We start from the raw sequence: 139,362 nt of genomic DNA, 5'->3' as shown, positions 1-139,362 counted from the left end.
CACTGTGACACCAGCAGTTTAATGAAGAGTAAACACGCCTGACATTTAGTATTACATCGAGACCCGGAACATTAATTTAGTTTTTGTCTAAACTGCTTAAATGTCACAGCAAATAAGGCCACGGCAGGAAAAGCATTGAACAAAGTTTCCATATCATAAACCATAACGTTCAATCCTGCTAATGGAAATGATGCAGATATACAGAATGAGATCTAACACTACGCAAAGACACCAGCCAAACAAGATCTTTTGGTAAGTCATCCGAATGTTTACCCTTAAGAAAAACATTTCAATTTCTAAATTTGCTACTTTCAGGCCTGCAGACCCTCCTGAAAAAAAAAAACAATTGAACCCATGACAGAACTTCTAAGGGTTTCCATTTAAATACTGTTATGAACCATTAGCTTTTCCATTAAAACCTTTACAAAATTCCATTTTGTATTGTGTTTTTGGGAGTTGTTCCAATAGGATTTATTGGTATTCTATTGGTTCCCATCTGCCAGATAACATCCCAACAATAGAATCCATTAAATACCAGTAGACACAGTCATAGTTTCCATTACAACCAAAACAATTCCCATTATAACCTTTTACAACTTTTTATTGTGTTTTGAGCAGGATTCTATTGTTTTTCTTCCGCAGGAATATTGATGACCCAAAGCCAGACACAAACGAAAAGCAAGAAAACTGCTTTATGCTTCCTTTAATCCTCTGACATCTGTTTTATTAGAAGGTAACAACAAGATGTTGAAACTTTACAAGTTTACTATCCATTCACTATCCAAAAGGGACCCAGAAGGCAGTTATGGATTTACAGTAATCGTCAAATCTGACAGTGATCTATGTTTACAACCCAATCTGTAATATTTCGAAATATTGCAGAGATTAGCCCTGCTTCGCTGCACCCTTTTACAATAGCTACTAAAGCTGACCATCGACGATGTTATTGTGTTTTTATATCATCATACAGCCATCGTAAAAATTGAGAGCAGCCGCTGTGACATCGGCACTCAACAGCACACATATGATCATCTACTGCTGTCATATGATTTAGTGTCTTGTGGCGTCCAGAGGACCTGTTGTCTCCGTCAGCCTGGAATGCCATCAGTCATGACATCGAACTGGTACAAAAATATAGAAGATAACTGTGTCGTGTCGGGATGATGCCTGCAAATGGAGTGTGAATCTCCTTTTTGAAGCACCATTTCATGACAGAAAGCTGTAGTGCGATAAAACACTTGATGCTCTTCAAACCATTTCTCCCCTCATTCAACAGGCATAAAAACTTTGGAAACATTAGTCATGATGGGCTCTGCCCGACCTGTGTGCATTAAACATGATGAAAGACAGTAATATGTAATGTCAGTTACAGGTAGATTTCCTAATAATTAATGCTAGACAGTATGAAAGAGTAAATTAAAAATATAATCTGTGTATATCACAAGTGGGCATGGTTAACACATAGAACAAGAAGACCCACAGTCAAATCCACAGCACTGGACTTGAATTGGGTTTCTATACTGTATATAATATAACAATTGTACAGCCGGGGATGAAATAAAGAGACCATTACAAATGTTCATTTAATCAGCATTTTTTAGATGTATTGTGGTTATTTTAGTCCAGACTCTGTTGAATTCCAACAAAATCAAACCTAAGGAGTGACATAAAGTTAACCAACAGCAATGTGAAAGACTGAACGCATTAAGAAGACTTTTTAAAGAAGAGGTTATCATATAAAAATACTTTGGAACTTTTCCTAAATACATGTACATACATGACAGTTGTATTCCTTCAAAGTGAATATTTACTTGTTTTCTTTGTCTGATGTCTGATTACTAAACTGCAGGAGAGACCCTAAACAAAGATTTCCATGTGACAGACTAAAATAAAATGAAATCATAATTTACTCTAAAGATACTATATGTAACTTTCACATCTATAAGTACCAAAAACAACATCATAGCTTGATGATGCTGTTTTGTGGAATAATGGGGGTTTAGCTTTTCTGTAGCTCAGTGATTAGAGCATGGTGGTACCCAAGGGTGTGGTTTCGATCCCAGGGATTGCACATACTCAGAAACAAAAAATGTTTAGTATAATGCAATGTAAGTCGCTTTGGATAAAAGCGACTGACAAATGCATAAATGTAAATATATCAATATTTACTGCCACTGATGGAAATCAATCCGACGAGTCTCAAAAAAGCTTATTAAAGGATAGTACAGACATAACGGTATCAACAGGCTAGGTTAATGGAATTTGCTAACAAAGTTAACAAAATATCGGTGCTAGTAGTTTTTTTATACGTGAATGCAAAAATGTTACATATTGTACCTTTAATTCAAGAACAATGTCAACAGTCGAGTAAAAAAAACATCTTCTGCAAAGACAACCACATTATCCATCACAGTACATCACAAAGTGTTGAATAATGCACAACATAACACACGCCTGTAGAAGTACTTTCTCTTTTGCATGTGGTTATATGAAATATCATATCATATTTTCCAACCACCCACGAGCGATGAGCCCCTGGATTTACTCTCCTTATTACCTCTGTGTAGCATTTAATTTCCTGGGTATTTAGGGCTGTTATTGCTACAAGCAGTCGCACATCAGGATGGGCAATCACTCTGGGCAATGCAGCATGACAGTGACGCATCATTCAGAAGTCTGTGTGTTCATGCATTAACCCAGCTGTTACACTAGCTTCAATCCATCATGCCATTGATTGTTGAGAAACACCTATGCTTGGGAAAAAAAGGCCTAAATGAAGTGTGTGCTATGGAAAGGATTGATTTTTATTTAAAGGTCCTCACAACTGTGCTATAATGAATATGTTACGAGTCCTCCACGATGGCAGTGGACTTGCTCGCAGTTCTCTAGGGTGCCAAACTGGGATGATCTCTCTTTACTCTTTACTTCCACATATGTAATACATGTAACTGTATGTGTACTAGTTCACTGTATCAATCCTCAACAGCTTAAAAAAATTTAAGGATTCTTGCTTTTGAGATGCTTGTTTATCTCCCCGAGCCATTCGAACAGCAACATAGTTGTGACTAAAATAAAAGGTAAAACAACTTGTTTTTCCTTTGCATATCATTACTGTCCTTCCAAAACCTCACAAATCCAAATTCACAGTTTTTCCGGAAATGCAACACACTGTACTTTTTAAACGATTAAATACTGTGTTGTCAAGGTTGCAAGCAATACGTTTTATCGGTTAGATATTTGCAAACCCCAGTGACAAACATAAAGGGTGCCTAATAATAATGATTTATTGCAAAAAATAAAAATCACATAATATGGAGATACAAGGTTTCAGAGGGACAGCAGCGATATGTGACTACGTCTTACGCCAAAGTGTGCTTTGTGTTGCCTTTGTAAACAGCCAGATTTTATTAGACATAGTAAATACTTGCAGTGTTTAATATCACACATTTATTCTTTCAGCTGTTATTACCATGACAAATGTTGCGACCCACTAGAACATATTTTTTACTCCATTACCTCTCTATTAATGTTAGGTGAGGAAACATTAAATGTTTAATGGCATCATTGTTTCTGACAGACATAATAGTGGGAAACCATTAATCTTGCCGGTTAAAATTTTAATTAAACAAGAGACATTAAAACAATGAAATGTACTCCAGTAATAACAGAGCAATGAACCACATATGCATCATTAAGCCTCATAAACGCAGTTTTATGAGATTTTATTTACATCAGCTGTAATTTACGTTAGTAAAATTCGTACTGCATTGTATTTGCACTGACAAACTACCAAGGCACGATAAACCCGGCCAGATGAATAAATATGATGCAATGCTGCTTGTGCATAAAATATCCCTGTATCTATCAGCAGTTTACAACCCAAAATTACCCCTCCCCTCTTCAACATGTCCTCAGCTGAGAGGAAGGATATACCCTACTTCCCTGAGCTCCACACCCTGTGTATAGCACACAGACAAGAGAGGCTTAAAGACTCCCGTAGGGATTAACCTGTGGGTGGGATCCCACAAAACAGGCAGCGCGGAGGATCATTGGAACTATCCCGCATTCCTTTCTCATCTATATGTGATGACATCTGTGCTGTTTTTGTCATGTAACATGAGGTGATTTATCCATTCATGTATGTGGTTAACATTTTAAGGAGTGCAGTAAACATTGAGATTATGAATCCCATTTATTAGTTCACCTTAATGGTGCTTTAAAGATGTCATTGCAGTTCATTTCTTCTTTCTAATTCCTTGGCGGTTCATCCCAAATCTTGAGGTATGCATAGCTGAGGCAGGAGAGGAAGTAGACTGAGGGAGACAGGAAACAGGAAGTAGAGGCAGAAATAAATGAGAGCTGAAATAGCGAAGGGGGTCAATTCTCTCGTTTACTAGTACAAGAGCTTACCGGAGAATGACAACAAATCTATCCCTGAAATATGGAACTTTCTTTTGGAATCGTAGAGAGTATATACTGTGTATTTCAAATAACATTATAACCATGAGATTGGTGATACATATGTACTTTTTTATACACTATGACAAAATCAAAAAATATATATTTCCCCAGAGTTGCAAATCAAACCAATATCAAATTGTGGTAATAAAATAACATTCTCTTTATGGTAGTTAACAATTTTTAAACCACTTAAAAAATGGTAATTATTATGATTAGGCTTATTGGTATGCACAATATAAATACAAAGAAACTCATTTCTGGTTTGTGTTTTAGGGGGTACTGTAACCTGACTGAGTTAAGACAGAAAACTTTGGTATACACAACAGATGTGCATTTTACATTTCTTGTGGCCATATTAAATGAAATTAAACATTTTGTTGATATCGGTTAAGCAACTGTTTAGGTTGAAATAATAAGCCTATCTGTGTGTTTGTTGATCACTGTGTGGTTTCACCTGATCTGCTCTGTGTTGGTCAGTTATGCATTTTTGTCCCTATCTAAGAATGGGACAACCCAGCGGGAAAAACATTTGAGGCAAGGTCACAGTACGCCCTCCACCCCTACAAGCAGGAAGTGTCGACGGGCCTGGCCCATCAGAGACAGGAAGCACAAAGTGCAAACCAGCATCCACAACCCAACCCTCCAACCAGGAAGTACACAGAAAGCTCAACCTCGCTTGCATGTCAGCAACAGAACTTAAGCAAACACCTTTACACAGTAAAGATATTACACGTGGGTTACTTGTACTCTAGTCTCTATTAATGTGTAACTTCCCTGAATGTGTGACTGTTTCTAATCACATTTAAAAGAGACTGTCAAAAATATTATGGAGTTTGGAATTCACAAGCTAAAGGAACAGTTCAGCCAAAATTGAAAATTCTGTCATCATTTACACCTCTTGTCATTTCAAACCTGAATGACTTTTTTTCTTCTGCACAACACAAAAGAAGATATTTTGAAGAATGTTGGAAACCGAACAATAGCTGAACCGATTTACGATTTAAGTGGGAACCGCTATTGCTCAGTTCTTCAAAATGTCTTCTTTTGTGTTTTGCAGAAAAAAGAGAGACAACTACTGTACAGTAACATTAAGAAATTAAATGACACATATGCTTAAGCCACTGGTTCTAAAGAGAATATCATCACTTACCATTAATCTGTCTTTTCGGAAATCATGACACATAGTAACGAACAATGTGGACCAGACACTCCATGTGTGAAATATCTGTGCTAAATGAACTCTCTAAGCAACATCTGCCTAAAGTAAACACATCCATCAAACAACCTAATATGCGCAATATGCACAACACTGGATCCTCCAGTTTTAATATGGGGTGTCAAAAAATATATTTATATATATAATAAGAATATTTATCGCGAGGACAGACATTTATGAAAACATCCTTGGCAGGCCATTGTTTGCAATATTTTTAGCCTCAGAGAAATGCACAAGATGCAATATACCTGGAGATTACGCACACACGGATAATGAGCAAAGTGTTATGATGATGTGAGTGGTGCGAATAAATCATAAACGCTTTAATCAAACCACAAAGGTATAACAGAATAATCAATCATTCAGTGTTCTGTATCTCGCTCTATTTCTCTCTGTCCTGTGAAGCATCCCTGCAGTGTCCATAATAATGATGTCAGGTCATTTCAGACATTATATTATTATTATTATAACATGCATTTCAGATTCTTCAAAGTAAATATCCTTAGTGGCCCTGAAAAGCACAACACAACATGTAACACAATAACATATACAGCAATTAATCACTTCTATTAAAAATACTTTCAAGATAAATTAATGTAGATTGGGTTTACTGCTCCGCAGTCTGTTACATGCAAGAATGAATGTTTGCCATCAACACATGTCCTAAATAGCACCCTTGACTTAAACTAGGGGTCTCGCATCATCTTCTTCATGTGTTGTAGGATTCTATTTTGCAAAGCCTTCGTTTTTGTTATTATATTTTAGGTCACTCAAGGGGCAGTTCACCTGAAAATAAAATTCTTGAATCATAATTTATTTTCAGTGTCTTTTCTCAAAACAATGAAAGCAAATAGGGGCTGTCAATATATGAAAATCAGCCATACATCATGTTTTGTGTTCTATGGATGAAAGTCATACGGGTTCAGCTCAACATGAGAGTTATTGATCTGAAGGTAAATTTTTCGATTGTAGGTGAATTCTTGCTTTAATTGTAGACTGAGAGGACTGCAAGGATTGAGGGTGTTATTTAGGACAGGTCATCCAATACTAGTTTTCTCCAAGTATGTCTACAATTTCAGTTTATTATTTTCTCTCTGACAGTGAGTCTTATACATCCTGATGGGCAGTTCCCAGGTGGTAAAGGTGGGCAGTCAGGAGAATCAGGATTAAGGTCAGACACATCATTAAGGATCCAGGAACACATAGCCTATAAAAATCTCTGAAAATGTCTGCTGTAAGATATCTGCTTTGTGGCCAAAAGAAAAGTGTCTCAGGAGTCAGAGCCCAAACCAACAAGATCCCTAAAGAGGGGCCTAAATACTTACTACAATTGTGTAAACAAAAACACAGACATCTTCATAAATGTACACACAAATGCACGTTTTAGATTTGCAAAATTATAGTATTCAAAATAATTATCTATGCGTTTTTAGATTTGCAAAATGATAGTCTTAAAAATACTTATCTGTGCGTGTATTTATTGTTATCTTTTATTTAAATTGTTATTTAAATGTGCATAGCTTTCATAAAAGATGTATTGCCAATGTTTGGTTTAATAATTAATTTATAAATGCTATGAAAAATAGAAAAAAAAAACACTGGTTATAAACAAATGTGAGGCATATTTGTGCTAAATTATTACAAAATTACATAATTGGTTGTTACATTAGAATCCACTTTGAACCATTAAATCCAAATTTCAGTAATGTGCCTCCCCTGGTGGTACACGGGGGAAATTTAAATGCAGACTGTGAGTACTGTTGTGCATCTTGAATGGTTATTTGAAAATACATTATATACATTCAACAAACTAATGCATGACACTATTCCAGGACAATATTGTTGAACACATTTTGCTAGATTCTAGAAAATTCACATCACAGACACACGGATAAAGGTCAAGTGCTGAATGTGAGACAAACCACAAAGGCATATCTCTCAACAGCATGACAGATCGGTTCAGTAAGAAACATTTTATTCCCGACACTGTGGGTCATTTTGTGCTCTTTACACACTTCAGCTGTGATAAATGATAAGACACCTGACCAAATATGACATTGAGGGTATCATTCCAAATGACATTAGAAAGGCCACGAATGATGGGTATCACAACCCACATACTGTCTACAAGAAAAAGCCCTTTTCGAAAAGTACAAAGTAACTTAACAGAATACAAAAAAACGTTACTGAAGTCACGCATTACTAGATACTGAGTAAGTTAGGGTAATACAATAGATTTGTGATTATTTTTAAATAAATGTAAATTTTATAACGCCTTAATATAGTTCACATTATGGAATAAAAACAGAGTGAGTCAAAGGCACCAGAAGACACAATAAAGCTTATCTGTCCTATAGTTTGGTAAATGATTTAGTGTGATTTGAAGGGGTTTATTTTCAGATTTCTCTCTGATGGTTTACCACCACCTACTGACGAGATGCTACTATGACATCATAATCACTGAATGCTATTATGCAACATTAGAATATGGGCAGAAGCAAGATAATGCACTTGATCTGATGAAATTTAGGCTAAAACGGTTTATGAATATTAGTTAGGACCGGAAGGTAAGCTTTTGGCAGTTCACTTGAAAAGATGTGAAGAGCCTACAACAAGAATAACTCACGTCAACGTTTACTTAAATGAACTTACATTGAATATCTAATACATAAAACACACAAAATTAAACATTTGGCTATCGAGTAAAATATAAATTGGCAAAAAAAATTGATACGATTTATAACGTCGTTCATTCCAATGTACGACGACACTTTTTAGTTTCGAGTGACGCAGTTTATTATTTAAAATGTCTGAGCCTGATTGGCTGCCAGTGTTTCATCGTTCATTAACTGTAAATAGTAACTTTGAAAGTGTCACATATTTGTATCACATCGTTCCTTTGTATCGTTACAGCTCTGTGGAATCCGACATGCGTGATCTGACTAACGTTACATACTTAAACGTGCACTGAGTGAAACCATTGCATTTCAACAGCAAACTATTAAAATCCATCATTTATTCACACGACTACAGAGTAGGGCTATAATCCGTATAAATTCTTAGATACTAGTGATTTAAACATACTACAGTAAAACAGTATTTACTAGTTTGTTTGTTTACTAGTTAACACTAAAGACTATTATATTATGACAACATATATGGGTCAATGACGTATAACACCCACTTATCATGTGGTGCGACCAGAAATATCAATAATTTTACTAAATTAAAAAAAATATATAATATAAAATATAACTTAATGTAATATCCAAAAAAAATTGGGGCTGAAATACGAATCTGTGCTACAGTGTTAAAGTGGTATTGTTGTATGAGATGTTTGCTGTGTGTTAATTTTTATTTTATTTTAATAAACAAAAGAAAATATTTGAGAAAACAAAATTATAGAACAAAAATATGAGATGATTACTTGCCAAAACTCGAAGAAATGCAAATTCTTTGTTTGAAAACACTTTAAATACTTTTTAAGATAACTCATGGTTGCACCACATGACATTTTTTCAAGCTATGGCCATTTCACAATCACTTAATTTAACATTTTAATCTTTATTTATGTGTACTCCACATTCTTAATGTTTGAATAACTGCAATAGATATTATATTTGCATTTTTAAAATTGGCATGACGAAAATCCTTTTACGTCATTGACCCATATAACAGTTTACTGTACAAATTAGTATGCAAGGAACACCTACATGAAGCATGAAATGTTTCAAACTATATTTATCCCATCTATGAAAATATTTTAAGGAGAATGACAAATAGCAGAGAGACAAGAGCACAAAGATTACTTGTAATCATAAAGAGGTTTTATTAGAACAATGTGATGCGCATCAGGAGTGGCTTTAGGACAACCGTTAATAGCCTATAGACACATTCATTAAATGCTGGTTAAGCTTTTACAATACAAAGACTTTCTACCGAGAACAACTCTTGCTTTTCCTTTACACATCATCTTAAAGCTATATGGCTTGCTTTTTCTATTTAGAAAAAAGTAGATAAAATCGTACCTGTATATACACACATACATACATATTTACATGTCTTGCTGTATTGTTCTAAACGTTTTTCCGTTTTTAAAACAGCAGTACAGTGGAGAAGGTTGTGCTGACAAAATTATCATCAGGTAAGTAACACACCCAAAGATGTCATGAACATCAATGACTTTACATGTAAAAAGCATAAAAATGTCAGGCAAGACAAAGTACAAAAAAAGACTTGAAGCATAACTTTTAAATCCATGCAACTTTAGAAAAAAAAACATTCAGACAATGTTCTCAGTTTTTCATCGTGTCAGATGAATGACTTACGAGTGGGATTCAGATTCTGTAGACTTTGCCCTAGAAGTGTCAGACTTTTCCCTTCTGTCATCTTTCCTGTCTTTGCTCCTGCTTCGGTCCCGTCTGTCTCTGTCTTTCTCCCTCCCTCTGTCTTTCTCCCTGTCCCGGTCCCTATCCCTCCTATCACGATCTTTCCCACGATCTCGTTCTCTGCTCCTTGAGCGTTCTCGTCTCCTGTCCCTGCTATCCCGATCTCTTTCCCGGTCTCTTTCTTTGTCTTTGTCTCTTTCTTTGTCTTTGTCTTTGTCTCTTTCTCTGTCTTTGTCTCTTTCTCTCTCTTTGTCTCTTCTCTCTTTGTCTCTTTCTCTGTCTTTGTCTCTTTCTCTGTCTTTGTCTCTTTCTCTCTGTCTCTGTTCTTTGCTCGCTCTCGTTCATAATCTTTTCTGTCTTGTTCTCTCTCCCTTCCTCTATCTCTGTCTCTGTCTCGGTCCCGGTCTCTCCTCTTATCCCCATCTCCATCTCGGTGTCGTTCAGACTCTCTGCCTCTACTGCGATCCCTCTCTCTGCTGTGTTCCCTATCCCTTTCTCTGCTGCGACCATGCTCCCTTTCTCGTTCCCGGCCCTGGTCTTTTTCACGTTCCCTTTCTCTGCCTCTCTCGTACTCCTGTTCTCTGCTCCAGCCATATGATCGTCCGCTATGAGGAGCTTCACGGTCTCTTTCTCTCCTCCTATCCTCGGACAAATCACGTTGCCTCTCTCTTTCTTCAGACAATGCTGAGGGTGCATCTCTGTCGCGAGAGCTACTGTCAAATCTGCTTGGACGGTTGTGAGGCTCTGAACCATCCCTGGAGGAACAGCTTCGCCGCCTCATTTCAGGTGAGTGTCGTCTCCAGTGGTCATCATGCTGGGTGTCGGGACTATGTCCACCGCCTACACGGACTTGCACTGGGATGGGTCCATCGGTAGGGGTTGGAAGTAAAGGTCCACGAACAGGTCGAACATCACTTAGGCTGTCTTCATTATAGCTGTATCGTGAAGGCGGACCAGCTTCCTTATCGTAATGACCCAGTGGTGGACCTCTTGGCCCACCAAACTGCTGTACCGGTGGTCCTCGGTGCCTTTCAAACTCTTGAGACGAACCTCCCCGTGGTTCGTCATATGAGCCCCTGTGTTGAGGTGACCCACGAAACTGGTTTGGAGGTGGAAATCGCTGTCCTGACAATTCCCCTGTAGGACCAGAGGGAGGTCCCCTCCGGCCATCAAAGGGGTTTGGTGGCGGACCCCTAAAAGGTGGCCCTTGTGTGGCTTTCTGGGGTTTCTCTATTCCCTGATAAGAGTTTCCATCATCAGCAGGGCCTCTTGACATATTAGAAGGAGGTCTATGAACCTCAATGTTATGAGGGGGAGGTGGTCCTCGTGGTCCGGGGAAATGGGATTGTGGCGGCGCTCTATTATCAAAGTGACTTGGAGGGGGGCCTGGGAACGGTGGAGGTAGTCCTCTTGGTGCAGAGAAGTTAAAAGGGGGTGGAGGACCATTAAATCGTTGCCCGTCGAAGTTTGGAGGTGGTGGTCCAGGTGGTAGAGGCCCTGGAGGTGGGCCTCTTGGTCCAATATGCTGAGGGGGTATGGAGTTCATAGAGTTATCAAACATCTGAGGAGGAGGACCTCTCTGACCTATCGGCTGGAATGGAGGCGGTCCTCTTTGCGTGAAATTAGAAGGCGGTGGACCTCTTGGAGCATCAAACTGAGAATTACCACCCCACTGATTCTGATAAGGAGGATATGATCCAGGTGGAGGATTTTCTCCACGGGTAGAGGGTGGACCTTGCATTGGGGGAATTTGCATTGGTGGTGGTGGTCCTGACATTGGAGGAGGGAGATGCATGGGTGGTGGAACATTCATTGGTGGAAGGCCTTGCATGGGAGGTGGACCGAGAATCGGAGGAAGGCCAATTGGTGGAGGAAACGATATTGGAGGTGGAATGTTTGTGGGATTTGTTGTTGGTATATGTTGTATATGGGAACTGTGAGAATCCATATAGGATGAGTTGTCCTCGAAGATATCATCTGGCATTCCTGAGTGGACAGACGTGGATGACGAACTGATCGTTGAAATGCTGTAATATGTGGTTGGAGTGGTCTCAATAGGCTGTCCACTGGACACAACTTCAGCTTTTAGTATGCTGGCAGAATTAGGCCACACCTCCTCAAAACTTTTACTCTCAGATTCAATAGGCTCATCCTTCATTTGTTCCTCCTCAGGTTCTTTATCCACATAGCGTTCAACTAACTCCGGGTCGATGTTCTCCCCTAGTAACGGAATAGAAACTTCAGTGCTCTCTGTACCAAGAAAAGGTACAGCTTCACTTTCAGCTTCCTTCTCAGGCATGAGTGCTTCTGTTTGCAGGATCTCATGCTGGACCTCTTGGGAATCCAAGGTGGTAGTGACTTCGGATTGAAGTATGTCTATTGTTGTAGAAGTTTCCTCCACTGGTGTATCCACAGTAGAGTCCGGCTCTGTTGTTTGTGTGTCTGCGGCTATACTCAGTTGTGATGGTGATGGCTCTATGACTGCAGATGCCTGTGGAGATGGTTTTTCTGTGGTTACATCTGACTGTTCTTCTTTCTCTATGGAATCAGACGTATGTCTTCTGTTTGCTGCTGCTGCTGCTCGAGGGTCTCTACTTTGCCTTGGGTCTCTTCTCTGGTTAATAACTGGAGCTGCTGAGCTCTTCGCCACTAGGTCTTCAACTTTTTTACCAAGCTGCAACAACTGGCTATTAGCCAGTAGAGATGTGACAGGCTGTGAAATCAAAGTCTCTGGTATTTGTTGAACTGGATCCTCTAACAGCTTCTGTTCCTCTACATGTTTCTCCTGAAGCCCCTTTTGATGCTCAGTAAATTTTTTACCACTTGGATTCACCCCAACAACATCAAAAATGGAGTCGTCCTCAGGGTCATAAGCAATATCATCCACCACACCAGGGGTGCCCTCAGATAGATTAATAGCTGTTGATAGTTTTGTTGAATTGTGGGCTTTTTCTGCAGCGTAGCCAACAGCTGGATCATATTCTTCCTCTGGATCATACGGCCTATCATCCTGTACTTCCACCACTTTACTCTTGGTTATTGCAAACTGCTGTACAATCGGGTCTAGCAGCGACACAGAAGGCATGGACAACTCTCCAGCACCTTGGTCTGAAGGTGATGAGACATCAGTATCTTGCTGCTTCTTACCAAAAAGTGTTTTAAGGATGGTCTGCAGCGGTGTGGAAGCGAGTGGCGGTGCTGCTGTGACATTATTGCTTGTGTGAGAGCTGATACCAGTTGCTTTAACAGAGGAAAGAATGGAAAGAACGGAAGTTGAGAGGGAACTTGAAGATTCCAAAGCAGTGAGGGGAGGTGGTGTGCCTGGGGAAGTTGTGCTGATGGCATCCAGACTAGATCGAAAAACCTTGTCATGTTTGATTTCAGGTTTTGCAACAATTGATGGTTTTGGGAGGCCTGTCTCATCATCTCGTAACGTTTTCGAACGTTTTTCCTCATTTTCAAGAGGGGCTCCGGGACGCTTCTTGTCTTTCTGGCAAATCAACAACCCCAGGAGGAGATTGGGACGAGCTGGCTCTAGCCCTGCAAAGAAAATAAGATCTTGTAGTCACTATCGCAGTGATACAGTATATTCTTTATGAATACAGTCGCATTGGTTTCAGAGAGCTTGTTCCACAAAATACAATATTAAAACTTTTACAGTAAACTTTTAAGTATTACAATTCAGCATTATTTGTACATTTTAAAGAAAACAGTTCTCCCGTTTAAAAACTAATATAGTATTTTTACATACAATTTAAACTAACCTCAAGGTGACTTTAATATTTGTTGGAATAACACTATAACACATTAATGACTATTCTAATTTTGTGCAACAACTGGACTTGGAGTAAAGATGCTGTTAGAATTCGCATCACTCACATGGCTTGAGCAGGTCAGATGACTTAATTGATCAACTTTTTTATTGCAATTTTGCAGGCATGGTGGTTTAATTTGTGTCCTATTATACAAGGTTAATACTAAATGTATGTGTTTTATAGTTGTGACATACATTCAAACTTTGACCAACTCTTATTTTTTATAGTAAGAAAAACATTCTCTTTTAGACTAAGACAAATCCAAGACCAAACTTGGATTCAGAACATATTTTATTAGCAAGTCTAAAAATACATGACAACTAGACAGATAACAAGTAAAAAGAAGTGTACAGACAAACAGCTAGGGAAGAAACGCACATTAGACCATGCTTGACGTTGGTTTTCTTATTGTTGTAAATTATGAAACAAGCTCTCGAGTGACAAAATAACCAGCAAAAATACAAATACATTATAACCATGCTTATCTTTTGGTAACATTAAAACAGATCAATATTGTTAGATAACCTGATCTTGCGAGCAATCTGTGGAATGAGATTTAATAATATCCTTGTAGATGCTTACCTGGTCCGTCAAATGGTAGAAGCTTGGCAGGCAGTGGGTCTTTTGAGCTCAGCGGGATGAGGTAAAGGTCTTTGATGCGCTTGTTGCTGTTAGCCACCACCCCAAACCGCTTACGGCTACTGAAATAGGAAAACAGAGACACGTATGCAACCTCTTCCTCTTCAGTTGCTGGATGGAAACGAATGAGACAGAGTTCCTGGAAAAAAAACATTGACAAGCATTGTTAACTGTTAGCAAGTTGAGTAGCATTTTAACAGGGTTGACTTAGTAAATTGTGAATTCTCTTTGCTTTATATATTTTCATTTCATACTTTTGACAGTGAAGTCTTCAGCTTTCCCACATAATCCCACACTGTGTGTGGTGATATTCTACCGCCGATATGAATGGTGTCAGGCAAGTCCTGCAAATAAAATTAAAGGGTTTATTGACTATCGAAGATTTCTTTGTGACATTCTAACATTAAAACTTCAAAAAACAAACCTCCTTAATGTGTTCGAATGATCCAGAAACCAAGTAGGCTTTTGTGACAAACTTTGCGACTGTGTGCATGTTTATGAATCCTTTCCACAACATCTCCTGACCGGACAGGAACAAAGCTGTTTCTCCCTCAGGAGGGGGCTCTGTCACACTGCTGAAAACACACAATATATATAATTAAATCCAAAAGTGTGGAGATTGTCCACTATAACACATTACATTTCTTTAAGACGAATAGTATATGCATTGAATACAGCTGTACCTAGTAATACTGGAACCGTAATGCCGTGCATCTTGTGAAGAGGCTGGTTTTTGCACCACAGGTTTGGGTAGAGATGCCGGGGCAAGAGGGGGCATAGGCAAAGGACCCTTTGCTTCTACGACCAGAGGCTCAACAGGCATAGGAATACTGGCTGGTAAAGCAGGAACACCGACATCAGGAAGAGTTAAAGGTACGGATGACCTGTGACCTGCTGTACGAGGATCCCTTCGTGTTATTGTAACGGAGGAGACGGCAGCTGGAACTGGGGCCTGGACCAATGGTAATTTACTTTTTGGATCCTCCATCATGGATGAAGAATCGGGCATGGACGTGTCTACACCACTGTAATAGGAAACTTGGGGGTGGTCAAGAGTCGCTTTGGGCAGTCGCGGCTCAGGTTTGGACTTAAAGGTTGGCTCTGGCTTTTTAGGCACAGACGTTTTGATTTTTTTGGAAGGAGGTTCATCATCTGCGGACTTCTGACCTGAAAAATTTGCATTAAGCAATTTAATGCACTGTATAAGTAAAACAATTGTAGTTATACAAAAATCTAGTTATACCAATATGTTTCAAGAGATATTAAATAATTTTAAGTTAATTGTCCTTATTTTGACAATATTTTCTCACCTGTACAAATTTTGCAGTTTAGGTCAAACAGATGAGCCCTATGCTCTGCTGTAGTGTCTTTCAGCATAGTACTGAATATATCAGGCATAGCGTTGGCTTTTCCAGTAGAGACTGAAGCATGTGATATAGAGGTATGCGTGTCTTCCTGCGAGTCCTTCAAAAAAAATAAAAAACGAAAGCAGCATAGGAAAGGATTAAAGAACAATATTACAGGTATTCTAATGTTATTATAGTCCATTCATTTATAATCTCATGTACACCTATAACAACAATGAACAGAACCGCACTAAGGTGATCAAGTTGTTGAAGATTTGAGTTTAAAAATAGGCAAGGAAATTATGCATTCAGCAAGCAATAGAAGAAATAGTTTTTGGGGCTTGGGGAAACTGAAATGAAAGAACAGATAGATCAGGAAAGCCAGAGATCCAGCACTTACAGCAGCAGAAGCCAAGCGGGGAGATTGGGAAGTGGCAGGCATACATACATCTCCATCAGACATTGGAGGAGCTTCCTCCATGTCTACATCGCCTTCTTGTCGGGATCCGGTTTTGGAATGTCCTGACTGGGATTTTACATCCTTGTTGGAAGAAGTACACACCTTTAGCAAAGCATACAAAGACTTCTTACTTTTTAAGTAGTTAACGCAGACAATTTTAAATGTTTTTCTTGTTTGTTTGTTTTACCTCCGTGTTCTCTGTTTTTCTCCAATCTGACATCTCCTTGGAAAGAAGTTCTTCAGGACTCAATCTCACCAGCCTGAAAGGACTGATCTCACCACCAATAACTCGATAAAACAAGCCCTGACAAACAGAAGAAAAAAAGAATACGAAAGCCATTTAGATAACAATGCACATTTACTGTCTATGATAGAAAATACTTGTAGATTAAAGGACCAACCTTGTTTTTAGGGTCCTTTAGATTGAACATAAGGGATCTGTACTTGTTTTTGTACTTGTTGTCAGTGTTCATACAAAGGTTAAACATCTCTTTCTCAATGCTGACCGCCAACTTCCCAACTTCACTCTCGGACATGGAGAGATCGTCGCTGTCGCTCACCCTGTGACATTTAATCAATTTGAACTACAATGAATTTCATAAAAAACAAATGCCCTTCAGTACATTCCTTACCCAGTGCATAATTAATCAAAAAATGCTAATTCTTAATCAATAAGACCGAATAATATAAAAACAACAGTGTTATTGAATCATCCCTCACCTCTTATAGAGAATATCAGTGAGTGATCGTCTGATGTTGGATCTCATCTGGTTATTGGGTGGAGGTTGCGGCGGTGCAGCAGGTGCAGGGGGTTGGGTTGGTTTAGGTGTTGGTTGTTGGATGGACGGTGCGGTTGACACAGGTGAGGGTGGGGTTTTAGAGGAGGTAGAAGGACCTCCCTCAATAGACTCCTTCTGCCCCGCCTGTGGCTGTTTTTTAGGGATGGTGAAGGTGCTCTTGGTTACGCGGAGAGCACCGGAGGCATGATGGCGAGATCCAGGAGGACCTAGAGGAGATAAAACTTGAATGGGAGGCAGGGGAGGCCCTTGCTTTTTGGGTTTGTTCAGTTTTCCTTGTGGTTGGGGCTGTTTCCTTAAGTCTCTGGTACTGCTCATAGGCGTCACAATGGGTTTCAGTTTGGTCGGAGAAGAATCAGCAGGCTTTTTCATCCCCTTTGAACCAGGTGACTTCTTCCCACCTTTGAGAACTTCTGAAGCAGGAGCTTTCTTATCTGCAGGTGCTGGTTCCTTTTCTGGCTTCACTTCTTCACTCTCCTCCTTTTCTTTGTCTTTATTGGCAGCTGCTGGAAATCACAAGAAATAAATGGATCCATCAACACATAAGCAAAATGAATAAAATCAACTGTGAATTATAAAAAATACAATGCTTTTAAAGTACCACAGTGCTGTTTATATGGTGTCGAAGTTTGACTCGTATATTAAGAGAGCAAAATGTAGTTTGTTTGATTCACATATTTTAGTGCCTTGCCATGATTTAGTAAACATTCATCTCATGTTAATGGACAAAAGACCAAGCTCAGGAAAACAAGTTGTTGACCATTCAAGATTTATTTTAGAAAATGTACTTTCATAATCAATGCGTAAGATACACCTTACATGTAATAAAAAATATCTTTATAAATTATATTTATTTACATATATTCCTTTCTATAAAATAACTTAATAGACCTGTAAGACAACAGTGCCAGAAAAACCTGTGGCATTATATTAAAACCATAAAAACAAGTAAATGTGAATCAACACGATTAAGGGAAGACCAACAAAATGATTAACATTTTATGTTGGAGACAAATGTAACTTCATCAAGAGACACTTCTAAAACAGAAAATGCTCCGTATATATTGTGATGTAAACAGTGAGCAAAAGGACATTTGTACGTGTTAAAAAGGAAAATCCTATTGTGATATTACAATGGAAAATGACAAAGACTTCCCAAAGATTACAGATACACAGGGGAGGAATGCCAATGAATCACATTGGAAATGCAAGGATATACAAGGATGCAGTAATGCAAGGATATACATTTGTGTAGTAAATACTACAGCTCAGAAGTGTACTTTAAGTACTCTGTCAAATTAATCCACATTCATGTGTAATCCAGATAAGACGATTTCTCCTTGGTAGAAATGTCAACATTGACAGCACAGATGACACACAGCTGAAACCAACCTTTTGTACACAAATAACACTAAATATTTGACTCAAAACCACATGATCTGATTTGACAAAGGCAACAAAAGGATTAACCTTAATATTCATATTTTGATATCAAACAAAGGCAGCATTTTTCTTTGTGTATTCTTCTATGACAACTCAACTCTTCCTTTTAAGTCAACCATTCCTACTGGAGAAGCAAAGTCAACTTTCAATCTCAGCTGCACTTAAAACTGTACACTAACCCTTTCTCCATATGTAATATTTCTTAAATGATTTGGAACAGAGAAATGCTCATATGCATAAATCTACAATCTATGTTCTTGTATAAACGTAGCTCAACATTTCCTTGTGTTATAAGGCGTGCAAGTTCAGTCGACAGTTGCTGTGGGGTGAAATGGTGTCCTCAGCTGTTCTTGAGCGTTCCTCATTATTTCGGGGTCTTGGACTTCTCTGAACTCCACGGTTCCTCTCTCAGGCCGACTCCAAGGACTGCAGGCATCTTATTGCAAACCACGCTGTGACATTAAGCTTATGGCTGACAAAAGCCAAAAACAGGCAAAGCCATGCCATCCAGTGTTGTAATCCAATAAACAGACTTCTTTCACAATTGAAGCACAAGGCCATCAAGAGTGTTATCCGTAAATTCACTTTATTTTGAATGCCACTTTTCTCAATCGAGGTTTATAAATGCAGTGCATGCAAGTCAAATGAATATCAAATGAAAGCTGTTAGTTTAAAAAGTTACACTTTCACTGATATGATAGCATTGTAGTCAAGTCTAATCAAGAGATAAGAAATGTCCTATACTTAGTGATGAGGAGGACAGGATAAAAAGACACCAAAACCTACCTGTTCAGTAGTACCTGTCTTGTGAGGTCAGAACATCTTTTGCATCTATTGCCTCCCATGTCGGCAGAGATTGGAGATAAATTGGTAGATAAACGCTTCAACACACACATACTTTACAGACCTTGTCCAGAAGGTATGGCAAATGTATATCATGGCAAGGCACTATGGTTTGGAGTCAAAATTCTATAAAATTGTACTTGTATATTAGTGTATCTTATTTAAAAAATATATTAAATAATAAATAAGATTAATTACTATTTACTATGGACTAAAATACAAATGCTTTAAAGGCATCTTTATTATCTATACCTACTATTCTCACATTTTATAAACTTACCTGTTCTGGAGCGTGAATGACCTGATACAGGCACTTTCACAAAGCATTTTACAACAAAACATGTAGTGTAAGATGTCCAACTTGAAAACTTTCAGAATTATAGCTGTGCTAATATTTCTCAGCACAAATTTCCCTTCACAGGCAAATACCGTAGATTTCAGTCCAATTTTGACAACAAAGAACGTTTTTTAGATCTCGCAACTCAAGTCACCTATGCTGCAACAACATCACTCCCGACAGTTCAAAGGCCCTATTATTGGCAGAGACAAGACAATAAAAATGTGGAAAACCCTCAGAGAGATACATACACGCTTTGTTTAACACAGATGCTGATATGGGAGCAGTCTTTTCTGGCGTTACTGCCATGTAATTATGATCACTGGACCAGGATGACATGGCTGCAGGAGGTGGATGCTCCTCTGCATGCTTGTCTTCATCCTCATCTTCCTCAGTCCCAGAATCGGAGTCCTCCTCTTCCTCCTGGTTAGAGGACCTCCTTTCAGAACCACTCTTCTATGAACAAAAACAAAAACATTAAAAACAAATGTGACCCTGTCTTTTAAATCCATCTCAAATTTCTCATTTTCTTTTAATTATTGCTTTCACTATGATTTCAATCTTTGGCATGGCATTACTTAGGAAATATTAAAGAGATCACATTTATTTTTTCACAGAATTTTCTTAATGTTATCTAGGATGACTATGTAGAAAACAGTAAATCACAAATCATAACTTTTCACAAGCATGATCATCTATCACTCAATATACATTTCTATTTAGACACTTATTTTAGATTCTTTACTATTTAAACATGGATACTCAAATCTTAGTAACTCTTAATACTGCCAAAATTTTAAATCAGCAACAAAGTGTATGTAGAAAGTAATCAAATACAAACACTTCAGAAAGAAACAATCATGTCTAATTGACCTTGAATGACAAAAAAGACACCATACCTTTCTCCCTGACTTATCTTGCACCTAAATTTGCAACCATTTGGTTAAAGGCAACACCAATAGTGTCTCAAACTCGATGGATGTAAATTCATATTTCACCCCTAAGTCACTACCAAAATGAATGCTGACCAATCTTGGGTGCTTTAGAATACCTTTTGCGGCGATTTATTAGTAGTCTTTTTCTGTTGTTTGGGCTTGCTCTTCTCCTTGTGTTTGGAGTCTTTTCCGTCTGTGGTGATAATCTTCATGGCAGCTGCGGCATGTCGAAGGATGCAGTCATTCCCACAGTAGACGGAGTCAGGAAGAGCATCTCTCCCACAGCCAGGACCGATGCACTTCGGAAGCGAAGACTCCTTGGTAGCTGTCACCTGCTGAAGACTCAAGGATGTCACATTTCTGCAGCCACTTGAATATGGCAGAAATGTTTGAAATATCTCTTATTTTTTTATTAGTTTAATTACAGTAGATTGTCCTGATGTGCATGAGTGAACTTGAATGTTTCCCTAAAAGTCTAGTTTTCTTAAATTTTCATTTCTTTTATTTCTAAAATAGATTTTCTTTTTTCAAAACTTCATCTTTCATAAGACAGGGCAGCAATTTCATAAAACGACAAAACAATCGTTACTAATTTTGCGGCAATATTATCTTTTGCTTTATCCATTTCAAACTAAATTTTTCCCAATAAATTTTAAAGAGGATCATTTACAACCTGGTTTTAGGTTTATTATTAAGAAGGCAATCACCATTTTACTACTTTTATGTATATTTGAATTCATGATAAAACTTTAAATTTGATATGAAATTAGATAGTGATGGTTACAAAACCTACTCATCATACCTAAATTATTGTAAAACAAATTGAGATCATAACAATGAACAACAAAAATGTTTTTACATAAAACTATGATACATTTACCTTCGTTATTCTAGCAATATAGTCAAAAGTCTAGTAGATAGAGCCCTTGTAATCATACACCTACTATACACTAAAACAACAAGATATGATACTATATTAGATACCAAACAATTACTTACATTTAATAATCTCATACTGAAAATATTAAAAATTACAATATTACATTACCAATAATTTACAATTTAAATTAAACTGAAGTTTGCAAATCATGTCGACAATAAAATCCTAATATGTGCATCACACACATGTGGATCAAAAACATCATTGCGAACCAATGTCAAGTTGGTCAAAATGATGAAACAACAAACATAAAAGCAGCAGTGTTTAGACTCGCGATTCATATTGCAACATACCGGCTGGAAAATCTTTATTTTCTTTTTGCCACTAGGATTGGCAGCCTTCTCGATCCTGCCTTTGATTCCCAGGTCATCGGCTTTCTCCTCTGGTGTCACTACAGCAGTGCTTGATGTAGCTGGACAGGGCTCTGCTTTACGCTGGCCGGACGCTGGCCGTTTGCCATTCTCTGCAGCTGCGGAGGGACCGGCCTTGCTGATCTGTCCTTTGTGCGTGCTGCAGTTAGGACAGACGTAGTCTTCTCCGTTTCTCTCCATCAGCCGGCCTCGTGCCTCGGAGATGCCCACGCAGTCACCATGAAACCACTCCTCGCAGCGATCGCAGCAGATCATGAACCTGAGCACATGGGTTTAAATAACCAAATACCCTCAAATACAGTCTGAATATTTACTCAGACCTTAAGCAACAACCTCCATAGAGAATAACAAGCACTAAAATTTAAATTCAGGGCTCATACACACTGTTAAACAGTCTGATGTGGCTATTATCAATCATTTCAGGCTTTTTAATTGAAGATAAACATTACAATGCACTCAAAAGATATCTGAATCAAGTTTAAATGTACTTAATATAGTTTCTTCATATGTGCAGTGTCCATAACATTTAATTCTCATTAAAGGTGCTGTGTGCAATTTTTTGACAGAAATACAATATAATATACACAACTTTGTCCTCAGCGGTGTACAAAGACCTCACATAATTATTCTTATTACCTTAAAATTAGCTATTCTATCAACATACACCACGGATCCCCTTACATGGAATTCAGAATGTTGTTTGTACAGGAGCCTTAAATGGACAAACTGCTCTTAGGTGCATGTTTTGTGAATAATAGGGCTGTTATTGTCACGTTAACGGATGAATTAATGCCAACAATTATTTTATTGTGCATTAACGCAAGTAATTAAGTATTATTTTGTTTCGAAAGTCCGTTGCTCACTGGCTCCCAAAGGTACAGACAGACAAACCATGGGTCATAGAATGGGTGAGATGTTAATCGGTACTGGCTTGGGTTGGGCGTCACCACGCATCTCAACCAATGATACCCTTTGGGGTTGGCCTAAGACTGCTGAAGTAAGCACATGAACTAGGACCGCCAGAACAGAATGGAGAAAAGTACCAAACTCTTACATGGACATTTCTTTTTAAATCTCCTTCAGGTGGCGGAGTTGATAGTATTTCATCTCCCCTCCTTCAGCCACTGCTTATCTATCAATGCACTCGCCCTAGAAAGACGTAATATGCGTGGTTGTAAAAAGCTTATTTAATGCTATTGATGATGTAGCGGAAGGAAATCAATAGCCTCCTAAATACAAATTTTTTCCCAGCTAAGGTAAAAAACTGCATTGATAATGTTTGTGTTGCATGCAATGTGAGGCTAGGGCAGAAAACATGTCAACTAAATTTCCATATAAGCAAGGGTCGATGTAAAAGTAGTCCGTTTTATGAACGTTTATAGCTTGGAAACAAAACTGCGTCACAGTATATTATATCCGTATATCTGTATAGAGCGCTCTTAAAGGGCCAGCAGCATAATAAAGATCTTGGATTATAATGTTCATAAGACAACAAAGGACGGGTACACAACCCTCACTCATATTAAATGAATTGTGTTCTCATTATATGAATTATTAAGATAAAGAAAAAAGCATGCAATAATATAATTGTTAAAGATGTGCTTTAAATACAGTACACTTTACGATGAAAAGAGTTTTGAAAGAAAGTTTATGCATAAGGAATGATCAATAATCATAACTTTTTCTATATCAAACTAGACAGAACGTTAATGCCCTGGCAGTGGCGGAGAGCTTTGGTTTTAGATTTAATTTTATTCAGGAACAACCCTATCAATCTTGCAAAAGAATCCCTTTTTTTAAATACAACGTTTCCGTCAATGACATTCATCAGGTATGCTGTCAAAGATGGCTGTCATACCTGATGAAGGTCATGTACCGAAACCTTATATTTAATACATTTTTATACTTTTGCAAGATTGACAGTGTGGAGGTTTGTTCTTTTATATATGATTACTGACCTTTTTTGGTCTATTTTCAGACGCACCAATTTCCTACAGGTGTGCGAGGGTGATCACTGATTGATATTTAATTTGAGTACATTAATGTTTAAATTGAGTTTAAAATTGTTATTGCTACTATGTAAATGAAATCCTTTTAATAAAAAGCACATTATTTAGGTTTTTAGAGTTTGCAAATTAAATTTTATTGCACTTTTGTTCTGTTCATAGATTTAAAATAAAAGATCACAATGCACTATTGAATAAATTACTGAATTTTGCGCTTAATGCGATTAATCACAGAAAAGTCATGTGATTAATTCCGATATAAAAAAATTATCGTTGCCCAGCATTGGTAAATAAACCATCTCCTTTGGCAAAGAACACTAAAAAAAATTATTAGTTCGACTTACATAAAGTAATGTCAAGTGGTTCCAAGCAAATACGTTGAGAAGTTTCTTCAATTAACAAAAGAAATTTAAGTAAAGATGACAAAACTTTTCAGATTGTACCAGTAATTTTAAGTCAATAAAACTCCATATTAAACATTCTTAATGGGACTTTTAGTTGTCATACGTAAATTATATACATACTTGACTACAGTCAAAACACAATGAGCAAATCAGATGAGAGGCATCTCAGTACTGGCATTAGCACAGTTATTGCTCATTAAATCATGCACTAGACATCATGGGTGTGCTTTAACCTCTCACATCCTAGGCACTTGTACCATTCTTCTTAACAATAGTATCCTAAAAACTCAAAAATACATCAAACTCTTTTAAACCTCAAAGTAGATGAACATTAAGCACAAAAGAGCCTTAATCTTTACTTAAAATACCCTGCAACAAGTCGTGTTGAATTAACTTGTTCATATTAAGTAATTATGGGGTTTAACGTTTTACTTAACACGTGTTTGACTGGTCAACTTAACATTAAGTAAAGCTGAGAGTACAACTTTTTAGTATAAATAACATAGTTAACTTGTAGGTAATAAGTAGTTACTTGCATTCTTTATCTACTGTGAACAAGGATGGGTTTAGTAAAACTAACAACAGCGACACTTCATTTATTTGAGTGAAGTGAAAACGTGATGACATCTTAGCCCTGTGTCAGCCACCATAGTACTTTGAAAGGGAGGGCTGGAGTGAGCCATTGTTTGCAATTAGCAATCTCACCACTAGATGCTGCTAAATTTCATAAAAAAGACCTTTAAGATCTTATTCAACAATTTTCATTCTATTTTAGATAACTTGAGAACAATAAGGTTTATGACATGTGTTATTTAATATATTAATTGTATATCATAAAGGAACATCGCTTTATTTAACCATGTACAAGCTACTGTGGCATCTGCTGACCACTTGGAACTAAAAATCACAATATCATCATTCTGATGAGGAAAATTATACAGATCAAACAGTCATGTTACTAAAAACTCTAAACCGTACATAATATTAAGCTTATTCATTCCCCACAAAGACTAAAATCTTGAGTATCTGTAGAGATCACTGTCAATTAAAGTTGTGGCCTAATGGTTTTTGAGTTGGACTCGTGATCAGAAGGTTGCTGATTCAATTCTCAAGGCCAGTGGGTAACAACTGAGGTGCCCTTGAGCAAGGCACCTTAGCTCTACTTGCTCCCCGAGCGCTGCAGTGATAGCTGCCCACTGCTCCGGGTGTACATGTGTTCACGACTTGCTGTGCATGTACTACTCTCTGGGTGGGTTAAATGCAGAGGTCACACTTCGGGTATGGGTCACCATACCTGACAAATAGGTTACTTTCACCTCAATTAAATAACATTTACATATACTATATTATTATTTATTTTAAGCACTATCAGAACTAAAGGCTTTTCATAGCCAAGGGAGTCGTGATTTATAAAAGACTTAATAAAACCAACAACTATGAAAAGTGGCTTAATGTTCATTTTCCACGGCTGATCCAAATGAGCTCAACATCTCAAGATAAATAAATAAATCGGTCTGCACTGGCAATGATTTAGACACATTAACTATTATTATTTTTAAATGTAATATTTTACATATGTATTATATATAGAAATATTATAGACATCTTCCAAAGACACATACCTTTTATTGTGTTTCTGCCTGCAGATGCAGTATAGTGCATTAGGGTCATAACCGTCACTGTCAGACTCACTTGAAGACGACTCATCATCATCATCTTCTTCCTCCTCCTCCTCCTCATCTGTGTCTTTGTGGAGCTTTGCTCCTGCTTTGGGTTTAGTGTCATTTTTGGATTCTTTACCAAGTGACCTGGTAGGAGGACGTCTATTTATGGACTCATCTGAGGAATTCTCTTTATTCTCCTCTTTATTCTCCCCTTTATTCTCCTCTTTATTCTCTCCTTTATCATCCTCTTTATTATCCTCCTCCTCTTCCTCTCTCCTCTTTTTCATCCTCTTTCTTCACATCCATTGCTTGTTCTTCTTCTTTTGACTCCACATCCTTTCCATCTTCAGCACTGGCTGCGGTTTCAACATGTTCCTCTTTCGTCACCTCACCTTCAGGCTCCTCTTCATTCTCAGAGCTGCAGTCGTCACTGACAGAGCCACCGCTTGCTTTAGGCTTGGTGCTTTTTCTCGCTCTCCCTCGTCCTCGTTTTCTTTTCACTGGTGAGGCAACCTTACGTTCCTCAGTTTTGGCCTCTGTGTTTCCATCAAAGCTGTTCTCGGAGGCTGTTTCAGCATCAGTTGCTGTCAGGGACGGTGGATCTCCACCTTCGAGCCGTGAGGGACAACTCCTCCTTCCAGTTCCTCTTCCTCTCTTGACAGTAACGAGAAACTCTTCCAGTTTGTCGGTGCGCTTGGCCTGCCTGCCGCTGCGACGCACAGGGGCGCCCTTTGCATCTGGAGTCTCTGCTGCCATCTCACCAGGGATTTCTCTCTTGGCGATGGTTGTTCGACGAAAGCCCCAGGTCTTCTTTAACTCACGAGAGGGCGTGGTGGATTTTTCAGCGTCCTCCTCTACTCTATCTTCACTAACATCACGTATGCCTTTTTGATCTGTGACTTCTTCGGAGACTGATGTTGGTTCTGTGTTCAAAATGTGTGAAAAAAACACAATAAGCAAATACAGCAATAAATTTCAGCTCTAAATGAACAGCATGCAGGAGATTCCTGATCACAATTAAAACTGTGCGAAGTGCATATGACAATGGAAGAGCAAGTGAAATTGCAGCCCAAAAGAAGCATATGCAATTTTTAACTGGCAGTGGAACATCATTGTAAAAAGATAATTTAAATGTTCCAGTGTAATTGAGATTCAGTGATTTCTTGATATTTAAGTAAATTCCCCATTTGAATTTTGATTCCTTTCTATCTGACTCCTTCCCACAGCTCTCATGAAGAAGTGCATGTGGTGGACCGAGCTATGGGTACCTTGTGAGCTGGTATCCACTGGATCCTGGCTGGACTCAGGCTCAGCGGCTTGAGCCAGCTCAGGGCTCACACTCTCCTCCATAACAGAGAGACACTACTTTTCAAACAGAATATCTATAATTAAGAAAGAAAAAAGATTTAAGGCACAGCTCCGTTATGTTACTAGAAGTCTTTCAACCAGGGTTGTGTGGGCTTCCAACATAAATAGATGCATGCGTGTCTTAATGGGGCTTGCTTTGCTTAAGATGTTGCTAGTATTTTATCAATAGCTAATTGATTACTTACATACTCAAAAATCATCTTTAAAGGACAACTCCGGTGAAAAATGAACCTAGGGGTCATTAACACATCATTACAGAGTAGATCGTTCTCTGGGATGTGTTTTCATGATAATCGAATGTAAATAGTTTTATCTCTAAAAACAGATTAGCTTTTAGCGCTAGTATATGGGGCACAGAGTAAGTAAAATTAAATCGCTAGTTAAAACCACTAACAAAGCTCAAAATAGCCTCACACTAACACGATAGAATAATGAAGGTCCCTACATGCAAACCGAAGCATTGAGAACTTTGTAAGTGTACAAACAGTTTAATAAGAAGATACTTTATAAAGACAGTACATTACACGTATAAAGACATCCGCCATCTTGAAAAGCAGTCTCGACAAGTCGATCCACGAACGCTGTGCTAAGTGAGCTGGTCGATAGGAATTAAGTTTGTGAAATCTAATTACATGGAAATGCATGAATTATATCTGTTTATTAAAATATATGGTTGACTAACTACAAATATTATATATTAATATATAAATTTATTTTCGGGACATGGAAAAAAAATTCAAGTATAGCCTTGTTTATCAGAGAGGGGAAATCTTCAGACTGTACAAAAGAGTGTGTATCTTGGGTGTCGCGACGCAACAGGTCCCAGTCCGTGCAACACAGGCACTCCTGTTCGGTGTCCATAGCTTCAAAATGTCCGCAAGTACACCACCAGTTTCCCGCAGTACAAGGTTGTGTTAGTTGGTAGATACAACGTATAGTACAATGCAATGCAAGTCGCTTTGATTAAAGCGTCTGCCAAATGCATAAATGTAAATGTTTACAGTAAATAGCTTATCAATGTGGGTCAATTTCTTTTTAATATTCATGTACCCTCATAATCTTCACTTAAAATCTGAAAATGCACTTCCGCCCTGAAATGACTATGCATCTGAAATGACAAACTAGAAGTCTATGCCGGAGCATCCATTAACTCCTACCCTTCGACTGTCAGTCTGCTGCCAGTTTCATTTCAAAATGTTATACCACATCCAATCAATTCGCAGAGAAAAGCGCAAGCAACGCCCACCAATTTTCTCATTTGAAATTCCGTTTCACTCGGAAATGTGTCAGAATACGGAAGTAAAAACGACTTCTGGTTCACTGGGACTTTAAGTTGTCAGCATACTGTGCTCTGTGCTTAAAACAATCATTTTATATTTTTGTATCGGATACTTCATGTAGCTATTTCAAATACTTCATGAAGCTATTTCAAAGGAGTTTGCCATGGTTTTTCAAGAAAATATTTGAACACGAGACTTCAATATTAACATGGTTTTGCACAAACCAAGTAATAATAATAAAATACAAAAATAAATAATGATGTCGTGGGGTGTTGAACTTCGCAAGTGATATACGTTTTGTATAACTAAGAATTTTTGGATGAACCATTCCTTTAATTTCTTGCTAAGGTTTTGTTATACCCAACAGCATTATACGCGTTACTGAATCATATAGATTCTGACGATTAACCGTCCAGCCTAATAATGTCAAGTTTGTCTAGTGTGAAGCAAAATGACAGCATAAAGTTTATAATGGAAAGGACTGCATTTTTAAGCAGTATATGTATCTTGAACAAATGCAAGCCAAGAAAAAGATGGTGACTCTGTCTGGAATGTATACCGCAATGCAAGACAGTACATTTTTACATACGTTTTAAGTGAGTTAAATTGAGCTCTCACTAGAAAAGATAAATTTAAAAAAGTTGTACAAATATTAGTCCCCATATCACATGATTGAAGTAATGAAATACTGCACCTGTTTGTATCAGCTTCTCGGGCTCAGCTGAAATGACGACCAAGACAGGAAATCTATCACAGACAACAATCTAAAAAAAACCAAATGAAAACAAATGAGTTAAAATAGCAAGAAATACTTTGAACACTGCAAACGTGTGAACTTCACATCAAGAGGCCAATGTAACGTCCTAATGCCCATTCAATATAAAACCAGTTGTCTGAACACAACCACAAACTGTCTCACCCTTATAGACATATAAAGATATATATATATATATATATATATATATATATATAACCTTGTGCCAAAACACGTAAACCAAGATCAAAAGTAATTTAAACAGTTATTATATCATTCCATTTATTAATGGTTTATCCTTTGCATAATCAAATTGCTATTATTTTCTCGATTATTCTATTTCGGGGCACTAAAATGATCCTAAAAGTTAACAACGTTAATTTTATACAAGGATTCAGCGCAAGCTTGACATCCTGTGACGTCACACTGTGATCGCTAAAATCTCACAACATATTTATTCAAAAGTCATGCAAAATATCTTCCCTCAGATATTCTCTCTATTACTAGTAGACAAATAAGATCGCATAGACGTGTAAAACAGCACTAAAATGCAGATATGGACATTTCAAAAGTAAAATAAGGCCTATTCATTCAACTCCTAGATATGATTTAGAAAGCTCTTTTGTCTGGTGAAATAAATGAATCCCACTCTTCGCATCTCTGTCTTTTTTGTTTTAACTACATAAATCGTTAACAAAATAAATAAAATATACATAACGTTAACTTGCATGTTGTTGGATAGCTCTGGTATGGCCGCCCACAGTATTATATGTCATAGTAACCCACTCGTACTTGACAACAAAAATGACGCAAGAACTAATAACATAATAAACTCGCACAAGTATTTAAAAATAAAGAGCGTAATTTACACAAAATACCATATTACAGAGATGAAATAGATTATATAAATATGGAGTTCGGTTAACGTTACTCGCCTGTTAGCTTTAGCTAATCGTTAGCGCGCGACCTCCATTTCACACCGTCCCGCTCGCGCTTAGTCTCTCGTACATAAGAAAGCTTACCTAGTTGTTTTAATACTTAAACATTGCCACAAAAGATCCTAAAAGAGGTGGATATACATTATACGAGCTTTACTTACAATATGCATCAGGAGTATTACATTTTAAACGGGTGGGTTCGGTCACGAAGGACTGCCACGTGATGAGTTGCTAAAAACGTTATACACCTGAACATCCTAACGCTTAATATTAACTCATTTGAACTGGATCATATTGTAATTAAAAGCGTTATAACCATTTTTTTTTGTATATAAACATCACAGGTGTGGTTGTCTACACACACAAACGTGCATCACGCCTTCTTCCATCAGTGCCGAAATATCACAAACTAGAATCACAGAAGTACTTCACATGCAAGTCGTTTTAATACAATAAGTAATGAATTGAAGTAAGACTTTAAATAAATGCTCCCAAATGAATGCACCTCGTTTATTGTTAAACCAGAGGACCCCACACACCCACTTTAACACCATTAACTTACAAATTAAAAATTCTTAGCATATAATATTAAGAGTCACACTCAAAGAAGATAATCACATTCTCATACAAATAGTACAAAAAAGATTTACAGTCACATAGTTATACAAAACAATGCGCATACCTTAACATTCAACTCTGTAGCACATCATCAAAGCAACATACATAACGTTACACCCACTTAATGTGTAAATACACTGTATACAACAGCTTTAGTTGCACACGTCTCCAAAACATAGATTTAGCACATTTCATCTTGAGGCAAACTGCGGGCTTTTAGTCATCAGACCAGGTGTGGTGGACAAATCATTCTTATATCACATAAATATTGAGGCTCGAGGCGCCATTACTGGAGCGCGAGATTCGCTGCTGTAAAACTGACATACCGCACGTGCATTCGTATCCATCTATACATCTGTTCAGCTCAGACGAACTGTGAAACGACATGCATTACTGTTAACTGCGACAAAAACTGAATACTCACTTGTTAACATTAATAATGTTCGGCCTGCAGTCAGTGCAACAGTCTGACCTCCATTTTCTTTCCTGTTGATGATGGTGGCGATTACAGCATTAGCTTTTGCTTCAGATAGCATGAGGCAGAACACATTCTTTCGTTGAAAAAGTCAAGCGCCACGTTGGCGTGGAGGAGTAAATGCACCAAACATTTAGCGTGTAAAAGTGCGTCCTCTAGTGCGCAATTCATGGCATTACTTGTAACAGTCCTGGGAAGCTGTTGCAATAATATTTTAAAGGTAACGTTAGACGAACGGATGGAGAAAGTCTCTGGTTCCAGAGTCCAGTCTTAATCGGTTTTGTCCTGATGGTAGCCTCAAAATATTTGGTTATTTGTCTGTGATGTTTCTGTCTTGTCAGGCAAACATTTTTGTAAATTTAGATACATGCAATTGTCATGTTAATGTATTCCAACTAAAGAATGACTTGTATGTGCCATCTATTCATTAGGAAGATTAATCTTTGTGATATCCAGCCCTGAAAAGGTTATAAAACATAATTTAAGTCATCTTAAAAATTGAGAGACAATTTCTATTGTAAATGCTCTGCTCTAGACTAGAAATTGTTTTATTCACAATAAAATGTTTACTAAAATACTTCTTAGTTTTAAACAAATATATGTTAAAGACAATAGATAAACAACTAATCTAGGTCATACGTGTGTATTGCTCAAAGTAGGACTCGAATGTGAAACTTTTTCAGGTGTTCTTTAATACAGTTCCAACATACAAAAACTATTAAATTAAAATTAAGACCACCAGATCTTTATTAATATACAGTATGCAAATATCTATTTTTTGTTTGTTTGAAATCGCTCTTTTTCTGTATATGGTTTGAAATCACATATTTATGCACCATTAACATAAAATGAAGGAATGTTTCGGTTCAAAGTACAGCAGTTTGTTCTTCACACATTGAAAATAATGCATGATGATGAATAAACGTTGTAAGGAATCGTAAGTTACAACTAGCAAAGACCTTTGGTGTCATAAAAACGACAATGTTTGATAAATAAAAACAATACCCTCTTCCCCCACAAAAAACCCTGAAAACAGGAACAATGTTTACACAAAACATATACAGGTATTTCTGAAAGATCAAAAAAGAAACTGATTATTTGGTATAAACCAAATAATTTTGAAATGAGTAAGACAACATGACAGTGTATTCTGTCACTCATCATTAGTCTAATGCTACATTTCATTTGAAAAGTGATTTTAAATAAATAAAAGTGAACCCATGAGATCAGACTGATGTCACAAACATAACTGAAACATAACCAGGACCAATGAGGTGTACTGTAGATATCAAAAGGCAGCAAAAAATACTCCAAGGCATTTAAGATATATTACAGTATAACGCAGGTAAACAGATCATGCTGACTGTATTAATGATAATACAGTTTTACAACAAACCACAATCTGTGTCCACAGACACAATTCTACCAAACTGTGATGAAGTAGTCGTATTTTTTGAATCAGTGTTTAAACTTTTTTTAGCAATGTAATGACATAATAAAATGTAGTCCTCAACGTTTTATAAGACCAAATATTCTTATCGATAAACTGGCCTTGATAAGATATTCCAAGAAATACAGAACAGTACTATTTCCATCAAAAATAAAAAAAATATTTAAATCAGATCAGATATTCTGAATTTCTAATCGTCATCTTACAATCAAGGTGTTACCACCCCGAATAAGGCGGTATATAAATATGGCAACATTAAAAAATGTTTTCAAGAATTTTAGAGAAACATTAATAAACAGGTCTTTCTAGGCCCTCTAACTTCTTTTAAAATTAGATCAGGGAAATGTTTGGGTGGTTTGTGTGTCTTTGTCAGGAAACAATCAAACATGAAGTCAAAACGAAAAAATATATCACAAGAGCACAGTCAGGCAAGACAAACATTTGTTAAATAAAACTTTTTTTTGTAGTGAATAATCATCTATGTACACCTGTACAAAAGTAAGTGCTGTTTAGTGTATGTACACGTAAGCTAGGACATAGTGACAATGTCCTTGGATTTATCTCCTTCGCTCTTTTTATCAGCAGGTGAAGTTGTTACAGTCTCTTTCAGTGAGTTGGGTCCATTGTTGGGTTGCACGGGGGCTTTGGGAGTAACATCTGCTCCGCCTTCTATTTCTTGTTCTTGCTGTGATGATGTTGCTGGAATGCACAAAGTCAAATTATTCATTGAGACAGATAAACATACATGAGCATGAGTAATGATGTAATGAGGAAATGATGGCAGAATTTAAACTTTTAGGTTTTCTAGGTAAACTATTCCTGTAATAAAAAAGGGTCATTTTATAGTGGTTTTGGTTATAGTTCTGTAGGTGTCTGATCTCCACACTATATCTTACCAGACTGTGTACATGACTTCATGTGTTCAGGCCAGTGTGCTTGTTGGCAGGGGTAGTCACAGTAACTGGTGTTCCAGCAGCAGTAGAAAATGGCCTCCTTTCTGCAGTTTGCACACCATTGCTTCTTTTTCGTTTCATCCACGGCCTGCTGTTTCTCTACCTCCATCTGCTTCTTGACCTCGGACACGATTCGCTCTCGCTCCTGCTCAAGACTCTGTCTCATCTCGGCCATGGTCAGCTCTTAAGATCACACACAGACGTTTGTTTCGTTTGTTGTTTATACATGTTGTTTTGTTTGTTTCTAAAGCCGACATAATGAATTTGATCAATTTAACCCTCACTATGCCATCCCTAACCTCTGCATTTTTATTTGGTCTCCACCCTGTACAGAAACCTGTACACACACACCTCAGATCATGATGATGAGCTCTATTCTAAATCATAGCAATAGACAAGAAATTTACATCAATAAATAAGTACCTAAATTGTGCTTCATCTCGGATAACTCTTGTTGATGTAGCCACTGCAATTTTTCAATTTCGATTCGCAACCGTTTGATCTGTGAGAGAGAAGAAAGTAAGCCATTTGGTTCAGGTGACCAGGTTGCTTAAATAATAGTGTTAAGGGGCCTTCACATTATACAATAACTGTAACTATAAAAAGCAAAGTTTAAAAATAGTTCTTCATTTAGGAGAATAGGGTTTCACATCTCAACTATAATGACAAATACAGAGAACGATATTCTTTGGGTCACTTTCACAGTGATTTTTTCCAGCTAGTGAAAGAAAAAGTCTTTGGCGGATCTCTAATGTTTGGCTATTGATGATCGTGACGCAGGCTTTATGTCAGAATTATGACAGAATTTTCATTTTTGGGTAAAGTATCCCTTTGTGTTTACGGATGGATATTCTGTAACACTTACATACAGTATATCTGAGCAAGCTGGCAAAATTTATGCTTTACATCCTGGACATGATTCATCCTTCAGAGAGCATCCAGCATTTGCTGTGCTTTGTTGTTATATTTTGGAGAAAAGACGTTGGGGAACGAAAACATCAGCAACAGGTTGTAGTGGAGTAGGCGGGGCGAGACCGTGGTTCGAGACCGGTGAGTAATTGTTAATGAGCGCCAGCTGTGCGCGCACCGATCTCGAATCACGTAGGACAGGGGTGTCCAATGTCGGTCCTGGAGGGCCACAGTCCTGCAGAGTTTAGCTCCAACTTGGCTCAACACACCTGTTTGGAAGTTTCTGGTCTGATTTGTGAGACCTTGATTAGCTGTTCAGGTGTGTTTGATTAGGGTTGAAGCAAAACTTTGCAGGACACAGGCCCTCCAGGACTGACTTTGGATACCCCTGACGTAGGAGATCGGGAGCATATAAGAGAACGAGCGACCGGACCATCGAAGAGAGAGGACCGAGGCCGAACATGTTTGTATTTGTATTTATGTTTTGTTCGCCGGCGGTCGGCCGTGAGGGGCCGCCGGCTGTTATTACTTTATTAAATGTTTAAATGTCTTCCGGTTCCCGCCTTCTTCCTTCCCTACTTTGAATCTTTCTAGACAGGTCATGTGCTTTCATTTAAGTGACAGGGAACACTGCAGGACTCAAGCTTAAAATGAACATAACGATAATCACTATCGTCCGCTGGTGTGGACGCAAATATAGTTATCGTTATAATGTGAACGGCCCTTTATACTCTTCGAAGATATGAGTACAAACCTCAGCAATGGTGTTTCCTGATGTGCTCTTGGAAAGATCATTATATATCTCAGTCATTGTCCCTTTAATTGCATCCATTATCTGTTCAGAGTTTAAAAACGTTTAGTCAAGCATTTCAACATTTAAGAACCAAATTAAACCTGTTTTCAACATTTTCTTTCAGGAATATCTCACCTTGTTAGTGTACTTGGCGATGTCAGCTGCTACATCTGCAGATGTGGTGGGGATCTGGAAGTCTCCCTGTGTGGAGGTCGATGATGAAGAGCTAACAGTTGCTCCTGCCATCAAGGCACCAGAAGCCGGCGCACTGGTGACAAGAGTGACTGCAGATGTGGACGTGCTGTGTGCCGAGTCTTTCTGCTGCACAGCTGGATATACAAACACAAGATAACATGAGAAACATTGACATTTGTATTATTTTCAATAAATCTTGTCATTAAATATTGACCTATTCATCTTCATGCATACCTTTAACGGCTTGTCTTGTTTGATATCTGGTGCTAGAAGAAGGCTGCTGTCCTGACGAGGACGAGGAGACCTGCGCTTGCTGCTGTGGTTGTTGGTTGTTCTGCACCTGCGTTAACACTTGCGCCTGCGTGGCCGGCTGCGCTTGGCCCTGCTGCTGCCTCTGAACCTTCTGCATGTGCCACTTTTGCGAGGATGTCTGAAACTTGGTGGTGGGGTTCCACACCACGGCCTGCTGAACCACAGGCACGGTCTCTCTGGGCAGTAATGGACGTTGTTTCTTTATGGTACTGGTGGGGGTAGGTGAGGAACTGTGGGTGCTGGAGGTAGCATTGGAGAGGGTGGAGGTGGTCAGAGTTGTGCTAGCTGGAGCTGTTGCGAGGGGTAATATGTTCAGCGGGATCGGGACTGGGGACTGAGATGGGTCTTTGATGCTTGGGCTGGAGGACAGAACAGCCGGGTTCTGAGGCTGGGTAACAGCACTGGAAATAGGAGTGGATTTACCTGAAACCGAAGAAAAATGATTGATATTTACTCAACATACTGGCCCACGTGATCTTATGCTCAGACTGAAGTCTTTCATGTGAGTGATCATGATTTTAAACATGTTTCAATGGAACTAGGAAAATCACCGTGTCTACACCGGACGCGACAGGCAATAAAACTGATCGTGCGACACGACACGACAAAAGGCAGTAGAAACGCATTAGAACCCATTATAATTTCAAATATTGTCCACACTGGATGCGCAGCAACGAGACGCGTCGTGTCTGTCGCATCCGGTGTAGAAACGGTGTAAGAATTCATTCCCACGATTTATCAATATGCGAGCACGTTTTGCTAACCTGTTCCCTCGTTTTATTAATTCGTCGCCTTGTTTTAGTTAAATCAGTTTTATTAATCTTACTGATTTTATAAAATCGTACTTCCTTCTTCTGAGCAAGTTTCTCATCACAGTACTCAACTGTTTTATGCACATACGGCGCTCTGGAATACTTAATTCTGATCGGCCTGTCGCAACAATCCAAGGTCAGTTATGACCGCTCAAAATGCATGGTCACAGATACAGTATATGAAATATAAATATGACTATATATATGATATTATATTTACAAATGATTAAATCAAGCTGCGTGTTCTTTTTTGTGTGATTTTTGTGTTTTGATTTTGTGATCAGTTGAACTTCGGGATCCAAAATGCAAAGTAAACGGGTTTCCGCGCAGAAGCCTTTGCATTCATTACAAATCAGGTAATAAAATATTTCAAATTAGTATTTCACATTCAGTAACGTACTTATGAGGCAGTTAGCTGTGAAATAGGACTTATTTATCCCTTACGTAAAGTTTCTTTGTCACCTTAAAAGTCACCATGAAATCAAACAGGAAAATTAAGTTTTTTAAACAGTATTGCAGTAATAATTATGAATGATTTATCCGTGCACATTTTTTTTTTAATTCATTTGCACCTGTAATCTTTATTTAAAACCATTAAGCTCCCCCTCTTAACAATAAATCATCATCATATGACGTAATGACCCAATGGCCAGGCATTTTATGCCCTCTCCTTCAGGCCCAAGTTACAACAAAGCAATAAAAAATTATTACATTTTTTCTAATTTCATAAGCCATTTGACTCGGATTCACGATACAGAAAGAAGTCGCAACTTCCGTTTCATGGTGACTTTAATTTTGTTTTTATTTAATTAAATAAATAAAACGCGTGTATGATCTATCTAAAATGAGAGAATGAATTAGCAAAGCTTTTTCACATATGAATGAATCATGGAAATATCGTGGGGGCTTCGTACTTTTGATTTCTTTATTCGTAGATCTTTTGTAAGATAAAGGCAGAGTGCGCACCGAAGCATATTTAATATGTCTGAAAACGGCAGCTGTGGACACTTGGCAGTGTTTTTTCTCAGCTGAGGGGCTGTGGTTGCTATGACACTGCACATCAATAAAGTAATGTGTTATTAATCTGATTTCTCTAGGGCTTCGTTTATTCAACAAAATGAATATTGTGACAGTCCAAAGATATTATCTGGTACAGAAATGATACTCATTGACAGAAATATTAATGGTTTTCAGTGGTTTGTACATAAACATATGTTTGGAAAAGTAGGATGTGCTGGTTGGTTGGTGTGGCAGTTGTCCCGGTCCTCGTGCCCTGTGATTGGATAGCTACGTTAAAAGTGACAATGTGGAGGGTAGCGCCAAAGTTAAACATTATTCAACATTCGACCAAGTCACCAAACTAAGAATAGGAAAAGCTCTATTTCAAGTTATTTTCAATAAATTCCTGTTCGTTATGTTATAAAACTTTTATATTTTTGCAGGTGAAGAAACTGTTGTAACCATATCAATTTAATACCAATATCGATTTGCTTTCATGTTTTCACATAATGTGTATAAAAGCCTTTATTAGTTAAAAATGCTCATGAAAATCTATTTAATAAGACAAAGTTCTTAAATGACCCTGATAACTAAAGGCAGTCTCACCATCAGCTTTTGAGGCTGCAGGCTCTTTGAGTGCGGTGACAGCGGCTGAATCTCTCCTGGTCTTCTTCCTCTCTTTCCCTGCCTGCTCTTCCCCCAGATCAATGACCAGCTCTCTCTCTGAATCCGAATCCATGTCCACATCCACAGGTGCCGGTGGCCCATCCTCCTCCAATGTCTTGGGCTTCTCCTTAGAATCAGGCGACGCAGCACCCACTTTTATCTTCTCCGAAGGTTCGTTCTCTGATTCCTCTTTAGCAATAGGATCCACAGGGTTTGTCGTCTGGGTGGGTTCTCCTTTTGATGCCGTGTTGGGTGTTGTGGTAGATTCTGTGCTGTTGTCTTTGTCCTCAACGGCCGGTGCTGAGGGTTTGGTCTTTCTTTTAAGGGACTCTTTTGCGTTTTTCCCATCAGCTGGGGTTTTATTTTCTTGGTTGGACTTGGATTTCTGTTCATCGTCACTGGCGTATTCGCTGTCGCTGGAGTCAGACTTGTCAGATTCCTCAGAGTCGCTGTGCTCTGCACCTTTATAAACATCCTCTGATATTTCATCTATACCTGCGAGACAAAAGAAAAGAAAAATGTTATTCAGAATCAATCAATAAGAATTTGATTGTAAATTAAAAGGCTTGTAAGAATGTAAAAGTTTTTGTTAAAAATCTGCATTAAAAGTGTTCAAGCATAACTGTCTCATTGTTAAGACAAAACAGGAAATCCAATGAACATTAGGCACTTTACACACACATCTTGCCATAAAAATGCCGTAAAACAGCGTTTTATGTTTAGAGGTCAAATCAGTCCTGTAATTTGCCAGCGTAAAGAATTTTAACAACGTCGTAAAAGTTTGGTACTGATGTCATGTGTGAACAAAGCCATAACAATGCTATGAGGACATCTGCAGTTACGATGCTCTCTCATGTCAAAGTTTTTGTGATGCAGGGTGAATAGTAGTAGTAATAAAAACAGGAAATTGTAATAGGTGCATTATACTTAAATCAATATAGTGGATTAAAAGAGATTTAGAAAGTGTATTCAATGACAATGTGATGACCTCAGTCTTACAGGTGGCTCCGGTTCCCAATAACGCTGTCATATTTGCATCTGAACTCACCCAGCTGTGCTTTGCAGCTCTCTATGGTCTTGTCCAGGTTGAGCTGAAAGCGACTTCTGATCTGTCTCTTAGGGGAGGTGAGAAAGGGCTGCTGCTGGTTCTGCTGCTGAACGCTTTCACTCAGCTCCTTCAGGTCCATCTCTGCTTTACTGCGATCTAACAAAGAACACAGTCATCTCAGTCAAGAGTAAACACGTATACAGCCTCATAAATGACGGTGGAGTTCACAATCAGCAGTAGATCAGTTGTTGTGTATCAAAGTTTTTTTTTTAATTTGTCATTAAGTGCAACTAGCATTAGATTATGAGGGTACATGAATAAATAAATAAAAGACCTACATGGATAATTCATTCATGACAAACATTGCAGTATTCCATAAAATTAGAATTGAGTTAGGATTGCTCGGTTACTTTTAAGATCTATGAGATCAAACTTGAGTGAAAAAATGGAGAGGTGATGAATATCTACCAAGGTTGAGGTTCAGGATGCTGCCGGTGGTGGGGGTCTTCTCCTGTTTAACGGGGGTGCTGGGAGCTGGAGAGTGGAATGGTTTAGGGCTTTCTAAGCTGCTGCCAGTAAGACCTGCTTTAGGAGGAGCGGGTGATGCTGTAAGAGAAAAAATTAACGTATTAACTACACATTCACATTTTGGCAGATTAGTTCAAATTAAATTTCTGTCATCATTTACTTCCCCTCTAGTCATTTAAACCTGTATTCTTTCTTCCGCAGAACACAAAAGTAGATATTTTGAAGAAAGCACTGACCCCATTCACTTCGATTGTGCAATAAATGGGGGCCAGTAAACAACATTGTTTAAAATGAATTTTTTTTGTGTTCTGCGGAGGAAAGAACGCCATAGAGGTTTGAAATGACAAGAGGATGAGTAAATTATAACAGTTTTCTTAAAGTTTTAAACTGTATCATCAAAGCTAGCTTCTGTATTTTCAGCGTTTTATATACCAGTACAATCCATTGACTCCTCCCCTGTGCTGTAATTGGGTAAAGCAGCTTTAACATGGCTTTTTTCTGCAGTCTCTTGCTCTCCATCAGATCCCGTATGAGCAGAGGAGTTAGTGCTCATTGGTGAACGAGGCATGTCCGTTAATGAGATTCGCCTTCCAGTCCCGCCCCCTACAGTCCCGCTGGAGACCATGCTCTTGCCCACGAGCAATTTAGGAGATGCTGTTAAATCAAAGCTAAACTTGATCTTTTCATGTTTCTCGGGTTTGACGTATCCCGTGCCGGGGTTTGCTGGGTCCAAAAGCATCTGGAACTGGTTGTCCGGTGTGTATGGCGTGCGGAATGGAGCGTAATTAAAGACTCCAAACTTTTTGCGGATGTTTTCGACGTACACTTCCATCTCCTGCATGGCACTGTTGAAGATGCTCTTGGTCTTTTTGACGGAGAACGGGATTTCTTTAGACATGAGGTAGCAGTTGTTAATAGGAACCCAGGCCCTGAGAAAACAAACAAACAAACAATTAAAAATAAATACAGAATGGAACCGATAATTAATGATTGATGAAATATAAAAGAAATAATATCATCTATAAAACTATTTGTATATTAAATATAAATGCAATGATATATTTATATTAAATATATTTATAGAATATGGATATATGAAAATATAATGTACAATAAAATTAATATTTTAAAATATTAAATAATATAAATATTTAAAGATCAACTATTTCAATGTGTTCCCAATATAAAGCAGTTATGGAATAAAACGCATACATTGTGGTATTACTATATAATGGTGTTTTTTTTTTTTACCGATCCATGCCAGCCAGTACGTAAATGGTTTAATTTTCCAATGCAGGGCAGATAACGGAAATTTTTAGAAGGTTAACACTAACGCGTCACGTGCTTCCTCGGTAACACAAGAGACTGAGCTATAACGGCTCTGCACGTCAGGTCGAACCGGGCTCACGTGGAAACATAGCAGTAACAGTTTCAGACTGTGCTTACAACGATTCGGCACGATGGTGGGAAAGTGCTCATAGCTATATCTCACCTGTCATGCTGCCCAAAGAATCGAGCATCCACTTGTCCATCTTTGTCTCGAAGGGCTTTAGCAGGCCAAAATGGAAACCCCTTCAGCTTGGCCCATACCAGAGGGTGGGGGTTGCTCTGAAGCACACAAATATTTAATGTACAGATGGTTAACTCACACTTGTTACTATGTGAAGAAGGAATGTATAAATGCCTCATCGTTTTGTGAAGACACTCACACATGGTTCACAAAACCAGTTGTCTCTTTTCTGGCACGCGGAGAGATAGCACTCCGGACAGACTTCGATCTCATTCATCTGTAAGAAAACTGGTGTCAAACCAACCGGCACTAATTAGTGTCACTTATTTCACTGTGTGATTGAATATTCTACCGTACAGTACGTACTTCGTGTTCACAGATTTTTACAATAACTTTTGCTGTTGCTGTAAGTTTATGGTTGCCTAAGAGAACAACAAAAACAGCACAGATTTAACAAAACATAAACTCACCAAAAATTATCAAACAGAAGTGGAACAATTTATTGTACAACCAACCTCCGTTATAAATAATGCAGTTGTGCAAAATCCACTTAACATCAGCCAGGAACGCCTCGGTGGAGCCATACATTTTCTTTTTAATGTTCTGAATGATAATAAAACAAACACACTTCTGAAATGCTTTATAAAATACCAGACACATTTCTATAATATAAAAACGACTATTTTAAGGCATCAAATGCTTCGCTCACCTTTTCTAAAGTGCAGAGATCCATAGGATTAAATATATACTCTGCATAATCTGGATGCTGCTCCAGTGCCACTGGCTTCTGAAAGGGCTCCGTCTAAACAGAACATAAACAAAGAGAGAAAAGATCCTTTAGAATTAACAAATCTCTTAAGGTGTCTTTGCATGACTGTTAATGTCTCACCTTCACGCACTAACTACAAAGTTTGACATTTTGTGTCCAGTAATGCACTAAGAAGAGAGGGATGGGCCCAATAGTACCATTGAGAAGTTAAGGAAGCTTTTCATGTTTGCAGAATATGTCCATGTTTGCCCTATGAGGTAAGGTACTTAAATAACTCCAAATATTTCATTTCAGCTGGATGTCTACAACGATTATAAATTACACATTTTTCACCATTCCTTGGTTGTTTTTTAAATATAATCTCATAAGAATCACATCGCCACAAAGTGGAGATGACTAGTCTCTATACTGTGTGTTTCCTGAAGGAGAGACATGACACTTACACCTGGCTGTTTCATCTTCTGCAAAGCAAACTTCAGCAGGAAGGACAGCTGCTCCAATGTGAGCATTGTCATCGCTTTACTCTGAGTCTCTATGCATTCGGCAACTGTTATTTTCTGAAAGAATAGAGAGAATCATAATGATGTATATGAATGCAAATGATAAAGCATTTATTCATTTAGCGACTTACAAATAAGATATTTTTGTCGACCTGTGTTATATATCAATATTTGTTCGGATATTATTTGTTTTGTAAATGTTTGTAGTTTCTCGTACCCAATCAAAACAGGTTATTTACTTAAGATCTAAGCCTCAAATGGCTGTTTAGCTGGTTTACGTAGTCTGAGATAAAATGATTCCTATTTTGATCTTATTTAGCAAAAAAGTCGCTTATCTATGAAAACAGTTAGATCGATGCAGTAAATTAAAATGTATCGGCATATTGATAATGTTAAATCTCTCTGGTTCTCACATGTGTTGTGTTGATTTGCGTTTGTCACAATTTTGTGATGTTTCCGTAGTTGTTGTCACATAGTTGCATAAAATTAAATAAAAATCGTTTTAACAAAACAGTGAATTTTCCTGACAGAAAAGCATTTAATTTACCTGACAGAAAAACATTTCATTTTCACATCTTTTCAATATAGACAACAAACAAAAATGATTAAATAAAATAGGAAGGGCCAGATTTACTAAATAGGGGAAAATAGTGCAAGAGCAGAATAAAAAAAAAAGCGCGGATGGGATTGGAAATTTCTTAAATAAAGCCGCAAATACAAGCAAAATGACGATAGCAAACCTTATGCTGTGTCTGAAACCGCTCCCTCGTTCACTCCTACACTATTCCCTACATAGCGAATGATATTTGAGTAAACTATATGGGTAAGAAGTGAATGTAAATGACTGAGTGATGTCGGACACTGACATATATATCTGATAGTACTTTTGCAGTCATTCAAAAATAACCATAAGCTTATATTACACCTGTTTGGCTTTGTGGGTTGTTTTATAAAATACTTAAATTCATTTTCACTTTATTTGTTACATTTATTGTATTAGTTTAAAATAAAGAGAACAAAACAACCATCAAATTTATTCCCAGGCATGCTTATTTATCATGTTGAAATAATTTAATATATTTAAAATAAAACTTTAGTGAAGTAGGCGGGACGAGACCGTGATTCGAGGCCGGAGAGTGAGTGATAATGAGCGTCAGCTGTACGTTCACCGGTCTCGTATCACGGAGGAGATTGGGAGCATAAGAGGATGAGCGACTGGACTGTAAAGGAGAGAGGACCAGGCCTGGCTTTTAGTTATGGATTGTGTGTGTCGCCAGCAGTCATCCGTGAGGGGCTGCTTTCTCTCTATAATTCAATTGTTTTATTAAATGTTTGCCGGTTCCCGTCTCATTCCTTCCTTTTAATTGAACCTTATTACAAAAACATTCATTAAATCTGCGTATTCTTTAAAAGTATAAAATTATGTGTGTATAATCATACATTTGTGGCATTAACGGTCAGCTGTCCTACCGCTGATTCTAATCAAGCGATCGTATCATGTTGTATCAGGGGAAATAGTCAATGAGCACACAAAATCAGAGTGCATTGTGGGTAAAAAAAGAGTGAACGAATGGAGGGAATGAAGTAGTTCACTCTGGTTTCAGACAGCACTACAAAATGGTGCACTATAAAGGAGATAGAGAGCGGTTTCAGACACAGCCTTAGTAAAATTGAGTAAATTTATTAAATTACTCCATTCCCATAAAGTTTGCGTCTGAAGAGGAAACTCCTACAAATGCATATGCAAAAAGATCAGTCGCAAAAACACCTGTGTCCACACCTTTTCACCGCTAATTTTCGCTGCATGTCTTAAGTAAAAAGATTAAAACAGACAGTAGTTTTTTACACCAAAAAAGGCGTTTCCGCTGCGGCAAGCTGTTAGTAAATCTGGCCCTAAAAAACAAAGATGATTTATTTATTTATTTGAGCTGTCATGTCATAAGCACCTCACATTCAGGACAGAACCAGTCTCCTTCGGGCTCTGCGGCCAGTTTGAGGCACTTAGCGTGGTAGACACGTGGGCAGAGCTCACAGCAGAGCACCTGGCCCTCGCGGTGGCACACCCAGCAGTAGAAGTCATTCCGCCCGTCCTGCGGTACAACATCAACAGGGTCTGTGGTGAGTGCGGGCTGCTTCACATAGTAAAAGGGACCATGTCTTAGTTCTGACTGGAATGCGGGCGAGAGAAACAGAGGGTCGGGTTTTTAAAACACTGGTATTAAAGTTGACAGGACAAAACAAGCTGGCACAAAGGTTATCAAACAGGAAGTGGCATGGAAAAACAGAGAATGGAAAATGCAGACAGGTGAACGTTGAATAAGTGAAACTAGTACCATCTGAAACTGCCTTGATAGAGGTGAAAACAGGATGCAGAGGGGTCTAAATCATCTCCTCTACATTGACATTCAATTCAAGTTTGCTACTTTGGAACAACGCACATTGTGAAAAGTGTAATATAAATAAACTTGAATTGAATTGAACATGAATCATTGTCTGTTTGTCTGGCATTCGTTTGGCTGTTACGATTCCGAACTCCTATAAATAAGTTTTTCATATTGACCACGTTGAAGAATATAAAATAATTAAGACACAAGCAAAACCATGCATCGGATTTTGACAATAAAAACTAATGGCCAAAAAACGGCCTTAGTGGATCTATATTGGTTGATGAAGGTAATGAAAAATACCATTTAATCTTGCAGTGTATCACCATGTAGAAGCCACCCAAAAGACAAGAACAGACACACACTGTTAGTGAATGACTCTTGACTATGACACACGTGTGAAAGTCAGGCTCGCAGGACAGGAACATGGGTTTGTATAGGGAGAGAAAGTTGCACCTGATCTTTGCTGTTATTGACGGCTCCAGGTTTTTTCTTCTTTTTGACAGGACAGGAGGAAGGTTCGGATGGGGAGTGTCCATTAGAGGAGTGTGGAGGGCTGGAAACCTTGCGCTTCGAGGCAATCCGTTCTGCTGACCCTTGATCAGAGACTGCAAAATAATACCACAAATAACACACATAAACACATAGCAAAGACATTATAAATTGTTCTTCAAAATATATAGAGTATATACAGAGTTCAGCTTCCCTCATTTGACGTTATAATCCACAATTGTGAGCGTCTCACAATTCTAAGAAGTCAGCAAAACATGAAAACAGCAGTCGACCATTCAGGTAACGACAGACAGAAAATAAAGATTCAGGGGTATAAATGTAAAAAGAAATACGTGGCATTTTTATAAATTCAGTCAGTTTGTCTTGTGGAGTATATGTAAACTTCTATTATGTGAAATAGTTTATTCAGGACAGTACTAAATAAAATGAATATTACAATTCTATGAAACAAGTTACCTCTTATTTTGATAATATTATTCCAATTTTGCATATCCGGCAAGGGGTATAAGTCAGAGAATCACCGATTGCTGTTTACATGAATTGCCTGTTACAGTTTATATTTGTAACGGGGTGTGGTTGTAATGAAGCACACGACGAAATAGTAGAATTCAAAAGTCTTTAAATGAACAAACATGGAGAAATCCGAACACAACCAAATGTAACAATCAAAGGCAGACAAAGAACTAAAGAACAGACAGGGCTTAACTACACAGGGGAACATAATAAGGCTGAACAGAAACAGGTGTGGGACTAATTAACTAATAATGAACACAGGCAAGAACACAGAAGGCAAAACCACAACATTACACTAACACTAAACCAAAACAGACTGAAACTGTGAGAATACGTCCCCCTCTGGAACGGACGCAACGACAAGGTCCAACAGAGAAGGGAGAGCGGGGGCTCAGGAGGTGGATGAGGCGCAGGCAAGCGGCAGGTTATAGGGATAGGTAGCAGTCCATTCAGGTAGCAGGGTGGTCAGGACGGTGGGAGGAGCCAGGGGAGGGCCCGGAGCAGGAGGAACCTAATGGAGGTCCAGAGAACAGCCAAGATGACAGTCCATAAGGCAGTCGTCAGAGGGAGGTGCCAAGGTGGAGTTGGGTTGACTGTCGACACCAGGGGGCCGAGTGATGGAGATGACGCTCAATGACGAAGAGCCCCGGGTGGAGCTAAGCAGACGGAGAACGAGGGTGATCCGGAATACCACAGCGGAGCCAGAACAACAGAGGATGGAGGTGGAGCCAGAGGGAGGAGGAGCCTGACAGAGCCATAGGGACAGAGTGACAAGGCGTAGCCGGAAGATTGGAGTCCCAAGGCGAAGAATGGTCGACGATTGACCAGGCGGAGCCAGAGGTACGAGGGAGCCTGGTGGAGCTGTTGGGATGATGGGCCACGGTGAAGATGAGGGAGGCATAAGCCAAGGTGCAGCCGCTGGGTAGGAGGACCGAGATGGAGTCAGGGTCTTGGAGTCTGGAGGCGGAGATATGGGATACTCAGCCCTCGAGGTAGCTGGTGGCTGGATATCCCAAGGATAATCTGACCCAACGGTGCTGGCGTGCAGAGGGGTCTCCAGATGCCAGCAGACCCAGGGCAGACAGACTGGCTGACTACAACAGAGGAGGCGGGAGAGGGAGGCTGGGGTGGGACCTTCTTGGAGGCAGAAGAAGAGGTGCTGCGTGGACCAGCAGGCACTTGAAAGAGCTGGACGGGACCAGCGAGGGCTTCCCTCAAATCCCTAGACTTCCGCCATGACTCCTACAGTGATTCACGGAGTTGCTGGCGAACACACCTGGTCAGAAGCGTCTTGCGCCAGATCTAAAAAATACCTGTTGTGGTCCTCCAGCGAAAACGACCAAAATGGGAAATAAATTTGGGAAAACACCGCTTTGCACTTACTTTATGGTCTGTCTTTCTGTTATGGGATTTGGCTGTAATGAACGACGAAAGAGTAGAATCCAAATGTCTTTTAATGAACAAACAGAGAGAATTCTGAACAAAACCAAACGTAACACAATCAAAGGCATATAAGTGCGTCTACAAAATATCAGCTATTAAAGAAAGCTGTTTTCACGTGTTTGCATGCATAGTAATAAACCCCCTATGCAGAAAAACGTGCTTATATGGAAGTTTGAGACTTGCCGGGTTCCTCGCATGCAGTGAAGTCATCGTCAATACTCTGTTAGTAATAAAAAATGCACCAGGGAAACAGTCAGAAGCTGTATTTGTATGTATCTTCTCATGTCTGCAGTACCTGCATATGCAGCATTAAGCAATTCTTTATTTTGACGTTTCTACATCAACTGCAGGATTTCAGAGCGGACTTTTATGCATTATTTTACTATTACTTCCGTTTGGGACTTTTACTATTGCGCCGTGCACATAAACAAAACTGAGAGAAGAAGGTTAAGGAGTTTCCATGCATTGTGAAATCGTAGTCATGGGAAAAAAACTACCTCTGCAGAGCGGGTTTTGCTTAAGCCGTTTATGAGGTTTCCCCAATAAAAGAAAACCGCGTTTTACGCGTTTACATGACGCAAGGAACACACAGGGCTGAACAGAGGGGAACATAATTAGGCCGAACAGAAACAGGTGTGGGACTAATTAACTAATGATGAACATAGGCAAACACATAAGACAAAACCAAACCACAACATGGACTGAAACTGTGACAATATTAATGTTTCAATAAAATAAATGACAATAAAAATCATAGTAACCACTTCGGTAATCTAAAATACTTTTCAGATGTAATTGTAATTTGAAAAACAGTTATTCTAATTTTTTATTTTAAATGCGTAACTAAGTTACATGTATTTCGTTACTCCCCAGCCCTGGCAATACATCAATTAAATTAACTTCTGTCACAGAATTTAGGAATCTCACCCTTGGATCGTGTTGCGATTTCCATCCCTTCAATTGCATCTGACTCCGCCTTCACTTCTCTTCAGCCAAACTGCAAAAAAAAAATCAATGATGCATGTATTTAAATGGTTTCAATGGTGATAGGGTCACCTGTATTTCTGATGCAATTCTTTCCAGTGAAAAAACAATTTCTTAAAGGGTTTTTTCAGGGTTGAATGCAGATATAGTAAATGAATGTTAAATTCAACAATAAATAAATGAAAACTCAAAAATCTGGTGGTTTCAGCATTAAATGCAATAGATGGACATTTCACACCCTGAAAGATCCCTTTGACATCATATCTCCAGTCAACATAATATGCTTATTCAGTACTCTGAGGATCTGCTATTCCATAATGGAACCAACAGTTCACTTGATGCTGAAGAAACTGAACAGTAGGAACAATAGATCAGAGATGGGTAGGTGAAGCTCAAAATACAAAAATTAACATTTTATACTAGTGAAAAACAATGAACACTACAGATCAGCTTATATCCTCATGGCCTTTTTTGATAATGACTAAAACACATCACACTTTAAAAAAGATCCAGCTTTGGAGGATTTATTAACAGAAATGCAATATAATATGACATATAACTAGCGTTTTTTTTACCTTAGAATGAGCTATTTCTATCTTCATACACCGCAGGTTCCCTTACTTGGAATTCACCATGTTGTTTCTACAGTAGCCCTAAACGGACAAACTGCTCTACAGAGCAAGTTTTGTAAATGTTATCTCCTTCAGCAAAGAAGGAAAAATGTGACAAGTCCGTTGTACCGTTTCAGCCACCGTAGTGCTTTGAATGGGAGGGGTTGAGTGAGGCATTGGTTGCAATTCCCAACCTCACCACTAGATGTCGCTAAATGCCATACACTGGACCTTTAATAGTTATTCTAAAAATACAAAAGTTATTCCAAAAATCCAAATTTAAGATTAATCAAAAAAGAAATCTAAATCTACATTAAATGAAAAGACAATTTTTATCTTTTCCTAACATAAAAATATCTCAAAGTTACCCTCAATGCGCTTCCTTCCCTCAGATGAAAAACAAACCAGGCAACACAGCTTAGTGATAACTCTAACTCAAATTCCTACAAACATTAAACAGCTTAGACTGATGACCCAGAAATGTTCAGATTTTGTCAGCCCACCACTGTCAGTTTACGCTGAAAAGCAGTTATAAACCTCCCCAAAAATGTATATTTCTTGTGCGGCATACAGGCTTGAGACCTGCTATGCCCATTAACGTTTCGTATCGCATTCATTTTACAAGAATCATTTTTGTAAATGTTTCTAAAATACCATCCAGTGGTAAACGGAGAGAAGCAGCGGCTCTCCTTCCTGATGCTCGGGCCATTACCACACACACATGCCCAGCATTGCACAGCTCACCAAAGAACAGAGCTTATCGTCCATGAGCCAACCTGACCACAGTCAGGATAAACAAAGAGAAAATCACAACATTACTGACATTATTCTTGTGAATTTTCTTTCAGCCAAACAAACATAATTTCCTCATGAAGCCTGAAAATGAAATCCCTCCCCGATAAACCAGCAATCTCTTTGCCTTTCCCATGCGGTTTCTCTCTGTCCTGCACCTCCAACCTTCAAAGATGGGTGGGGAGGGGGTGTGTGGCAGCATGCACAAGGCAAACATCTGTACAGACTGAGCATTTGCCGTGTTGGCCTCCTCACGTCCAACCTACATGCACCATCCACTCCCCACACAGCAGCATCCAGCATACAGCTCCACTGACATAATCAATAAAGCGTCTGTCAAAAACAGCAAAATACAACCATACATAACACACAAAACCTCAATATATAATCTTCAGCACAATCACGTCAACACTGAATGATTCTCCACATAAAAACTGACACAGCATAATAACAGCATACCTTCTTCTTTACAGGCACAGTACAGATTCTTCTTAAAATCTTTTTTTTTCAGATATAAAGGCAGTGAGGGATGAGACAAAGATGGGTGCAGAATTTTCCAGAAGGGCCTTGCTCTCCCTGCTGCTCTCAGAGCGATTGTCAATCTTTAACCTCGGCTGTGTGCTGCCGATTGGTTTGAGAGCCACACGGAGGCGCGTGATTGGGCAGCTGGCGCTGTGTGGCTCTCTCCGCTTCCCTCTCTCTGCTGCAATGCAGGGAGGGCTGCTCTGCCGTGCACCGGGAAAACGCTCGAAAACCTTCATATACATCCCTTCTCCCGGAAAACGACCGGCTCCTGTGTGCGAATAAACACAGGATTTCGGACAAACATGTCAGGTGGCTTTTTTCTTTTTCTTCCCCCTCAGGCACTGGTGGCTAGGAGCGACCATTTTGATCGTGTTCCCTCCCTGTCGTGTTAAGTAAGAGTCTAAGAGAGCTTTGACAAATGAGTGACTCGCAGGAATGCAGTAAAGGTCTTATAAGCACCAGGAGACAAAGAAAAGGCTGGAAAATGTAATTGGAGTCGGAGTAAATTGCAGGTCTTGGGAATACTCCATATGCGATCCCGTTAAACCGTCAGCCGCCTGCCAAAAGGGACCTCGTGCATCCACAAATGTTTTTTTCAATTTACACAGACATGCTGTAGTAATAACAACAGGTCATTTTCTGCTACTGTACTAAAAGTATTATGGGTTACGATGATGAATGTACAATGATTTCCTGTTCTTTATCTCTCTTCATAGGATAAGACTCTTCAAGCTTGGCTAGACCACGAATAAAGGGACAGTTCACTCAGAAATATAAATTCAGTCATAATTTGAACCTGTATGATTTTCTTCTGTAGAACACAAAAGAAGATATTTGTAAGTAGGTTACCTAACAACATTGGCCCCCATTGACTTCAGCTGTGTGGACACTAGCAACTGAGACATCAATAACTTCTTCTGTGCTCCACAGAGGAAAGCGTTGTATGCATCGACATGAGGGTCGACAGAATTTCTTTTTTGGGTGAACTGTCCCTTTAAATGTCAGTAAATTCCAAGTAAAAACACACTGTTAAGCACCAATGTGAAGACAAACAATGAGGCTCAAAATAGTTAAGTCAAGTTAACTGAGCAACTGTCAAACACAACTAAAGAAATACTGGAAGCTAAGGTAAAAATACAAATGGACACCTTAGTTTAACATCTGGTTTTGTCAGAAACACTAGTCTACAGTCCTGTGGTCTGACCTCAGACGTCTACTTTATTATTTCAAGTACCGCCCATAATAATATAGGCAAGGCTTGCTGAAAATATACATTAAACATGCAAACATTTTTTAACAAACAGCCTTTGTGATTTTAAGATGAAACCGGAAATGGCCAACTCATACCAAAACTGAGTTTTGATAAAATGACATTCCTGTCTTGACAACCTATGTAAACAAACTGAAGCCCACATTTACTTTGAAAGACAAACCTAATTTACAATTTCTGTTTAATGTTGGGAATTTCTTTCTGCAACTCCAATAAATCTGCACACACACGTTACTGTGTGCTGTTGTGAATCAGGCCTAAATCCTGAGCAAACTGGACATTCAGTATGTCGGCCAATGAAAAGTATTCTTTAAACATGAAACTTGAGCTGCATCTCGAACTTTCTGTCAATCTGCACGTGAGCTTCCTCTTACAAACTGTCTGCTCCTCGGGGCCTTCCATTTTGAGAGGCCTGGCCTGTGACACAACCTGACACAACTGTGCTCTTCTCTACCTCTAACAAGAGAGAGACAGGGAGGCCATTTCGGACATTGTGCAAGCACAGGTCAGCCATGTGATCCTGAAAGACAAACTGAACAAGAATAAGTGTGATTTCCCAGCTCTGTGCCTGTCAGGATCCAGATCTACAGTGTGGGGACAGGTCTTTTCCACCTTCTCTAATCCAATACATTTCTGCGTGACATAATATAAATGTTCAACATTAACAGGAAGTGCAAAAAGCAAAGAAGCAAAGAAAAAAGCAGGCTTACCTCTGTGGATGCATGGCTTTAAACACAGTGTCAATGCTTATTAAAACATGGAGGACTGCCCTCAGCCCTCCCTCTCTATACAGACAGAGCACTCTCAGCTCTCCAAGCCAGCCAAGCCAACATTCTGATAAAAGCTATAAAAGCAGTGCAATGATTGGCCGGGGCTCAGAAGCAGAATGGAAGGCAGCTTCTGATTGGCTGAAGCATTTCCTGAGTAAACGTCTTTTGTTCAGCTCTGGCAGGCTGTGTCTGGATTGTGGACAAAAATGGAGCTAGGCCTCGATCGCAAAGAATAACGCATACTAGAAATAACCTAAACTCTACCAGCCGACCTCTTCCTGTGCATTGTATACATTATATTAAAATACAAATCATTTAAAGATAAAGGATCAAATGAGTGTCACTATACATGCATGAGGCCCAGAGTCCCTCCCTGAAATGAAACACTTGACCGAGAAGGGAATCAAACAGAGGTGAAGAACGCAGAGAACACGTCTTTCAGCTCTGTAGCATATTTTAGGAAACACGTCATCTGCAGTCTAATCTCAGGGAATTTGTGAATCATTCACTAGCTTGAATCATTCACTACTTACTACTTACACAGCCAGTGTAGTTTACTCAAGTTCACCTTATTTTCCACATTTATACATCCAGACAAAATAATTTTTCTTCCTATAATATTCCAAGAATAAAAAGGTAACGAGATATTGAACAAGAAAACTGTGAAAAAGACACTCACTAAGCTCCCTGTTGCAAACAAGTAAACTACTCAAGATGTTACATTTGTTTCATACAGAGAGGGTGGGGTTTATATTAAACCATTGTAGTTAGACAGGCTCTGAAGGTGTAATTCAACTGGCAAAACACACCATTCTTTTAACCGATTTTGTCTTAATATATATAGTTAAAGACCTAATCTTAATAGGACCTAAGTCATACTTACTTAACCACAAAGGCTAAACATTACTTGACACTACATAGTAGACTACAGCAAGTATGATACACTGAAACAATGAATAAGTATCATTTAATAATCTGTCATTTGAATAAAGAAATAGTACTTTGATACCTCATAACTGTTGGTTATATATTAAATATGGTTCCCTGAGGAAAGTAGAAGCACACACTGTGCTTATTTAACAAATTAAGGTTGGAGATTTGGGAGACTAACAGTGCTTGCTTTAGCAAAAGCAAAAGTATGACGTCATGACGTACTATGAGTTATTCGTCACAAAAATACCTAACTCCAGTGATCATGAATTAAACCTGTCTGATGGAAATAATTTCACAGGTATATGGCAGGCAGAATACATCATTTGATTTCGAATAATTTATGACGTCGTCCTTAATATACAGACGTCACGATCATAATCTAAGTATGCTCGCGCTCGGCTAATCCAGTACGCACAGCAATATAAGCGACCAAAAGACGCCTAATGTAATAGTATCAACTGAGACTGTCAAACTGTATCATTCCCGACACGTTTTGTCTATGTATCCTGCTTAGTAACCATTCTGGGATGGTCATTTAAGATGGTTTGACAGGTTTTATTACCACCACGTGTCTGCGTTTCCTCGCGCGTTGTTTTTCAGTGTCAGACGGCCTCATGTCAAGTCAACTGGAAATTATTACCTACACATAACCACTAATGGTTTCTTTGTACATCGTGGAAACAATATTATACGACAATATTTACAGATTATATAATGTGTTTTCAAACATACCCAAATCCATTAAAAAAATGAGATGACACAATTTATTATTAAACGATTAAAGATGATTCATGTCTTCATTGTTGCCAGTTGTACACTAGAGGGCGCTGTTCGGCTTTCCAGCCTTCCATGCAGTTATCATTGCTTAGGACAGCTGTCTACGACTCCCTGCTGCATTAATAAATCAAAACACATACTGACACCGACACACAGTCACACGGCATGCAAGTGCTCAAGCCAAAGAAATATTGATATAGAGAATTTTTTCCATTGGTGCACTGCTTCTTTTTCAGATCCCTTTTTGTCAAGTATTCTGTCTGTCTGTATTTTAATCTTCTTCCACATAATTGATTTATCTCATATATCCACAACATAGAACGTCTGAGCAGTCAAGGGTTTTGACTGAGATGACTTGATTTATATTTGGTCAAGTGGTTGAATTAATCTAGTCAATTTTAAGGAGCCTCAAGTACAAAACTATAATTTACTCACTTAACCTTGAACGAATTGATTTGATTGTTGCGCATTCATACTTGATGCTCACTATTACATTTCTAAAGAGGTGATTTAACCTTGTAAATGTTTGAATCGCATCATGTAGGGAGGGGGTGGGTGAAAGAGGGGCTCGTGGCTGGATGTTTGCAGGTAGAGAATCTATAGATGCAGATGATTGGGGGCTATCTCCTGTCCTTTAAAACCGCTATCTCCTCCCCTTTCAAAGGGGACAGACGGAATGAGGGGGTTTGGGGTTGACCGTCTCTCACTCCTAGAAGGGGGAAGCCAGTTTATGCCGTGAATTGGGGGAGGGAACAACAACAGGTCTATAGGCCTCTGGTTTTTGGAAGAATGTAGGGACACTCTCATTGGGTTTTTTTCACACAAGCGTGCGGTCAAATACACTGATATCTCAAATGTATTCTTCGACTGGAGAATGGTATTATTCTTTAGGCTCAAATAGATTTGCATTAATATCAATTACCTTTAAATCTAGAATATTTTATTAATGTAAGCGTGCAAATAAGGTTTATTAAATCATCTTTTTATGCGCGTTTGACCTCACTGATTCTGATGGCTAGGTAATTGCTTGACACCATGCTTCACTTTTACATCTACATTCTTGGCCAGATGAGACCAGCGGTTGTATAGCAGGGAACTGTCATGACAGGAAACAGCAAGCAATGAGCTAATTACTACCCTCTCTCTCCTCAGTCTGTCTCTCTCGCCCTCTCTCTCCATTCTCCCTTCCCCCTCCCTCCCCTCTATTTTTCCTTCCCTCCCTCCCTCTTTATCACTGGCTCCTCCAACAGTTGAAATTCTACACTGGTATGCCTCAGAGATCACCATGGAGACGAGTTCATTGCTATCTTCCTTGTCTGGTCTTCAGAGGGCAGCTTCAGCAGACCACGAGAAGAGCGTGTCTTAAAAGGCCCTTACGACCATTCAAGTATATTTGTATAAGGATCTAAAATATATAAACATACAGTACACAGTGCATAGTATATGCTGGACCAACACCTCCGATTATTTACTCTCAAACTATCAAGATTGTTATGTCAATATGAAGTCATGAAATTGTACACTCGAGTCCGTTTCGATGGAGCATTTCCTCCTGAACATGCAAACGCATGCAAAAACAAACACAAGCTGCCATTGTCGCACGACCACAACAGTGTTAGTTAATTAACAAACCGAATTTAACTACTGCAAGTTACGCAATTAAAACGCTCCGAACGCGAAGAGAGCCAATTCACGATACTTATCTATGCACATAAAGGCGTACGTCAGCAGCCTACTTATTGGGCATAAGTGACGGTTATCTCTATGTAGTCCTTGGTTGGGCTAAAAATAAAGGCACTATTGGTTTTTTCTACGGTATTGCTACTACTGCCGATCTCCTACTGGATGTCTATTTTTCGATCTGCAGGGGTTCATGTATTTGTAGTTTGTTTTTACGCGAGCTCCGTGTGGAACGCGCAGATCGCTCAGGCGAAAGAACTATACTACCCACAACGCCCCGCGCGCACGGTTCAGGCAGGCTTCTTTAGGCTTTGGGAGTGTTTCCCATTTAAACAAACATAGCTAATGCTGAAGATGGCGGATGCGTAGAAGTGGCTTAAAGAAACTGGAGTGTTTCACTGGATATATTTACACCGGTAAGTGAGCGGAATCTCTTCGAACGTAATTGCGGTCGTAAACGGAGACGTTTGTGTAATTATTGTGTTCGTGAAACAATGTTACGAGATGCCGGTGGAAGTACATTCTCCACGGTGGGGATCTCGCCACCTAGTTATTCTGCCTATGAGACAATAATCGTAGTAACACAGTGATGCCCGATGCAATATTCTCCTGCTTGTTGGTTTAGTTTGTCGGCTTGAACGTTTTCATAACAATAATTGTTTCTTGACATTTTCTCTGTTATATGTATAAGAACATTTTGCTATTAAGTTGATACACTACTCGACTGTTTCCGAAAGTTAATAAACATTCGTGGAGGTTTGGGTAAACGTACCTGCCAGTCTGACATATTTTAATCAAATTCCGCTTTTAATATTTTTAGCAACCTAAGTGGCTTTTATATTGTTCGTGCCATCAGCATCGAGGAAGGGTTTCGCAGTTTTCAGTCTTTGATCATCAGCAACTTTGTTTACCAGTTTGTGGTAACGTACCGGATTGAGTCACGTAATCGTTGTTAAGCATTGCTCGGAGCTGAAGTTAGTTTTGCTTAAACGTAACATATTTGTTTAATGTGATTAAATCATCGTTGATCATTCAATCCACCAGAAGTCAGCTGCCAAACAGGATAGCCTGAGTCTCTTATATTCCTTCTCATTCGATTTGACGTTTGCTCAACAGCTTAATTATCATGTTAAAACTGTTACAGATCCTGTTTATTTAGATAAATGCTGTATAGGATGCTTTTATAATGTCTGTGTCTTATACCCTAGCGAGCTGCCTTTATAGACAGCGGCATTGTTGGTTAGTACAAGCGCGTTGTGAACGAGTAGATTCTCAAGAGCGTCAGAATTCTTATCAGAAACATCAGACTCTATTTTTAAACACTCATTCTTTACTGTTGCAATGTTAATGGAAATGACTGAGCCCGACCACAGTGCACTGCATTGCTACTCGAGGGTACAGGAAGTTTCTTATAATTTACAGTGTTGCACGTTCGTATAACTTCGTCTCTTTAAACCCAGTTAGAGAGCCAGGAGAGCGTTGCCTCATGCCTTCTGACCCCATCCCACCACTTCTAAAAGATTCACTGTCCATTTATAGAAACTTTACAGCGCCATATATGAAGAACCGACTTTTCCCCCAATTTCACTTGCAAGCGTAGCTTTAAAAGGTATTTCGTTAAGTCACCCATTATTGCTTTGTTACTCAGGTGCAGGCAGGTAAATAACATGATACAAATGATGGAAGTCTTGTTTGTAAACACGCTGGCTGTTTAATAACACTGTCGAAAGAAAATCCTGACTTATTTCCTCATATTGCTTTCACAATGCAATAAGAAACATGCTGATAACTGTGAAATATTACTTTTCCAATCTGGTTTCTTATCCTTGCAGAGCTACGAGTGTTTCATGTTCCAAGAACACTGACGTTACGGCACCCCATATAAGATATGCACCAGTTTACTACAGAGTGTATTTTTTACCAGCACCTTTGTTAGCAGCATGTGTTGACAGACAACTGAATGCATTACAGCAGAGAATGCGTAATGCACCCTTTCCGTCTCGACATTATATCTTGGCGCTTGCACGCAACGGGACCCACGGATGGCCTGACTGCGTGTGGGAAAAGACCCTCTGAACTCTTCCTCACACTGGTCGCAGGCTGAGGCCCCCCCCTTTATCTCTTCCTTTCTCCCCAGATCCCCCTCTCTCACACGCCGAGCGTCAGGCTGAATTAACTATGAATCAATCTTGTGTTGAACGCTTTGACTGCAGATGGGGTTAAGAATTAAAGGATGCATAGATTCTCTGTCTTCGTCCATTTGTTAGCTTGGGCTCTATAACTCATTAACTTGGCCGCTCAGGGGAAGGCACAAGATGAAATGCTTGTACAATAGAGCACATTATTTTGATTTTAAGGAATGCATGGGTTATGATTAAAATACCACGCGTTTTCTCTTTTTCAGTGTCCATTGTTGCGATTAACATCTCAAAGAATATATTTTAGTGTGCGTGTCGTCTGGATCGCTGGAGGTTGTGACTAGTGCCAGAAATGACTAATGTGTTTCTCGTCACCTTTTTGACACTTATCTGATGATTGTCTCAGCTCATTTTACATTAGTCAGGCCGTGTTTTTCTGCAAATCATTTTAAAGAAGTTGAATTGATGCCATCCTATAAGGGTTCGTGTAAGAGAAGGAAAACATTGTGGTTGTTGTGGGTGACGGTTGTTTTCAGAGAAGGGAAAATCGTCCACTTCTGTCATGTATCTGTGTGTTTGCTTCAATGTAAGATCAATGGGGGGGTCGAGTCGGGGGTGTATAGTGTTGCGTTGACGGCCGCGGCTTGAAACAAAAGCTTGATTGTTGCATTAATTGAAATGAGACACCTTTTTGCTCGGGGTAGTTAAAGGTGTCCGTGCAGGCCTTTTTTTTTTAGCCCTGTACACTTTTAATACGTGCAGTGTGCTTGACTCACATCTAAGTGACTCTTATGTGCAAAATGAGTCGAAAAATGTAACGCCTGGAATTTATGATGTTGTGATTTATACCATTTATAACTTAATCTTTTGGATTAGGATTCTTCAAGGGGTTTGCACTGTAATTTACTCCACTAATTTGTTGCCCTAAAAGCCTGCTGTAACTTTCCCTTCTGTTAACCAAAGAGACAGACAGAAAAGTGATGTCAGTGCTTCCTGATAAAGTCCACAGCGAGTTATACAATCATTTACTATTCCATTCCTCTACACCTTTAGGCACCATGAATGGGTGCCAGATGAACTGCATCGCTTTGTTTATAAACCCTCGCAGACAACATTTCCAGTTTTCATTTCCCTCCATTTGTTTAGTCGGTTTGTAAACAGCACGTCTGTTGAACTTTCTCCCTTCAGATTTGCACGTCAGACGTCCCCGTCAAGGGCTTTACTGTTCAGGTCGGTCGACTTAAATAATTCTAAGCAAATCATTTGGAAACTTGTGAGTCATAATTGAGAGCGTGAGCCTCTGCGTGGCATCCGTGTGCGAGTTGTGTTCGCTGGCTACGTTTTACAGCTCCCTTTAGTGTCCTATAGCACAAGTCAAATTTAAGAGGAATGTGTAAGTTGCATCCAGCTGTGGCTGCTTGTGTAAAGCTGTGTTGCCATGACGACACTCCTGCACGACTGGCTCAAGGTCGTTCGGGCGGTGACGACGAGCTGGATGTGGTGATGGCGTGCGCACGATATGCACACATACGCGGAAGGAAGCTGTCTGCAGTACTGTGGGTTGAAAAGTGAAACTTGAAAATTCATGCATTTTGGAGTTATGTTTTTATCTTTTGTTGCATGGAAAGATTGAGATGGTGAAAGGGTTTGAGGAGAAACAATGTTTTATTTTTTATTTACTCACAGCTGTTGTGCTTTTTTTGTTGTGAATTTTCCTTTCCAGTTAGCAGTGGTTAAGGTCTCTCCATGATCTGTTGATGTTTTCCAAAACGCAGACTGAAAGGTTACTGTTATTGAAGGGGGGTGAAACGGCTAACAAAGAAAAAAAGAGTGAAAAGTTTTTTTCCTCTCTAGTTTTTTGGCTTTCTCACCCTCCGCTGAAGAATGCTCGTAAAACGGGTTCACCTGAATAAGCCCACGGGAGGGTAAGGCCCTGACTTGGTCTTGTTACCATTGTAAAAAGTTAGCAAGACTTGGTGTGTTTGTGTTGTGCTTAGGACCCTGTTGTATAATAGTAGAGAAAAGTTTTAAGTCATGCTGTAAATGTTACCAGATGCGTTCTCCGGCAGTTAGACCTAGAGGAGAGAGAGAGAGCAAAAGAGAAGTAGATGGAAAGAGAGAAAGTCAACTTTGGATGAACTTCTCAACTGCTTAGCGGCCACCTTGTTTTCATTTTGCCAGTATCCCCACCCCCCCAATTTGACGAAAGGTTTGTGGAGAGTTACTCAGAAAGCCACGCTTACAAAACCCCACTGTGGTGCTGGAATTCTACTGCTGCAACTACTGTAGAATTAGCTCTACAATGAACTCTGTGTTAAATTTTAAGTGACTGAATGACTGATACATTTTATATGTCCAGGTGCGTGTTGTTTGTGCAGCTAAGGTTTAGGTTCTTTTTGAGTCATGTGTTTCAGTGGCTCAATTTGTAAAACATGGCATTGGCAATGGAAAGTTTTTTTTCCACTGAAGACACTTATTGATAAAAATTGCCAAATGCATTAATGTTATCGTCATGTGGACAAATACTAATGCACGTGTACAGTATAACTCAGACAAATTAAAATATTGTTTGTAGAATAGTTTTCAAACAAACAAGCATTTGTTTATGTCAAGTTGTTATTCAATTAAAATATTCTTCTATGCTACTGCGTTCAAATGTCGAACATGTTTCTATTTATTCAAATATTTCCCGTCAAGACACGCCATGGCAAGTTTGATGTCAGTGCTTCAGAAGACAAGGAATATAGCTTACATCTGGCGTAGACTTGTTTTTTTGTGTCTTCTTTGGCAGATAGTTGTTCTTTGCTTTTATTGTTTCACAAATTCCTGTTATTGGTGTTCCATAGAAGTAAATCAGACCAGAACAACATGTGAGTAATTGATAACAGAATTTTCATTTTTGGGTTCCTTTAAGGGGAAAATGGGAACATTTTGTGATTTACACACACTCTTGTCATTTCAAACCTGTATGACTTTCTTTCTTCCGCAGAACACAAAATAAGATATTTTGAAGAACGTTGGTAACCCAACAATGGCGATACATATTAATTTCTATTGCATGGACACAAAAGTAATGCAAGTCATTGTCAATGGGTACCGTTGTTCGGCTACCAACAATCTTCAAAATATATTTTTTGGTGTTTTGCAGGAGAAAGAAGGTCAGACAGGATTGAAATAACAAGAAGGTGAGTAAACGATGACAGTATTTTCTATTTAGGGTAAACTATGTGCTGCAATCTGTAACTGCAACTGTATGAGTGTACAATAACCCCACTTCACCCCCTGACCTCTCAAATCACATCCAAGTTTAAAAGTCTGTCTGCGCTCGCCGTTTGTCCATAGACTTCAGCTTTCTTTGTTCCCTCGGAGTGTCTATAATCTCTCTTGTCTCCGCCTGAAAATCTGATGTTGTTGAAGAGACGGAGACTCAATAGGATTTTAGCATCGCAACAAAGGTAGGATGCGGGAACCAGGGGTTGTCGCATTTTTGCATTGAACAGATGCACCCTATGCATTGGCCTTGAAAAAGCATTTCACCAGGTGCGTGAAGGAACGGTTTGTCCTTTTAATCACATCATTTAGGTTTTAATTGGCCACCGTCGTTTACTAATGCAGGCGTTGAGTGCCGTTGGACCGGTCGCACACCTGAGACACATGTGACGCTTGTCAAAGTGCATAACCGTCCCACCGGACACCAGCATCATCAATTTGTTCGGTCGGTGCTTACAGTTGACCATTACAGCTGAAATACCTATTTGCATTTTATGTTTCTGTCAATCAAGATGCAAGATGCTAGCGTTATGTGTAAAATTGTGGAAATGTGATGTTTACGCTCCCACAGGATGTGTGGAGGGTCTTTTGGTTTGAAATGCATGTTATTCTGCTGGGCAGATTCAAAGACCTTGGTTGTAAAACAGATTATATCCTGGCCTCTGTGCTGTCTGTCTGTCTGTCACCATGGCTTCACTCATGTTTGTGGCCTGTTGTCAAGGTGACGGGGCCGGCCGTGGGCGGGGACAGCTCTCCTCACTGTGGAAAAGATGATGGGCATCCTCTTGCCTGTAGGAGGTCCATCTATCCAGTGCACTATTAATAGAGCTTATGATTACATGGGCCTTTTGTTATTACTAAATTTTAATTAAACTCTCGCAGTGTACACACAGAACCAAGGTTATGCCACTAGGTGTACATCATAATGGCATGTGAGCTACTTAACGTTACCTTGCAGTGTTTATTTTTTATCATCAAATAATGATATGAAACCATGAGTTCAAATTGTTATATTGCGTATTATTATTTTTCAGTAATTTACTGAATTTTTTTGTTAGTGATGGAAAGTTCTGAAGGCCATTTGTCACAGTGTACGCTAAGAGTGATTTATTGTAACTTGTAACTGTATTTCACATCTCTATCCATTCTTTGCAAGTGGCATAATAATAAGCCATTATCTTGTATTGTCTCATCTTTGATCTATCAAACACAAACAAAATTAAAAACTGGCAATAAAGTTAACTAAATTAAAACTGCCAGAAGTTGTCAGTTTGAGCCAAAGACACACAACGTGATGACAATTCCTCACTTTATGAGAGCACCCCTTTTAACTAAATGTGGATCAGGATTAATTGTATTCTGTAGTGTTTTTTTTTTCATATTTGCATGTTTACGCACACATTTTGTATCAATGGCCTCTGTCACTGTGAAAAAAAACCCCTCTTCATTCATCAGTTTTGTGTGACGTTTTACAACATGGCCCACAGTGTCTGTTCATCTGTTCTCTTCATAAATAAATAAATGCATAATTTAGCCCTGGGGTTACCAAACTTTGTCTTTCCAGGACCCACTTAGACAGCTGTAATGTATCTAAAGACCCACCAAAATATTTTAAATGGAAATGTAGGGACAAAATACACAATTTTGTTATACACAAAGTTTTCTTTTTATAGTATTTCTGAATAGTTTTAGTTAATTTATGTAGTTTGTGTGAATGAAATACAAGTTTAGTTGCAATATAGTTTAGTACTAGCAATACAAGTTTAGTTGCAAAATAAACAAACAGAGATAGTCATAAACTGGACAGTAAGTTACTTTGTTTGACCCACGTTATCCGGGTTCGATTTGCAAGACACTTTACACATACTTTACAGATCGAACATTGAACATTGTTACAACTGACAAAGAGAAAATGTAATGTCACCTCTTTTGTTATTTTAAAGATATTTATTATCCAACATGTGATGTTGTCTTTTTTGCTCTGCTTTAATTATTTTAGCTTGAGCATATGCTTCTGTCTAGCTACATTAAGCTGTGATATATTATAATATATATATAATAGACAATGTTCCATTATATTCAAAGTTCTTTTTGGTGATAACAAATGACTGCAGAATCACTTGAGACCATTGGAAGACTGATTCACTTGTCTTTTGATTTTTTTAATAAAAAAGAAACATAAAGTTATGCGGACACACCATATAGCAAATTGCACAACAGCTTCAGGTGGTGAGTCTGGAGGGTGCCATTGCCCATGATAGAGCTGTCTTGCAAAGTTTAAGTTATTGCTTAAAAGGACATCTCACCCAAAAATCAAAATTCTGTCATCATTTAGTCAATATGTAGAAATTCTTTGTTCTGATAAACACAGAGAACGATATTAGGAAGAATGCTTGTAACTTAAAAGGTCTTTGCCATCGTTGACTACCATAGTAGAAAAACATTACTACGGTAGTCAAAAGTGCCCCAGAACTGTTTTCTTTCATGCATTTTCCATAATAATCTTCTTTTGTGTAAAATAGATTTTCTAAAGCATTTTTATGGTTGTCAATGGTGGCCAAGATCTGTTTGGTTATAAGCATTCTTCCAAATATCTTTCTCTGAGTTCATCCGAAAACAAAGATGCTTATACAGATCTGGAACAACTTGAAGGTGAGTAAATGAAGACAGTATTTTCTTTTTGGGTGAACTTTTCCTTTAAAAGACATTTATTGAATACTTTTTTTCCTTAAACCTTACTATTGCACTTTAAAGGGCCTAAAATCGATCATGTTGTTGTATAGAAATGAGAATGGATGTAGAATTGTAAGCTTCAAAGTCTGATCCGTTGACGGGCTTTATTGACATTTATGCCTTTGCCTAAAATAAACTTCACTAGAACACAGCACCTCGAGCTACCCAAGCTCTGCCGAAGGGCTATTTTTGCAAACCCTTGCACTTTGTCTTTACTGCACACCAGGTAAACCCTATCAGCATTTGATGCAGAAATCACGCATTGATTAAAATGTAAGATTTGCTTTTATAACCTCATAAGTGGTCTGCAAAGATCTACTCGTTCAGTTGGACAATTCAGAACACATCATTTTTATACCCAAAGAAAGTGTCAGTTCACAATGGAGCCTGACAGTTTTACTCATCACCTGAGCTTGTCTCCAGTAACCATCTGACCAAACAGTGTTCAGGATCAGTGCGTAGTGACCGTTTTCTCACTCAGCACCCAGTCAAACACCATCGGCAGTGGCAACATGGCCCCACTGGCTGACCTCACAACAGGTCAGAGGTTATCTGAAAGAAAAGAACAAGCCAACAAAAGCAACTAGCCTTTAACCCTGCTCATTCTCCTCTTCAGAGAGTGTTGAGAGTAAGCTGCCACTTTGCAGATCTACAGCCCTCTAGAATACACAGGTACAGGAAGTTTTCAGGTTTATTTATAGTTTACATTTTTGTTTTGATGTAATTCAGTCGAAGAAGGTCACAGCGGAGCGAGCGTTTGTTTTGCACTGACATGACATGGTTATTCTAAACACAAAAATAACGCCATTCTTTTGGCTTTTTGAGGTAACACATTTCCCATGGTGCACCTATCTTTATAAGAAATTACACGTTAACTCCACAAGTTCCTTTTTGGTTGGCATTGTAAGTGAAAGAAAATAATGTCAACGATCAAAGTTGAATCGTTTTGTGTGGCTGTTACCATTTGACGGGCTTCAAACCCTCCATTGTTTGAAGTTCAGTTCATTCAGTTCATCAGTTCCATGAAATAACTGGTACTTGCCAGTCAGCCTGCGTTTTTCTGCCAAAGTCACTCAGATCGTAACCTTGAAATATTCACAAAGGCCTTTTGAACCCTTCCAGGCTTCATCGAACGTATTGGCAGTTCTAACTCGATTAGTTGATTTTTATCTGCAATATTGGAGCCACTTTGGAACGATCTCCTGCCTCCAGCCTTTCTCACGTGCTCCCCGGGTGCTCAGCCCAGTCGACCTCTCTGTTGTCTCGGAGCTCATAAGTCATTTAAACACGCTTTTAATAGTGTTAGCCCTGCGTCGAGTTGGCGTTTAGCCTGCGCTGGGGCAGCATGTGGTGAGGGAGAGCGAAGGAGAACCTTGACAACAGAAGGGGTCATAGACTGGGGTCAGCATGGGGCATTTAGCTCCCTTTGCAATGTATAATTTGATTTGTGAATGAGCATGATGAAGGAAGAAAAGTTGTTTGTTTGACCCACTAGATAACCAGCTGTTTAAGGGAAAGAAAGAGACACAGGCGACGGCTGTTTTACTTGTAGTCCAGAACAGTTATACCAAACGGTTTAGTTCAGAACAGAACGGTTCTTACCTCAAATAGTCTAATCTTTAGTCGGAAAATGTATGTTATTAACATATGGCTGAATAGGTAAACTGACAATTTTATATATAAATGACAGAGGAATACCATATTAAAAGTCCTATAACATGTTAATGGATGTAATGTGATTATTTATTTTGTTTTATGTTTTTGTCGTTTACTTTTTCCTTCTGTTCCTTACCTCATTAAAACAGAACCACTATTTGAAAACAATAAAAACAAAAATAGGTGAAAAGGATATTGAAAATGACTTAATTACTATTTTGTTTCCGGGCTATTTCAGCCTGGATGTGACGTTTCAGGCAAAACTTGAAATTTCAATTATTGGAGTATGTATCTATTACATATAAATTGCACCATCCGTTTATATTTGACTAAACACCTGATGATAGAGTCCAAACATCAGCAAAACTATCAGTCTATGCACAAGTTTTCGATTTGAAAAGAAGGAAAGAAACATCCTTTCTGTACTCGCCTGACTATTGGAAACTATGCTTTAAAAACACAAAAAAAGCTTTGAGAACCTTCACATGGGTATTTAAACCACCAAATATTGACATCAGACATATCACCATGGTGAAAACCTTTTGTACAAAACTTGACATTTTCTTCTAGATGTCTGTTTGGACTGTCTATAGATCTTTTTTATTTTTAGTAGGTTTTTATATTCATATTCTTCATACATTTTCCAAGGAAGATACTTGTTTGCATTAACCAAAGCAAGTTTAGTTTTCTCTTTGTCTTAAAATAGTTTTTATATCTTAGCATTAGCTCAACCGAGTCGCTCTACCTATAAAATTGTTTAAAGTCTCCCTTTCTAGCGATATCAAAACAAATCCAAGCAGCGAGAAAGAATCCGAATAATAAAAGAAAGAATCAAGGGGGAGACAGAAACGAAAACGAGCAGCGATCCTCCTACCAGTAGAATCCTTTCGTAGGGGTCAGAGTTCAGCTGCTGCGCTGCTATTGGCTGAGGAAAGGTGAAATTAAAACCACTGTAAACTTTTGACCCTGCCGGAGCTGTGCAGGAACGCCCAGAACCAGTTTGGAATGAAGCCTACGCTCTTCCTCTGTTTACTCTGAGAGGGAGAGGGAGGGAGGGATGTGGGACGAGCCAGCGCCAGAGAGAGCGAAGGCTAGAAAAAGAAATCGACACAGTCTGGAATGAATACGTTTTTGAACAGTGCAGAGCAGTCAACATGAGTTCAAGAAAAAATAAAGAATGATGGAAAAAAGAGAGCATGAGTTCCTCTCTCTCCTTTTTCCTCCCCTTCTTCGGAGTTCAAAAATCCATAGATGTTTTTCAGAGCGGAGCTGTGCTCTTTAAATGGGCTTTTTTACGAGGAAAATGAGGCCCACCCTCTGCTTTTTCCATCTCCCCTCCGAGCGCTGTGTTTTTATGTGTGTAAAAAAAGTCAATGCTACATTAGCTCACTGACTAAATCTCAAGCTAGACGACCGAGCATGTTACCCCAACACCCCGTTCTTCTTTCTTGGCCGTTTCTTTCCGTGGCTTGCAGTCCTTTTCTTTCTCGCTGTGCTTTTTTCCCCGTCAGGCTTCTGAATGCCCTCTCTGTCATAGATTAATGAATGAATTTGCATAGTATGGACTCTTGTGTTCAAATCATTTTTTTTTACCCCCATGCTTTCTCTCTTGCTGTGTACTGCTATGCAAAAGCGATTGTGCCAGCCATTGTTGAGTTTCCCCTCAACTCTGCAGTTTTTGCCGAGTGCTGTAGGTAAGAGAGGAGGTGCGTGTACCAATTTTCTAAAGGGGATAAAAGGCACCAATCTGCTGCTTAAAGGGACAGTTCACCCAGAAATTAAACGCCCTCAGAATGTTCCAAAGCTGTGTACATTTTTTGTTCTGGTAAACAAATATGAAGATATTTCTAAGAATGTCAGTTAACAAACTGCTCTCATTTCCCGTTGAGCCCATTGATTAAAAAAAAAAACTAGAATGTACGTTCGGAAAAATATTGCTTGATCGTCCAGGATATCTGTTTTCATCACCTCGCCAGTTTTTAAGATCTAAGATGTCCGATATCTTTCCAATGTTTTCAGTTCTTCACCAAGTGTGTACAAAGCAAAGAGCTTTACTGCGAAAAGCTTATGGATGTCTGCACATGTACACACATGCTTGCCACATGTCTGCGTGTCTGAGCTGTTCTCTATTGTTCTCTCTCGCTTTTCGCTGGCACTCCTCCTCCAATCGCAGCCACTCTCTTTCTCTCGTTCTTTAACTCTGCTCTGTTTTCTTTCTCCCTATCTCTCTTTTTGTTCTACCTGAGCTCATCTCATTCACTTGCTGTCTTACTCCTCTGCAGGAGTGGCTGTACGGACACACTCTGAGCCGCTGTGTTCTGCAGCACTGGACCTGTGACTTGTGGAGGATGAGGTGGCACACACTTCTGACTAGATTTTGTGTGCCTCATGCATGGTGAAGCCAAAGCGTGCATGTCATTGTCTGTTGCGTGTGTGTGTTTCTTTAGTGTTTTACTGAGATCAGATTACATGCCTTATTTCAGACTCCGCCATAATGTGGCGGCTATTCTGGGTCTGAATGGCTCCTGCATTCTGTCTGTCTCTCTCGGCTATATTCTACCCTTTAGACTCGTTCCTCCCATTCACTTTTCTAAAGACAAGAATAATATACGATATTCGTATGCATGATCTACACACATGTTGGATTTATGTTACCATTTTGATAACATGAACACACTTTTAGTCTCAAGGAAAACAAGACTGAGCTTAAATATTTGCGTAAACCTATGAAGCTCTGGTTGGCTTTAGTAGGTAGTTGATTTCCATAGAAATCAAGAATATTTCAGAAAATATTTCATTAAAATTGTCATCAGTTATTTACCCCCATTTCATTCAAAACGTGACTTTTTCTGTAAAACACAAAAGAAGATATTTTGAGAAGTGTCCCAGTGTTTGTTTCCATACAATTGAAGTCAAAAGGGATCCAGTGTTGTTGGCTTGCCAATGTTTTTCAAAATATCTTTTTTTGTGTTCTGCAGAAGAAAGTCTTTACATTTAAAACCTTGAGGATTTAACCCTCAATAATAATAGTAGGCTAGTAGTAATAATAATATTAATAAATATTGTAAAACAAAGTAGACTAATTCCACCTCCCAGTCAAATACAAATGAATGTGAACTGGCTTTATTTAATTCACTTTAGAAATGAACAAAGCAGTGTGAGCTTGTTTCTCTTGTTAACAGCTTTACAGTAAAAATGAACGGTCATTAGGAAATTCATTTTACTTCTGCAATATTGTTCATCTTAATAACATTACACAAGAATTTTGTAATATTCTGTCTGTGACTTATTTTGGAGTGAAACTGAATGTTAAGCAATAATGTGTTAACAGCAGTCAAGTGTAGTTTGCTGGCTGATGTCCAATGCCTACCTTATGTGCTGCGTTCTTTCTGTAACTGGCAGCTTTTTTAAGAGCCTCAGGTTTGTAAAAGGTGCCATTACTGTTTTATGAGGTATTGAAAATACTATAATAACATTTCACATTAATGCATGATTTGTTAAATAACTTGATAGTCCTTTATTGCAAACAGTGTACAGTCAGTTGCAGGTATTTCTGTTTAATAATGTATTTCACCCTTTAGCTCAGTGTGATAGTTTTGTATGGCCCATTGAATTTCAATGCTGATATGTATGGAGAAGGGGCTCTGAGGTGCTTAAGTAGACCGTGTGTTGTGTGTGCATGTGGTGACAGGAGGCAGCCCCATTAATAATGCAGGTACTCTCTGTGTGGGGTCAAGGCGTGATGGGATATTAAGACGTTACCCTACTGGTCGTCAGGGAAACAGGCTGAGGAGACCGGATCTGTGATTGGATAGAATGGTTGTGGTTTTGTCAGCTATATCATTATCAGTAGAATTTGTTGATGGTAAACTTCTTTATATTTTACTATATTTAATTAATAAATTATTCTTTGCCCTCCAGCTAGTGTATTAGTATCCATAAAATGTGGTGCATACATTGTTTTCTAGTAGACCTTGAAGATGCTGAATTTTATACAGGGATGAAAAGCATTTTAAAACCATTTGCTTATTTGAATATTAAGTGTTTTAAGGGAATGTTTTATTTCCATAAATCAGAACTGTCTGGTATACATGTAGAAATCTTAATTATAATTATACATTGAATTACTCTGTATAACAGAATTCCTAGTTTTTTTATTTAAATAAAATTTTGTAATGTATATACATTACTCAAAATAATTAAGGAAATACTTGAAAGCATGTCAAGACTGTCATATAGATCAAGAATATCGCAATAAAAAATTACGTTTGAACATTTCCTAAATACATGTACAAATATGACTGTTGTATTGCTTAAAAGTGATTATAAACTTGTTTTCTTTGCAGTATTTGAAGTCTCAAAAATACATAGCATGGTCTCAAATCTTTTACGTAGCTATATATATTTAAATATAATAATTAGTTAAAACTCGTCACATGCAAGGTTAGTGCGTGATTTTATCACACTAGTCACATGCAATTTGTTGGTTCAACCTGATGAATGACGGTATAATCTATGGCATTGAGTTTAGCCAATCATATCAGAGGTCATTTACATATAGGCTAGAAGTCTTAAAGATCAAAACAGCCTTCTAAGGGTCAGAGAGAGGGGGGATATTGTCATAATTAAATCATGAATAGTTGTGCAGGGAGCCTTGACTTGGGTAAACTAAACAATTGTAGACTATAAATGTTTAATTTTCCTAAATGGTGCTTTGACAAGTTAAAGTTTTACTGCTCTTAGTAAGAGAGCGACTGAGTGGCTGTTCGATGTTTAAAAAGATGAAACGATAAAAAGTGTACACATGGAAAGAGACAGACAGACTGATTAGCTTCTGAGAGAAGACAGACCAGTTCAACCCATGATGTTGAATATGTAAATACAGTTGCACAGGGCCAGCAGGCTTTTTCCAGGCAGAGGAAGTGGTGACGCAGAACACTGCGTGTGTGGGAAAAGCGCAAACAGGATGCCTCCTTTTGCCGCTTCCTGATTCTGATATTCTCGATTACTTTTCCATTAAAATAACCATTATTCTCAGAAGGACTGGAAATGCATCTTCACGTAATGATGCTGCTCAAGTGAGTTCTGGGAGAGGTTAATACAAAAGCTCTGTTGTAATGAGCAGCAGTCTTCTTCTTTGTTTTTATGAGGTACTCTGCATGTTTACAGGTCCAAAAGGTGAACAGAGTAAGTTGCATCACTGTAGATTTAAACCTTAACATGCTTAGAGTAACAGTTTTCCTCCGAACCAAAGTTCTGTCATTTATCACTTCCACTTATGTTGTTTTGAAAATAAGTAGTTGTATTTCCAAGAATTCTGTCTTCATTTACTCACCTTCAAGTTATTCCATATCTGTGTACATTTCTTTGTTCTGATGAACGCAGATAAAGATATTTAAAAGAATGCTTGTAACCAAACCGGTCTTGGCCGCCATTGACTACCATAGAAGCTAAATTGCTTCATAAATGTATTTGTTCTGTTGAACACAAAGGAAGATATTTTGAAGAATGAAGGAAAGCAACTTTTTCCTACTGTCTTTTTAAGAGTCCATGTAGGTCACTTGGTAGAGCATTGCGGTGAAAGCGGAAATGTTGTGGTTTACATTCCTGTAAGTCTACTGTAAGTTACGACAAAAAAATGCATAAATGTAAATACATAAAATAAAACAAAATACATTTAAAAATGTCCAGAGACCACTCCCTTTTATGTTAATAAATGAGGTATCGGCTGTATCTCCATTATAGTGCGAATGGCGACTGCAAAGTCAGATTATACTGTGCGTGTTGTAAATTTGCGACAGGCTGCCGTACTAGTCGGTACAGGCAGCGTGCTGCGGCATGGGCAGAGTTGTGTAATGTCTCACAGTTGAGTTTAGGAATGATGAGCTCATACCAAGTGTTTTAAGGTGACAGAGGGCAAACTGTGTGCGTCTGCGTGTGTTCTCAAGCAAAGGGAAGAGGCTGTACGCATGTGTGTGTTGGGCAAGGGAAGGGAGGAAGACTGTGACCTGATGGCCGTGCTCTGAGATTTCCGCTGAACTCAGAGAAGGGTCAGGCACGGGGCAAGGTCAGGCCTCTAAAACAAACACACACATACAGCAGAGGCTCTGTGGCCACTGATAAAGACTGATAACAGTAGAGGGTATGAATGGAATGGAGATGGAAAGATTGACAGACGAGTTTTTGTATGTATATATTTGGACACTTGAGTCACACTTGTGACTGTGAGTTATTGCGCTATTATTATTATTATTATTATTATTATTGCTATATTATTATAACATTAAATTGAGAGGTATCTGCAGGCAAATGATGCTAGAGATATGCGTTTCTCAGAACTAACCTTGCTATTGCTGTTAACCAGCTGGTCCCAAGGTCATTTTTAGTGTATGCGTGTAGTAAGTTCATTTCAAGTTCACACAAGTCTCTTGGCAGAGACTCACAGGTGCATTTCATTAACTCAATATGTTCCAGTAACGTTCAACATTTGTCTTCATTTTCAACAGTTTATGTATAATGTCATTAAAGACGGAAAGCAGTTTTACACAAGAAATGGTTTTAAAGACATTTCAAACGTTAAAGGCTTTCTCTTATACTAGCTAACTTGCTTTGTTGTGTATCACAACATTGCATTGTTTGTTTTAGCCTCTCGACATTGTTGCATTGACTCCGACATTGTTTTTGCGATTCCACTTGTTGGCACTACTGACATTGAAATTACATTTCACTTAAAAAAAAACTTTTCCTACTATGGTAGTTAAGAACTGTTAGGTTACAAGGATCCGACAAAATATCTTTCTATGTGTTTAGCAGAGCATAGAAATGTATACAGATTTGAAATTGTTTATTATGACAGAATTTTTTTTTTCTTTTATGTGGTTTTCATGTTATGCTTATGCACAAACTCTGACGATGTTTTAATTTCCTAAAGTAAAGGAAAACATCGTAAATTACGGTAAAAGTAATCTGACAAGGGCACACACAGACAGACGGAGAAGTGAGAAATGTCACTTAAGAAGAGGAAGTGTTGCGGTTGGTGAAGTGGGCGGGGCAATGGCGGTAAAAGTAGGAAGAAATGGTGTGATGTGTGTAATAATGAGACGTGTAGGAGAGACGTTATGTCATGTTTTTCATCCGATTCCTCATGTTTTGTGTCCGTCAGATTCTGATTTTTATTTAACTAAGTAACGCTGATACATCAGCATCACATTTTTTATATAATCATTTCTGCATTTCAAGTATTTTCTGCAGCATACAACATCATGGATTGAGATAATTGACCCAGTCCCTGCATCAGAAATACACACACACATGCGGTTGATCCATTTCCCTGGGGGCCTTCCTTCACTCCATCATAATCAGTGTCTCTTCTCAGACACACACACACACACATGCATACAGCACCACTGCTGTGGCCTGGAATATTCCGCGCATTCAGCTGTATGTGGGAACACTTAAAAATAAGCTTTAGACACACACACGCGTACAGTTTTGCACAGGAACGCCTTCAAGTGCATTGTGTTTAAATGTAATATTAGTTCACTATTTGTTACTTTGCACTTGCGGTGCATACGCAATGCATTTGTTTCATTTTAAAAAGATAGTATGCATTTCAATTTGTCAAGTATCTAAAGTTTGTTTTGTTTTATGTGTTTGCTAGGTGCTGATATGTTTTAAACATGAGTAGAGTGGGTGAGAACTCACTTGAGCCCCTGTGCTCAGACCGGAAACGCAAGCTCTCCACATGTGACACACCAGGGCAAGGGTAAGAAAAGAAATATGCGAAATATGCAGCGCACGTCTGGGGTATTCCACATTTGCATGGTTTCGCTCACTGCGTGTTTGTGTTCTACAGGTGTGATAAACGCAGGAGGGAACAGGAGAGCAAGTACATCGAGGAACTCGCCGAACTGATTTCGGCCAACCTTGGCGACATCGACAGCTTCAATGTAAAGCCAGACAAATGTGCCATCCTTAAAGAGACAGTACGCAGATACGACAGATCAAAGAGCAAGGTGCGAGTGATCAAACTGCTCTTTTACATATCGGTCTGTGAAAATATTTACTGAACCCATACTGTGCTTAAAGAAATACATAGCATTGGTTTCGAAAACGCTGCCACCTGGTGGCAGGTGTATTTTTGCGGCGCTGCAGTGTGGTGACCCCTTATATTCAGTTAAATCCTTATTTATATAGTGCTTTTCACAGATCTGCATTGTTGCAAAGCAACTTTACATACATTTAGGCAGTAGTCAGGTAGTAAAGAGATAAAATTACGAAAAATAAAGAAGACACGGAAAACAGGGGATTATATTCTATGGTATATTTTATATATTGTACAATGATGAAACTTTCTATGGATAGTACTAGTAAGCACTATATTATTTGTTTGTAATTCTTTGTCATTGTTACATATTTGCCCTTAAATACTACTCAAACATGACTTTCTGTGTATGAAACATGTGGGATGTTTCAACAATCAGGCGTTCACAACTGGACTATCAACATGAGACCGTCTGAGTAACAAAGGTTGCTTTTATTTTGCGAAGATCACCATGGCAACAGGCGTGACACACCTGTAACCAACACTTTGAAAACTGTTGAATGTGCAAACTAAATCTCGATAAAAAGATCTTCAATACATCTTTATTGATAAATGATGCTTAGTTTAAATAATGGTGTTAATTATTGTTAAAGATCTGGATTGTTTTCTACGATGTGCTTTTCTTGTTTTTCTTGTTTTTTTTCTTCAAATAGAAGTATGATAATATATTCCGTTCATGAACGTAGTCTGTGAAATGCAATGGGTTGCATCTGCTGTAGAGGTTGCTGTGAACATCAAGTTGACACATGCCCTTTTTTCATTTGACATTCCATTAGATAAAAGTGTATCATAATATTGCAATACCACAAATACTTACAACCATATACCAAATTAAATAGACTCAAGATTCCACATTGTGAGATGTGATGAAGTTATCAGTTTGTCTACATTTGTTTTATTAACATTGTATTTATAAAAAAATGTCAATTTATTGATATTTGTAATAATACAATTGTGATATTCTTTACCCTAACCTGTTAATAAAGGTTTCCTTATGTTATTGCTTAACAAATTTTTTTGTGCACACATCATCCAGGTAAAAGCTCATGTGGCGATGACGACGTCCAAAAAGCGGATGTGTCGTCCACGGGTCAGGGGGTCATCGACAAGGACCATCTGGGCCCTCTTCTGCTTCAGGTTAGATTTGAGACTTAAAAATGTCACCAGCAGAACATACACTGTCCCTCATTCTCCCTCATCATTATGATGGTTTGTTAACCCGCAATTCATTTGTTTACTATGCATTAATAACTTTTCATTTCTCTCTGTCAGGCCCTTGATGGATTTTTGTTTGTGGTCAGTCGCGAGGGCAGCATTGTGTTTGTGTCAGATAATGTGACTCAGTATCTGCAGTATAAACAGGAGGAGCTGATCAACACCAGCATCTATAACATACTGCATGAAGAAGACAGAGAAGAGCTACTTAAAAACCTTCCCAAAAGCAACGGTAAGAGTGAAGTTATAAGCATGGTGTGTGAATGTTGCTCTGTTATTGTCCAGCAAAGCATAAACGCGGGCATGCACATGACCGCTTTTGTTAACTGCATTGACAATCCTTAATAAACCAACATAATAGCATCATCCAACATAACAGGCTGTTATCTTTTACATGATAGAATTCCATCCCTTCAAACATCATGCATACTGTTTGATATGTGTCAAACCCTCATGTGTAATAGGTGTCATGTATTTTTAGGCTCCAACAGTGTGTCATGGGGTGGTGATGCCTCCCGTCAGAAGAGTCATACATTCAACTGTCGTATGCTGATGAAGTTCGGTCATGGAGGTCCAGGAGGAGAAGAGGGGGGAGGTGGGCCGCGCTACGAGACCATGCAATGTTTCGCTCTCACGCAACCTAAAGCCATGATGGAGGAAGGGGAAGGTAATGCCTCTGTTCTCAGAATGTCCCCATGAATTTTGATTTGTGTATTTAGTGCTGACTTCAGTCTAATATGTGTCCTTTAAGAGTTGTTTATATTTTGTCTTCTAGACCTGCAGTCTTGTATGATTTGTGTTGCACGAAGAGTGACGGCTGTGGAGAGGACAGAGCGATTCAGCACCAGACACGAGCTATCAGGTAAATTCACTTCAGTTGAGGTTCTTGTAGAGAAAAATGCTGCTTTGGAAGGTAACACAAGTGTCTCCGTTGCTTAATGTTCACTTTAAATTTTCTACCTCAACGCGTCATTTGTGTTGTGAACATCAATGGTACCTCAGTTTGCGTGGTCGGTTCAGAACAGGTGTGCTTAAACTAGTTTGAGGCTAGTGTTCTCATTCAGGGATTTGTCGACACCTGGGGGTGTGTGGAGGTACTGCGAATTTATCAAACTGAAAAGTTTATAACATAAAAGCTATTTCAGTAAACATAATGATTTGACATTATATAATATTAATTCAATAATAGTTAATAGTGAATAATTTTATAATTAGTTTATTTTAACAAAATCTAGATTTTTTATTTTGGGTCGTGTCTGTTGCAGATAAAAACAACTTTTCTTAAGAATTTTTTATAATTTTACCTGGTGAATTATTAAAAAGATTAAAATCAACCCTATGGACCAAAATTAAAGAAGATATATCATATTAGTACATCATAGAGACTCTGTCCCCTCCCTAGCAACAACCCAGAACACTCTGGCAGCTGCATAGCAACACCAAGGCAATGAGTTTTGCATAAGCAAAAATGTATTCACATTCACTATTTATTAGTTTTATGGTATTTTAAAGCATTTAAATTCGCTTTATTTTTTACATTTCATGACAATTTTAGTTACATTTTTCTCATTTAATTTAATTCATCCTATGCCATTTTTCATACAGTTTTACTTTAGTCTTTTACTATTTATTATTTACTATTCAGTTTAAGGTTAGTGCCTCAATTTAATCTTTTTACTTTATGCTTAGGCAACATGTTCTGTTTAGTTTGTTAAATAATATTTAAAGCCTTAAACAAAAAATGTTCTAACAATTATTTAGTATACTATAATAACAAAATTTGACAATAAAACATACAATAAAATTTGTTTTGAAATAACATGCGTTTGGATGTGTGTTTGACCCCAGGTAAGCTGATAGAGATTGAGCAGCAGAGTCTGTTGCACACCACCATGCGTCCTGGCTGGGAAGATTTGGTGCGCAGGTGTATGCAGATGTTCCTGCATCGCAGCGAGGGTCAGCCCTGGTCTTACAAGAGACACTACCAGGAAGGTATGCGATTTTATTCTTGCATGGGTTTGCTAAAGAGAAAGACTTTCCAGAACTAAATGGAAAGTATGGATTGTATTGATAGTATCACTGATAGTGTTGCCTACATGTCTTCTCTCTCTTTACAGCATATGTTCATGGTCGAGCAGAGACTCCGCTCTATAGGTTTTCTCTGTCAGATGGCACCCCTGTAACAGCACAAACACGCAGCGAGCTCTGCCGAAACACTGTTACCAATGAGCCGCTGACCTTCCTCTCTACTCATGTTCTTCAGAGGTCGGTAGCGCTCTGTTCAAACTCCAACATTACACAGAGTTCTCCAATTTTAAATTTTGAAATTTTGTGGCTTTTAGTCCATGAACATTACTTTGTGTTGTTCAGTTTTTTCCATCCATTGTTCACTTTAAATGAACCTCTGTAACTCCTGTAATGTTCATTATCCGTTTTTTTTATCTCCCTCTTCCACACAGGGAGCAAAACGGATACAGACCGAACCAGGGTGGTGTAATGCGATCAGTTATGGGCAATGCCAATCCTAATGCTCAGATGAGCATGCCTCCTGGTGGGGGTATGGGAATGGGTAACACAAGGGGCTATGGCATGAACGAGCAAGCTCACATGGGACCCCGAGGCGGCCCTATGTACGGCCCAGGCAACCGCATGAATCAAATTAACCCAATGCATCAGATGAATCAAATGAATCAGATGAACATGAATCAGATGAACAGTATGAATCAAATGGGCTCTATGAATCAGATGAACTCCATGGGTCAGATGAATCACATGGGACATCCTGGCATGAATCAGCATCAGCAAGGTCAGTTCCATGGTGGCAGTTATGGCATGGGCATGACGAGTCCTTCCCAAGGGAGCCCTGGTTTGAATCCTCCTCAGCAGAATCTCATTGGGTCTCCACGGATACGAGGGAGTCCCAAAATGGGTGCGAGCCCCTTCTCGCCTGGAGGTATGTGTTCCTGTGATACAGTTCAGCAACCCCCCCCCCTTGCATATTTCGCTATTTTTTACATTTTCACATTTAATTGGCATGATTCTGTGCACCTACAATATTGCCAAAGCATTTACTTAAAACAATGGTGGAGTTAAAATAAGGTGATATGATATAATACAGCATAATAAATGTGTAAATATAACAAATTACATTAAGTATAAACTACTAAAATATACAAAAATGTACATATAGTAGACGGTATTTTATTGAATATAGTGTATAGATTGGAAATGATTCAATAATTATTATTAATTAAGACTTTTAGCTACCTGTAAATAATGCCATCATTGTTTAATGTATTTTGACATGCTCAAATACATTTTGTAGTTTTTACTATGACATTAAGGATACTGTAGGCAGAATATTTATTATAGTTTTATAATTTATTACATTATTTTTTAATTAATATATTTTTTGTTGGTTAATTGTCGTTGTATTATTATTTAGAATAAGCTTTTTGTATTTTTAGTCTTTATGTTCCTATTATATATTTTTTTAGCAATGTTGTTATGTGCTTTTTATTTATTTTTGAATTGCTTTATTACTATATAAATATTTTAATGAACAATTATTATACACATTAATATATATTTTTATAATATACATAATATAAAATTATGTTAATAATTGTTTTTTATTTTATAATTTTGATTAAGCTGTGTAAATTTAATATTCAGCGTATACTTTGTGCCTTCACTCAAACTTATTTTAGTTGATTGTTAATGCTAAATTTTCAATCTCTGTTGAATTTATTTTTAAAATCATATTAGGCTGATATTTGTTTGATTAATTCACAGAAATGTTTTAGTTAAGTATAATAACCCTAATGCAGGTTTCATATCAGTCTTAATGATTTATATTATCTAAATTATATTATAGAATATAATATTATTTATAGACCATTTCATTGGACGCTCGGGCTGGGATTGCAGTTATCTTTTGGTTTGGCTAGTGTCTAATAATATTACATGAATTAAATATAAATAGTTATATTAATTTACATTATTATTTTATTTTAAAGTAAGCAATTTGTTGAATGGGTCCTGTAGTTTGGTCGCATTTAAACAAACCGTGTGGTACATTGACATCTAGTGGTTGAGCTTAATATAACAGTCTAAATTCTAAATATTGGAGAGGCAAGTTTAGACAAGTAACGGTTCTTCTGTTTCTTTTTGCTTGTTATCAGAAATTATCTACAAGCACTCTTTTGTTTGTTAATGTGTACCAGAAGTTAAGCGCACGCGCTGTAACATTTGTTTATATCACTTTGAAACCGTCTATAGTATGTCATATATTATCAAAATGTAGTTTTTTCAGTCAATTATTCCTTCATCTTATGTCATAGGTATGAATTCTCCAATGGGCCCTGTCAGTATGGGAGGCAATTGTGGATCTTCTGGTCCCACAGTTGGCAGCACTTTCTCGAGCAGCTCACTGAACGCCCTTCAGGCCATTAGTGAAGGTGTGGGTTCATCTCTGCCTTCGGCTCTAAACTCGCCTGCCCACAAATCCGACAGCTCTCCCAGCATCAACTCAACCCAGTCCAGTCAGCAAGGCCAGACTGGCAACAACAAACCCGGCAACGGTGACTCCAAGAGCCCATCGAGTTCTCACAGCAGTGCTGTAGATCAACAACAGGCCTCTTCATCTGAGACTACTATGGAAAAGCCAGACAGTCAGTCTAGTAAGGACGTTTCTGCTGGACCTGAAGTCAACAGAAGACTCCCTGATGGAAAAGGCCACAAGAAGTTACTTCAGTTACTCACCTCCCCTACTGAAGATATTGGGCATGCGACTGGTGGACCCGTCCCAGGTCGCTCCTCTACGCCAATGAGTCTCGAGTCCAAGGAAACAGGAGGTGGCATGATGAGTCCTTCGTCAACAGGCGTGTCCTCCTCTTCCAGTTCATCATCGGGAAATAATGCAAATCAGCAAGTCTCAGGAGGTGTTTCATCGACAGCTTGTCCCAGCGGCTCTCACACCGTACAGGAGAAACACAAGATACTCCACAAGCTCCTTAAAAACGGAAACACGCCAGATGAGGTGGCTCGCATCACAGCCGAGGCCACCGGTAAAGCTTCTCTTGGTGCAGAGCACCCGGGTGCCGAGGCCAGGAATTTAGGACTCAAACAGGAGCAGCTCAGTCCGAAAGAAGTGACAAAGCCGGCTCTTCTCCACTACCTCCTCAACAAGGATGACTCCAAAGACCCCAATCCCACAGAGGCCAAGCCAAAGCTGGAGGAGCTGGAGGGGAGAGGGGCCGTGGGAGGGCAAGGGTCAGGGGTCACAACCTCGAACTCGAACAACCAGGAGGGCAAAGTCAAGCTCGAGCCACCTGATGAGGTAATGGAGTTGCTTGTTGGGCTGAGATTCACTCAGTTCTAATTCATGTCATTGTTTAGGCTTATTGTACAAATTTCACATAATTTGAAAGTATTCAAAGTACTAAACTAATCACAATTACTTTATTGTTTTGTCGATGTGCTGCCAAAAATATCTTCCTTGTTTAGAAAGAACAATCTGATGAAAATCCGGGTGTTAACATCAGCCCTTTGTTTTTCCAGATGGACAGCTTGGAGAGTATTCTTGGAGGCCTGAGGAATCCCACTTCTGGATTGTTTGCTGATTCTAGACCTGGAGGGTCAGTGGGGGGAAATAAGCAGGGCAATGGACCCAACAGCACTGCACATGGTGAGTCACAACACCTCAAGGGCAAGTCAGGCGGGGGGCTGTGAAAATGTAACGTGAATAGGTGATAGCATGTCAAGTTCAACAGAAAATGCGTTGGAAAAACATTTGAAGGCCGTGTGAATGTTAAAGGTTTAGATCTTTGTCTGTACCCATACCTGTATTAATTTGTGTATTTTCGCAAACTACTGTGTGTTTCAGACCGGGAGGCTGTTAGTATGGTGTCAAGTCAACGTGTGCCCTTCCAGAGGGCAGTGTCTGTTGATGGTAAACCCATGATCGGTCCAGGCATGTCGGGAAGAAGGAGCGCCCCCTCATCTCTGGTCAAACAGGAGCATTCTGAAAACCAGATGGCCATGGGTTAGTTTCTTTCGCTTTGTGTTTCTCTGTTGAATTTGGATTAGTTAGCCATTATAGTTCATCGTGTTTATTTTAGAACATCACTCTTTTCAGTACATACTTTTGGTAGATTTAAACATCCCCAACATGTTGTTCCCAGGAGGTCCAAACAGGCCGATGGGAATGAATCGCCCCCCTATGGCAGGTGCAGGCGATTGGGGAATGTCCAGTTCCAGCCCTGTTGGTCATCCTGGTATGGGTCGCCCAGGAATGGATCATAATCCTAAAGGCATGATGGGTGGACCCATGGTTAACAGATCTAATAGCGTTCCAGCAAACAGATCTATACTGCAACAGCAGTTAATGGAGATGGGTAGGTGTTTAGGATAACACCGTGTCTATACTGGACGCCACCGGCTTGTTCTAATGGGATTTAAAACATTTAAAATTATAATGCGTTTTATTGTCATTTGACACGTAGCACCCCACCGTATCCAGTAGACAAGAGTTTTTTGACAAACGAATAATTAAAAAATAACTTCAATTCAGCAGGATAAGTAAATTACAACAGATGTCTAAATGTCAGATTGTGTGTGATCTTATTTTTATAGGGCCTTATGAGGTCGGAATGGGTATGACTGCATTCAGAGGACAAGGACCTCCACCACGGTCACCTTCATGGCCGGACAATGGGATGGGAATGGAAGGAGCACAAAACACAAACAGGTGTGTTAATTAAGCTTGTCATGGCCAGGTTACATCGGATCTGTTGGTTAACTTGCCTTTTTTTAATGGTGGTAAATGTTATAGTTGCTAAAAGATATATGTTAATGACATTTTCTTGAAGGAACAGTTCACCCAATAATGAATATTCTGTCATTTATTCACCCTAAAGTTGTTCCAAATCTATATTAATTTCTTTGAACGTAGAGAAAGATATTTGGAAGAATGCTTACAGTTCTTGGCCACCATTGACTACCATAGAGGGATAAAATTGTTCTGTAAATTCCTTTGTTCTGTTGAAAACAAAAGCAGATATTTTGAAGAATATTGGAAAGCAAATAGTTTTGGGGCACTTTTGACCACCACTGTAATTTTTCCTACTCTGGTGGTCATTTTTTTTGCACCCCATTGTTTTCTAAACACCTTTCCAAATGTAACTTATTTATGTTTAACCCTCCATTCTACAAAAAAAAATATAGTAATTCTTCTCCGATATATAAATGATTTGTAAGAAACAAGATTTGTGCCAACTCATGTTTTTTTTTCTTTAATGTCTACTACAATGGACACCATGACTGAAGAGTATTCACAATACATGTGAGCAGGCTTTGTGCAGGCTTTGCATTTAAAACACTTAGAGTAGCTATAAAGACTAGGAAATAAATGAAAAGTCACTCTTTACAAAATTCAATTCAGTCTTTATTTATATAAAGCTTTACACAGTTTTGCATTGTTTCAAAGCAGCTTTACCTACATTTAGGCAACAGTTACTGTAGTAAAGAGATAATATGAAAATATATGGTATTACAATACATGGTATTGTTTTACAAAAGCGTGTAACGTTTTAATTTGTTTATCAGGTTACCGTTTAATAACTCTTTGGATGATCTTCTGGTTCCTCCATCCACCACCGAGGGTCAGAGTGATGAGCGAGCTCTGTTAGACCAGCTGGACTCTCTACTCAACAACACTGATGTCATGGCTCTCGAGGAGATCGATCGCGCCCTTGGCATACCAGATCTCGTCAGCCAGGTAAACAGTCAGTTCAGTTCACAGAGTTCAGTACGCCTTCTGTTCTTGAGAGAGCATGCGCTTAAAACTTTAATGTGTAGACTTTTTAACTGATGCAAGAATCCTGTCGTCCCAATACTCCATTCAAACTAAAGAATGTTTTTTTTCACTTTAGGGTCATAGTACAGATCAAGCCCCTCCAACAGACCCCTTCTCTGCTCCCTGTCCTGACTCCACTTTGGGAATGGACCCCAAGGGGATGTACGGCCAGGGCTACCCGGGACCCCCTTCCATGGGGATGCAGGGCGGATATGGTCATGGTCCCAACTCTGGACCCGGTCCCATGCAGGGGCAATCCGGGCCAGGCTTTAACCCCATGATGAATCCGATGAACCAGCAGGGTGCTTTTCCTGGAATGGGCGGGATGGGTGGTATGCATCCACGTGCTAACATGATGAGACCCCGGATGATGAATCCAACCAAGCCGCTCCGATTACAGCTTCAACAAAGACTACAAGGACAGCAGGTGAATAGCTTTGCTCTGTTAACACACAATCGACAATATTTATCAACCTGAGAAAAACGTAAACATGCGCAAACTTGTTTCCTTTACGGCAGTTTTTGAACCAGAATAGGCAAGGCATGGGCATGGGCATGAGGCCAGATAACAGCCCTGCAGGAAACCCTAGCATGAGACCTAACATGCAGCCAGGCATTGCTGGACAGGTATTTTTAGCTCTTTTTAGTGCACCACAGTGTATTTTTCCCTATATATAAAGCCTTATGAATGCACCTCTCTCATGTTAACCTTTCTCTATTCTTCAGCCCGGGTTCCTGAATGCTCAGATGATGGCGCAGCGTAGCCGAGAAATGCTTAATCTATCAGAGGTACCAAGACATGATTTATGCTGATGTGTCAAATTTAAAGCGTGTTCTGGTATAGTCAGTTCACCTATTATACTATTTGTGAAAGAAGAGATGGCTGGTACATATAAGCAATCGATAAATCTATACAAATACAAATGTAATACAAGATTAGCAATAGTATTTAGCGTTTCAACTGTTGGTGGTTCCTCTCCTGCAGATGAGAAGACAAAGGATGATGATGGTGATGCAGCAACAGCAACAACAGCAGCAGCAGGTTGCACCCGGAGGCTTCAGTCCTCCTCCTAATGTTACTGCACCCACAGTAATGGACAACCCCATGGGAGGACCCCCAATGAACCAGTCCAGCCAACAGGCTTTCAACTATGGAGGCAACTATGGTAGTATTAGCTAGGATTAACTAGGATATTTATGTATATGAACTGTGTTAGGAGATGGTATTTAACAATAAACATATCTGATTCACCTTTAAGAAATAAAGCATAAAATTAAATGAATATTGATAAACTCACAATTATAGTATTTGACACTATGTGTGTAAGTTGCAGTCGTAAGTAATTATTTGTTTACGATTGCAGGTATGGGCCAGCAGGGGGACCCTTCATTTGTGGGAACAGGTAGCAGCCCCCCTAACAACATGATGTGTGGTCGTATGGGTGGCCCTCAGAATCCCATGATGCAACAGCACCCTCAGAGCAATCCCATGTATCAATCTGCAGAGATGAAAGGATGGGGACAGGGGCCCATGCCCATGAATAGGTAAGTATGTTTGGTTGCATGCAAAATAGTAAAAATACAGAGAAATACAGATACAGGAGATAGTTCTGTCTTTTCTGTACGCAAGGTTCTGGGTTCGATCCCAGGGGATTGCACATACCTATTTATAAATGTAAAGGTTAAGGCAATGTATGTCGGTTTGGATAAAAGCATTTGCCAAATGCATAAATGTAAATATCACTCATCATCTTCGCAATACTCGCACCTATATTACATCAGTTGAAAATGACAGAAAACTACTTGATATTGCATGGAAATTCGTGGGCAATAGAATTCATTGAACATGTCCATTAAAGTAACAAAACGTTGTCTTTAGTTATTATTCTTTACAAGATTTAAAGTAAATCTGCTATTTGTTTCCAGTTCCTACTCGCAGCAGCAACAATATCCCCAGCAGGGGGCGCAAGGACAGTACGGGGGCATGATGATGAACGGATCCATGCAAGGGAGTGTGAATGGCAACGGTGCAGGACAGATGCCCCCAATGCAGGGCCAGATGGGCATGAACGGCATGGGCATGGGACGCATGCCAATGGGACCCGAGCAGGTACAGAATGCGATCTGAATGAAACTTGACTTACTCTATTCCAATATATAAATATGTAAAATATTAGTATTTTAAGACATTAGATCAACTTCGCAATTGTCTCAGTGGTATATTGTAATGAAGAAAATGCAGTATTTTATGACTTAATTTATCCAAATTTAACATCGCACCCATTTATTTGTTTTGGTGTTGCATACTTGAAATATGGCTTATGTGTGTATTGTACTGTCTATGTACTTACCTACACAACGTTTGTGTTCACAGAAGTACTGCTGAGGCATTGAGCCGTCTCTATGAAATGGACAAGTTGGAGTCTAAAATCTGCCTCATAGGGTAAAAGTACTGGAGGGATCCAGTGGAACTCGACTAGGAGAGAAAAACAATGAAAGGGAAAGAGAGACTCCAGCCTTTATGCCCAGTAGCACGTGCAGCAGGCTCTCTCATGTCTCCGGCTGTACTGCAATACACAACATAACCACCAGGGGGCACAGAGAAAGATTGGTTATGGTACATCTTGACTGTGGGGGAGCACTTTATTTTAAGGCTAGTTTGGAAAAGGACGGTTGCAATATATTTCTTGCTTTTTCTAGCCTTATAGAACGATTATGTGCATATTGTCTATTTTGAATTAGTCTCGGACAAGTCTCGTTTTAAAGAAAACCACGGGAATTGTAAGCAACATCATTTCACATATCAAAGCAATAATCCTCCTTAATGCCACGGCTCAAAGTGGTGTGTCAACAAAAAGCAAATGGTACTGCAGTGTTAGACAGATGTTTTTTGTGTGTGTGTGAATAGGATCGAAATTGTAAATACTGTATGCTACAAATGTATCATACATGCTTTTACTACATACTTTTTTTGCACAGAGTTTGGACCTCTGTTAGGTCTGTTTTATCTATATTTTAGGTCAACTGCTCTAGGTTTTACATCTATTTTAACTTGTCAAAGGGAGAAAATATTTTTATTTTTATCTTATCCAGCACCGCCTCTTCTTTTCTTTTTTTTTAACGATGGCCATTATGTTTGGATGGCACTTTTCTAAACGATGTATGCAGCGACGCTTTCATTGGTTTCATCTCCACTGGTTCTGTTTTAACAGGGAAAATCAAGTTTTCAGATGATACGCAAGATGATCTTGATGTTGCCCTTTAAGATAGCTCTTACTAGGGAAAATAACTCACATACTCACTGTATCGTAACGGTTGGTTCTTCAGAAATCTACCTTTAAGAAACATGCACAATCCAAAGATCTCTTTTTATTTGTCAAGTTTGATGACAGAATAGTATCATTTATATATGCTTTTGCGCAAAAGCGCAGAGTATAAGGTACATATCATATGAACATATTACTACATATTATGATTTTGTACTATATTCTGTATACATACTAAACCAAGTATACCTGTTTTTGAGGCCAGTTCATATTTTAGCAGTATTGTCAGTGCTTATGGAGGTTCTCTCAATCATGCGGTGTATTCCTTCTTCAAGTTTTGATGGTTATGAATTATCTACAGAAGTGCCCAGAACTGCTCTTTAAAGAGATTTGTAACTTTTGAAGAGTTTTTAAACCACTTTTAAGAGTGTCTTGGATGTACTTTTAAAAGTAAGTTCTGTAAAGACACAGGTGCAAAGGCAGTAACCACACCTTACTGGTTACTGTGATCATTTCGGCACACAGAAATCAATCCTAAAATAAAAGGCTCATCTGTGCATCTATATATTGCAGTAATTTTTGCTCTTTCATTAGTCTAGTCTTTACCATCAGTGACTTATAACATTGTTTCCCAATGAAGGGAAAGACATTGGAATGATATACAATGGTAAGCTAATAAGTCTAAGTCTTTCTATTTCAGGAAAGAAACACTATCATTTGTGTTCATTTCGCTAGATTACTGTAGATTGTGACAAAAGTATATTTTGAAATTGTAATTCTGGAGCTTTGTGGTTATTCTGGGCTGTTCTCTGAACTGGTTGACTGAGGGATTGTAAACATGGAAGATTTTACAGGATGTAAATTACAATACACTTAATTATTTTGCTTGATGTTGATATTGTTGTAAATAAAAGTTCTATTTAAACGTGACCTGCGTGTGTTTGTGTGTTCCCACAAGTGAAATTGTTTATGAAGATGAATAGATCAATAGATTTGTTATTAATCCCAAATGGGGAAATTATTTTCGCATGAGCAGGCGGACACATGACTACAATACCACACAAAAACACAAACATGTAAAATAAATAAAGATTTAAAAATTGTTCACCCAAAAATGTCAATTCTACCATCCTTGCACAACAAAAAGGTTGTGAAACTGAACAACAACAGTATTCACCTGAATTGGTTTTGTAGAATTGAAATGAATTAAGTACCTCTGTTCGGTTTCACGACATTCTTCAAAATATCTTGTTTTGCGTTCAGAAGAAGAAAGATGTGAGTAACTGAAGACATTATCAGAAAATACCCAGAAAATAATTACACAAAAGTATACACAAAAAAACTACAAAAAATAAAAACACAAAAGTATACAAAAATGCACAGGATTTAAACATGCTTAATGATGCAAAACGTGTGAGGCAAGGAGAATGGGAATTTAAACAAATCTGTAGGAAAACAATAGGAATCGACGCCAAATCCCAATGAAGATACCAAAACAAACTTATAAAATTCACTCCGTTTCTGTTGCCACAGCGGGGCGCTACAAGCTAAAATGTGTCAATTCAGAAGAACCGTCTTTCTCTTCCTCAAATGTCAATGTTTAGCAGCAGCATCACATCACATGTGAAACAATAAATAGTTTTTAATAAATCATTTTTTTTTTGTAAAAAGTGTTTAATACAAATCTGTGGAATAAAATCCCAATAGTCTAATATGGTCGTTTTAAATATTTAATAGTAAAAATTATTAATAAAAATAATAAAGTAGCCTATATTTTTAAGTACTTTTAATTTCAAATTTTAAAACAAAGTGAAGTGGACTGCGTTGTATTCTATAATTAAAAAACATTATATAAACTGACATATAAAACAGTGCGTTTCTTTCCCCCTCTCGTTTCCAAAACGATGTTGAGCTTTTGTGACGTTCTAGTGGAAAACTCAGCCTGTTAAAGTTGGCCGGAGTATACGCCACTATGTTTAAATGCGCAAAGTCCTTATTAAAAGAAGGTCTCGTTGTAGTATGTGGGAAACTATACAGAGGGAGTGAGAGTTCCTTGGCCGTGTTCCCGGCCCATCTGCAGCCCGGGCTTGCGGATTACTGTTTGTTAATGTTTCAATCAGCTGTGTGCCGAGGAATGTGGAGCGATTTAACCTGAACTTCCCCAGGTGTGCGGCGGCGCCGCTCAGTCTGCGCCCTCCCCTGCCCTTGGCACAAAGCGATCACACAAACACAATCACACACACTGGCCGTGCCTCACAACGCGAGGCCTGCAGCTGCGCGCATCGCACCGCAGGGAAATGAGAAAAACATTGCACCAGGGAGACGGAATAAATCTTATAACGAACTGCCTTCTTCTCGGAAAAGACTTAACCCTTCCTCTGCTCGCTATTTTAAAATGGAGATGCATAAAACATGTGAAATCATAGACTGAACAATATCTCTGGCTAAAAATAACTTTAAACAATGAGTTTATGAAGTAATTCTTTACCAATGGATTGTGATTGGACTAGTTGTAATAGTTAATTGTTTTGTTTAAATTGGTTGTTGCCCGTCTCCCATCCTATAGTAATTGAAATCAAGATGGCACCTCCCCAGCCATTTATTTTCCAGATTTATGTTGCTTGGTTACGTTATTGCAGTTGTTTTTCCATTATTTTGATACATCTTAATATGAACTGTATCAGGAAAAAGCCGAAGAGGTTTATTTTTAGCCATTCGAGCCAAATGACAAACTTATCTTCAAACATTTAACAACTCAGGAGTCTTAAAGTTTTAAGCATGACCTCTAACCTTCGGACTCAAACTTTTTAGGTGTCAGCTGGACTTTGATTCACAAACCTAACTTTCTTACAAAGTCAACTTTTACACACCCCTCCCCCTCCTCATAAATATTGACGAGCAAGTCGCAAATAGTCTCATTTTCTGGTTTTATTAAAAACACAGATACATTGTAAAAAACACAATAAAGTTCACATCATGTGTCATTGTAATATACAATACATTCTTCGCTCAGTAATCTGAGAAAACGACCTTTACAACAAAATATAACATTTCTCTAAAGTTTATGAAAATATTGACAAAAAGAAACAAGGAAATGCATGAACTATAGGTGAATTATCGCCATGGATTCCACAGCTAACACACGACAGTCTATGTATGGGAATATTTCAGAGAGCAGGTCAAAGTTCAGTCTGCATGTCCACGTATTTTGTGACTCTCTACTGAAAGTTTGCTTCCTCTACAACAGAAGAATGGGATTCTCCCAACAGTTCGAGGCGTCACGACGTTGCTGGTCCATCACGTCAGCGCACCTCGTTCGTTCTCCGGGATGCTTTCTGTCAGTTGATATGAAACCTCGAGCATCAACTTAACGACACATGATTCGGTCATCCGAGCATCCGTTCTGCAAGGAAAGAAAGAAACACCGTGAGTCATTTGACCTCTTTAAACGCTCAACGCTTTATCTTAATAGTCGTGGTAGTTAAAGACAAGTCTCGTATTCGATATTTACCTCAACTGCGATGCTGGCAAGCTCGGCGTTCAGAGTCGTAAGAGGAGTTCGGGAAGCGGAGTTCTGGTGCTTCTTGCCAGGCTCGTCCAACTCCACCTGCAAGTCCCAGATGTAGTCGATAACGTGCTGTAGGATCTCCACCTTGCTTGCCTTTTTGTTGGTCGGTAGCGTGGGCACCAGCTCTTTCAACTTGCTGTAGCAGCTGTTCATGTCCTGAAGAAACATGGTCATCTGCTCATCCAGGAGCGGGATCTTGCATTTGGAGATGGTCAGGCTCTGGTCGGAGAGACACCGGACGACATCGTCGCCGCCAACGTTGCTCTTCAGCGCGCAGGTAGGTCCCACAACTTTCATTTTGGCCGTGTTTGTCGTAAAAGCGACTGAATCAAAGTAAATACGCGGAGTTGAAGTAATGTGCTCGTACTCCTTTTTTGGTATCGCTTCGTCGAGTGCGCGATGACAGTTCACCACATGCTCAGGCGCGGAGTTGTTCCGTATTTATGGCATATCAGGACTTGTGGGCGTGCACCAAGCGCTCGTGTTTGCAAGCTCCGACCAATAGGAGAGGATTCGTTCCGTGAACCAATAGCAGGAGAGCTCCGGTTATCGCAGTTACAATATGCTTGGGGGATGGTGTTACAAATGGAAACAAATGTGTGTCTTCTGTGGATGATCTGTGGATATCCAGCTGTCCGTGGCCTCAAGACTCCACAGGTGAAGAAGACAAGAGGGGTGGGGGTGGTCGAAGATTAACAGGCAACAGTTATTACTTAAAAATGAAACAAGCTTTCATCGTATGTGGGCTCTTTCGAAACAATTTAAAGGGCAAAAAGTGATATAATAATAAATTGCATAATATTTAATATTTTCTAAAATATGATAAAATCGTGGTGCAACAGGACATGGAATGAGATTCAATATGTTTAATTCAAGAGACTGTACTTATTATTCAACTCCTTTAAGTTGCTACTATTACTATTTATACATTTCCGTCTGTTGTGTACTATTTTTTGTATGCGCATAAAGAAAAAACGATCTGTTACAATAAAGTAGCGGATATACTATTTGCATAATGCATAGTTATCCTATTGTACAGCGTGCCGAGAATGACAGGCATTGTGGTTATCGTTCATTTTTTTCTTTATTTTTGTTTATTTTCCAACAATGATTGGCTCATTGTTGACCTCCAAATGCGTTTCCTCGCACAAACTCCCAAATTCCTTCACATGTGCGCGTCGCCTTGAGCGCGCACTCGCAGAACTTTGCATTGCTCTGCTCTGATTCTTCCCCCAGATTGTCCAAACAAACCGAAGCAGACTGCCGGGCGCCAGCGCCGTGACGTCACCCATTCATTCGAGCCTTGACGCCTGTCAGCCTGGCGCCGAGCGGGCGGTCTCCATAGCAACAACAAACAACAGGCTCGCATCCCACCACTCTCCCCCATTCACCTGCGCGCCGCGGAATCCTGAGAACAAACTGGTCAGCGCTCATTTATCACTTAAAACCTCTGATGCGATTACCGCTCCGCGCACCTGCAAACTGCCATTGTGGACTCTAAAGACGCTTGTAAAGACACAGAAAGCGAAAGACAAAGTGAAAAATAGGCTATTGAGCCGCGGGGCTTTTCTAGTAGATTCCAGGGGTCGCTTTATTTTATTTACATTTTTTCTTTAGAAAAAGTTGCCATTGCGTTTAATCGCACTTTTGTTTTGCAGATAAAACTTTTTTTTTTTTAAATATTGTTATGTTTAATTTAGCATCCAAATTACCACGCAAGTTTGCAATACTTTGAAAACTTTAACGCACATAATGTCACATGCGTACATGTTTTGCAGCCTACGTACGGCTCTTACGCATATCTATACATCCAGCAGGGGTTAGAGGGACTGGAGCGTTTCTGGCTCGGTCACAGCTGAGCGGGGTTGAGGGGAGGTGGAGGAGGAGCTGAACAATGGGAGTGCAGTATCGGGACTGTGAGAGAGAATCTCGGCTGGAGCCGACGAGTCTGGAGCGCCCCTCCACTCGCTCATCCCGCTTTTGTTCAGCTGCGCAAGCTATCAGCACTTCCTACCGACTCCAACAATAAGCCCTCACAGCTGGGCTCTCCAAAGCCTGTTTACTGCACATCAAGGCAAAGAGAGGCAAAAAGTGTAACATCCCCATTGCACATACTTATGAACTTTTGGTATTAAAAACAAACATATTCCTAGTGTTTAGGAGAGAGACAACGTTAGGAAACTTTGGCTAAACTGTGATCTATTAATGCTTTATGGTGTGTTGACCTTCATGTGCTGGAATGTTTAACGGAATCATTCAACAAAACCTGTGCAATTTACATCAAATCAGACTACGCTGTTACTATGTAATTCAGAAATCATTTTTTATTGACAATATATTCTATACTTTAATATAAAGCCCATTTTGAATGCAAGTGATGTCTTGCAAATTGAGCAATGATGCTATCCGTTATTTTTTTTAAACATTTCTGTTTTGGATGTGATGCTTGTCTTCTTCTTGTGGCATTTGCATGTATCCTTGGCTTTCCCTTCTCATGGGAAAAGTGGCCTCTGATAATTGTCCTCAAGGGAATCACATCCTGTCTGAAGTCATGTGACGGTTGTCTAAAGGCTGCAGTGTTCTGTGCCGTGTCATCAGCTTGCTATGAAGTCTTTAATTAAACATCACAGTGATATGAAGCAGTAGACACGGAAAGGAAATGTTTAATGCAATGTGGAATGTAGGGATAAAAGACTTGATACAATTATTTGTGGCCGGACCTCTTCTGATTTATGCTTTTTACTCACTACCTGGTTAAAACATGCAGCAGTGAATAATAGTAATCATATGATGCATATATGATGTATTAGGATTTATATAGGCCTACTATTATATTATTTGTGCCTGACATATGTCACAACCCAGTGGTCCTCTGGTAGCAGCTTGTGAATGCTGGTCTCCCCACACACTTTCACGCTACACACTCTCCGCCTGGCTCCCACACACACTATCAAAGTGCCTTAATGGCTCCTAATTAGCTCCCCATCTGCTGGTGACAGAGCACCGGTGGCATGCTGAAGCCCCATTCAGAGAGTGGGCATTGTGCACGGGGATCATTTCCACTCCATTGGAGATTGCCTGGAGAGGACTTGGACCTTTGGGAAAGGCTGGGATAGGAGAACCAGGGTTATGGAGAGGGAGGAGACATGCTCTGGATTCTGGGAGAAGCTAAGGGTTGGACAGGGGTGGGGGACTTAAAGGAGGCCGATACACAATGGGCAACAGTGTTGTGGCTTGTTGCAAATCTAATAACGTCCGAGTTCTTTCTGTCCTCTGGATGCCCCCCGTCACCCCCCGCGCACACAAACACATTTTGTTTTCCACCTCCCTTTTTCTCATGCTCGCTGGCAACAGCTCTCCTTCTTCAAGTTAATCTTCCACCGTGTCATCTTCTGGGAACAGACGTTTTTTTTGTGCTGTTACTGGGGTAATAAATGAAAGCAGACAGCACCATATTAACGTCCTCAAAAAGCGACAGAAGGCAGTGTTACTGAGTGGTATTAAAAAGGACAGAGTAGTAAAGTCTGGTCTGTGTGTCCGTGAATAAAGCGTTTACAAAGTGGATACTTGGAACCCATGTATGCCGGGTATTAAGATCCGCTCACAAGTGGACTAGACAACTTTCAAAACACTTTGTAATCACAATTGGAGTCAATCAAAAATGCAAAAAGGGTGTTAATCCTTGCCAGTTATAGCATTACAATAAATTAACCGTGTGATCTAAAAGTGAGATTTTACAAGACAACTTCTGCATGCAGTGACATAGATCATGTGACACATCCGCTTCTGAAGGTGTCACAGAAACAACTAAGGATGCTTTTTGAAACATCGCATCTGTTCATTCACTTTTAGTTCAATCTCTTTTTTTAGCTTTTTTCCATGTTACTATAAGTGATATTTGGTTTGACGCTTCCCAAAAGCATTCTTCCCGCAATTATACCATAAAATTATGTGTAGAAATGACAAAGAAGCAATCTCATAAAATTAACAAAATGAAGAGAATAATATGATCTGGAAAATGTACGATACAAAAACAAAATTATGATCAGAAAATACATGAAATAAAATAGTGCAACACGATGGATATAGAGCAGCAATATTTGCCGTCCTTCTATAAACACCAGGTGTATACAAAGCCTTGTTTTTCAAGACTTCTTTACTCCATGTTATTATATTCACAGCTTAATGATTTAATGTGCACAAGAGAGTCTCAATTGCTCCAGGTGGGCAGTGGTCTATTGTTAAAGTTTGTAGACTCTTGCCCCACCTTGACAAAAGAAGAAAAGTTGAATGATGTTCTCTCTCTCTGGCCTAATTTACATCACACTGCCTTTGAGAGAACAGTGATCCAGAGGATGTGTGATGTGTGTGTGTGTTTACGGGAGACCAGCTGCTCACAGCTGGGGTATAATGGCCAAGTTTTGGAGGGAAGACCCTGACTACCGGGCAGCTGTCACCAGCAGCAGGGGAGAGGGACAGAGGCCATTTAGCCTGAGACCCTCTGGAGTGTTTCTGCTTGCCCTGTTTTAGACTAAAGACTACTTTATAGTCATTTGAAAAGCAGTTCAGGATGAAAACTAATTGTGAATGCTGTTTACAACTGGACGTTACGTCACTCTTAAAGGGATAGTTCACCCAAAAATAGAATTTACTCTCATGACATTCCGAACCTGTGTGACTTTCTTCTGCAGAACACAATGGATGATATTTTGAAGAATGTTTGTCACCGAACAACACTGAACCCAAATGACCTTCATTGTATAGACATAAAACCACCGAGACATTTTCCAAAATATGTTCTTTTGCATAGCACAGAAGTTAGAGTCAAACAGATTTGGAACACGAGTGTGAATAAATGAGAAAACTTTTGTTTTTGGGTGAACTTTCCCTTTAACTGAGGCCATACGTTGTATAAACGCAGGCTTTGTGTGGTCAGGTTCATCCACCAGAAGTATGTTCAGCTTCTTCCATTGTATAAATAAGGCTTAAGAGTAGTGTGTGTCAGGTGCCATGCTATTTCCGACATTGTTTAGCGCTGTCAAAAGAGTTGCCCTCAGCAACTATTTCTAGGTCTGACAGCTTGTTGCAACTTGTTGCTTATGGTATGGTACGGTTGCGTCTCAAAGATCGTTGTGTACTCAATGAACAACGTCACCTGACTTCCTCTTCATACCTACATGTGCTAAAATAACACCAAACCGATCTGTGCTTGATAAAAGTATGGCCTAAACATGGGTGTGATGGTGGCAGCTGTGGTTCCATCACAAAGCCCTATTCAGAGAAAAGGGACAATACCAAACCTTGGTCACTCTCTCCTCTTCAGTTCCGTGCTAAGATTAATTCCTCAAATCCGTTTTCCCAGTGGCAGTCTTAAAGAATGGGAAGCCCTCCTGTTTGTCAAAGCGTATTGTGGCGATCGCCTGAGAATGAAACCCGGTGATGGTTCTGATAAATAGCCGTCAACGTTGACACTGAACAGACCTTTCCAACTCTTTTGTTTTCAGTATTGCAAGTATGTAATCTGGATTATTTTGGATTTCAAGATTGTCCCTCTCTGGGTGGCACGGCGCTCTCGAGATACTTTGGTTTGACATGTAGGGTCATTAAGACGTGAATTGTTTTTGAACAGCCTGCGCCAAAAACATTACCGTCTTTCCATTGGTAAACGTTTTGTTATCACGTATAAAAGGTCACTCGCTCGACGGTGTTGTTAACTACGTCATGCTTTCAGAAATGCTTGTGACCGCCTAACAAGCCTCAGGATCAACAGGTGCGAGAAATGGCAGGAGGCCATGAGGCAATCGAGTCCGCCGGCAAAAATTGTTTGGTTTTGACTCATTGGTTTCATTCCTTTATAAACGTGTAAATAGGTTTGAAATCTCCAGAAAGAGGTAACCAGAAACTCACATGTATCAGGTGCTGCTGGGAAGCTGTTTGTCCACAGAGCCGAGGCAGTTAGCCACACCCTAAAATACACACACTCTCACCCAATGTTTCTCACACACCCCGCACAGGTGTTTAGCCTGCAGCTGTAGTCAAGCTACAAGTGAAGCTCAACAGACATTTTGCCTATGTGTAAAAAAAAGTGTGAACTCACTGCCTAAAGCCGCGTCGATCAGTTCAGCTGACCATCTGCCAAATGGCAGGGCTGGGCTGGTAAATATAATGGAGGTAATTTTCAACCACACACCTGTTTTATGTAGGTACTATATGTAAATTTTGTCAACTCCCACAGGAATGGAATGATCCATCAATTCTTGCGGGAAAATTATTGCAGTTTACAAAAAATATAAGTATCAAAACATTACTGTTAATTGAAATTGTATAAGTACGAATATATGTAAAAGTATGAATATTTTAAAAAAGTATTAATTGAAAGCTGTAAACTTAACAAAAATGAGAAAAGATGGTTCAAGATAAAACTGAAATAAGTTTAATTTGAGAACCTAAAATTATTAAATGAAAAAAAAAAACTAAACCAAAAAGTTTTTTTTTTACCAATATAGCAATGTCATAAATGAACAAATACATAATAAAACTACAAGAGCACATAAAAACAGCAAAACGTTAAAGTAAAATTAACATGCAAACCAAAAATATACAAAGAATAGTTTTAAATATAAATGTTTCATAAACTAATACTACAATAAAACCATAAAAACTGCGATCAGTAAGTAAATAATGTTTCACCACTATTGAATTCAATAGTAATTACAAATTTAATTGATTTACTCTTTAAGGGTCCTTACCCTAAGAAAAGATAATGTACTTCATATTTATATACTATTCTTACAGTATATTTTATACTTCATATTTTCATACTAACGATATTTTTTCACATATAGGCTACCACTTGTTGATATTTAATGCAATGGAATTCGTTCATTTTAAGTAAGGCTCAAGTATCCAAGTGCTTTATGTTGCAACTTTGTTTGTCTTTTAAGAAAGTGAAGCGTGACTCCGTTAAGTGTGAGGGTCCATAGGAATGATCGCAGGAATAAATTAGGCTACAATCTGGATTCAAAGGATGCATCCCATGTCCCCTGGGCATTCTCACGGTTAAAGAATGCGTCCCCTTGGTAAACACACACACACATACATACAGTGACGCTATCTCTTTCCCACAGCCAACACCATACACTTGAACACACACACATGTAGCTTCTGGGCCTGACACGCAGGACTCCAATTGTATAGAAAAGGGAGCAGAAGGTGCCCTAATTCTTTAACATTTATCTTTTTTGGGGTTGTATTGTTTCAGGGGGGTTACAGTAACAAAGGGAGTGTGAGTGAACATTGTGTGTGTGGTATGTTAACACTATCTCGCTTTAGTGTCTGTACATGTCTGTGTGTATTCATCTGTAAGCATAGACTCTAAATCACTGTGTGTGTGTGCGCGTGTGTGCGTGTTGGTGGTTCTTGGGGGGCTATACCGAGAAAGTTGAATGAACATAAGTAGACACTCAGAAACCGAATTAACAGAGCACATTCCTCAGCTCTCTCCCTCTTTATTCTTCATTTCCGTGCCCCCCCACCCCTCCATGAGAAAATCAAACAGGTGGTTTTGGCCTGTTAGAGGGGCCGTGTCTTGTAGAGGTGGGCTGTCCCGCAGCCTGTTGGAGGCACTGAAAAGCAGCGTCTCCTCTCAGCTCCAGCTTGAGCCCAGCGTCCAGTTAAAGAGAGTCACTCTCATTACCATGTCAATTCTGGGAACGGCCCAGAGACCTCAGCTGCACCCTTACAGGCAGCCCATATGGTGCTCACTTGGCAACCAAGCCAAACCCCCCCCCCAAAACACATTCTCTCACACACATTAAGTCACATAAAAAGACGTGTGAAAAACTAAATTTGTTGCATTGAACCTTCGTCCAAGCACACAATCGGTCTCACAAAGACATCAATGTGCAGAGACGGGGTATAAAATACATGGGTTTGAGCGCACACTAACATGAATATATAGACCACCCGTCGCACCACCTTTTAGAGTGGGTATCAAAGCAGAACAGACAGTTAAAGAAGGCCTGGGACTCCTGTGCACATCTCCTGGGAGAGCTGGACCACACAGCGGCTGTATGGAGCGATGCATCGCTTTATACATCATTTTATTATGTTTTGGAGGTCATCTCATCATAAATGACCTTATTGTGGCGATGGACTACGAGAGACAAAATGTTATACTCAGTTTTACTTAGAGACAACTAAACTAAAGAGCTTTAACAAAAGCTGTTGATACAACAAGTAAACTCGATTATTATTAATAATTTCTCAATTCAAATGTTTATGCACATGTATATAAATATTGGTTTCCAAAATAAAACCTTTTTTTGTTGCTTAGTGTTTTTTTCACTCCCAGAAATTAAATAAATGCTTGTAAAGAGGTCTGTCAAAACATATGAAACAGCAATATTGTTATCTTGCTTAACGGCTTCATGTGTTGATTGATTTAAACTAATATTTAACTTATCATTTGTAAAAACGGATAGCTGAACACGCCACCTGCACAGCCATTAATAAATATGTCATGAAGAACAAAAGAAGTTCATGTGCAGGGTGTTTCTCTGTATTGAGGCATCAGAGAGACCGAAGCTGTGAGGTATTTCCTTCCCTAACAGTGGAATGTGCTGGATCAGAGCCTAATAGTTACAGGAAACTAAAGGTGCATGTGCTTATGTGTGCATTTGTTACATTGTGTGTGTGTGTGCATCCTCTTTCATTGCCAGCGTGCAACGTAAATAATGATTCTTAGAGCAAGTAAACAATGCTGGGGAAATAATAAAGGACTTGCATCATAATTGTAGTTTTCCCTGTTTTGTGATGTCAGAATAGGTTTGTTGTTATTTAAAATGACCATACAGGATGGTGTTTGAAAGTAGGGGATAGTGAGAGATCATGTGAGGAGTGTTCATGTGATGTTGTCTGTAGTTTTACAACAAGCTCATTGCTCTTCATCACATGCTCATTTCTCATAAAGCCAAAGTGATAAAACATCATTGATATGAGAAGCCTTAAGCTGTTTAATTCAACAGTATATACAGTAGGTGACCTTATGGCATAAATATCACATGAACAGTCGAATACTTCTCTAATCTCTTTTTTATCTAAGTTCCTAATTTACTCACAGAACAAACCAATAATTGATAACTCCTAACAGAACATTTATATAATGCCATCAGTAACCAAAAAGCTTTAGTTTTAAAGTAATTCATCTTTTACACTTAGATTGAACATTCAATAAGTGTCAATATAAAGTCAATATAGATGGTTTTATCAGTACCACACACCTGGCCCGGAGTTAACGTCCGTCTATAAACAAAGTCCAAGACAGCTGAAATATAGACGGTTTCAGCAGCAACAACATACAGTAAACAAACGTTATGTGGCCCAAACTTAACTTCAGATAGACCTCAGCAAAAAATCAATAATTGTTAAGTAGTTTAATTTGATTTAATAAACAACAATAATAATACATATTTATATGTATTTAATATAAATTAAATATAAAATAAATAGTTATCACCCTTAATATTATCACCAAACAGACAAGAATGTGCCAGGCACATGCATCGGATGAAAATAAATAAATAAAAAATCTGATACAATACTATACTACACTACACAAGGTGTGCTTCACGATGCCATAAAATAACCTTTATGTCTGAACGGCTCCATAAAGAACAGTTACTTTCAGTTACCCAAATGGTTCTTTGTGGAGAAAAAGGGTTCTTAACATCACAAAAGGTAAGAAAGAGATGTTTTCTTTACTTTTAAGAGTGTTTACTATATTATACTAAGTGCACCTTCAATCTAAGTTACTTATTGTTACAATTATTTAAGTCGATTAAATGCATTAAACTAAGCTGTTGCCTTCACAACATTAGCTGTTGTCACTTTTTTACACTGCCCCGACACTTTTATTTTAGAAACAGGTCTAATCGTGTTCACATTATCAGTCTCTGATCTGTGATAACATCCCCAATCAAAGTGTCGACATGAGCAATACATATTTTTCTCTTTGTGTTTGCACATGCTCAGTACACCGGCTTCCACAAAGCTGCAGCTGTGCAGTCACATACGCAACAAGATTTCACAACATCCTTCTCCCTTCACTGGAAATATCCTACTTTCCTCCTCCCCTCCCTTCCTCCCTCGTTCTCTTTCTCTCTGTGTATAAGTGTCTTCAGTGAAATGCCCTGACAGCCCAGCAGGTGCGCGACTTAGTCATCCGCCCTACCCATATTTTATCGTCTCTGTGTGTGGGTGACTTAACACTACTCGTGAAGTATGCAATGATACATTTCACCATAGTGCTAGTCACAGGTACATGTTGTAATCAACAGATGAGCTGCTCTCCATCAGCCCAGCTGCCTTAGTTTTAACCAAAAGCGTCACTCACACGGACGCCAAACATCATGACTCTGGACTTTCCAGGATTTCTTATGTGTGTGCGTTCTGGCACAGACGTGCAGTGGTTCTGACTCTTTGTACAGCTGGCAGTAGTTTCTGTTTCTAGAGATGAGAGCAGGCTGTGTGTCACATAACTCCCAGTGTTCACTATCTACTGTTTGTCAGACTCTCAAAGTTATAATCAGGGGGCTTATTGACACCCTCACACGCTCACGTTTGTCTAGCCATTGAAATCAAGATGTATGAGGGCACACAAGACCAAGAGTCTTAATATTCATAAACATTATATTGTTTACAAAACATAATTTACATTAACACATTTGGTAGACACAAAAGAAGATATTTTGAAGAATGTTGACAAAAACAACTGCGGTTCCCGTTGACTTGCATTGGTTTTGTGTTCAAACAATATAAGCGAATCGGTACCACCATGGTTCGGCTACCACCGTTCTTCAAAACATCTTCTTTTGTGTTCTGAAGGTGTAAAATGACAAGAGGGTGAGTAAATGATGACAGAATTTTCATCTTTGGATGAACTTTCTACCAAAACGGTTGCACCACCCTACATACACACATGCAAAATCCCTACACAAAACACACACCCTGGTAGATAATCCTTTAAACAGCATATTATGTCATAATGAATAATGTGTTTCACGTTTCTTATTATGGTCCGAAGAGCTTACTTTTTTTTCCAAAAGTACCATATGTCTGCAATCCAAATATAGCATCTAAACATATATATTTACTCTGGCTGGGTTCTTTAAGATGGATGGAGTTTTACCATGAGACAGACATCAGTGCAGTCATACTTATCGTGATTTACACACACACGGCCGGCCCATGTTAAAGATCTTCACATCTGTCAACAGTTAAGGCCCACACTGTTGCCATCTACATGATGAATTCATCCCGAGTCTGAAGGATACATTAAAAGCCCTTCGAACAGCGAGTGTCACTGTAAAAATAATTGCCCTTGAGATTAAAAATAAATATTGTTTAACATCAGAGAACTATACTTAAAGATGTTTCCCAAAGAGAAATGACATGCAGCATCTCGTTGTAAGAGAGAAACAGATGGGGAATCTTTGGAATCACACAACAATGAAGATGGAGAAAAGAAAGTGAAGGATCAGAGCTGAATGAGAAGAAATGGATGAATAAGTGAAAGAGAGAGAGAGAGAGAGAGAGAGAGAGGGGAATGAGAGATTGTCTTTCTGGAAGGTCTCTTCTCAGATGTGGGCTCTTCTTCTCATGCTAATGAGATGTTTCTTTAGCTCTGGCTCTGTTTGCATAACAATGCTGAGAAAGTGAAGGAGCTAAACTTCAGCTTTCTTTGGGAACCAAACCCTGGCCTTTCTTCTGGAGAAAAACACTCTTCTTCTTTTGTCAGAGCAATGAAAGTAGTTCTGGGCAGCTGTGTGAGGTGATCAAAGCCTCTGCTCGAAATGAGTTTGAAATGACCGAAGTTGGAGATGTAACATCACTGACATTCCAGAAATTCTGGAGAAGAACATAACAGAATGAGGAGCAGAAGGAATCGCTATTTCTACCATCGCTGTGTGAAAAAAGTGTTTGAGTGTGTGTGTATCTGCGTGTGACTGTGTTTACTGGGTTTAGTCTTTGGGACCAAATAATCCTCAACATTTGGGGGTTTGAGATATGAAGAGAACTTAAATTAGAAATATTATGAATACATAAAATATAACATTACTTACTTACTTACTTACTACTAAAATATAAAATAATATCTGATGTGTAATACACTTATAGTATATAATTACATTATTTTATATATAAAGTATGTCATTTAGCTCATAAAAAGCAATAGATGTCTATGTAGAGAACCAAGTAAATGCATGTGTGTGTGCGTATCTCTTTCCAGATGCAACACAATGTGATATATTATCAGCACAAGGTTATAAAAGCGAGCTGAATTATGTCTGTGTTGTAACTGTGGGTCATGTGTTATGGCTGTCCAGATGTGGTGGTAACGCCAGTCAGTCTCACGCAGTAATCTGAAAGACACCCTGGAGCGTCTGTGCTTCTTGAGTATGTCCTTGTGACATTGTTTAGTTTCTTATTCTCTATCAAACATGAGCTCACTATCTTAATGATATGAAAAGGTCATTTGAAATGCCTTTGATCTAAAAATAAGGCTTTTTGAGACACTACGACACTTGGCACTTATTTGCTCGACCCTTCTGTATTCATGCTGGTCTGGGCTGGTTTCAGGATGATCTACCTGGTGGGCATAATGATCTTTTATGGTAAAACTGGTTAACCAAAGAAATGTGATGGTTCATTTTGTTGGGGACACCAATCCCGTGCTGGCAGACCAGCTGCCACAACACAACCGCCTTGCAGGAATTTTTGACCAGAAGCCTATTGTGGTTTCTATATGTGTTACATTAACACACACTGCTCTGGCCGTTATAATGCATCTTACATGAATCTGTGAGGATTTGCACTGGTCTCGCTTTTGCACATCCTGCACTATTGCACTTTCTTTTTCAATATTTTTGACATTTAATGCATGACATGTATGACATTTTAATATATAAAGTCGTAGCTTTAAGAACATATTTTTGTTTCTTTATTGTATGTCTCTGCAGCCTGCACCTAAGCAAATTTTTTGTACGTTTAAAGTACTTAACACAAGTTGCAGTAGTCTGCAAGTTATTATGCAAATAAAAAAATAACAAGTAATTAAATAGTTTCCATATTGTCCTTATTAGGTATGATGATGACATCTGTTCAAATTTCTCATTCGCAGCATACTATCACCTTATGAAATAAAGATATATGTGAATACTGGAGAATTTTACATTTTAATATTACATATTATTCCCAAAGAAAGCCATCCCCTAAAAAACAACGAATATGGACATTCAAAGTTTCAAAAGGATTGCAACGATTTTATTGTTTATTCAATGTATCATTATAGGTGAGCATAGAATATCACATGACAAATGTTGCTCTTCTCTCACATTTAAACTTCTCAAAGTCCAGGTGTTCAAGTGCCACTGCAACGGCTACTAATGAGCCATTAGCATCCTTAAAGAAAGGACGTAATGCCTCACAAAGACTTTTACAGTAGTTGAAATGTTGTAGTGGTTAACTTCGTGTGGTGGTGCTCAGAAAGTGTGATGATTCTAATGAGCTATTGTCTCCAGAGCCATCACCTGTTTCCTCAGTAAGGGTCACGAGCCATTAGCAATGAGCTCTACACTTAGCACCTGTGATGCTCCTCACGGTCTGAATGAGGAAGTTTATACCCAAATGAGCACGAGTATAAGCAAGCTTTGCGGTAGTCACAACCTCTAACGCTCAATGACGCTGCTACTGTATTCAAGCAATCTGCCGCTATACAAATTAGCACCTACTTATCTGAGGTGAAACTTTTTATTTAGATGCAAAGCAGCTATTTCCTTATTCTCTGTATGCTAAGTGTTCAGATAAGACACGGACGGAATGCTTTTAACATATGCTGTGAACGCTGCTACGGTCTGCGACATAAACTTTAAAGACTTTTTTATGAACCTGAGGGGAGTGTAAAGAGTCATTCACTAGCATGTGTTTTAAGGCATTGTAAATATGTCCCAGGTTGAGTCTTTGCCTTAATTAGTTCACAAATGTATATATTTTTATCACCTTTGTTTTCTTACTCGCTCGTGGTGATTAAATAAATACTTACTCCCGAAAAGAATCATTAAATTAGATTTACAGTTCTAAAATGTGGAGACAACATGTGAACGATTGTGGTCTGTGTCGATTGTAAACATACTTTTTTTAAGAGAATGAAAGATGATGTTGATTGTTGACGTGCTGTCACACATCTGTTCTTCGCTAGGACTTTACTAGGACCACGGTGGCAGGAGGATCCATGGCGACAGGAGGCTGCCCGTCTGGTGCCAGTGTATTTTTACTGGGCGGCAAATAATAACTCACAGCTGGCAGTGTGGGAACAGCTGCTGCTAACATCACTACGCCCAGCATCTTTCTCCTGCACACTTTTCCTCCCTCGCTTTAGGGCCCAGACTCACTGGAGCCGAAGCTCCACAGCCCACTTCCTCTCTCCAGAATTCACTTCCTGTCATTTGATGGGGCTTCCTGTCACGCCTCTATGATCAGGCCTTGAGAAACCTCTTCTCAGAGAGTAGCTTCCTGTTTCAAAGACAGCTGTAGAGATAGTTCCTGCTTTTTGCTTCACTCAGGGAATTCTCTCTCTCTCTCTCTCTCTCTCTCGCGCACACAAACACGCAAAAACGTACAAAAGGCATGTTCTGTTATCTCATTTGGACTGCTGATTTTTCCATTTCCTTTAGCGAAGCAGGTGACTGCTGTTTGCTGATGTGGCCAGTGGTTTCGGGTCATCAGATTGTCAGCCAGCTATTAGTTCATCAAAAAATGTTCTCCCACTTGCTCATGTTGTTGTTAACCATAACCTTTTTATCTGAGCATTAAAGGGATAGTTCACCTAAAAAATTCTGTCATCAGTTGCTTAGTAATCGAACAACGGTGGTACCCATTGACTTGCATTGGTTGTGTCCATACAATAGAAGTGAACGTGTACCACTGTTGGTTCTTTAAAATATATTTTGTGTTCTTAGGAAGAAAGAAAGTCATACAGGTTTGAAAGGACAAGAGAGTGAGGAAATGATGACAGAGGTGACAGGGTGAACTGTCCCTTTAACAGCTGTGGTTACTGTAAACTGTTGTATGGACCTTAGTATATTTATTTGGCAGGCATTTTATTTTTGAGTTAGCGTGTCTCTAAGGTACACATTTACCAGATCCACAGAGGAAAGTCATTCGGGTTTGGAACGACATGAGGTTGACATAATACGTAATGACAAAATGAGAGGAATAATGAGAGAATTTTCCTTTTAAGGGAGATCTGTTCCCTGTAGGCAAATGAACAAACAGATTTCAAAATTAGCTGTCTCAAGTCTGCTGTTCTGTTCTTCTGACGTCGATTCCTGGCATTCCAGTTTTTTGGATTCCCAAGTAAAGCCCCATAATTCACACAAGTGGAAAAACATTTGCAAAGTGGAACAACACCTAATGTCTCACTCCGTTTGCTTATTTTTGTCACTTTGTTGTGTTGGCATATGTTCGAGACTTCCACGGCAGTCTACGAAACAAACCAATCGCCAGACACAACCCAACCGTCTTGGCAGATAAAGCAGACAGAGAAGTGGTGGACTGCCATGGAATGCAGTAGGTGGAGAGGCTGTAGGTTTCTCTGGAGATATGCGCTGATTGGTACGTGACGTATATGGTATAAACCGTGTGTAAGTGTGTCTTCAGATGTAAAGTGGAGTGATCCTAACAGTAGTATACAGAATGTTATAGTGGATGATTGAACTACAGTAGAAAACCATTATTGTGTTACACGTTTAAGTACGTTTTCACCTGAACGCTTCCTTAATTTCTAGCTTCCTTTAAGGGCACATGTGTTGCCCTTCTGTCTATCTACTGTGCCCATCTGGTGTGTGTGTTTGCATGTGTGTGCATGTGTGAGAGGAAGCAGTGGGGTGCTTGGGTTTGAACTGGGACAGAACAGGTTTGAGACGCAGCATGATGACTTCAGAGAGGCTGGTTTTAACCCAGCAGGCCCATCATAAGGGTCAGTAAGAAGAACCTTTTGCCAGTAGAGCTACAACACATCACATACACCACATTATGTGCAATCTGGCCTGTGCAAATAGATCAACGCCCCAATCAACATTAGGATCTGTTGTGAATCGTTTATTAAATTAATGCTGTGAATATAGCCACATGCGAGGTGCTCCTTAAATATACGGTATATTGTCGGATGTCCAAATTCACTGTTTTTCAGGAAAAGGAAAAAACACTGTACTTTTAAATTGAATATACCATGTGTTGTCAAACTTGACGAACACTTTTTAATACTTTTTTATTGTTCAGATATTTGCAAAAACCCAGCGAAAAACATTAAGGGTGACTAATAATAATGATTTGTGGCAAAAATCACTAAATATAGAGGTACAAGGTTTAGAAGGACAGCTGTGATATGTAAATCATATCTGCGAGGATTGCAAAAACTAGTGCGGGGACAGACCAAAATAAAAGCATCTGCTAAATGTAAATGTAATGATAGACTTTAATTTTTGTCAAAAGTTGTACATGCTATAGAAAGTCAAAGGCAAATTCACTGTAAATTCAAAAAATATGACTGTAAAATATTTAAATGATTGCACCTGAGACTAATAAAAATCAAGACGTGTGCTTTATGATAAGATTTTTACAATAAAAACCCAGAGGACTTGTTTTAATTTACAGAATATTTTTTCCAGCTGGTATTGATGACACAGTTTATGCATCCAAATGTGTATCATGACAAGTGATATCAAGTGTGTCATGGTTCTGTTAAAGAGAAGAAAAAAATCTTCATCATGTATTTACCATCATGTCATTTCAAACCTGTATGACTTTATTTCTTCATCAGAACACAAAAGAAGATGATTTGAAGAATTTTGGTAACCAAACAACACTGGACCTCTTTGACTTCCATTGTATTGACACTAATCCACTTACCCATTTCTCAAAATATCTTCTTTTGTGTTCCGTGGGAGAAATAGTCATATTAAGGAGTATAAGTAATTACATATATTTTGATAATTTTTGGTGGGGGGTTAAATATCTCTTTAACTTTTATATAATCTACAATGTAAAAGAAAAAACGTTCAAGACTTCATGAGGTAAAGTTTTTGAGAGAATAGTAACAAAGTATATGAATACTTTATCACCATTTGTTTCTATAAACGAACACTGTCTGTAGAATCTAACACTGTACTTAAATCCATATATATAGTGTTGTTGCTTTCCTCATTCCGAAACTTTCTTTTTGTCTTTCCTCTGTCTCCCTCCCTCGATTTTCTTTTCTCTCTCTCTCTCTCTCTCTCTCTCTCTCTCTCTCTCTCTCTCTCTCTCTCTCTCCCTCTCTTTCCTCTCTCTCTATTGCTCTCTCCGTCTTTGGGAAGCATGCCTTCCCCAGCTGTGTGTTCAGCCCCCACAGTGAGGGCTCAGGGCAGGCCAGGCTCACAGCTGGCCAGACATTGTGGAGCCAGTCGACAGGCGCATGGAGGGCCGCCCGCCCCGGCCTCTTCCTTTGCAAACATGCCCAGGTGTGGGGCCTGATGGCTGGGCCTCTGATGTGTGTGTGTGTGTGTGTTGGAGAGGGGGGTCAGAGCAAGAGGAGGTATAAAGGGTGGGTATTCCCACTGAAGCTGTGTCAACACTGAATGCAGGGGAGTGTTTGTGGCATGGGGGTGGGTAGGGGGCAGTTTGCAACGATTACTGGCTCATTGTAACCACATTGTAGGGAAATTGCTCATATTTGCCAAGCAGCCAGGCGGGCGCATGGGCAGATGCTCGAATAGGAAAAAAACGCTCTGAAGGAGTATTGTCGGGCTTTAATTTAAGATGCATCCAGACGCGGCGGTTGTTTTAAAAAGGCGACGGCGCACTGTCAACGCATGCAAACATGCGCACGCATACATCACGAAAAATGTTTTTTATACCACATATGGGAATTGTGTACTTCACGTGTCTGGTAAATTACAGCAGATGTATGGTGTTTTGCACTCGTAGATGGATGGTTGAATCTGTTAATCTATGATCTCATCCTAAGGCACGGCCTGTTAGACAAAGGGTCCAAGGGCTGGACAAAAACGGTTGAAAGAGATAACAGCCAAAATCCCAATAAACCTTTGAACATCATTATCTGTAGCACAGACTCAAACACAAACACACACACACACACACACACACACTAATGAGGTACCTGAGTGATGTCTCTCTGGCTTTTTTGCTGTTGGATTTTCTCACCAGCTTTCCTTCAGCTGAGTCACAGTGTTTCAGTCCCCCTAGTGGTAAAGATTGAATCTACATCTTCTGAATCCTACACATCTGGAAGCAGCAGACCCTGTATTAAAGAATCAGAACAGTAATGAAAATGTAATATGTTTTAAAGTGAAGATTTCCTCAAGATGTCAAAGGGCAATTCGACGCAAATATTAAACTTAAAATGAACAAAAAAGTTTAATTCCAAAAGTTTTAATAACACCGATATGTCAGATGTCAATATTTGGTGGTTTAAATGTAAAGTCTCTCTAGTTTTTAAACAATTTTTTTTTAAAGCATTTTTTCCAAAGTCAGGTAATATAAGTCAGGTAAGAAAGTCACATCCATAACTGTCGATATTTCTCATAAATGGACACATGAAAATTAAAATATAGTAACTATTTTATGTTCTATAAAGAGGCATCTCTTCTCCATTTCTTGGGTATTAATGCTTTTGGTTTGTACATTTTAACCCACAGAAATCCTACAAAGTATGTTGTACGCATGCTTAAAATAAAAAACTTGTGCATTTCTGACTCTATCATCAGGGTTTAATAAAATACAAACAGATGGTTCAATATATTAGTTTTAAATACATTTTCAGAGAATTTTTATTTCAAGTTTTGGCTGAAAATATTTCAGGAATTTCCCCAATGATACAATTCATCTACATCTTTGCATTCAACACTGAATCACCAACAGAGATCTTTTTTAGCCTTCATTTGTTGTTTTGCCTAAAGTATGTTACATATGGGAACATAGCGGTCAATTAATACTTCCCCTTTTATTATTGCACTCAAATATTTTGCTACGTTATTCATACTCTGGGTCCTTTTCATCTTACAGACTTTTTCCAGCACTTACAAATACGTTTCTTACAAACCATAAAGTTATGGAGGGGATTGCCCATGGAAATGATAGATGATAACAGATTAGAAGTTTATTTCTAATCTATATGAGAAACTGCTGTTATTTCACTCAAATCATTATTCTCCAACAGATGTGGACAATGAGTAACTGTGTGCTTTACAGGGGTCAATAATTTCATATAATTCAAACATACCTTTCATAATTGGTTGATAATTATGTTAGGTCGCCTGACCTCAAAATCCCCCGCGAGATGTCAAAATATTCACAGCACGTGTGTGCACTCGCTCGACAAGGCAACGTGCGTATAAACTTGCTCTTGCAACGCCATACTTTTGCTGCATATTTGTTCACTTTGTGTGCATGTTCTTCTTTTTTATCTCGGGGAATGAATTGTTGCTCACCTGTTCACACACGCTGACAAAAGCCAAGCAGCGGAAGCAGCTGTCACACAACTGTATTGGTACAATACTTTGGTCGCATGTTTGCTCAGTACATATTCTCACTTTGGTCAGCTCAAACATCCCTTACAAACAGCACACAGATCACAGTGCTCTTCAAAAATAGCCCAGGTCTTTGGGAACAGTATTTAAACAGCTGAATATCTCTTCTGGCCATGTTTACTCAATGCACGTTGGATGCTGTCCATGTGCTTCAGGTGTATGTACTGAGTTGTCCTTCAAGATCCGTCCTGAAAATCTAAAACAGTGACGATTATAGCAAGGGCAGCGAGAATAAAAGAATAAATGTTAACGTTTATACTTCAATAGTATAATTGTGAATGGTATGGTGGAGAGATATTAGACATCAAAATGATAAATACTTAGGATAAGGACCTGAGTCGTGATCTTTTGAAATGTTTTGCCTATTGTTCGTCTTCATTGGTAGAGCTGTAACTGTGTTGACATGTGCTGCTGATATTTACTGAAGACCTTGGGGGCCACTCCACACATCTGGAGTCTAGACTCAGCGGCTCTACAGGCCCGAGACTCCCTCTCTCCTTTCCTCTTTCTCTCCTCCGTCCACTGTTTGCGTAGCTGCTTGTGTTTAATTTCAATTAAAATTCAAGTGCTCAATCGATTGTGGCGATGAGGGACAAAGTAACTGGAGCCGGGTGTCCTCAAAACACGCGGAGAGAAATATTATTGCAAAGACTTACGTAAACCGGGCGAGCATCTGTGTTTGTGTGAGAGAAACAATGTGATTATCACTTGAATTTTTGGGCCGAGAGGAGCCGTTTGTTTTAGCTGACGCATCCTTGCTGGCACACAGGAGAGATAAAACGACAACACAAATATCGATTGTTTCTAAAAGAGGTCAATGAGATTAAATGGAGATTACCTATCTAGATTTGAATATTTGTTTGTGATAGTGAAAATGTACATTAGGTGTCACCCTAATTTACCTTACTGTACACACACACACACACACACATACGTGCACAAACACACAAAGGAAAGATTCTTGTTAAGTGTAGTGTAAAGACAAATTGGCGTGTGCAGCTGTAGAGATCTGCTTTACCTGTTAATCTTTTCTCCTCCTCCCACCCGCTCGAGTACATACACAAAGAGCAGTAAAACTTGACAGTAGTTTACTTTACAGACACTCTCTGGCCTCTTCTGGCATCCCTTTAAATTTGTGTGGACCTGCTCAAGTCATTATGCACACAAAAGCTCCAGTAAAGTATATGACAGTGAAACATTGTATCACGCTGCAAAAATTATTTATCGTAATCAGCATTTATCTAAACATCCTTCAAACAAAAACTTTTACTTGAGAAGCGGAAGACGGCAAGAAACAAAACAATCCGTTTCAGAAAGAGTTGCAGTGTGAAATGAAGGAAAAAAGCAGGCAAATGTTGACCGAGTATGATGAGATATCAGAAATATTTTGGCTACTGATATTTATTCATATTTCACCATATCAGTAGGGTAATATTTTAAGCCTATAACTGATACGAGTGTTAAACTCTGACTGATAAAGCTGATCAGGGGTTTTCAGGGATAAGTGGTGGGTTTGCATTTTGAGGTTAGAAAAACGTTATAAATTAATAAAAAGCTGTGCGTAATTTTTTTTTAAATGACTCTTTGTTGTGCATTAGAATTAATATCAATCAAACTGCAGTTTCTTGTTGTTTTGATTAAGTAAAAATAAAGCTAACTAACAGAATTATACAGAAAAAAATTACACAATAAAAACACATTTTTTAACTTATCTGTTTTTGCAAATAAACTCTGCATATATTATTTATGATTATATCCACATTTATATATTTATTATTATAACTATCATTCGAAGAAAAACAAATGTGTACTTTTAATACATTTCCCCTTGGCTTATTTTTCCAAATGACCTTAAACAGAGAAGTGGTTCTGCACACGCAGAACGGTGGAAAATCTTGTTGAAATGATCTTTGTGTGTTTGTGAGAGAGCGAGAGAGAAGGTATATAAATGAACCTCTGATTTACAGCCCGTCCTTATGTAGGACCCCTCCCTTTTCCATGTTCACCCCTTCCCTCCTTTCTGTGCCCATAATAATGGACACGGTGTTTTTACGAGAGTACCAGACCTAACCCCATTCACACTGCACCACTGAGTCGGCACTAAATGGCCCCGTTCAGCTCACCGCTATTAAACAGCTCATAAAAACTGGCCACACAACCGCCCGAGCCACACAGATGCAACTTCACGGCTCCTGATCCCAGCGTGATGCGAATGAGACAGCTGCCTGCTCAAAATCGAACACATGATGCTTAATCTTCTACAATGAGCTGAATTATCAGGCTTAAGCAGGGGTATTAGAATCAGAAATGGTTATAAAATGACACCGAGCTGAGTGATTTAAGTGGTTTGGAGAGATTTAAGTGGTTTTACCACAGGACTCCAACATCAAAAGCCAATAATAATTACTGACTTCTCCAAGGGCCGCACGATTCAGGTTCTTTCCCACCACGACTGCTTTGTCCCTTTGTTGTTTTCTGTCTTACCATAGTAAAGGATATCATATTCCTCTGAAAGCTCTCGGACAGGTGAGCGGTGCTTTGGGTGACCTCGATCTCTCACATTACGGTGTTAAACTGTGACTCTCTGCTGTTCTCGATTACACACACACGCATGCACACACACACAGGTGCGATCCTTACACATCATTCTGTTTCAGTTGTCAGTGAGTATCATACATCACCAGGGCCCACGGTATTACATTACAATGCATTATATCTCTCGGACATGATCATACAAGGGGCTGTTTGGGGCAAAAACATGACATAACTTATGGGATTCATTGATCAAAGTTTGCAACTACGTGACGTTATTCAAATATAAGTTCATGTTGCAAATATTTTGATGAATAATATTCAATATTTTCACTGACAATAGCTTTATCCCATTGATGCCGTAGTAAGAATGTAATATTTGAGCCAAAGTAAACTGCACAGGAGGTATTGATATAATATTTTTGCTAATATTACATTATCTAAAGTACACATTAAACGAAACCCAACCAGCTGGGATCTCAGTGGGTAGCTGGGAAAGTAAAAGATGTGGAAGAGCCATAAAAAAATATTGAACACATGAGCATTATAAGCACTATCAATTTATTTGCATTATGTAACAAAAATCATTATGTGGAATGTAAAAGTAAAATACTTTATAAAAATAAGGTAAAATGATGAAAAATACCCGCTTTGTTCCAGTTTGGCAAAATCTACTCACATATATTTCTGGTTGTCAGTCGTAAATATGATAAACTGTACCTGTGGTTATTCGACAAGAGCACCTGTGCAAACCTGATGGAAACTTCAGACATCCACTTCAAATCAAATAGCGACCAGCTGGTTAAAAGTAGTTGGAAGAAAAGTAAACAAAAGAAGTCATTTCTGATGAAAGTTCTGGCATTACTTGTTTGCAGATGTCTCTTGTTTTGTTATATAATGCATTAAAATGTATACATTTTTGGCTGTGATGAAATACACACATGTCTAGAAGATGTATACATTTTGGCTGTGATGAAATACACACGACTAGTTTTAGTGTACTTGTAAAGAAGCCAGAATATATTTTCCTGCCCTTACCAACAGCAAACGTGTTACTTGTGGTTTATTATATACTAACAGATCAAAAAGAGGAGAAATAAGAGAGAATGATAAAAAACAGTTATGATATGTCATTTTTCAAGAAGGCTGGTAGATTTAGGGTGTGAAACATCTCTAAAGCTCTGTATCTGTTTTCCTTACCAGGGCACCTGCGCTTTTCAACCCTCATTGATGCATGTGTGTCTAATATTGACAAAATCCTTTTTGAAGACTGGGATGAAATTATTTGTTGTCCATCATTGAAAACACAGAACCAGACAATACGTCGAGCATCAAAGCACATATAAACAAACATAGGAAGGGCCTGATGAGGTCCGACCGGCACGAATGTGATGCTGGTATATGCAAAACCATCTGGGTTCGTATTGTGAAAAGGGCAGTTTAAGATGTTTCTTCCTCCACCTGCAGTGACTCATACGTTAATACTTCTCATCTCTTTGCATCAGGGTTATATAACACAGAGAGGGCAGTGTGGGTGCTTGTGTGTGATCCAGGTGCAGCGATTCACTTCTGTCAAGCACACTATTATGATACAGATGAAGAGGAAGTGCAATGGCCAGCTGGATTCCACTGACAAGTGTCATTTAGGACCATTGTATGGCTTTTTAGCTTTAGAACAGGATGATCAAATAAAGTCAAGTTTCAATTAAATAGGATATTTTAAGGTTTAAGAATCTTTGTCGTGTTAAATAATATAACAACGTGAAGAACGTGCAAAAACTGTCTATTGGTCCTGAATGAATGAGACGAGTGACAAAAAAGGTCATCTTTGCCATCTAGTGGCCATAACTCGCCATTACAATAACAAAGCATGAAAAGAAACATGATCGTTGCAAAATAAAAATCACAAGAAATGGCGAATGTTATATAATATGTTTTATTATTGTATGTACTCAGAGCAAACACCGTATTAAAAATATTACAAGCAACTTTCCTAAATGATTCCCTAACTTACATTCTGTGGCATAACTGTAAAATAATTTCTCATTTGTAACAGATATAACTCACATTTGACCACATAAGTGCAATGCATGCTTAGATATCTGAATAAATGCACATTGATTTCCGTTAGTTTGAATCATCTATGAAACACTCTGAAGTGAAATCCTGGACATCTGGATCATTTGAATTGGCATGAATATAATTTGAGATGTCTAGCATGTAAGATGCCTACTCCATCTATTCCTATTTCCTACATTCTTTTATAATTATGCATGCAGATTTGACCTCATATTAATTGTGAGAAAACATGGAGTTGTACTTGCATTTGTCACATTGCAGAACCATTCAAAAGGAACAAGAGGCAAAGAGTTGATTAAACATTGATTGTGATAAAAAAATGTGTGAACAATTATTTGCCCTAAAACTAATTAACCTAAAATTAAACAGAAAGTTAATAGACATGGTATGCATCAAATACCTTCATGCAAAATAATATGCAGTTGATTATTATAAATCTCTATTCAATGGCCTTTGTCCAGGAAAACCCTCCTATGTGTGCGTCTAAACTATGGCTACATAATGTGTAATATATAAACAGTAACAGTAAACAGTTATTTCTGTTTAAGTTTGAACAAACTCATAACCAGGGATAACCAGTTTGAATTCTCCAGCCTAAAAGTGCACTTTCATATAGGATTACATGGTAAACAAAAACCTCAATATATAAAAATACATTTGCCAGCATCACTGACCTAAACTATAAAATGTACTCATTTAAACGTTTGCAGCTTTGCCATTATAATGCACATTTCTACAAAACTTGTCCCTAGCTACCATTTTGAACTTTGCACAATATCCCATAAATATCATTCATATTATTAAAGTCTTGCACAAGACAAATAATCTTCCTTTGAGGTTCTATCGTTACCTACAAATATACTCCTTTCACACTAGGCACAATTCATTTAATATTCATTTGGTTTAATATTAAGAACCAAAGAATTATTATAAACTGGTTTCTCTGATTAATCTGTGCTAAATCTGTTTTATCTCTTTATCTTTCGAATAAAACAATATTTAGTCAGCCACAGATGTATTTGCACAACTAATGTTGAATTCAAATTCTCATTCACATTCAGTTTTTGGGGAGAATCTCTTTGTTCTTTCTTCAATAAGGCATATCAGAACAGAGGATTAAAGAGTGTTTTGAGTTATATTTATATATTAAATCATAGGAGGTCATGCAGAGAGCTGATGGGAAATATGGTCCGGTCATCGATAAAAGTATGTTGGGTGTGGAGTGGGAAAATGTGAAAGCATGTGACATGCAGGGTTTTGAAACTTCTGTCTCACTCAGAAGCGGAAACAGTCATTAAATTCATCTGCGCTGTCAAAGCTGTTTCCTTCACACAAGGAGCCCTATAAAAACAAGTAAAAAAGTGGAGTAAACATGTGAACAGTTTTAGTACGTCACATAAAAATTATTATGTATTATTTAAATTGCAGAAGAAAATAATCCATAATACCAGACAACACAAAACATCTTCTAACGTTTAGATTCAATTACTCATCACCATTAAGACACAACTGACACAAGAACATGTGATGAGTTTGATTGAATCTTCCATAATGAATAAAAGATTATAACTACAGCAGAAAAAGGGAAGCTCTAAAGGAAACAGTTTAAAGAATCTTAAACCAACACAAGACATACAGAGTTAGCTATAACAACACACATACACAAAAATGCTTTCAATGTGAATATATAAGTACAGAAGGACTGTGCCTTCATGACAGTGTATATGAGATGTCAAACAGCATAATGAGATCTGAGGTGTAGAAGAGCATTTCAAGCCCCTTGACATTAAACATACTCACAGATGACTGGCTGCCGCATGATAACACTGTGAAGACAGAGAGAGTGAAAGAGAAATAGATGATAAGGAGAAAGAGAGGAGGAGAAGACAAATGAAGCACAAGGACCACATTCTGCCATGTGTACACTGCAGGAAAATCATCTAAGTACTCAAAAACAAGACAAACATGATTGACTGCAGTGCAGAGTAATAAATGAATAAAGAACAACTGACCCACAACATCACTGTAAATAAAAGGCCAACTTTGGTTTGGAATTGTGTTAAGCAGGGAGAAAGATTTATATACCGTGTTAAAGAGAAAAACATGTCAAATATTTTTGTCCTGTTTTCCAAGAATATGAGAATATGAAGAATAAGAAACCTTTATTTAGAAGCAAAAGTCTGCAAGATGAAGACTTGTTTTTAGATAATATAAAGGTAAATTTAGCTTAGTATTCTTTTCTTGTTTGCCATGTTTTTTTTGTAAACATATGTGTAACAAAATTGGTACAATAAAACCGAACATTTGCAATGCAGTAAGAAAAATAAACTTAATTCAAAATGTATTCTCTGGGCACAATGCACATTACTGAACAAAATATTGTCTACAAAAACAATAATTCCCTAAACAATCCTTTATGCAATTTTGTTTCTCTGATATTAAGAGGTGTTACTGAAGTGACAGGACAAAAACATTGAGAAAATTATTTTGCAATTATAATGCAAAGAGCATCATGCCTTCTGAAAACCGTTTGATCTGTGATGTGGATAGGTGGGATCGACAGAGCCAAAGACAGCACATTCAAAGGTTCAAGTGAAACAAACACTCTGCAAAGTAACATGCATGTATGAGGAACAGAATGAAAGAGACTGCCAAATAAAACCCAACAGAATCATTTCAACCTGCAGTCAGCAGCACTGAGTGGCACATTCAGAACATCAGGGTGAGGTGGTTTAGTGTCAGGAAATCACTGGTCCATTTTAGTTAGTTCCATTTTAGTCTTCAAACACAGTGCTTTACATTCTGACACTAACTTGATTTTTCTGAAGCAGCAGTGCCCCCTCTGGCATGTCGTGGATGTGCAGGGTGGTAGGGGAGGGAGTGAGGGGCAGCCAGGGCCGGTTGCCAGCACTGTAGAGGCGAGGCCTTTTAACCTGGTCATGTGTGGAGAGGGGCGTGTAACTATTCCGCCTCTGAACCAGAGTGGCGGTGTCTCGCCTGACTTTGGCCTGGTTTGATATGGGAGAAACTGGGAGGGTTAAAAAAGAGAAAGGCGAACCAACTACACACATACCTCATTTTTAAAGCCTTAAGCAAACATTTGAACAGCAAAAATCACATGATCATGAGCATCAAATAAACCGCTTTGGGGAAATAGAAACGTTTACTCAACACCACATCATTACAACACAATGTAGGCGTATCAGATGGAGCGCTGAACACGGGGATTCACAAAACTCACAACACAAACCCACAAAGTTACAGCACAACCACAGCATCCGCACATTTACAAACACATAACTGTAGAATTGTGCATAACATTTTTGTCACTCAACAACAGATGTTTTGTGTGAAACCTCACTCTGATGAGGAGAATCAGACCACAAAAGAAAAATATTTGTTTAAACAAACCTTTTAACTCACAGTTTGACTAAAATACATACACACAGCTTAACTAAAGAAGGATTTCTGAGAAAGATGCAGCAGACAGCACAGACGCCAAACAACATGCAGTGATGCTGTGATGAGATGAAGGTTAAATTAAAACCAAAAGGATGCTTGTTGAACATGTGTCAATTCTGAGAGAACATGTGTTCCAATTCTGAGAGACAATGTGACCACCGATTACGTTAGCATGAATATTTTATATCAGCCATTAAAAATTCATTCTGTTATAAGGAATAGCACAGAGACAGATGTGGACTCACAAGTGGTCGATCGCGATGTGTGTTCACAGCCTCCACATTCAGGTGAAACATTTCTACTTTGCAACCTGAAGTGGAAAACCAAAATGATCTTTGAGCATTTACACGTGTATGTGTGGGGTTGGAAGTTAAGAGGCATGCATAATCTACATGTCAAAATACAAAATGTATTAATAATATTATTATTAATATTTATAACTATTTATAATACTATTAATAATAACTATAAGATATACAAAGAAGAAGAAATACAAAATTTAGTCCAGAAGTCAGTTTTTCAGGATTTTCTAAAACAAAGATTCCCACAATTGCTACTGTAGGCCACAAATCAAACATCCAATTTTTGATGTGACGTTTCTCATAAAAGAAAAAAAAAAGGAAAAAAAAATATAGGCAATCTTAAATAAATCCCCATCTTAGTGTTTGTATGTCTGCCCCGAAACTAGACAGATTGAAATAACAGTCCAACATACCGTAGGCAACAGGAGTGAGCTTCATGACAGAATGAAGGGGACATTTTATATAGGGAAGGTCCTCTAAGGGACGGAAAGATTACACAACCTTAGATACAGTTACAGCACAAATGTGTTTCCGCATTTCAGTGTGTGAAAGTAAGGGGTGCAACTTGCCTGCGCTCTTGTCCAAGAAATATGCCAGCAGACAGCGCATAACCGCCTGATGACAGACGACCAGAACATCGCCCTGTCTCTCAAGCTCCATAATGACAGGCTCCAGTCTCTGAACCAGATCCTGATACGACTGCAGGGAGAGAAACATAACATAACACCATAGACCGTATAAAACATGGACGTAGTGTCCGTGACGTCACCCTAAGGTTTGTGAAGAGCAATTTTGAAGCATAAAGTGGGCGGAGGATCATCATAAGCTATAGAGACCAAAATCATTTTTTGTTCCAGGCGTCAACATGTTTTTTTCTGCTATAAATTTGGACGTTTTAGCACGGGGCTCATGCTCTGCACTGTTTTGGAGCCAGTCTCTAGCGGCCACTCAATGAATTGCAGTTTTACTCACTTCCCTGTTGGTTTCATGACAGAGACCTGAAGGCAGGCAGTGAAATGGCTTATATAAACCTAGATGAGAAGCAGCATGCTCCCTAGGGAACAGCCGTTCATTCAGATGTATTGTACATGTACCTCTCCTCCTGGATATCTGTAGTGGTACTTGTCCTGATCCCGGAGTGCAAACTCTTCTGGGAATGTGTTCTGGATCATATCATAGGTCATCTCCTCACACACACCCTATGATTTAAAGCAGTCAATGTCTCAGTATGTAATACATACAAACTACATGTGACTGTATCATTAAAGGTGCAGTGTGTCATTTTTTGAGGATCTATTGATAGAAACGCAATATAATATACCTAACTATGTCTTCAGAGCTGTATTAAGACCTTACATTATGAAGCATTATGTTTGTGTTACCTTACAATGAGCTATTACTATCTACATACACCGCGGGTCCCTTTGCATGGAATTCACTTGTTGTTTCCACAGTAGCCCTAAACGGACTCTACAGAGCGCGTTTCATAAATACATTATCAACGTCGCCAACGTTCACAACCTCACCGCTGTTAAATGATACATTTAAAAAAATGGACCTTTAAAAACACAACAAGTGGCCATCATACTAACCGCATCGATCTCATTGAGGATCTTCCACTGCTCATAGGGAACTCCCAGCTCTTCGGCTGTCAGGATGGTTCTCCTCAACTGGCTGGTCCAAACCTTTAAGTCAGACAGCTTGTGCTCTTCAACGAAATCCCGCAGGGCACTCGCAAACTACAACACGGACAGAAATAGGAAGTCAAACTCTCTAGTGCCTCCTCCCAGCAAGCATAAATCCATCTGTAATAAAAATATTATACATATGATACGAAGGATTGAATGACCTGTCTTCCTCTGGGGGAGAGTTCAGAATCCCCCCCGATGCGGCCCTGGATGTTGTGCTCACTCTCTCCATGCCTGCACAGGTAGATGGAGTGCGAGTGTACATGGATGTTCATGAGGTAGTAGACAATCTTACTCTGAATGTAGTCCTGAACGCGGTTTACCAGGAACCGCCGACCCACATTCATCACCTTAATAAAGGAAAGAGCTCTAGAAAAGAAATGTGGATGATTAGACATAACTATACTAGACAATTACAATGCTAAACTCTATATTTTTCATGCGTCTATTTTTTGCGGAGAAGCTTCTTACTTGTCATTAGCATCAGGGTCTAAAGGTTGGTAAGTGACCTTATAACATTCAATACGTTTCAGAAAATCATCCATGACTCTTTCTCGGTGTGTCTCTGGATAATCTGGACTGGACACCTTGACTTCCTTTGGGTTTAAAATATGCAGTAACACAGTAATATACAAGAAAATAGTTTTGTACATTATGTGAAAAGAATTTATCTCACCGCTTATTTAACAGAATGCTAACCAAACAACATACCAGGATATTAGCAGCAATAACCTCCGGATCATCACAAACTGACTCCACAAAAAACACCTGAAAACGTAAACGAACAGATATATGTAAATAGTTATGAATATGCGTACACTCCAGTTAACATAAGAGAAAAAATAGAGATTTAATGGTTGACATATTGCTAGCATACCTTGTATGCATTCTCCTTCACAAAGTCTATAATGAGATCTCGTCTTTCTCGAGTTGTGTTTGTGGCATCAAAAACCTCAAGAGAATAAAAACAGATTATCATTAATTTATCAAATGGAAAAATGACTCTCTTTAACGCCACTTTACTACACAAGTACTGAGGTGAACAGAGAGAAAAGTAACCTTACAGCTATTTGTCCACCTTCCTCATTCAGGTATATCTTCACATCTTCCAGGGCCACTAAGGCACAATGTCTATTGGACAGAAAATAATTTTGTATTATTTCAATATTATCATTTGTAAGAAATGAACAAATGCAGTTAAACAGGTTATATTGTCATGTATGTTGTACAGACAGGACTAATGTTATGTGTTCTAATGTAACCTTAGGAAATGGCTTGAAATGTTGTTTAGCCGCTCTGATGTCACATTACTCAATGCAAGCTGTTTCCATGGTTTATGGACCTTTTTCTCCTAGTGTAAAACATCTCAAGTGGTCATTTGCACCTTTTTGCAGACATTACATCTACCCTTGTAAAATGTGTTTGGGATGGACATCGCAGGGGTTGTTAAAAACAAACAAGGGTAAACACAGCTGGGTAAAGAATAAAAAACAGCCAACTCAGAAGAAGCTAAAAAACATTGGATTTCAAGTGATGTAACCATTGAAACTTAAAAACTTAAAGGAGCAGGTGAAAATTCCTCATCATTAACTCCTCCATTCCATGTCAGAGATACAGTTCCCCCCAAAATAAAAATTCTCTCCTATTTTTCTTACTCTTACTCTCTACCATAGAAAAATTGCTTAGTAATGTCTTTGTTTTGATGAACACAATATAATATATTGTGAAGAATGTAGGAAAGCAAACAGTTCTGGCGCACTTCTGACCACCATTATCATGGTGGTCGATGGCCAAAAATTATTTGGTAACAAGCATTCTTCCAAATATCTTTCTGTGTTCATCAGAACAAAGAAATGTATACAGATTTGTAACAACTCGAAAGAGAGCAAATGACAGAATTTCTATTTGGGGGTAAACTGTCCCTTTAAAAAGGCGAATTGTGGCCGTGACCACCCAGAAAAACTTAAATGATTTATTATTCTCCACACAAAAGCACTCATATGGCTAAAAGAGCTTTGCAGCCTTTGGTGTGTCAAAAAAAAGTAGTGCTCTTTTGGAAAAAGATTAAAGATACAATATGGCACAATAGGTAAATAAATGTTTATTTAAAAAGTTTTTGAGCGCACTGTAACTTTAAATGACGCAACTGAATCAAACTAAATCACAAAAAAGGTGTGTTCTCACTTCCGTATCATCATGGCTTCCTCATTGTCATGCCTGAAAAAGTCAAAAGACTTATATGCTTTGACCGCCTCCCTCCGGTACACGCCCAGGTTAAACACTGCACAATAAAAATAAAAACAAGAAATTGTGACAAATCACCTTATAACATACAACCATTCTTCAACAGTGCAACAGTTCTATTCCATGTCCTGCTTTATGAACTTCTGACTTCAATAACGGTGATCGATTACTTGTTTTATGGTGAACACAAGAGAGTCTCCACACTGTTTAAATAATGCAAGCTCAGATTCATTCTCTTTGCCGGGTGTGATGTCACACAGATCAGCTGACAGCTATAAAAAGAGTTCAAAATTGGACAGAGTGACAGCTATCTGAATCCGGTCCACTCACCCTTGGTGGGAACTCCTATCCAGTTGAGGTAGCGTGTGAGTTTTTTCGACATGTATGTCTTGCCTCTCGCAGGCAGGCCTATCATGACAATCACGGTGGGGGAGTTGGTCATATAGGATGCCCATGCTGTTGTCGGACAGACACAGACACACAGATGTGTCAACAGAACAACAAAAGCAAGAGATACCATGAACTGAATCAAGTTCTGATCCTTTATTTGTTTATATTAAGAGGGAACCCCCCATTCTTAATAAAAGCACCTTTACCTTGAATCGCAACAGGCATTACAGTCAATAAACATCTATATAATGAACAGGTGAGCGGGTTCATCTCTTATATGTAGCCTATGACAATACACTTCTGTTTAAACCTCAGTGACCTCTAGCAGTGTGGAAACTCTAAGGATTGATTACACACACACAACTCCACACAATACTGAAAGCAGCTCATGCCTTATGATGACAGTCGTTCCTTCTAGATTCCTCAGTTCTTTGTCATCTATCTTGCTAGACCTAACTATTCTTCACGTGTTCAACAGAACGGGGTGTGAAAAGGGTAAACTTACAGCATTTTTTCTCTTGTCCTCTGGGCTCTGATTTCCTGGATTCAGCAGAACTTGCTGGACCGGTGTCTTGCTGCAACCATGCAGACATACTGGCTATGACAAGCTGAACTACTCCCTTAGTCTTCTAGCTGTAAAACATGCTGCACCTACAGAGAACGAGAGAAGCTGAGAAATAAACTCAACTCCATCATTGTTAGTGGAGACAAGGATTGCTTTATCCATATATCCATATACACAGTGTTCTTCTCATTGACAGCTGAGCTTATTCTGCGAATGCATGGCCACATCATCATTTTCACCCCCAGCCGCAGCACCGCAATAATGCTACGTCATCAGAATATTATGCACGTCACTGTGTGTGGGATTCTCCCCCGACGTCATAATAGAAATGATCCTTATAATATCATTAACGTAATCATAAAGAACAGGAATAGTACTCGAGTACGTCATAATAAAAGTGATATTAAAAGATAGGCTGAACACAACAAGGTTGCGTCATGATGTTCAGAAATGAGTCATATTTGAAGACAATGAATAAATCAGTCCAGATGGCCCTCACAATATCACGTCACAATTCCGATGACGTTCACAATTTTCTGTATGTCATACGGATGATCTCCCGAATATCATGCATGTCACAGAGGTAGGCTCAATTCAACACGTGCATTAAGTTCACCCAGAATGACATTCGACAGTGATTTAAAAAGACACGGGTGTTAACTAAGATACCTGAAAAGAAAGCGTTAATGTATTACGTCTTACAGTGTTTTGAACGTTCGCTTCAGAGATCCGTCAGCTTCGGTTACACCGGCAGATTGTTTACTGTCGTGCTGTTGCGCGAGCCGGTTGTGCACTTGACCTTCTAAGCAACCAGCAACGGACGCGCGACGGAAGGTGTGTCCCACGTCACTGTTTACGTACCGTAATACCCGCGATATAACGACATCGCCAAACATTACTGTTGTGCACGAGACTCCTATCTACTACAACTACAAGTATAATGTATTATATATATATATAAAATGGCAGTAAAAAAAGACAGTAGAATGTACACATGCAACACTTTTCCATTAAAGCGACATAATATATATCATAGTCCGCAATGTAGTTGGCCGAAAACAAATCGACATCAAAGAGAAATTTTATTTTTTATTTTCAAACCTGAAAATAAAACGTAAAAAACTGTCAAAAATCATTTACAAAATGATTAAATAATTTTAGTCACTATTAGACTCTTAGCATTACAGATTTACAGATCTTCATTTAGTGAAATTCAAGGATGTTAACACATCATCTTAAGAATAATTTCGAGTTAGAAAAAGATTATTTATTTTAATCTAATGCCCTTGATCATAATGCATCCTCAGAAGCTTACGTGTGCAAGGTTTTTAGTACCCTTAAACAACTCAAAACTTTAATTCAATTGCCCGTTCAGTCAACAAATCTGTTTTGTAAATACCTCATGTAAAATTACTGTTGCATGGAATTATTCACAAGGCACATAGTGGTTTGCTTCTAAACAAGACAAATAATACATTTTTGGGAGTATTTGAAAAATACATCAAGCGTTTAAATAGTTACAGATATGACAGAAAGTGCATCAAAAACGTTATTGCATCCAGAAAAGAGATTTAAGTGTGGTTGTGCTTTACACTTTTAAAAATCAAATGTAAGGGAATATCTCAAAAGCCAAGTTGAGTTAAACACAGGTTTTTGGTCTGGCCATTGTCAGAGGACATGGAGCCAAGCACGTGTTTGGTCAGTAGATTTGCACAGTTTTTAAAGAGGCATAACATGGTCATCTGAGGTTGTGCAAAAGCCCACTTAGAAGTTTCCCTGGTCCCAGTGTTAAGACTCTTGCAGTGTAGTGGCATCACATTAGGTTTTGATCTTCCAGAGCTGGTAAGAACAGAAAGACTTTGTCAATGCTGATCACTAAGAGCATTGATATTCAAGGTCCCCATTTTAGTGGAACAGTAAAAGAGAAACAGGAAACAGGTGTAAATAACCACTGTACTCAGGTCATTGTGCCTCACCCGGATGTTGAACCCCAGTAAATCGCTGACCGCAGCTGAAACTGCAGAGAGAATGACTACTCTTGTGATATTGTAGAGGAGTGGGTTCACAGTCAGACCGAGCAGACGAAACGGAGCGTCCAATTCCTACAAGCAGGAAATTTGCATATTTAAGGATCTTTGAGCAACTTTTAATTTATGAAACAAAAACTGTTTGTGCATTATTAATACTATATGTATATTCAATTCAAATTTCTTACTTTCAATAACTTCGTGGCCAATCTTAAAACATTGTTCACTATGTTCAGCTGATCCTTTTTGTTGGGTTTCTTCTCCATTTTTAAATACAAGTTTATCTGGAAAAATAAGCAACACAAAAACATCAGAAACCGATCAAACAATACAGACATTTATTGCCATCTGTGTGTGTAAATGGATCACATGTTTCTGAACAATACAGCCTCTTTGTTCCCCGCGGGACAGATGCTCTCTCACCTGTTCAGTCAGGAGCACAGAAGCATTACTGTACTTTCGGTTGGTCTCTGCCCCGAGAGTAGCCAGTCGGAGCAAGAAAACCATGAGAGCAGCACACCAGACCATCAGCTCCCAGTTGGTTTCTGAGTCCAGGAATGTGTGGTGACAGTGTAAAAGCTGCAATACAACATCTGTTAGTCTCACTGAAACTAAAGTGAACTATCACTTTAAATCTAACTACTACTACAATGAACTACTAAGCTTTAAACAAATGCACTGACAAAAAAAGAGGACGTGAGTCAAACATTGTGACAACTGACCTGAGCACAGATGATGAACGCAATGGACAAAGCCAGTAGAAAAACTGATGATACAATAACATCGACCGATCGCTGAGGTCCTCGCCTCTATTACAGAAAACAAAGACAGGATATAACTGGTATCAATACTACAAAATGTATACTAGATTTCTTTAAAAAGCACTTCACAATCCTGGACAGCAAAAAATGGAAAATAGGGACAGTTAAGAGGCCTTTCCCCGTAATGCCAATTTTCAAACTTAAATCAGTGTGTAATGTTGCTGTTAGAGCATAAATAATACATGCGAATTGATAAAGCTCAAAGTTCATTGCCAAGCAAGATATTTTCTTTAACAGAATTCGCTTTGCAAGGAATACAGAGAACGGCTGGTAGTGGACTACAGCCCTTTACTTCCCGAATAAATGATGTGACTATTTCAAGTTTTTTAATAACCTCCGCCCAAAGAAATACAGCAAAAAAGGGGCGAAGCCTTCCTTAGAGAAGAGCAAGAGCCGCTGGAGTAGTGTTTGGTTATCAGAGATATATTTACCTGAGCTACGCAATTAATTATTTTTAGTTTCATCACAGTCCTACAGCTAGTAATAAGAATTCAGCTACACACATTCTAAGAACCAAGGGTCAAATAACAGCTTCCATGACTTGAAATAACTTTAAATCACTTTAACATTTGCTGTGAAAGCTGTTCTGTGTAACACACTGATATTGTGTGTGTGTGCGCATACCTCTAAAACACTTCTTTGAAACGTCCTTTGAAGTTCTGCTTGCAAATGTCCCCTAGTCAATATGCTTGTTTTATTATCCAACTTAGGCCCAATATAAAAAGGCAAAACTAACGCTTCTGTTATTAGTGTTAATTAATATAACCGGTCTGATACAATCTCGCCATAGTAGGAAAGAAATTGCGATCTCTAACAAGAATTTAGGTTTGCACATGCACTAGCAGACCTCCGTTACACTTCGATCGATCGAAGTGAAGTTGACGCCATTCTTACTGTTTATTGGTAAAAGCCAAAGCTTATGAATACACGTGCACTTAGAGGGGGACCAACCAATCACAACAGAAGCGTAAGCTCGCTGTTATGGTATGGGTGGGAAATCTTCCAACACACGTTCTTAGCAGGGAATCAATCACAACAGACCTGGTCAGCACTGATGTTTACCAAGAGATCAATGTTTAGGTAAAAACACACCTTCACTGTTGTAGGCAAGACACGTGACCATGCTCTGGAAGATGCACCATTACCTTCAGGAACGACCGTAGTGAAAGCCACATCTTGATATTTTGTACTTTCTTCAGTCGAAAGTGAGGAATCTCAGATTTTTTTGCTTTACGTGCTGAAGTGAGATGGCTGAAGAGTTTGGCAAAGAGAAGCCGCTGTGGATGACATCACACTTTTTAAGGGAAAAAGTCTATGTCTGGAGCTTTCTTCATATAAATGTTATCTATATGAGCCCTCAATGTAAAAAAAATGTCTAGTCAAAAAGTTGCATAGTCAAATAGATAAGCAAAACATTTAAATACCTTGAAAGTAAAATATCCACTCCTTTTTTTATTCTGCATTTCAAATTTTTGTTTTTTTTTTACTAATAAAAAAGCTTTTTAACTAGAGTTCTAAGGCTTTTGGACCCCTTAAAATTTGGACAAACGTTCATAGCCACTACAATGAAATTGAAGCCAGAATAATTGTCATGACAACTTATCTCACCTGTTTATATGTCCTTTCTGCCACACACATCATAAAGAAGAAGAGTCCAGAAAGGACACCTCTCTCCACTGTTGTGATGATGAAGAATGCATATGATAAGGCACCACAGGGCCCGACGGCTACTGCTGGGAGATGCTCAAGAGAAACTGAACTGAAATTGGCAACATTAAGTTTCTGTGCTAGTCTGAAGCAGTAAGGCAGTAGGGCCAGACAAGCAGTGGCCATGCTGCCTAAAATCAGATATCCCATTCCTTGTTCCACCACCTTCACCTGGAAACACAAAGGAAAGTCATTTGGAAATTTCTAACAAGCAAATACCAATGCAAAAACCTAATTTCAACCAATGTTTTACATTGAGGATATAAAAGTTTTCATTTGAATACAATTTGCATTTAGAGAGGTTACTAACAGTTCTTTTCTCTTTCAAATGCATTAAGCCACTAGGAGGCAGAGGGATAAAGAGGACTTTACTCTGGCTAGAATGATACCACTGATCTCCAGCACAGACATGTCTGCTTTCTTGCATTCTCCATGCTCCCAGAAAATAGCACTGACGCGGTCTTTTGAGGGATGACAAGCCTGCAGCCATGAGAACTGGTGCTGGAAGGAAAAATAAATAATTTGTTTTATTCAAACTGTGTCAGTTTTTATTATACATAATGATTCAATATGTTTGTATATCACTATGGCCATAATTCTACGCTCTAGTCAAGGGTTCATATCCCAAGGTTGTTTACACATCCCTTGGTTTAAACTGTAATGTTTCTCGAACCTGAGTTTACAAAGACAGCAACCTGCAGTGTGAAAGGCCTTCTAGCTTAATAAAACGCCATCATATAGGCGCGCCTTTTCTGTTAGTACACATTTTTTTTGTGGGCTGTGCGAGTGTGGAAAGATGCCTGCGTGTACAGCAAACGTTAGCAAATGAGACATCAGCCTTCTCACTGTTCCCTCTCACTTTATACCAATGCACTTGTGACAACTAAAGAAGAGTTTCCTTTATATTTAGTTTCTGGTCGATACTTACCTGCTAGTTCTATAACTAACAAAGTTAGCAAGCATACCCTACGCATTCAAAAGTTAATGCTATGTTGTGTTTTGCCTCCAGCTAATGCAGTGATGTAAGCGTGACGTTGGGCAAAAGGGGTCTAGACATTAACAACCAACCTGCGGTAAGGACTCCTCCTCCTCCTCATCACTACTGAGAGTTATGTTGGGCAGAGGAAGGGAGTGGCTAAGACTGTGAGGCTCCTCCTCCTCACTGTTGCTGCTTGCTGTGGAGGCGGAGTCAGGATCCTGTAGAAGTTCCTCCCATAACATGTCATCAGTATCTGAGGCTGGGCGTGAGTCCTCCGATGGCCGTAGATGCTCGACTTCATGTGGCAGCGCTGGGGTGTCTTTTTTCATGTAATTTTCCTGATAACATGATGGCCATGTTATAGTATATCTTTATCATATCATAACATTCATCTATACTTTTACACACCTGAGGCTGGGCTTGGGGTGTTTGGTGGTTCTTGGGGACACTGTGAAGTCTATTTCTCAGTGCTGGGGCGTATTTGGGGGGTGCTGATGAGAAAAGCTTGTCTCTGTGCAGATCTGCTTCATCTGCATCCTCGTCCTCACTGGAGAGGTCATCAGAAGCCCCATCACGAGGTCTTAAAGAGGTCTGATAGGACCACAGAATCTCAGTCAACCCATACATGTACAGCCACAGAAACAATTAAGATTCCATTCCAAAAAAATATATTTGTTGAACTTTACCTAAATACATGTACAAATATTACCCTTGTATTGTTAAAAAGTGAATTTGAGCTTGTTTTCTTTGCAGTGTTTGAGGCCTGAAAAGTTACAGAGCATCTTACTGCTCTGTATCTTATTTTGACCGGTTTCTCTAGTTTTCAATTCCACCAAATAAAAGCTAACAAAAACAATATCTTTATTTGAAATTTACTAGAAAAACTGTTAGTAGTATATAGAGAATTAAACAAAAATTATCATTTTACCTAAACGCACACCGATAAAACTGAAGTAATTTTTAAATGGTCTCTTTATTTTCTAGATTGCTGTACATTGCAGCTATAACAGTGTACATTGTGCTTCAGTGCAGTTTTGAAGTGTTTTACCAGTTTCTTCTCAGATCTGTAGACCCGATGGTTGTCTTCAAGCAGCCAGGGTTTGCCTTCTACTAACCCCCCCGCTTTGCTCCCCTCATCGTCGGATTTTTTTGATTTTCTCCCCTTTTTCTGCCTACAAAAACAAAACAACAAGAATAACAAACAACATACCTACTTCAAGGTGTGTAAATAAAAATACAATAAATAAAGTGCCTTGCAAAAGTATTCATCCCCCTTCATTTTATTTATATTTGGTTATGATACTGCCTTCATCTTAAACTACTTTACAATATTATTTGCTGACACTTTTTTTGAACCATGTATGTATAATGCCTTATAAAGAGTTGTTAAAGGGCTAAATGCATAATAATTCTTCATAATGTGTGTTGTAATGCATTATATTTAGTAGTAAAGAATTATAACCAATTTAAAATATGTAGTGTAACCATGAATTGCTAAGTGTTATAATGTGTTAACTGTAATTACAATTATTTATAAGACATTACAATGCTTTTAAACTACTTGATAATGCATTATACATACATGCTTCAAGTAAAGTGTTGCCTATTATTTTTTTACATAAATCTACGCTCCATGCACGATAATTACAAAACAAAAAACTGATTTTCTGACAGCTTTGCAAATGTATTAAAAATAAAATCCTAAAATAAGTACATTCAAGTATTCATACCCTTAACTCAGAAAATGGTTAAAGCACCTTAACCGACTCAAATCTTTTTGGGCATGACGTGACAAGTTCACATCTGCATTTGGCAATTTCTGCCATTCTTCATCCAAACTGACAGAGTTTGAGAGGATCTGGAGATCATCAGTAGACAGATATTTTCCAAGGATAAAGACGGAAATGTCCTCAAATCACATGATGCATGAAAACAGACCAGAAAATCTTGTTTCTGTCAGATTGAAAGATTTGTTGAAGTACGTTTTACATATCTCAAGTTTCCATGTGTCTTCACTGAGCAAAGGGTTGAGTCTGGTAGTTCCAAACCTGCAGTTGTCACAAACCTGTTTTTTTGTTTTGTCATTATTCACCATGGAGTGTATATGCAAATTCTTTTTAATTTAAAGTAGTTTAAGATAACCAGCAACATAACAAAAGTTGAATAAAATGAAGGGGGATTAATACTTTTTCAAGAGGCTCTCCTATATTGTGAATACAGTCCATTCTAAAGGGGATTGTAGAGCACAATATAGCCCAACTTCACTATGTAATAAAATTTCAGTACATAATAAAAAATTCATCAAAACTTCTCACTGAAAGAAGATATAATGACTGACATAGCTAAACGCTGCTATGGAACAGAAATAAGGAAGTGCTACAGGTTCTGCACACTGATCTGATGAACAGGTGTTTTTTGTCATAGCTGTTACTCTATTGTATATTCCAACATCAGGGACATTTTATTAAACTGCATTTTATTAGTCTAGCATGCAGTATATAAACTATTTGTTTTATCATAGGTAAACTAATGAGTCATATATTATATAGGTAGTTTAATTCATGCATTTTGGTTGAAGCCTTCAGTACAGCCTGTTGATAGAAGTGTTATCACAAGGCTGATACTACTAAACCTATCAGAACATAAGATGTATTAGTCATTTAATGAAGGAAACAAAACACTTGGTTCCTCATGGTTTTTTGATACATTTGTTCCACAGGTCTACAACCACAGCAAAAGTTTAACCTTTTCCTGCGAACAGGGCTGGCTGCCCGGCTGGAGACAGGACTGTTGTCTGGACTTCTGGAGGATTGTGTGGACACGATTTGGCAATGCACTGTCCCCAACAAAAGCATGAGACACAATGGACCCACCACTTCACTGGCACTGGCTGCTGGTACCTCAAAATACAACACAGCTCCTGCCACTGGAATAAACACCAGTAAATTACAACTTCACACAAAGAACTTAGTTCACCTCTTACCTCAGCACAAAATAACGATGGGTTTCAATTATCTTTCAACACTATCTGAAATATTTAAAGAGTGATCAGCGAAAGACTTGAATGTTCTGTTTTTATGAGACCTGTGTTGCTCAAACGCATGAAGCAGGCATACCTTGAAGAAAGTACAGGACCAAGATACAGGTGGAGATACATTTTGATGTAACTTGGATCCACCACTGAAAGAAGAAAGGAAAGAAAAGGACCCTGACCAATCCTTTACGGGTAATAGCGGTCCAAGGGCTCTCCGGTTTGGCCTTGCTAAACGTGGAACCTGCAAGTGTCACAATAATAAAACTTAAGTGACGCTTGTCTGATAAATAATTATGATATACTGTATATATACTGTACTGTGATTATCCTGTATGTTTGCCTGAGGGTTTTGACAATTATTACAATTAAATGTCATACAACTTGTCATATATTGTTGTTTGTTTCAATGCTTGACACAAATTGTGATTATTTCAATCGTCCGATGTATATTGCTGCTCGTAGTATCAACTCTACTCAACCCATTTTTTTCAATGCAAAAATACACTTTTAAGAAATGTGAAAATTCTGCAACTACAAAAGAAGTCCTGAGAAGTACAAAAACTAAACTGAGATGTGAGGATGGTGTCATCTCTACAGTTAGTGCAGAGAAGTTTGGAATTACAAAAATACAAGCTGAAGATACTACAGACCACCCACTTGTGACTACTAAAGCCCCTCAATAACTAAACCATTTGTGGTAAGGTCAAATAACTGTGATCAGACAATTATTTAAAAAATGTGTAGGGACATTTCAGGGAGTATTATTGCTACAATAAACACTACATATGTGTACATATGCATTGTGCAATTTCTGCTTATCTTGAAAACAAGCTATTTTAGTGTTTCTCAACTGCTGGGTTTTGACGCAAGGATTAGCCACAAAAAGACACACTGAGAAAAATGTTAACATCCAATGCAGACACTGCAGATCACCCTGTGTCTACTAAAGTTGCACAATATCTAAAATATTTGTAGTTAGTTCAAATAACTGCGAACAGGTGATTCCTAAAAAAAGGCATTTCAGGAAGTTTCATCTTCATCTTTGCTACATGCGCAATGTGCAACATCTGCTCATCTGAAAACAATCTACAGTATTTCATTGTTTCCCAACTGGGGGGTTTTGACGCATATTTTAGCAAAAAATAATGATTTTTTTAATACTAAGTAACAGAAAATCACGGTAAGCAAAATGAAGCCAAAAACAAAACGTTCCTATTGATCTCTAAACTGTCAATCTTCCAATTCAGCATACAACATTTTAATAGCTTTAGAAATGGCTAGGGGGTTTTGTTCAACTTTCTAAGAACGGTTTTCCTATTGTGTTGGGTCATTTCTAGATGACAATGTAAACAAAACCAGTTGATAAAGCATTGGCTTATGGGATGTGTAAACCAATATAACAGGTTATGTTTCAATGGAATTGGTAACTCACCTCTTACTAGGTCAACATCAATAAGGTCAGGCTTGATATGGCCAGTCTTTCTTGGCTTGTGACCAATGCCCTGTGCATAAAGAAGTAAAGATCACGATCTGCAAACATTTTTACAAACAAATCTAAATAAACAATACTTCTTCTGCATTACCTTGAGCTCAGTTTGTTCTAGTGACTTTTCCCAAATCTGCTGATCGTAGGCTCCAATCTTTTGACACACAAAAAATATAATCAGAAAATCCTTTTAATATGATTCTTTAAATAAAACTTTATTGAACAAATGCTCACCTTTTTTTGATACCACGCTATCCCAGCCATTTTTTAAATGCATTAGGTCAAACCATCGCATCCAGTAGATATTCTCAGTCACTGGATATTTTGATCTTCAATAAAGTGAGACATAAACATTTTCTTGTCAACCCACAGTTGAACATAAACCATAGGAAGCGATTCATCCAATGAAAATAAATGACAGAGGCTGTATTTCAAACCCTAGTGAGCTGCCTAACTGCCTAACTAAGTCCGACATAGCGTGACACCCAAAACTGCGGACTAGATAGGAGGCGAGATAGGTTTTGTGCCACGCCCATCGACTTTTTCATGACATTTCACAATACAGTAGCCCAAAAGCATCTCAGTTAACATTTTTATTTGCACGAGAACTAAAGTTTTAAATTAATTTCAAAATGATCTTTCCGCACTGAGCAATAAAAACAATCTGTTTTAAACTTACCCGAAGAGAAAAGAAAACAGTCTGCGATTCCTCAGGTCTGCGTGTCGCGTCTTGTCAACATTTGTAGATGTTTAACTTGCTGTATAAAGTAGTCGCAACAAACCACGTCCCCTAACCAAAACCAAAACTATCTGACGCTACATCGTAAACATCTTATCAAAAGGCAAAAAAAAACAGTAGTCTACACATTTGAACTAACTACACTGACTGACAACAACCCAAACATTAATCGTTTAAACATGATCGACTACCGACATGATCCTGCGTAGGTATTAAGAACTGATTGATAAAGTTCACGCTCTCATCTGCGCCTGCTGGCAGAAACAACGCATACGTGCCTTCAGCGACAATAATCCACCAAAATGGCGGAAGTAGATGCTCAAGATACAAAATAAAATAACTAAAACAATTATTTAATACAATACAGCAATAAAAGTTAAACATGACATTAACCAAAACGTGTATATTATTCATAAACGTATTTTCATACATTATAATTATTTGTTATACAGAATACATTTCATAATAAAGAATAAATGGAATCTGACATACAATCAACATTCGGTTAAAAGAAATGAACGCAATGAAGCCTGAAGGTTTATAGTTCCCAAATTTTCCCACAAAGATGAGGACATTTTTGTTCCATTTTTCCATAAAGAAAACAGCTTATAAATCAAATTATTACTAAATCATGCTTATTTGAAAATGTAAAAATGCTGAAAGGTTTGGGGATAAAATAAACAATTTCTACTGTAATAAAATATTATGTCTATGGAAAGACCGCATTAAACATGGACAGTTTGTGTGTGATTTCTTGACAGGAGTTTTAGCCTTTGATCCTCTGCGGAGTTCCGCACTTGGCCAGTGCAGAGAAAATCCGCCATCTGTTAAAAGTCCCTGAAGTCATCATGTTGAATTTGACTAGAGAAAAATAGCCTTTTCTGAAGGGAAATGTGTACAGATAACATAAACTTTAAAAAAACAAAAATGACTGTGATTGTCGTCCACCTTAAGAAAAGAAAAGATGTGCAACATGATAATGCATTTTGTGTCACTTCTTCAGCAATTTGGACAATAGTTTACATTAAACCAGTGCTCGAATTGAACCAAGTCTTATGGGGGTCCCCCTCATAAGACTTTTTTTGGTGGGGGTTAGTCTCGCAATATACAATTTAGCCTATACAAAATAAACAATATATTTGATAATGATATGCATGAGTATATACTATTTATTAAAAGCAGGCTTACAGAAAAGAACAGGCTTCTTTCACTGTCCTGCGCTTGGCGGTCTTTAGACGTGGGGTAGGGGGCGTTTCAAATTGAAAGAGACATGACAACTAGCCCATAAACAAACTTAACATAAATTATTGAAAATAATTCATTCACAAAATATACCATATCCATTGCATGGATTCAATCACATTTGTCATTATAATTTTTACTTAAATACAAATATCTGAGGGACTCCCCAAAGTCTATTTTTTACTTCTTATGGGGAGTCCCTAATGCCTTATGGGGGGTCGGGTCCCCCCCCTTCGATTCGAGCACTGCATTAAACACTTGATTATTTATTTATTTTTAAAACACAGTCAATATTGTTCAATTAGAGTAAAATGTGGATTCTGCCGTGTTTAGAAAAACAACTTGCGTAGGCAATGTCAGATCTACACCACCAGATGTCAGCGTTTTAATAAAATTCATATTTTTTCAATTTGTCCAAAGAACGTTGAAAAGATTATGATAATGGACAAACTAATACAAACAGGAGAATCCTCCCAAATTATTTGGTATATATTTAATCCATTTCTTATTTCATCCATTTATGTATTTATTTCGTGCTTTCAATCTCTAAACTCAGATAGCTTTATTCCTGTGCTTCTAAACTACGAAACACTTTGTAAATAGAAATAGAAAACAAAGTTATAGATTGTAAATCTGGACATTTTGTTTCTTTTTTTCCATGTAATTGTTATATGAGGGAGGAAAATCTTTATATTAAATATGATTGAACTCATGTTTTCCCTTCTCTTACTTGCTGTATTCACATTTAATTGTTTGACCCTGATGTCATCATCTATTGTTTAGGATTTTATGATGGGATTTTTATATAAATATACATGCAGTTACACACCCACACTCTTTTGGATTTGTTATGGCACCATCTTTGAACAATGCTTTCAACAGTTTAACAGCCACATGTAATGAAGGACATGCAGAATAATCACAGTTATTAGCGCAAGCATTATTACTTTGACATCATAATGTCCCCATATGAACAAAAAGAGTTACATGAAGCAAATCAGACTGTGACAATTTTCAGACAATGATTATTATCTGGACCACATTTAAAAGATAAGACAACATTTAATGAAAACTAAAATGACAATATATATATATTTTTTTTAAATAATAAATAGAATGGAATTTGTCATATAATATACCGTACATGACCTGACACATAATATTGTTAATAATTACTGTTGGTTTCTCACATTCAATACACCTATAGATCACCTCTTCCGATTTCCATAAGTAATCATCCAATCCTCTGTGGACACATACACCAGTCTGTGTGTACTTAGGATTTCATTTTATGAGGTTTCTCTCTGATTTCCCTCGACTCAGTAGGAGGTTCCTATTGACTGGGATTTTATGAAATGTCATGGTCAATTCTTTTGTCCAGTAACATCATGGGCCAGAGGAACATCTGTCCTGTCATGCCATACTTAATAAGACTCATGTTCAATGAAGATCTTACCTCTACAGTTGTAACGAACATCTATTCAGTGCTTTTAGACCTCAACATGAATGGATGTTTTATTATTCATGACATGGTGAAGTAAGTGGAGGGAACTTTCAAACTTAAGCTCTCTACATGCTTTTCGTACATTAATTAAACATGACTGTTAGTTGTGGGTCGACACAGGTCTGTTCAACTCATTAGTTAGTTGTAGGCTGCATAAACACCTAAACTTTCTTTCCTTTCTTTTCTTTTCAAACCCCCAAAAAATAAACTGCAGCCAAATGATAGTGGCTAGGGCCATAGGGTACATTTTTAGATGAATGTAAGAGAATTAATCATATTATGTGTTTACCAGCTTTGACAAATTTGACAAGGTGACAATGGGCCTTTGACATCCCAGCAGACATTTTTTCAAGAGATTTTCACCCTCCTAATCTCTGTCAGGGTATTTTCTATCTTCTGCTTGGACAAAGTTGATGTGCCTCAGACACGCACGCAACAACACACACACGCAACAGTGAGAATTTTTCACCCACTCTCATTTGCTCTCTCTCTCTCTCTCTCTCTCTCTCTCACACACTCACACAAACACACACATACACATGATACAGCTCTGAGGAGTAGAGTTTTGTGCTGACACACTCTGAACCTCACACTTTACTAGCTGCTCACTGACATGGATCATTTTATTTCCGGAGTTATATAAACGCCTGGAATGTATGTGCATCGTTCTTAAAACACTACTCCAGATTAAGAAACTCCCTTAGCTACCCCTTAATGAGATAGTTCACCCCCCCCAAAAAAGTCATTATTTATTCACCCGTCATGTCACTCAAAAACTTTGAACTTGTGGAACACAAAAGAAGATATTTTTAAGAAATATCTCAGGAGTTTTATGTCCATACAATGGAACTTAATGGGGTCAATTTTGTTTGGTCGACTGTGTTTCCTCAAATATCTTCCTTTGTGTTTTGCAAACGAAAGAAAGTCTTACAGGTCCGGAATGACATGAGGATGAGCATTTTAGGTGAACTATCCCTTTAACCTTGGACACAATTATGAGATTAAAGTCCATGTGAAATTGAAACTTGAAAACCTATATTGAAAACATACTGTTTTGAACAAATGTCTGCCTCTTCTTTATAGCTGCTTGACTGAAACTTAATACATTTCAAATTGACCCGTAGTAACAATTATACTGACCCTCTATATTGGCATATGCCCTGTGAGACAATTCCTCACACTTCCTATTTCCGACTGGATTAGCTAAGGCTGCACTGAGCATAGCATATATAAATATAAAGACTTTCAGTCACACAGAGCCTCAAAGTGCATTTGAACACATGCAATGGACATTAGCATAAATTAGAGAGGTAGCTATTTAATAGCTAATCTTTTATTCTGAGTTAGCGCTCATAATGGTTCTGTCTCTCTTTTACGGGAAGACCTCATCAATGTGGGCCAGCAATTAGAAGTTATCTTTAAAAGTTACAAGGAAAAGTTTCAAGCTTATTCTCTTGGTGCAGTCTGGAACTTTAATTGGACAGAGCAGAAAGGAGCACCTCTCTTTTTCTGTTCTTTCCCTTTTTGTTGAAGGTTTCTAGGTAGTCTCTTTTGTGTATTTAATAATGTTTTTCTTTTTTTTTGCATTAGAATAAAATGTAAACGGTATCTGTTGATTTACTGCTCAAAATAAGTAACACGTGACCAGCATCCCCTTTCTACGGCAAAAATATTTTCTCTTATCTATTGTTTGTTTGGTAAGATTTCTTTAAAGTGCTGGAATGCTAAAACCAGTATTAAGAGCCAGTGTAAATATTTTAACTTTCATGTTTTAAAAAAGCGTTTTAAAAAATAAACAGTGGCATATCTATTCATTGGCGTTTTGTTTCTTCAAATGTCATGAAGAATATCATCATTTCAAATAATCAAACCAGATCAATGTGGGACTCAAAGAACTTCTTGCATGATTTTCCATCCCAGGTTTTTATCCACAAACGTGTTTTGTTATAGACATTCTTGCATCAGAGAAATCTATATATACCCCATAGAAGAACCACCTGTAAACTCTCTTCCATACCTTGAAGATGGGATATTGTGTCTAATTTGTAGGCCTGTCAAATCTGTGTGCTTACTGTAATTCAGTCACCTATCCGCATTTTCACCTCAGAACGAGATGAAAAATAACCTAGTGTAAATTGATCGTGTTATCATTGAAACGGATCACAGCAGAATAAAGCTCATCCTTTCACATCACCTTCAAAGCATTCCGACCATCTCAGGGGAAGCAGACGTCGGAACCACATAAACAGATACCGTTGTGTGTTTTGGAGCATTTCCAGGTGCTTTTGGTCAACATATATGGACATAAACTCGGACACACACATATGGGCACACCACATGCGTACGCTGTAAAACTTTGTTGTAGTTTTGCAGCAGGTTTGCCAGTAACTGTAGATTTACTTACTTTCCCATTAGTACTGCTTTCAATTTAAGTTCAACTTTACTTTAACTAAAATTAAAAGACTTTTAAGATTCAAAATGATCAAGAAGAGACTGGTCTTGTCATATATTAGCACAGCACCGCTGCAAAAATGGCCTTTTCCCTATTTTATCTTCTAGTTACGATACATTTACACAACAAGAAAAGTGACCTAAGATATTTAGTCTTGTTTCATGAAAGGAAATATAAGAAATAGCTAAGTTTATGTTATTATTGGCCCTGCGATGGGTTGGCACTCCATCCAGGGTGTATCCTGCCTTGATGCCCGATGACTCCTGAGATAGGCGCAGGCTCCCCGTGACCCGAGGTAGTTCGGATAAGCAGTAGAAAATGGAATGGAGCAACGAAAGGCTCTCATATGAGGCTGTAGTTTACTGAACTTGAATGAGAAGTCCCACAAAATAAGTAGTGAGAAAAACTATATAAAAATGAAATAAAGAGTAGATAAATACTAAATACCACATTCTTTTGGTCAATAAAAAAAATGTAATTTTTTTGTAATCTGTGCACAGCTGTTCACACACAATCGA

The 139,362-nt window shown here is 38.6% G+C and overlaps 6 protein-coding genes across 12 annotated transcripts; 1 reads left to right on the top strand and 5 right to left on the bottom strand.

Moving 5' to 3' along the window:
- Positions 1-9,482: 9,482 nt before the first annotated feature.
- On the bottom strand, positions 9,483-31,569 carry dido1 (death inducer-obliterator 1). Of its 5 annotated transcripts, XM_056734406.1 has the most exons (18): positions 31,448-31,569; positions 29,408-29,477; positions 27,334-27,447; positions 26,366-26,988; positions 26,024-26,295; positions 21,914-22,250; positions 20,797-21,012; positions 19,997-20,201; positions 17,046-17,628; positions 16,727-16,886; positions 16,513-16,629; positions 16,266-16,427; positions 15,830-15,983; positions 15,203-15,686; positions 14,944-15,094; positions 14,774-14,863; positions 14,463-14,658; positions 9,483-13,605 (listed from the first exon to the last, which is right to left on the bottom strand). In XM_056734406.1, exons 3-18 carry the CDS (start codon positions 27,413-27,415, stop codon positions 9,989-9,991), a joined length of 7,449 nt encoding a protein of 2,482 aa, XP_056590384.1. In that variant the 5' UTR covers positions 27,416-27,447; positions 29,408-29,477; positions 31,448-31,569; the 3' UTR covers positions 9,483-9,988. The 5 variants fall into 5 exon arrangements, with proteins under 5 accessions (XP_056590384.1, XP_056590381.1, XP_056590380.1 ...); XM_056734403.1 differs by lacking the exons at positions 27,334-27,447; positions 29,408-29,477; positions 31,448-31,569 and having other exon boundaries at positions 16,314-16,427; positions 20,797-21,015; positions 26,024-26,502; XM_056734402.1 differs by lacking the exons at positions 27,334-27,447; positions 29,408-29,477; positions 31,448-31,569 and having other exon boundaries at positions 16,266-16,406; positions 20,797-21,015; positions 26,024-26,502.
- A 601-nt stretch (positions 31,570-32,170) lies between these two features.
- On the bottom strand, positions 32,171-51,679 carry zmynd8 (zinc finger, MYND-type containing 8). 2 transcript variants are annotated; one of them, XM_056734956.1, is made up of 19 exons: positions 48,723-51,679; positions 45,783-45,934; positions 44,889-45,110; positions 42,886-42,999; positions 42,383-42,475; positions 42,189-42,276; positions 42,040-42,095; positions 41,873-41,950; positions 41,656-41,771; positions 40,596-41,092; positions 40,104-40,241; positions 39,636-39,791; positions 38,528-39,082; positions 36,033-36,533; positions 35,739-35,932; positions 35,565-35,645; positions 34,325-34,403; positions 33,845-34,084; positions 32,171-33,647 (listed from the first exon to the last, which is right to left on the bottom strand). In XM_056734956.1, the coding sequence occupies exons 1-19, from the start codon at positions 48,745-48,747 to the stop codon at positions 33,478-33,480; spliced, it is 3,555 nt and encodes a 1,184-aa protein (XP_056590934.1). In that variant the 5' UTR covers positions 48,748-51,679; the 3' UTR covers positions 32,171-33,477. The 2 variants fall into 2 exon arrangements, with proteins under 2 accessions (XP_056590934.1, XP_056590935.1); XM_056734957.1 differs by having other exon boundaries at positions 44,889-45,032.
- A 9,763-nt stretch (positions 51,680-61,442) lies between these two features.
- On the top strand, positions 61,443-87,307 carry ncoa3 (nuclear receptor coactivator 3). The gene is given in 24 exon segments (XM_056734851.1): positions 61,443-61,460; positions 73,595-73,699; positions 73,790-73,920; positions 73,923-73,949; positions 75,075-75,175; positions 75,311-75,485; positions 75,735-75,920; positions 76,029-76,115; positions 77,102-77,245; positions 77,371-77,518; positions 77,713-78,206; positions 79,597-80,594; positions 80,816-80,942; positions 81,141-81,299; positions 81,439-81,651; positions 81,890-82,004; positions 82,862-83,033; positions 83,188-83,538; positions 83,631-83,738; positions 83,838-83,900; positions 84,097-84,277; positions 84,476-84,656; positions 85,038-85,221; positions 85,486-87,307. Coding segments are annotated over 23 exon segments (4,443 nt in total). The 5' UTR covers positions 61,443-61,460; positions 73,595-73,613; the 3' UTR covers positions 85,498-87,307.
- A 1,980-nt stretch (positions 87,308-89,287) lies between these two features.
- Positions 89,288-90,369, bottom strand: id1 (inhibitor of DNA binding 1, HLH protein). Its single transcript, XM_056734974.1, has 2 exons — positions 89,889-90,369; positions 89,288-89,780 (listed from the first exon to the last, which is right to left on the bottom strand). The coding sequence occupies exons 1-2, from the start codon at positions 90,240-90,242 to the stop codon at positions 89,745-89,747; spliced, it is 390 nt and encodes a 129-aa protein (XP_056590952.1). The 5' UTR covers positions 90,243-90,369; the 3' UTR covers positions 89,288-89,744.
- A 23,674-nt stretch (positions 90,370-114,043) lies between these two features.
- pfkfb2b (6-phosphofructo-2-kinase/fructose-2,6-biphosphatase 2b) lies at positions 114,044-123,682 on the bottom strand. 2 transcript variants are annotated; one of them, XM_056734897.1, is made up of 17 exons: positions 123,556-123,682; positions 122,794-122,939; positions 122,229-122,354; positions 121,839-121,935; positions 120,719-120,785; positions 120,532-120,606; positions 120,366-120,422; positions 120,126-120,250; positions 119,816-120,023; positions 119,559-119,705; positions 119,061-119,165; positions 118,536-118,665; positions 118,380-118,442; positions 117,910-117,974; positions 117,016-117,210; positions 116,003-116,028; positions 114,044-115,543 (listed from the first exon to the last, which is right to left on the bottom strand). In XM_056734897.1, exons 2-17 carry the CDS (start codon positions 122,879-122,881, stop codon positions 115,474-115,476), a joined length of 1,644 nt encoding a protein of 547 aa, XP_056590875.1. In that variant the 5' UTR covers positions 122,882-122,939; positions 123,556-123,682; the 3' UTR covers positions 114,044-115,473. The 2 variants fall into 2 exon arrangements, with proteins under 2 accessions (XP_056590875.1, XP_056590876.1); XM_056734898.1 differs by lacking the exon at positions 116,003-116,028.
- A 247-nt stretch (positions 123,683-123,929) lies between these two features.
- Positions 123,930-133,925, bottom strand: phtf1 (putative homeodomain transcription factor 1). Its single transcript, XM_056735151.1, has 17 exons — positions 133,587-133,925; positions 133,142-133,236; positions 133,005-133,061; positions 132,854-132,923; positions 131,504-131,662; positions 131,133-131,313; positions 129,436-129,559; positions 128,796-128,978; positions 128,477-128,725; positions 127,781-127,909; positions 127,310-127,579; positions 126,847-126,978; positions 125,603-125,689; positions 125,304-125,459; positions 125,069-125,164; positions 124,830-124,955; positions 123,930-124,692 (listed from the first exon to the last, which is right to left on the bottom strand). Exons 2-17 carry the CDS (start codon positions 133,169-133,171, stop codon positions 124,672-124,674), a joined length of 2,070 nt encoding a protein of 689 aa, XP_056591129.1. The 5' UTR covers positions 133,172-133,236; positions 133,587-133,925; the 3' UTR covers positions 123,930-124,671.
- Positions 133,926-139,362: the final 5,437 nt, after the last annotated feature.

Source organism: Triplophysa dalaica, chromosome 21 (genome assembly GCF_015846415.1).
Source record: "Triplophysa dalaica isolate WHDGS20190420 chromosome 21, ASM1584641v1, whole genome shotgun sequence".
Classification (NCBI taxonomy): Eukaryota; Metazoa; Chordata; class Actinopteri; order Cypriniformes; family Nemacheilidae; genus Triplophysa; species Triplophysa dalaica.
This window is presented reverse-complemented; position numbering and strand designations above follow the sequence as displayed.

Excerpts from the sequence above, each read along its gene's own strand:
- dido1 (XM_056734406.1), bottom strand. The coding sequence starts at position 27,415 with ATGGAGGAGAGTGTGAGCCCTGAGCTGGCTCAAGCCGCTGAGCCTGAG. Across the intron at positions 16,887-17,045 it reads ACTGATATTCTCTATAAGAG|GGTGAGCGACAGCGACGATC; the intron begins GTGAGGGATGAT and ends TAAATGTCACAG. Across the intron at positions 13,606-14,462 it reads TCTACCATTTGACGGACCAG|GGCTAGAGCCAGCTCGTCCC; the intron begins GTAAGCATCTAC and ends TTTTCTTTGCAG.
- zmynd8 (XM_056734956.1), bottom strand. The coding sequence starts at position 48,747 with ATGGAAATCGCAACACGATCCAAGG. Across the intron at positions 42,277-42,382 it reads ATCTCTGCACTTTAGAAAAG|AACATTAAAAAGAAAATGTA; the intron begins GTGAGCGAAGCA and ends ATTATCATTCAG. Across the intron at positions 33,648-33,844 it reads GAAGTCATGTACACAGTCTG|CAACATCATCACAGCAAGAA; the intron begins GTAAGATATAGT and ends TGTGCATTCCAG.
- id1 (XM_056734974.1), bottom strand. The coding sequence starts at position 90,242 with ATGAAAGTTGTGGGACCTACCTGCGCGCTGAAGAGCAACGTTGGCGGC. Across the intron at positions 89,781-89,888 it reads TTGCCAGCATCGCAGTTGAG|AACGGATGCTCGGATGACCG; the intron begins GTAAATATCGAA and ends CTTTCCTTGCAG.
- pfkfb2b (XM_056734897.1), bottom strand. The coding sequence starts at position 122,881 with ATGTCTGCATGGTTGCAGCAAGACACCGGTCCAGCAAGTTCTGCTGAA. Across the intron at positions 119,706-119,815 it reads TCTCCCCCAGAGGAAGACAG|TTTGCGAGTGCCCTGCGGGA; the intron begins GTCATTCAATCC and ends TCCGTGTTGTAG. Across the intron at positions 117,211-117,909 it reads CACATCGCGATCGACCACTT|GCCAAAGTCAGGCGAGACAC; the intron begins GTGAGTCCACAT and ends ATATCAAACCAG.
- phtf1 (XM_056735151.1), bottom strand. The coding sequence starts at position 133,171 with ATGGCTGGGATAGCGTGGTATCAAAAAAAG. Across the intron at positions 132,924-133,004 it reads TAGAACAAACTGAGCTCAAG|GGCATTGGTCACAAGCCAAG; the intron begins GTAATGCAGAAG and ends CTTTATGCACAG. Across the intron at positions 124,956-125,068 it reads TGGCCACGAAGTTATTGAAA|GAATTGGACGCTCCGTTTCG; the intron begins GTAAGAAATTTG and ends TCCTGCTTGTAG.